Genomic DNA, 116805 nt, shown 5'->3' with positions numbered 1-116805 from the left:
GAAGACATCACTGAAGGACCGGGGTTATGATGCTGTTGCCTCTGGGAAGTGAAAGACAAGGAGCAATCCCAGCATTAGCTTTTGCTTTGGAAGTGAAAATGAAAACAAATCACAGAGTCCGACTATTTTAAACTCACTTCAGCTTGCTTTGCAGAGTCTGGAAACTCACTGCATAGCCCACAGGGTCTGGTGGTCCCTTTCTTTCCTGTGGTGGATGGAAATGAGTGCAGCACGAGCACGGTGTCTTCCCTGCTTCATTGTTTCCAAGCCATTTCAGGAGCTAAGCTATTTTCCAAATAGAGGGGTGGATTGGCATCACCCTAATGAAAACTAATTAAAGATAATTATTTAGCCTGTTGAAAATATTTGTGCTGTACCAGGAACACCCTGCAGTTGGCTGTTAAAAGGCAGGAAGAAAGTACTTTTTCCAGAGGCAACTTTTCATGTCGGTCACGCTGGTGATTAGAGCTTCTCATAGAGGCTTTTCACGTACTGTTCCCTTACAGAAACTGCCTGGCACGGAGTCGGCACAACCAACCTGATCCTTAAATTTTGGGGGTAGGGAACTCCCTTCCCCACCCAGTTCCATGGGCTTAGGAAACACAAAGGGAGGTGGGTAGAGCAAGGGGTGCAGCTTCACCCCCACCTTTTGGTTTTTGCCTGAAAGCTGCTGGATTTGGGGGTGAAGAGAAGGGTTGGTTGGGTTTTTTTAAAGGAAGCAGATTCCTCCCAAAACACGTTCTCTGCTAGAAAAAACTCCCCAGAACAGGCACGCATGCGAGCAACAAGCTGCAAGGGAGTAATTTGTACTAAATCAGTAAGTTCTATCAGATGATCTCAGTTCACGGGCAAAGCCTTTCCTCATAAGCAAAGGGCCAGAGGGCTGCCAGCCCCTGGTCTGCAGAAATGGAGGAGCACCAAGCTAAGCTGTCAGTCATCAGGAAGATTCTCACATCTCAGGCTTTTCACAACCACCTTCTGTGGAAAACATACGATTTTTAATCAAAAGAAGCCCAAAGGTGCCACCCTCCAGCACACGTGGCTGGTTTGGGGCAGGACCTCCTGCAGCCCCACTTTCTCCAAAGGTCTCCAGCTGCACCATTCCTCCTTCCCCCCAAGGCCACCTACACCCCATCCCACTGTCCTTACAGCCACTGCTTCCTCATACAATCACAGAATGGTCTGGGTTGGAAGGGACCTCAAAGCTCATCCAGTTCCAACCCCCTGCCACGGGCAGGGACACCTTCCACTAGAGCAGGGTGCTCCAAGCCCCGTCCAACCTGGCCTTGAACACTGCCAGGGATGGGGCAGCCACAGCTTCTCTGGGCACCCTGTGCCAGGGCCTCAGCAGCCTCACAGGGAAGATCTGATCTCACCCAATCTGGGCAATAGAAACCATGCAAACTGTGGCTGATGCCCTGTGGTTTCCTCCTTGTCTGTTCCCGGGGGCTCCACAGCAGCCATGCACATGTGAAGCATTATCTTCCCCAACACTTGCTTGTAGCCTGCAGAGGGAAGGAGCCAGTGCTCCAGCTCAGCACATCCATTCTTCTCTCTTCTGGTTTCCCTCCCTGATTTCTGCTCCAAGATCCTTCTACTGCCTGACTTGCTTACCAACTGCTGGATGAGCTTATGCAAGACTTCATGCTGACTTGCTTCTGACAAAGCCCTGTTAAATCTGGGTGAAAATAGCAAAAAATCATCAGGTTTCTAACACTATTACAAAAGACAACAACTTCCATCTGGCAATCAAAAACCTTCACTCCCTTATCTGGGACAGCCACCATGCACACCACGCACACTCACTAACGAAGCCTCTCCCAAGGTAAGAGGGGCTTGGCTGGCTACCACGTGTTGCAGGGCACAGTGGCTTGCCTGCTGTAGCAAATACCCTCCATGTCAGTGCCCTGAATCCCAGCTACCCAATCCACTCTCAGCCAGACACTCCCTGGCTCCTGGGGCCAGTGAAGAGAGGGAAGCTCCTTTGGGAGTGGATCTGAGGGCATCTCAGAGGGTTTTGAGCAGCCAGTGTTTCAAAGAAGGGTTTGGATCCCCAGTCCCCAGCTTCCAGGGAAATGGCATCTTCCCCTGTGACTTGGAGATAAAGCCAAATCGTGATAAGACCCCGCCATTCAACAGTGGAAGTGACTGAATGATTCTCCCTCCCATGTGGTGATCAAGCCAAGACTGGCAGCCCTCCTGGGGAAGGTGTAGGTTCAGCCCAGACCCAGGCTTGGGGGTGTTTTGGAGAGGGAACAGTCCAGGATCACCTTAGCTTCTGCAAACCTGACTGCACCAGCAGCAGCAGCTTACCCCCTACAATGTTCAAGGAGATTTCAAAATGTGAGCCAAAAAAACCCAAAACCTGAAGCACAGATCCCACTTCTTAGTGGGCTCACAAGGATTCCAGTGAAGACCATACAGGTTCACAGATGAAGAGGCAATTGCAGCAGTGTTAAAGCTAAGGAAGAGAACCATAGCCCCTGGTTGTCTGTGAAGAGAAGCATCTTGGAAAGGATTGGAACAGACGAGAGGACCTGGGTTGACCTTCAACAGTTTCCCCCATGGGTAACATGGGGGTCTCATGAGGCTGCAGCCAGGAAAACAGGAGCAAGCTGTCATTGCTGTGCCAAGGCCAAGCATGCATACACCACAACCTTGCCCCTAAAATCCAGGGAAAAGGATTAAAAAGAAAGCCAAACCAACTGATCTCTTACTGGTGTGTTTTTGAAAACACCTATCTGGTCTCCCTTCTCACCCTTCACTCTTATGCCACGAAACTGGCTGCATCTTTTCAATGTGATTGCTCAGTTTCTCATACCAGCTTCCCTGATGCTTCAAGTGAGTGCAAATTTAATAAGTGATGGATAAAACCACAGCACTTCCCAACACCGGTGTCATTGGAGCAGTGAAGTCAGGTCTGCAGCAGAAAGCAACACCTTCTATTAATATTCCTAAGCAAAACATCACCTCTTAAGCATTGTCTTGCTAAAGGTTTGCACGTAACTTCCCATAAGTCTTCTCAGTTCAGTTTCTAGCAAAGCTTCTGTTAATTATGCAGAGATACTCATCAAACTGCTTTCTGAATGATCAGAACTGGTCATGGGTCTCCAAAGCCCAGGCTGGGCAGCTGGAGCATGTCCTACACCCAGCATTCATTCCCTGGCTACAGAAACGTGCACACATGTAGCCTTGGCTGGAATACTAAGTAGGAGAGATTGCTAGAACATTAGCTACTGGGTTTTCCACTAATACTTGGGGTGCTGGATAGTTCACAGGGGTTGGGCAAGAAGACGACGTGATGAACAAGAGGATGCCATGGGCTCTTGCTATCTTTCTTAGGGCTAAGCACTTGCAAGCTGTTTTCCTTAATACCTCCTTGTTTTAAAAAAAGCGATCAGAGGAGTTTTTTCCAGTGATCAAATGCAGGTTTTGTGTCTAAAAAGAGTATCAAAATGAGTTATACAGCCCAAATGTACCCTCTGGACCAGAACTGCGAGCAAGAGAAACTTCCGCATACTTCTGGATGCTTCATTTGTTGGGGGAAGGCTGAATCACAGCATTTGACTCATCACACTGATGAATTCAGCTTTCTCCAGAAAAACTCACCATGGCGCAACCTCTGATATTTCCCCTTCTCTGGATCAAGAAATAGTCAATCTGTCTCCCCAGAGATCTCAAAACTCAAATGCTTTGCTGAAACTCTTGCCTGGTGGATATCATCCAAGTTCAGCTTCCAAGGCCTCAAAACTGTGTTATCAGGAAGGAACACAGACCAATGCCAGTGGTGCAAACATAGCGAAAAGGCAACCTCAGTCAAGGCGTTAAGTAATGTGCTCCAATGGTTACTTACACAATTTCTCACTATCCTATAGGGCTGTGGGGCAAAAGGAAAGAAAACAACTTAGCTCAAGAAGCCAAATCAGCAGATTGACAGAGTCCTTTGACCCTCCTGGCCATGGGCTTTCAGCAATAAGCACAGACCCAAAATGGCTTGCAGGGTTTCCATTTCCCAGGCATGACCCAGGTTGAGCTTCAAGACAGTTTCCACCAAGTTGCTTTCTAAGCCAGGAAATAAATGAATTTAAAACAAAACTCCCTTCAAAGCTACTTATGGCAATTCCTGGCTTCCTCCTCTTTTGTCTCCTCACACCCTAGTTGGCTTTATTTTTTTTAATGAGGAATATTTAAGGACATTAAAGCTACTGCTGCCAAGCAGCCAAGCCCAGGGTGTGGAGCCAGAGAGGTGGCTGCCACTGAGAAGTAGGGCGAGAGTGACTTCCCTTGCGGGAAGGCTAGAGTACGTTGACCGAAGACCTCAAGCTGCTTGGGAGCACAAGTCCTGCAGCAGGGCAGACAGGATTTCCAGCACAGAGAACAATTGCCATCAGGATGTGTTGTTAAGGTCACAAGTGGAAGCAGAAGCGCCGGCGACTTAGCCTGGAAGCTGTGGTCTCTATGACAAGATTCCCCAGAGAGCCTTTTCCAGGCTCCAAAGCTAAGTAAGGCTTTGAAAGACAGACACATAGGACCTGGAGCCAGACCCTTCCTGCAAGCAGCAACAACAGATGCTGAGTCTTCCCCAGAGCGGCGAGTGCACCCTTTATATCTGCCGATGCATGGAGGAAGAATCAGCCCACAGGAGACCAAGGGTGTTGCTCCCAAAACTTATTATCTGGGAGAAAAGCAGCAAAGCTGAGCACAAGTTGGCCAATGCTATGTGAGACCTGGGCACCAGGGATCACCCTGAAATGGTCCCTTGAGGCAGGACAGTGCTGCCCAGAGCTGGTGCAATCCAGACAGGACTGAACAGCTTCTTTAATGATGTATAATACAGGAGGGGACAAAACCGCACCTCTGCTATGAGACAGGCTGAGAGAGCTGGTCTTGTTGAGCCTGGAGAAGAGAAGGCTGCGGGGTGACCTTAGAGCAGCTCCCACTGCATGAATGGGTTACAAGAAACCTGGAGAGGGACTTTGGACAATGGCCTGTAGGGACAGAACAAGGGGGAATGGCTTTAACCTGACAGAGGGGAGATTATTTAGATTAAATATGAGGAAGAAGTTCTTTAGCGAGCCAGGTGAGGCCCTGGCACAGGGTGCCCAGAGAAGCTGTGGCTGCCCCGTCCCTGGCAGTGTTCAAGGCCAGGCTGGTCAGGAATTGGAGCACCCTGCTCTAGTGGAAGGTGTCCCTGCCTGTGGCAGGGGGTTGGAACTGGATGAGCTTTGAGGTCCCTTCCAACCTAAACCATTCTGTGATACTACCTTAGGCCTTGAGACTATGACCGGAGAATGAGAGGAGAGCAGCAGTTACCCATCAGTTAGGGAGTACAGCTGCCCATGTCCGCGGTCTCAGCTGGCTGAAGGGGATCAGGACAGGGACGAGAAAACCAGACGAGATGCTTATTGGGCACAAAGAGACCCTCAGCATGAACAGGGGAAGGGAACTGAGCAGCATTTCCCAGCAAGCTGGATGCATAAGGTGGCATTTTTCCTTTCATCAAGGGATGCTGCCCAACCAGGCAGAGCTGGGCGTGAGTCAACCAGCAGCCCCCAAGGCTGGGCCATGCAGCAGAGGATCTGCGTCCCTGGGAGCTGCACCCTGCTCTTCCTTTCTTCTCCTCTCCCCTCTCTGTGGTTTCAGCACAATGTTTTCGCGCTAAGCCTGCAAGCACACGTATGCGGAGACTTGCCCATTGCTCCTCCAAAAGCCCCCTGAGCCATGGGATTGACGTCAGCAGAGCACCAGCTGTCAAACAATGGAGATTAAGGCTTGGCAGGTGGTGCCAAGCCATGGGAGCGCGTGTGCCTCCCCGGGCAGGTGAGCAACATTCCCCGCCGAGCAGGAACAGGCACATTGCATCAACCCGGCCGCCTGCACCTGGACACAAGACCTAACCTGATCCCTGGCAGGGGCCAAGTCATGCCCAGGCAGCCAGCAGGGCTAAGCAGCCCCCACTGTGCATGCCCAGCAGGACCCCCCCTGGGGCGAGGGCACCCCTGCCCTTATGCAGGGTTGGGAAGAGGCAGAGCCCTGGTGTTGGCTGCTCGTGGCTCCAGCCCACGTAAGAGGTTATCCTGTGTGCCAAGAGATGCGCGGTGCTGGGAACAGGCCCGCGGCGCCATCCCTCCCTGTTCTGCCCAGCACAGGGACAGAGACAATGACATGCTGCCTCTTGCAGAGGTGCATCTGCGCTCAAGCCAAGGCCTTGCTCCACGTAAGACCTCAAGGCATTCAGCCCCCAGGGTCTGGACCAGGGCAGATGGACATCTGCAGGACGCACAGTCCTCACCCATGGCGAGAGCCTGGGCATCAGGGAAAGCATGGGATGTGGTGGGGCTGGCACTGGCTTTGGAGAGCAGTTGGAGCCTTGAAAACAGGATAGGAGCTGCTCCTAGTCCTGTGGTGCTGGCTTTGCACAATAACCCTCCCATTCCTGCCGGCAGGGGTGGCGGGACCTGTCTTTTACCAAAACAAAGACGGGAGAACTGCAAACACAGAGGTCACCCAGCACTGCCTATCATAGCTCTTTCCCTCACCGCTCCCAGGCTGGGCTTGACCTGGACTTGGCTGGAGCTCGGAGCCCTCAGTGACTGAAAGAGTGGACAGGCAGAAACATCCTTGTAACCAAAGCTGAACCCAAACCAAAGAGCAGAGCAGCAGCCTTCCTCCCGACCTCAACTCCAAATAAGCAAACCCAGGAGGGCACCTGAGGTTAAAGAGAAACAACCTACAGTGCCCAGAAACATGAATAAACCAGGATTTGATAGTTCCAGCATGAACTGTAAATCCTGCTAGGCTCCTGCCCTGCTTGCTGGGAAGATCTCCCACCTCGGTGTGTCTACAGATTCTCACCACATTCACAAGCAAAGAACTTGGCTCACCCAGGCAAGACATGGGCACAGCATGTCCATCGACATGGATAGCCAGTGTCCATGTCCTGCCCCCTCCCTCTGCACTGGGCTGGAACCCCAGACCCTTGGGGCAGCAGCAGAAGAGCCAGGCTGCAGTGTCTCTCTCCTTGCTCCCGCTGGCCAGGGCTCCCATAACTCATGCTTCCCATGGGAACACCCTTTGGTGAGGTCCTGCCACTAATGATGGTGACAGCACGCAGTGACGCAGGTTGGCCCACGCTGCCCTGAGGAGGAGGAGGGCAGGGCAGAGCCAAGAGCAGCTCAGCTGGACTAAACCCAGAGCACCCTGCCCCAGAGACCCTAAGCTTATAAGGAAGGAAGACATGGTATTCAAGAAGCAGCCCTGAACACCATAGTGCCCTCAGGGTTGAATAAGGCATACAGAACTTCTCCTCCCCGGGATCAGTCCCTGCTCTCAGGAGATTCAACTCTGCATCCTGCACCTTCTCATGCCCTTCAAGCCAAACCTCCTGGCATGCATTGCCTTTCACCCAACCTTATCACAGGGCCTGGCCCAGCATGGCCGGATGGGAGGGGAGTAGATGGCCTGTTAGTCCTTCCCATTTGTCCTCCCTCAAGACACTCTCAAAGGAAAACCCTTGAGGTCACTGTTCTATTTTCATCAAGCAAGGGCATCCATCACATCAGTGTTAGGAGGGGCTGTGCTGAAGGCAACCACTCAAGGAGAAAGCTCTGACGAGAAAGGCTGATATAGAACAAGCAACCCAAAGTCCAGACCATAACAACCACGTGTTGCCACCTGCCTGCAGTAACCGCCCATGGCTGATGGGACACCTTAAATGCTTCACATCACCCCCACCAAGAAGAGAGAAACAAGCACCAAGCAACTGCAAACCCCTGTATTATCCTTTGTGACCCATCCCAGCAGACCACTCCTCCAGAATCATGCTTTGCAAGTGTCAGTGTTCAGTGCGGGTGGTGCTGGGGTGACTCACACATGGATGGCCTTGCAAAGAGCTCTGCTGTGCCCCAGGCACATTGGGCTCGGTGTGCACCAGTAAGTCAGGCTGCCTTTGTCATCCCACATACACAGTGGCCCCTGGCATCACAGTGTGCACAGGCAGGAGGTGGACAAACCTCTGCCAGCTCTGCTCCCTCACAGCGGCTTTCACCACCCTCCCTGCAGAAAGGGCTCGGACAAGACTGTTCTGTAGATCATTAGTGACAGGACAGAGGGGACATTGAGATCAGACATTAGGCAGTTCTTCCCTGTGAGGCTGCTGAGGCGCTGGCACAGGGTGCCCAGAGAAGCTGTGGCTGCCCCATCCCTGGCAGTGCTCAAGGCCAGGTTGGACAGGGCTTGGAGCACCCTGCTCTAGTGGAAGGTGTCCCTGCCTGTGGCAGGTGGTTGGAATTGCATGAGCTTTAAGGTCCCATCCAACCCAAACCAGTCTGGGATTCTATAATTGAGATGGCACCACATTTTTTTGTCCAGTCAAGATGTTTCCAACCTAAGCCAGAAATATCCTGAGGGTTTTGCTGCACAACCAACCTGAAGTGCCCATATCCACCCACAGCTTTTTTAACCGCTTGGCGCTGTGCTACTCCATCCCATCAGGTTTCCCCTGGGAACTGGAATGGCGACAGAGACTGACAATGCTGACTCAACAGCCAGTAAGACTCACTGTGCCCACAGAACCACCACGTAAAGGCCAGCTCTGCCCTCCTGGCTGGGCTTTGGGTCATTGCAAGGACCTCAGCACCCCAGGAGACCATCTTCCACCACCACTGGTGCTGGGAGAGGACTTTTTGTTCCCACAGGACTCCCTGGCTGGAGACCCCTCCCTGTATAGAGGCAGTACAGGGAGGGACCAGACAACTCATCCTAACACAGCGACTCAGTAAACACCAGGTTCCGTCCCAACCCAGTAAGGGCAGATGGCAAATAGCCACCACAACCGTGGTGCCATGTCACTGCGGTTGGACTTTCGCTGCTCCCCAGCCCACCCTGCATGGCCTCAGTGCGATCTGAGCTTCTCCTAGGCCCAGCTCCTCATCTGTCTCCCACTGGGTTTGCTGTCTTTTAAAGAAATACAAGTGGTTTGAGCTCATCCAAGCTGTCCTCCATCTGAAGGCTGAAGTTTTCCTGATGGCGCCAGGAGATGGATCTATTTCAGCCCTGATCAGTCCATGCCACCGCTACCTCCACTGAAGCACATGTGCAGAGCTGCCACCTTCATGCCTTTCAGGACTTAAGAGGGGCTCATAAGAAAGATGGAAGAGACTTTTTAGCAGGGCCTGTTGTGACAGGACAAGGCGTGATGGTTTTAAACTAAAAGACAGAGATTCGGGCTGGATGTGAGGGAAAAACTCTTTGCAATGAGGGTGGTAAAACACTGGCACAGGTTGCGCAGAGAGGTGGTGGATGCACCATCCCTGACAGAGTTCAAGGCCAGGCTGGATGTGGTTCTGGGCAACCTGATCTAGATGCAGATGTCTAGTCTCACTGATGTCTGCTCATTGCAGGGGGTTGGACTAGACGAGCTTTGAAGGTCTCTTCCAACCCCAACTATCTAAGATTCTATTCTATTCTGTTTCACTGGGCTGCCCTCCTCTTCCAAGGGCGCAGCTTTCCAGGAAAAAGCTTAACCAGAAGCCTGTGGCTAACACTGACTTTGGCCCCCCAGAAATGAATAAAAATAACTTCAGAACATCAGTGTTTCCACTAAACCGTGCAGGCAGGGATGAAGGAAAGAGGAAGGAACACAGTTTGCTTTCATTCACCCGGGAGTTGCGCAACAGCCTGATGTCCTCTGCATAGTTGTAAAAACCCCACGTGCACAGCAACGTCTCCACTCTGGTGAGCTCACTCCTGGCTTATCTTAGTCAACAAATAAATGAAGCAGTCACCAAACAATTTAATGGGGAGGGTGTTCTGCAGCTCTCCCTCGAGCAGAGAGTGAAACCATCCTGCTGACGTGAGCCCCATCTCCCTCCCACAGTGACGTCAGGAGAGCACCGCATCTCATGCACTACCTACTTGTGCAGGATCAGGCTGCTGTGACGCATCGGGGAGGTCACTGGGCCTGGACTGCTGATGCAGTTGACATCTGTCAGCTCTTCTGAGTCCAGATAGGGCTGTCCAGAAAGCTGCCAGGTGGGAGCATCCCTCTGACAGGAGGAACACTGACAACCTCTCTGCATGGTGGGAGAGTATGAGGCAGCTTGGGGAGGTGCTGGGAGGGCACAGCTTTGCATGGGCTCCTTGCAGAGCAGGGACTGCTGTGCTGCGTCCTTGGAAACTGTCCCACTGCCCCCTCTTCTCCCATGGAGGTTTCTCAGGTTGTGTTCACAGCACAGGCGACTGCACCCAGCTCTTAGCCTGACATGAGGAGAGCTATGGGATGGTCCAGGACCTGACATAGAGAAAGTGCTGCTGCATCCTTACTGCTCTGGTCCTGAGAGCAGATTTAGATTAGAGATGAGGAAGAAGTTCTTCCCTGTGAGGGTAGGGAGGCACTCGCACAGGGTGCCCAGAGAAGCCGTGGTTTCAACCCAAACCAATTTATGATGGTCCTAGAGCAGCAGATGAGCCCTGGATGCAGCAGCAAGGTCAGGATCCCCAGTGCTGTGCTGGGACATTAAGGAAGCAAAGCAAGACGATCTCTGGTGACTCCCACACCTGCTGAGGGCAAACAGAGAATGATGTAAGACTTCACTCCTGATCATGACAGTCCTGGGAGCATAGGAATGAGGTGCCGTCAGCCTGCAAGCCCTCTTGTCCCCACGTCACCCTCCAGCGGGCTGTTATGTCAGAGGCTGCCACAGAGGCGGTGCTCTGTTTGGCCAGGGCACACAGCATCATCCTCAGGGCGTGTGGGACTGCTCTGTGGGTCACTGCTCCAGCCCCTCCCCAGGACCTGGCGAGCAAGCTGGTGTGTTTCGGGAGGCCCTCACCATACAGGTTACAGTTCCCATACCTGTATTTCCTCCAGCTGACTGCTAAGCACTGCTAGAACTTCCTTCACCCACCACATCAGCCACCTGCCTTTGTTTAAACAAGCAAGGAGGCTTTGCAGGGCTGGAGCCTGACAGACTTTGGGTACAAAGGGACAGCTGCTTGGCACAGACTGCAAAGGGAATGCAAATTGAGAAGATGTCAAGCAAGTTCAAGTGCCTTTGGTGGCACTAAACCCTCTGCAGCAGGACCAGGATGCAGCCAGCAGGGTAACAGTGCCCTGCATGGTGTGGCCTCAAGGTACACGAGGACATCCCCTGCTCCTGCCCTCTCCAAAGGGCTTCAACAAGTTTGGATCTGCCTGGGACAGGAGGGTGAACCAAGGGCCCACACAAGCAAAAAGCATTTACAACTAATTTGACAGCTTTGCATGGCTCAATTACAAAGTTATTTGCCCTAAAGATCCTTGGTGAAGCAAATCCCAGGGTGGGTGGTAGGATTCCCACAGCCAAACCTTGCAGAGGATTCACAGGTCAGGGAGACGCTGCTTTGTATCACCTCCCATCAGCCCAGCAGGTCTCACATGTGGGCACTGCACATGCCAGCTCCTCACTGTACTGGATAATGTGCTTTCACAGTGGGGTGGGAGAAAGGGAAGCCCTTTTCCAGCCTTTTCCTCCTCATTTAACTTTAGGGATCACTTAGAGCATCACCCACTCACGGCTCCAGGCACAGCTGGGGAACATGGGCTTTGCTCTACAAGGCATAGTGATGGTGAGCTGCTGCAGGGCTTCCTTTTCCCCTGGGATGGGCTCAGCTTGGCCCTCATTGCTGGTAGTGGCACAGCAAGCTAGAAGCATCCTAGGGGTGGATTCCCCAAAGGAGGAGTAGCTCTGAACCTTCCCTGACCGCAAAATCCTCTGAGCAAAGAGCCCCAAGACAAGCTCCCCCCATCCCAGGACATGCAGCCCCCAAGCATTGCCTGCTGCAGGCAAGGAGACACAGATACTTCTCCTGTGACTTCTGAGTTGTACCTTGCAGCTCCTGTGGGATTTCCCAACAACTGACAGACACACCACCTGAGCAAAATGGGTGACCTGAGCAAGCATCTCCTATGGGCAAAGAATGAAAACCTGAGACTGAGAAATTAAAATGTTCAAGACCAAAATAACACAAACCCAACACCAAGTCTGAGCAATAAATCAACACTGAAAACCACTTCCTCCACTACATGGTATCAAAAGGTTACAGAATTCTTGCTGTCAAACACTGAGCAGGAACAATTTCCTGATTTCCTGTGCTAGCACTGTCCAAGCAACCAGGGTGATCCTGAAGGATTTACGTGTTACCGGTATCTGCTCCACAAGTCACTGAGAACATGGAACATGTTTCCTACAACATGGAAAAAACTCCCACAAATTAAAGCATTTTTATGTCAGGGTGGAATTAAGGTTCTCCCTCGTGCTTCCCAGTTTTCGGCCCTTCAGAGCTAGAAACTTGCTGCAGCTCCTTGATGTTCACGTAAGGACAGGACTCCAGATCTAGGAATTTGTAAAAAAGCAGATCTGAAGAGATGCTAAAAAGCATCATTTTGCAGTTTTATGCTTTGTAGCTTCCATTCTGCTGTTTGCAGAGCTGTGGTGGGCTGTCATAGGCAGTAACACCAGGTCACCAAATCTGGGCCCTGTCCCTGCAGTGACCTGATCACACAAGGATAAGAGAGCCAAGAAACCTTTCTTACCCATAGAAACCTCCCAGGCATCAATGTTGGATCAAAGCAGCTCCAATTAATTTTCAAAGTGGTAAAGGAGAAGCTGCTCCTGGCTGAGGAACAAGGTTTCTGCCCACGAGCGCACAGCCAGGATGAACATAAGAGGAGGTGGTATGTAGGTACCAGCCAGATTCCAGCTTTGGGCATGGTCCAGCCATGAACTCTTGGCTGGCACATGCAGGGAGCATGGGGTCTGTACCAAGCACAGGACCAGCTGTACAGCTGCTCCACACCATTGCTAAACCATGGGGGTGCAACCAGCAAGGTTCCTGTTGTACCCAGACCAGCTGGAGACACGTCTTCACTGCAAGGGAAGGAACAGTTTCTGCTTCAGGGAGCTGGAGGAAAACACAAGCCTGTCACCCATTCATGTCAGATGAACTTTGCCAGGACACAGGAACAAGATAAAGGAAGAAGCAGCAGCACTCAAGCTTCCTGTAACTGTGCAGCACCTCATCAATGACTTGCAAAGAGGAAATATATTCATGGGAGGGACGGCTGCTTAATGTGTTCTCCCACCCACCTCTCCTTCCTATGGCTCCAGATTTCCCCGCTGGGATTCAGCATCTATAGAGCACACGTTAAAAAAAATAGGATATTAATCCACTAAAAGCTGAACACCGGAGTTTCAGACTGCTCTGGTCCAAAGCAAGCAGAGATTTAGGGAGGAGATAATAGTAAAAAGACTTATGCTTTTCCAGTGATCACTACAGGAGGACAGAAATCAGGGCTCCTGTAGCCAGCCATGTAGTCTGGTACCACACTCAGAAGCACTGCATAAGAATAGATGTAAAAAATGTTTTAATTAACTTAATTCTTTTTCCTTAAAGCTCAGAGATTTCAAGATTAGAGAAACACACCCAGAATGGTTCTTGGTATCCAAAGGAACAAAGGAGGTTGGAAAGAGTTGTGAGCTTCTATTGACTCAGAGACAATATCCGCAAGTCCCTTCTTGTAGCAAAACTCAGAGCTCTGCATGTACAACCAAGGTCATGAAGCTTTTTATTATTATTATTATTAAATGGCTTTGGCTTTATTTTTTTAAAACTTGTTTGGGAGTCATACTTAAGCTTTCCAGTGTAGATAATTGTTCCTGATGAGGTGCAGTCCTCATTACATGAGTGTTACACAAGGAAAAACGGCAACCCTATTGCAGAGCTGCAACCAGGTGTTAGAAAACAGCATTTTCATTTATCCCTGAAGACTTAATGTACTTCCAATACTCCCTGAAAACAACAGCTCGCCCCTTAGCAGGAACCAGAGTGTGAAGTGTTGTGCAGAAAGGATCAGAGAGGGAAAAAGTCAGTCGATGACAAATTTCATTACATTGCTAGGTAAACCCACTGTTGACCCACACCAGGAATTGTGTGCATATTTATGGCCCCCTGGGCCTCGTGAAATGGGTGACTTACAGGGGATATCCGGACCTCTTCACACTCAAGGGGACTGCGTTCACAGCAGCAGCAACAACGATGAGATGGTTCTTCGCTCAACAGCTGAACAGCAGAGTGCCTCACTACAGAGTGCTGGGGATGTTAAACACGCACAGGGTTTCAAGGGAAGACTGGACAAGGGACATTCATGTCTTAGTAAATGGAAGCATCATTTGGCTTGGAAAATCATCCAACCTAGAAAGGGCTGAAGGCTGCAAGAGGACTCAAAAGGATGTGCTACACAAGCCTGCCCTACTCTTTCCCCTCTCCATGCATCTGCTTTGACCAGGGCCGGGTGGGGAGAAGACCAGGACCCTTGATCTGCCCTAGTACGGCTGTTCTGAAATCTTTTAACTTGGGCAGCAATTCTTAACGTACTAGGGAATGGGATTGTATTCGGGAAGTTAATACAAGGAGCAGAACAACAACCTGAACTTCAACATTCACCCAAGACAAATACCTAACTGTAACAGGTCAAGAGGGGAAAGGTGAATTCTTATCACTGAGTTCTCACAAAAGAATTAGCTCACTTTTTTGCCAGGACTCCTTGCGTATCCTTGTAGGGTTGACACAGTTTGCTCACTAAAGCCAAACAATGAAAAGAAGGTATTCCAGGGAAAGCATCAACGCACCTAAAAAGTTGAGCTGGCATAACCCCCACCAGGGGTGGAAAACACGCAGCCCCACGAGCACCATCACTGAATTCAAATCCAAATTCATGCAGAAAGCACAGCACTGAGCATCTCTTCTGAAGGTCTATGAATCATACTGAGGCTCCACTGTCACAAGAAGAAGTCATCTACAGAGATGGACCTAGCATAAGTGAGCACACACTTTAAGATGTGTGATGTTAATATGAGGCCAGTTTGTTCTGGCCCAGGGAAGTCCTGCTGGTTCTAGGAAGCCGCATTCACACTGCTCCCAAGTACATTCTTCTGGCCAAGAGTCTTCAGAGATGACAACCAAAAAGCCAAGACTCAAGTTGCGTGTGCAGTCACATGCTCTGCAAAATTGGCACCACAGAGAGGGAGAGAGGCTGGCTAGCAGCCAACATCATCTCAAGCTGCATCAGTACAGAGGAGTTGAGTACGTATCAGTACGGATTCCCTGAGGCACAAGAACTCCCTGCAGAAACGCAAAACTAGCTCTGACGTACAATCACACTGTTTTCCCCAAATGCCGAGCGGAGCTGAAGCTCACAGCTTTTCTCAGAACTCACATTCTTTGTTGTATTCCAAGATTGCCAAAACAAAGCCAGGAACAGTCTCTGCAGATAGGACCAAGATATCCCCATTTAAAATAACATTGGGGAAGGAAGAGTGACTGACCTGAAGTTTAACTTCTCCCCCAAGAACAACAGCTACAAGCAGCTGGGATTTCTGCTGAACACACTGACACTGAGAAAGCCTTTTTTGATGGAGATGGCCTTGATTCCCACCCACATTTCTGCCACCATGCAGACCAGATATGGTGTTTTCTGAGACAACCTGGGCCCATAACTCAACATCACCCTGCCCGAAGACAGGACAAACTTGGATGAAAAGAGCTTTACTAACAAGTTTCTCATCGGGTTTTCACCATCCCAGTGTGTTTTAAGAGCCCAAGGCCATTGGTCGCTGTCTCCTCAGTCCCTTTAATCACCTCCTGCTTTGCTTCGGAGACAAAATTTGGTAGTTAATTTATGACGGCACCTTACAGAAGGGCCGCCTGGAGATGCAGTGCAGGTTTCCCTCCTCCCACTAATCCCAAAGAAGCCATCAGCAATTCCCTCTTCATATTTTTTATTTCCCCTGCGTTACCACTAAGTAACTGATTCCTCCCCCTGATCAGAAGCTGGGAGCAACTACCAGTTTTCTCCCATTCTTCCTTTGCACAACTCCCCTGCAACACCTTCTGAAGGGCAAACCAAGGTCTCAAGAGTTTGAGTGAGCTATTTAATGTGGCAGGAGAAGCTTGGAGCAGAGCAGCTACATGAATCTAGATCTCTAAATCACAGGTTAAGTTAGTTTTAACCCCCTCTGCCCTTTTGCCTATAGCAAACACAAGTATTTCCACTGTTACACCTCCCTGAGTAGCTGATGCACTTCGCTGTGTCAGCTCTTCCCTTAGACTTTGGCTGTATGGTCCAGGTTGCCTTGCTACTGCACCATTCCTTCCTGCTCCTATATATACTTCAGTGAGGTCTCAGCCACAGATTTCTCTCTTCTTTATTACGTAAAATATTTTTTTAAAACAATCAATTTTACACAACCTTCCCCTTAGTGATTACTGCTTCTTGGGAACCTCAATATTGCAACACAGGGTACAGCTTGTCCATCATCAGCCACTTTGTTCCTTCTCAAAATCCTCCTCTTCAAAGAAAACTGGAGTTTTAAAGCAAGTGAAAGTAAAACTATTTAATCTGTCTGAAACCCTCCCCTCGGCCTTCCAAAGCAGACCTCACCAGTCTGAGCATGATGAAGCACACAAACAAGACAAGCTTTATAAGAAGAGTGGAAACAAGGGGTGCTGCTCACCACAGCCTTGCTGCACTCCCCTCCTGGGCGCAGCAGTGCTGCCTTCCCCTCCTGCTTGCACTTCCCAGCTGCCTGAATTTCACGGCACTCCAGCAGGGATATCATCCACACAGTAGCATGAACTGCCCCTAAACTTCAGGAGTATTTCCTCTGTGCTTTTAGCTGTTGACAGGTAAAAACTGCCAGCTGAAAAGGGGGATTTAAAGCTTGGATTTTAGCTCTCTGGTGAGCATTTAAACCAGGAGTGAAGTCCTGCAGGCACAACCTCAGAGAACGTTTCCCTTTTGACAGCTTGCTCTTTTTTATCTTGAACTGCTTTTGTTTTGACGCAGTTCCCCTATTCAATTCAATGTTAGTTTAGCCGGGTTTATTTTTTTGGTTGTGGGACTTTCTTATGGGTTGTTTCTTCTGCCCTTCGCTCCTCTGCTTTTACTTTGCAGATCTAAGCAAGTTTGGTCGTTGGTACAGAGCAGCTCTCAGGTAATTTTATGGCTGGTCCCGTGCATCACCCAAGAGCAAGCAGAATTGATTTCTTTCTGAAGGGTGTCCTGTCCAGCTGCTCATGCATCAAAGAAACTCCAAACATCACATTTACTCAGCATGAAAGACTGCAGCCCCCCATCAGGCCAATTTACCTGTTCTCATGTGATATTTGACTATCTCACTGCTCATGCTGCTTTTGTCATCCTTCTCTCATGCTCATCCTATCAATATTCCCTTCCAAAGCCATCTAGCTGTCTTCCCACCTCCAGGCTTACTCCTGAAGACTTCTGACATTTCTGAAAGACAAGTTTAGTCAGTGCACTTCCCTATTCCTTCAAGCCCCGCTGCAATCAAACACCATTTATTCAGTCTGTTCTTCAGCATTTCCTAGGGAGATGTTGCCAGTGTCTGTCCCGTTTGCATCACTAAGGACAATCATTTATTTTTCCTCCTAGAGCATGGGTCATCCCCAGCTTTCCCTGTCTGTGGGTTTCCCTTAACTCAAAGCTTGGAGGACAGTTGTAAAACCTCACCAGCTCAGCTCCATTTTGACTGAGAGACAGCCAGCTCCTCTGCAGGCAAGGGGGCTTGAAGACACAAGAAATGCTCGCAGCAGCTTTAGACCAAGGCTGCCTGGAGAGAGATGTGAGACACAGAGGGTCTGGGCATGTGTTTGAGCAGTCCTAAGCAGGACCTTGAAGACAGCTTTCACATATTAGCTACAGCACTTGATTTACATTCTGCACAGGCTATAGCATCTCAAGCACATCCAGAAGATTCCTACTTGCTTTCATCCAAGCTTCTCAGCAGAAACACACTCAAACTTCAGCTTCCAGCCTTCTCTGAAACTAATCCAGAGTCTGGAACATCACAAACATAACAGAGCCACCTCCCCTAACCTTCGTCCCTAACCCACTCCCTTAGAGAGTCATCAGCTTTTGATGGGCAAGCAAGCCTGGGGCCTGCACAAAACTAGGGTTTAAAAAAACACATACTGAAAATGCTGGTTTTGAAGGTGTTGGACAGCTCCAGAAGATGGTCCCCAAGTGGCCACACTTGGCTGCAGGTCCTTCCCACACAAGCTGCACAACATAGTAGTTCCCAGCCTGCTGGATCAGAGGCAGCCCCTGACTTGGGTGCCAAAGGGCTATGAAATGCATGGGGTCTTCCGCTGCAATCTGAAGAGGGTATTTGAGCAGGAAGAGGAGCCATTCTTATGTCTTCAAGCAATGATTCCATTACAAGGAGGCGCTCCTGCTGGAGGACAGGACGGGATACGGGACACGTGGCTGCAGACCAAGTGACTTCCATCAGGGAGCCACTGTATATATCCCCACCACAGTTATCGTATGTCTCTGGATATAAATCCAAGTGTCTCTGGACACAGGTCCAAGCCATTGTCATTGTCATTTACAGGATGAAATGAACAGCACCACATAGGTCCTTCTGTTACAAACTAGTTTCAGAAAGATGACTCTTATCTCACTAATGAGCCCAAGTGCTCAGGTTTCTGCTTACTTGCTAAGTGTTGTGGCTCCAATAAACTCAAATGAAGTGCATCTTGTCTGGGCAGGAAAAAACAAGGTAGCAGCTGAAACTACAGAGCTGAAGAAGAGGCTGGGGGGCAGGAGGGAGGGAGAGAAGGAGACTGGGTTATTTGATGCATTCAGCCACTCCCACCCTAGGAATGCACAGAAGCTGACAGCTGAATCAGAAATGCACTTGGGGCAGTTATTTTGTTTAACTTTGCATATTTCCTGGGTTTATTAGTGGAAAAAGGTTCAGATTTGAAGCTTTTATAAAGCTGCTATGTTTGGCTGCTTCAGCTGCCATGCAGCCTTGAAAAGGGGATTTGCTCTCTGGAACATCAGCCTTGGAGTGAGAGCTGGGCGTAGAATTATAGTGAGCCACACTTGTTTATGTGACTGAGAACAGTTTCTGTGCCATGAAAGGAAGGAGACAGACCCAACATTATTATTGCCTTTTCCAGCCAAGGGAAGCGTGACAGCAGATGGCTCAAACACAGACAGCACTATCAAAGGTGCATTCAGCCGCTGCAGTTCTGGTGGAGCTGTAGGACTCCAGTATAAGCCAGCACAAGAGAACACACACCAGGCGTTCCCTGAGTTTTAGGCGCAGTATAATCGACTCAAATCAGGCTAATAACTGACCTTGAAAAGCAATGAATTTTACTTTCAGATCTTGCCTTCTGCTACAGAGCTACTGCATGGTAATACAAGCCTCCTCTTTTTATCAAACACACAACCCTTAGCAAGTGCTTACTTAGCAGCACAATACAGGAGATGCTGCTCCAAAGCAAGATACAGTTAGAGGTCAGGATAGGAAAAGTTCATTCCTTACAGGAATGAGATGAGCCATCAGAAATAAACATGCTCCCTCTACCCCCTCAAAAATGCCCTCCCTGCAATGCCATTTCAAACAGTTATTTGCAAGGCAGCACCCCAAACAGAAGGTATGTTCTCCACATCCTTATCAGGGAGGAAGCAGCAATTAGCAAGTGCATCACTGGTGAAGCACATGAATGGCTGCAGGAATGTCCTTATCTGGTTGCAAGAACCTGTATGTGTGAGGGTGTAAAAGCCTCCCTTCCCAGCAGCAGCACCGCAGATTCCAGCTGCCAGATTGGCTCCTTATCGGGCACACAGTGGCTCCAGGAAGCCATCTGGATCAAACCTCACTCACATCAGTCCTCAGCAGGCTGCCAGCCTTAGGAGGCTGCCTGCCCTTTTTCTTATTTTCATTAGATTTATTTCTCCCAATGCCTTCTCACTAAAATTCCTGTTTTGAGATCAAAGGCTATGGCTGGACTTACATTGAATCCAGTGATAACCAACCATAAAATCCCAGACTGGTTTGGGTTGGAAGGGATCTTAAAGCTCATCTAGATTCAACCCCCTGCCACAGGCAGGGACACCTTTCACTAGACTAGGTTGCTCCAAGCCTTGTCCAGCCTGCTCTAAGGTCTCCCCCCAAGCCTTCTCTTCTCCAGGCTGAACAAGTTCAGCTCTCTCAGCCTGTCTCCATAGCAGAGACGCTCCAGCCCTCTCCTTATTACTGACTAGTCCATCCATCAGATCCATGCCTCTCCAGTTCAGAGACAAGGATGTCATTAGGGACACTGTCAAATGCTTTGCACAAGTCCAGTCGCTCTACCCCTATCCACCAATGTTGTGGCCGTATCACAGGAGGCCACCAACTTTGTCAGGCACAATTTGCCCTTAGTGAAGCCACGCTGGCTGCCACCAACCACCTTCTTATTGTCCATGTGCCTTAGCATAGTTTCCAGGAGGATCTGCTCCTGGAAACAGATCTTGCTGGGCACTGAAGACTGTTCTGTAGTTCCCCAGGGCTTCCTTTTTACCTTTTTAAAAACGAGAATTGTATATCCCTTTTTCCAGTCAGCAGGAACTTCATTGGACTGCCATGACTTCTAAAATATGATGGATAATGGCTTGGCAACTTCGTCTGCCAGTTCCCTCAAGACCCACAGATACATCTTCTCAGGTCCCATGGCCTTGTGTACCTTCAGGTCTCCTGGATGATCTCAAACCTGAGCTCCTAGAGCAGGCAGTTCTTCTTTCTCCTGGTCCCTGCCTTTGCCTTGTGCAAACTGGGTGGTGTGGTTGGAGCTCTTGCAAGTGAATACCAAGACAAGAAAGTCATTGAGTACCTTGGCCTTCTCCGCGTCCTAGCTAACCAAGTCTCCCATTTCCTTCTGGAGAAGGCCTAAATTTTCCTTTGCCTTCTTTTTATCCCCAAGGTACCTATAGAACCTTTTCTTGATGCCCTTTAATGTCCCTGGCCAGATTTTATTATCACGGCTTTAGCTTTCCTAACCTGATCCCTGGCTGTTCAGAAAATTTCTCTGTATTCCCCTCAGGCTACCTGTCCTTGTTTCCACCTTCTGCAGGCCTCCTTTTTGTGCTGGAATTTGTCCAGGAGCTCCTTGCTCATCCAGGGAGGCCTCCTGGCATTCTTGCCTGACTTCCTCTTTGTCAGGATGCATCACTCCCGAGCTTGGAGGAGATGATCCTTGAATATTAACCAGCTTCCTTGGGCCCCTCTTCCCTCCAGGACTTTAGGTACAATGAACTCATACAAGGCATCTACTCAAGGTAGTTTTGCTGTTAGCAAAATGCCTATCTTAGCTTTAAACACTGTAGGTGAAGCATGTTTAATTGAAAAGTAGATTTTCCAAAATGGATAGGTGTATCTATGCCTTACTGTCAGACTTCATGCTGTGAAGCACATACAATATGCATACCATTTTCAACCTGGGCTGTTTTCCAATTTCAAGTAAATCTTACAGCTATGCCCTCTGTAGATTCCATCATAACACAGGTCTGGGTATGAATAACGCTGACACCAAGAGCTTTAACAACCAAGCTATTGTAAAGGTACTGACATTAGGTAGTTTCCCTGGGTCAGAATGGAAAAAGACCATGAAAGCCCACACACTCAAAACCTTACTGCTATCCCCAACAAACTCAGTGTCTCCAAAGCCAGCCAAATGAAACCAGTCTGAATTCATTCAAGCAAACACAGTTCATCATAACATGCCCAAACTTGAGCCAGCAGGAAAAGTTCCTTCTAGGATATAGCAAGCCTTGGTTCACCAGCCACAGATAAGTAACACTGAAGTACAGAAGTACAAAATGCTCCTGCATTTTGAGGGACACTCCTGTTTAGCTTAACAACGCAAAGGGGCAGCCTGTAAGACTGAGAAGCCCATGCAAAGTTCTGCCTCACAAGACGCCAATTAGAAAGTATTCTTTCAGCAAGGTTCAGAACTCTGGAAAGGAAAAAACCTCCATGCATCTGCATGACACAGCCAAATCCAGCTGCACAACATGGCCAGATCCAGCTGCTTGTACTTGCAGACCAAAGTCGCCTAAAATGCTACAACTGCTACGGAGCCTGTCGGGGCAATGCTCCCAACCATGCAGTTGCACAAACACTTGAGGCTACAGGTGCTTTACTCTGAAGGTGGAGTGAGAAAAATGGCAATTTTCCCTGTTTCACATTGTGCTAAAGCTCAACCTGCCGCATGCCACCATGTAGAGGATGCAACCTACAGTTCACTTGGAACACTAAGTTATTCTACAAATGTCTTTGTTACATATGTAGAATATTAAAATTCCTGAGGCTCAGTCAATGGGTCACCACATACTTTCCCTGAAATACCTTGTTCAGTCCTACTAAGTAACATTCAACTCAAAATAACCTGAAGTGGAATGGATATTTGATTTGAAGAAGGCAGCAGGACAATCTACTAAGTCTCAGGGACTAGGTTCTGCAAGGAGGGAGGCAGGCAATCCACCCTGACTTCACGCCAGCTCCAGTGCAACCACCACCACTACACCACCCTGCACAGTCAACACACGGGGGGGCAATGTGAGGGACCAATCTTTCACATTAGATGTAATAGAAAAACATTCTTTACTCTGCAAGTGTCTTTACAAATATATATTTATATATTTAAGCCCATTTCAGGCCATAAAAGCCCATAAAAAACAATCAGTACCTTTTTGAACAAGAGAAACTCCGATTCAGAAGTCTGAGGTGAAAGACTCCCACACAAGGGCTGCTTTGGCGCTTCTCTGAAGGCCTCTATTTAGCACATAAAATCATCTTTAAAAAAAACCACATCAGCCTGTTATCTGAAAGGAGGGGCACCATTTTTACACCCCCTTTACCGCTCTTTGTATGAGGTAAACTGGAATCACTTTTACATGATCACTTACTGCTTTAAAAAGGAGATATTGTATCCTGAAGACCAGCTTTTCCAAAAAGCATTTGTGAAGGGGTTAACAAAGTAAGATGCCGCTTGTGGTTTCAACCACAATGTGCTGTTGTCTCAAAATAGAAGAAGTTGATACTAAAAAGCTATTCCAGATACATACAAGTACAAACACTAGAGCTGGTCAGAAAGATTCAGTTTCAACATTTTTAAGAAGCAGGGAACGTCTTCTGCAGTGTGGTTTTTGCACTGATTTCCCATGCTTCATTCTTCTACCTCTTCAATATACCCTTCAAAAAATAATCACGTATCTGTTGTAAGAGTGCAAAGTCCATCCCAATCTCGTGTTTAAATTCACTATCGCTACACTTCAAAAATCCTGATGGCAAATAAAACGGTGTCAATTTAACTTAGCAAAAGTGATATCTAGAAAATATTCAACATCAAGAGGTCTTACAAAAAAAACTTCAGACTACTAAGGCATTCTAAGGCACAGTGTTTTGGAAGAAGTGCTTTCTCCCTTTAGTGTTGCTTTATACACATCACGTGTGCGAGTCCGAGTGATGCATGGAGCTGCAGATGTATGCCATGCCTTCTCCCAGTCAGTGAATTGAATCTTCTTCTGCAGTTTCAGACGTAGGCTCCCAATGCTGCATGAAATTCAGTTAGACATTGCACCAGCTGCTGAAACTTGGGTCTTTCTTCAGGATCTAAGGCCCAACAGCAGGCCATCACAGCAAACCTGCACAGCAAAGACAAACAGAAGATACGAGAATGTAAACCAGGAGACCACCATCCCGACCTGAAAGTGAAAACCAGCATTTGCCACTGAAAACCCTGCTGAATGGAGAGAGAAAAGGAACCTGTATCTTCTGATACACCATGCTGAACAACTGCTTCAGAAAAAAAAAGACACCTGGAATGATCAATAAACATGCTGTGACTGGAAGTGCATGGACAGGATACAAGTCAGAGGCAGTCCATGAGGAAGAAATATGTAATTCATGGAAAATTGCTCAACTATTGTAAAAGCAAAGTTTAAAGTGTTTCTGTGGTAGCTTTACAGGAAGGGGATTTGGAAGAACACGCAAGGCAGAAGGTAGTACCTGCGCATCTGCATTCTCCTCTACCATTAGGATTATGAAAAAACACCTCAAGCACTGCCATTTAACACCAATAAACACAGTAATTCTCCACAGTCCTGCTGACAGAAGAGAGATTCCCTCTGCCTAGTGGCTTCCTACACTGCAGCCCTAAAAACCCCTGCCCCTTTGCCTCCCATCCTGCTGATCAACCCCATTTCTCCCATGTGTCACAGTACGGAAAAGAGTTGGGTCAGGATTAAATGAAACTCAACACCACCAACAAAAAGCATTTAATTTTAGCCCAAGTTCCTTGAGGTATGCCACGCAAATACTTGCACAAGGGTTTGTCTAAAAGGCAGGGAAAGGCAAACTCGTCTCTGTCATCGATAAAGTTGGCTTAACATGACAGTTACAAAATAGACTTTTTATCTTCCCTCCAAAAACATGATGACTTACAGTTCATCAGGGCAGTTGATGGGCTGAGCTATTCGATAGCCATCCTTTAAATAAGCAGCCATCTCAAATGGGTCGATATCAACATATGGAGTCTGTCCTAAAGTCATCAGCTCCCACAGCGTTACTCCAAAGGCCCACTAAGAAGAAACAGCATGGAGCATTAACAGAACATGCCAAGTTTTGGTGTTCCACCAGAATCAGTCATAAAGAAGACTACACAAATCAAGACAGATTTACATAAATGCTGTATACATACACACAAGTTCAACATGAACATACATTGTCTTGACTGGGGACAATTAAGAATCACAGCAGAGATGTTAAGTTGCATCTTAGCGCACTTAAATCTAAGTGCTAACAAAAAAACCCCCCACGTTTACTGCATTTTTTCGGTATGACATTTCAGAAAACGTAACAAATCTAAGGAATATTTAACACTAAACCACAGTTTTGAAAAACAATTTTATACGACATTTTACCTCTTCAAAATACTACAGAAAATTGCTCAAGAGTCTGTGAAATTCAAAGATTCAGAAGAGTAGAGTGAATGAAACCTTAATTTTTTTTAAATCAGTCATCTGTATATTTTGAATACAGGCTCTGAAGTTGGACTCATGAGAAAAATAAAGATTTCATCTAACATCCAGCTGACAGCTGGATCAGCACTCAACACATTCAGTCGGCAATACTTGCCAAAAGGAGCTTAAGGTGATGAAAAATCAACCAATCAATTCACATGCAAGCACAGTACAAGTAAAATTATTTACTAGCTGGTATCAAGAGACTCAAGTGACAAAACACAGGTGGTGCAATCTCTAGATTTCTTGTAGCTATTCCACAAGTAGCTACAAAAAAATGGCACAAAGAGACACAGAGCTTCATTTCCAGAGGGAAAAACCACAGAACTAAAATTTAGCAGGAATAGTGTTTTGTTTTTCTATGCTCTGGTTGACTGATATAAATGTTGGCAGAGAATGAACACATTAGGAATGTTTCAAGCCAGCAAAACCATTTTAAAGAAACACATCCAAAAAGCAAGACTACAAAACGTGCCAGTTGCATCTTAACAGACATCATCTGAATTGTTTGTAACAGCTTTCATTACCAAGGACTGCAGAATCACAGAATGGTTTGGGTTGGAAGGGACCTTAAAAGCTCATCTAGTTCCAACCCCCTGCCACAGGCAGGGACACCTTGTTAGCATGAGTATAGCCACTAGGTCAAGGGAAGCAATTCTTCCTCTCATTTCTCTATCTGTGAGACTGCAACTCTGTTGTGGACTCTAGATCACAGTAATTCAAATAGCAGACAAGTCCCAATATAGGCTACTCACTGAATTTAACTGCCCTTCCTACTAATGCTACCAAGGAGAACAGGGTATAAGGGAATATTCTGCCATGCAAGAAGGGCCTGCTTGACCTTTGAAATATCTGCTATGAACAGCAAAAGTAGGAAGCAGGTGTATAGATGCTGTTCTGGGCAAATCACTGTTATCAATCCAGTACAGCTGAAAAAGGGGAAGAATGTCAAGAAAATGTACTTACAAAGTGTAAGAGGGAGCAAAAAAAAAAAAAAACAACAACCAACCAAGCAAAAATAAACTCCCAAACACTTACCACATCACTAGCACTGGAAAATTCATTGTTAACCAGGCTTTCAAGAGCCATCCATCGAACTGGCCTGTTTTCATTATCTCCCAGGCAATGGTAGTCCATAGGAAATAGGTCTCGAGAGAGAGCATTGTCTGTAATCTTAACCTGAAGTGCATCATCAATGCTAATTTAAAAGAAAAGAAGCATTTAGCAAACTTGGCATTAGAGTTTTACAGAAAATATTTATGCTCAGAACATATTTATTCTGCATCAACAGATAAGCACTAGAAAAATCAGCAGTCTTAGATGAAATAAAAATCAAACATTTACAAGTGAAAAAAAAACCCCAAACACCCACAGTTAAAGCAAACAAACAACTCCCTAAAATTATTCCTGCTCACTTGGAGATCCTCTTTCTTTCAAATCAATTAAATTTCAGCTATAGTACCTCTGTACCAATAAAGAGCCACAGATTTAAGCCAAATAAGAGCTAGTAGTATCTTGGTAAAGCAACTGATATTATTTGTGGCCTGAAAGCTTGTTTATGGTAAAGCAGAGCTCATCAAATCTCAAATCACCTCTTAATAGGCAATTCCAGCTTAAAGACTATATTCATCAGTAGTTCGGTTACCTCATTAGAAGGTGCATCACTGACAATTTGTACACAACCCTGAAGTATAAACCCAAGGTTGCTTCTTTGTCCTTTTCTTTCATTACTAGCTCATTAACAGATCAGTGTGTGGCCAGGGGGAAGAGGGGGTATCTTTAATTCTGAAAAGTAACTGTATTATGATTTGAATTATGACCTTATTTGCAGGTATCGTAAAACTATGCTCAGGGACTAACTGCCCTCTGTAATACTTTCAGTTAAGTGAAGTTTAGGTAGAACGCTAACTAATTTTCTGTTTCCCTTTATTAGGTATTAAAGCAGATGAAGAATGAGCACAGTTGGCAGTCTCCAAGAGACTGGTTTAGCTGAAAGCCAAACACCTCAGTCTCTACATTTTGAGCACTGTCCATGCAGAAGATTATCTCAAAACCTACCTTGGCATGTCATTCCTACCATTATGAAGCACATCCCTATCTATTAATCATTTGACAACTAAAAATCTACAAATTATCAAAGCCATTAAGCAATTCTTTAAGGAAAAAGGAAAGAAAAAAAGCAACTTCATACAAAAATCTATCCATTGATAACCTGCCAAAGATATTCCAAGTTTTTATTAAAGCTTAAGGGGGGGCTTTAATATTTTTCAAGTCTTCGAAAAAGTGATAGACAAAACCTAGCAAAAGTATTTAAGATGAGGATGTTCTGCTTCCTTGAAAACCTCAATTTCTGGTTCACCTCAGGGTTGGAGGAAAACAATTTCACTGACAAAACCATTAACCCAAAAGTTGGGAAACCTGAACAGCTGCATATTGTGAAGCACAGATCAGGTCAATTGAAGAAAGCCATCACAGAATGGTTTGGGTTGGAAGGGACCTTAAAGTTCTAACTCCCCTTTCATGGGCTCTAGCTACTGACATAACATTGTCTGCAAAATGACTCTACCCTCATTGAGTACTTACACACAGTTTCTAGCAGCCAGGTCTTTGTGAATGACCTCCCGTCTGGCCAAATAACTCATTCCACAGGCAATCTGAATAGCCATATGTACAAGATCCTGCTGGGATATTGCCTGCAAAAGCAGAGAACAACTATCACTGTTAGGCCAGTGCCCACGAGGTGTTTTTGTTGTATTCTAGTGCACAACTCTTCCCCTCACCTTTAACGGAGCACGAGCAACAGTCAATATCTACTGCTGAGAACAAGTATCAAAGGCTGCTGCTCCATCTACTTTTACAACTTCACGGTCCTATACAAATTAAACCCTTGCACGTATTTACACCTTGGACTTCTTTTTCCTTTTCTACAGCGTTTCAGAACTTCAGTATGCAGATGGACACACTGAGTTGCAAGAACTGCGATCAAAATAAACCAAATGCTAAATTAAAACAATAATAAGCTGGCTTCTGCATGAACAGTTTATTAAGAACAGAAGCCATGGATTACTGCTGAAAACTCAAAGAGTTTGCTTTAGGTATTTGTAGAAAAGTTTCATCTTAAAATAAAGACACCAAATGTCGCATTTTTTTATAGTTAAGTACAGCCATACCTACTTGCTGGAAGACAACTCCTGTCCCTTAGAATATAGATTCTAAATATAATTTCTGCTGAAATTCTTGGAAAGGGTTAGTAGTGCACTGCGTAGGGATTTATAATTTGAATTAAGCAGCAACACAAGTAAAACCCAAGTTGAAAGAATCTAGCATCTTATCACAATTTGCAGATTAACAGAGGTAGGTGGGCCTTGCTAGCTTGAAATCTGGTACATAACAGGGACAAATGCTGACCTTGTGAAATGAGATTTCATTTTGTGCTTGATTTAGTCTAAAGACAAGCCAAACCAAGGTGAACTTGAAGACAAGATAATCCTAACAAGAGGGATTACACATACATCACTTATTCAGATTATTAAAAATAAGCAAAATATGTTCTCATCCAAGAACATTTTTCTCACTTCTCATGAAATGTATTCAACAGGTTCCACTGAAACACAGTAAAATTCCAAATGCTGAAGAGCACGCGCAGCAGTAAAACCAGCAGATTGCTTCCTTTACCATGTAGTTAAATAAATCCAATTATTTTACTTATTAACAAATCTACAGCAGCACAGAAGTGCTTTATGCTTACTATGAAACTAAGAACTACAGTAATTAAAGGGATAATCTATTAATTATACCAAAAATAAATTCTGAAAATCTCATATTTCCCCATACACGATTTCCCCCTGGGCATTCTAGCTTAAACCCACAACCATATACATCTTTTAATTTATTTTTTTAAAATGGGTTGATACACCAGGCACTACCCAAACCAGAGTTTAAATCAGCTTCATGCTCTCTGAACATCCGTGATAAACACAGCCAAGAATGTTTTCCTTGTACAAATCACGACCAACACTTGCTGGGGAACCCACTTGTCAATTCTCTCATTGTCACCAGCTAATAGGTGAATACTACAACTATTTTTTGAAAGGCACATACACAGATGACAAAACAAGTCCAAGTGTAACAGGCAAGAAGTCACAGATTTCAGAGTGTACCTGAGGATTGTTGGCCTCTACCAGCTTGCACTGTCTCAAGAATAGTTTAAGGTTGCCCCAATTCATGTATGGCAGCAGCACCATTGGTTTCTCTCCCTCTTCTATACAGACATGAGTGATGGGCAGCAGATTCCTGGAAGGCAGACAGAGAAATTCCCAAGTTTATGAAACTGGAATTTGAGAAAAATCAACACCGAAGAAAAGCATTTAATCTTGCATTACGAACTGCAGAGGACAAGATCTCCAAATAACTGAAGCCCTCAATAATTTATTTAATAAGATTGTATGAGTATTTTCCCATTAGGAAGAACTCCCCAAAAGTCTTCACTTGGTCCAAAAGGGCTGAAATAAGTTTCTGTTAATATAGGTTATAGTTTACATTAAGAAGCGATATATCCTCAGCTTGGAAGTCTAAATGCAACCACAGATACAAGAACATATAGCTCCATCACAGTGGTTAAAAAAAAAAAACAAACCAAAGTCAAAACACCATGTTTGATCCACCTCAAAATGCCAGAACAGATAATTGTAGTTTTCAGTTAACTAAACATTAAATTGCACTCTAAATGCAGAAGTACCTCAGGAGTTTTATCATGGGTATTTCAGAATCACAATCATTTAGGTTGGAAAAGACCTTTAAGATCATCCAGTACATCCGTAAGCCTAACACTGACACGTCCACCACTAAAGCACTTTAAAGCACTCCTTTTGGCTCAGATAACCCCCATGCTGCATTGTTTCTAAATATCTTACTATAGTTTCAACATATCAAATGGTAGAAACTTGAAGCAAACCATATATAGTTCCAATTTTCCACAAAAGGTTTTTTAAAAAAGTTGTATCTTCTCCTGAAAACATATTAGTAAGTCTCCAAAAATTATTTTTCAAAGGGAATTGGGAAATTTCCTGTTCTTACTTGAAGATGTCTGATAGTCAGGTGTCACACCCATGTACTCTACATACCATCTACCTTTGATCAAGATAAAGGTCCCAGCTCTATAGGCAGTGTACAGAAGAAAATCTTTTTGGACTTTTTAAAGAGCTGGACTTGTAAAAGGGAGGATTAGCAGCTGATTTTGAGCTATGAGAGGGGAGTGTTTCATTTTGTTTCAATTTAATGTATGTTTCCCCAAGAACCTGCTACTCCTCTTAACCCTTATTTTAGGTAACGCCTTAACTAGAACAACTCTTAGAAAAGGAACTTCTACATGCACTATAGAATTAATCATTGTGCATGAACTATTCTCATTTCCTTCACAGTACCAGTAAAAAAGAAGATCAATTAACAGTCTAAAGAAATTGACAATGAGCGTGAGCTTCTTCTTATCTGCACCCTTGCAGTAATGAAGATCCTTAAGGTCAATTTCAGCCTTTAATCCAAGCTGCAAAACTGCCCCTAACTCAAGCTGTTTGAGGCATCAATTTAAAAAACTTAAGCCATCATCCCCCAAAAAACATGTCATTAATTCTTCCAGAATACATCCCATCAGTGATGCTACAATGCCATACTAGGACAATACACGCGCAAGAGTCCAAAAAAGCATTTCCTTGTGTCCAGGTGGGGCAGTACCTAAACACAGTAATTCTCTGTGTTATGCAGAAAATTATGAACAATACAAACCAGACTAGTAAATTAGCTAAACTGACAATCAACCTGCACATTTACTTACTCTTATTATAGACTGGTTTGGGTTGGAAAGGGCCTTAAAGCTCATCCAGTTCCAACCCCCTGCCATGGGCAGGGACACCTTCCACGCAACCAGGTTGCTCCAACCCCTGTCCAACACTGCCAGGGATGAGGGAGCCACAGCTTCTCTGGGCACCCTGTGCCAGGGCCTCACCACCCTCATAGTGAAGAGTTTCTTCCTAGTATCTAATCTAACTCTACCCTCTGTCAGTTTAAAGCCATCCCCCCTTGTCCTGTCGCTACAGGCCCTTGTCAAAAGTCCCTCTTCAGATCTCATCAGGCCTTTTAGGTTTTGGAAGGTATCATCATGAAGATCCACCACTTTTAACAACTAAGCTTGTGCAAGAACCAGCAGAAACCAACATGTGCCTGCAGCATCATCTTCTGCAAAAACTAAGGATTTATAAAAGGAGTAACTACCCATATTTTACTGAGAGGTTTGAAACACCCAAGACTTTCCCCATTTCCCCATATACTGCTACAGACCACACAGCTAAGAAAAAAGCTTATAAGCACTTTCTGCAATAAGAAGCATATCTAGAATTCAGTATTTTAAAGGGACACAAATACAGTTTTAGCTCTTTTTGGCTTAAAAATTTGAAACATACAAAACACTGCCAAATTCTGGAAGGAAAAAAAAGAGTAGTTTCCTCTCCCCTAGGGAACTTTAAGCAAAACTATTTTCAGCTCACATGGATACAGTTTTGCTTATAAACACTAATAGCTTACCTGTGATGAAGTCCTCTGAGTTTACAGCTTTCAGTCAGCATCATTGTCACCTGTACCTCTGAGGCTTGATCTAATAAAAGAAGTAAAAATAAAGGAAGCACAGATATAACTTTAGGAACAAAACAACATACTGGTATTTGGCCCAGATTTACAAGTCAGTTGAGGTCATTTGAGCACAAACAGAACTTGTTTGCCTACTTTTGTAAAATGGAATTAAAAAAAAACCCAAACGAGCAAGCCAAGTTCTAGGGCATATTTCTGCTTAAACAAATGGGGTAGAGCCGAAAAAGGAAATCAAACACTCCAGGTGCTGACAGATTGTATTTTTGCCACTTCCTGACAGCTTCTGGGCAGGCATGAACTGCCATCTCTAGGCAGCATGGTCACATCCTGCACACGGGGCTGGTGCTGCTGGAAGAAGGGGAGCATGCCACACGTTTCCCTAAGCCACAGATGTACTCAGAAGACACCGCTTCACTGTGCCGCTGAATTACCAGCATAGGCTTCTGTAGTTTACTGCCACATCGATGCAGACCATTTATTTCTAGATTTACTTATTTACTTGCTCTCTACTTGAAGCACCTGACTCTTGGTAACCTTGGACGTGTTTGCTGTTCTCTTCCCCACCTTTCAAAAAACATAAAAACCACTTCTGCCAAGTAGAATTCAAGCATGTTGTAACCTCAGTAGCCCTCAGCAATCAGAACATCTACTGGACAGAAGCAGAAGTATTGCCTATAGCCCCTTCCCCACAAATATTTTTGTGGTTTGTTTTGGTTGTCTTTTTCTCCCCTCAGGGAATCTTAATGGGATGTAAATCAGAGCTCTGGCAATCCTACCCTCCTCATACCTAGATGCATTTTCTGTCCTTCCTTCATGCTAGAACTAGCATCAGTGTGCCTTGGCAGCAAGCTAGCACAGGAGAGAGCCTATCTAGGGCCAATCAGTTTTCCTTGCTGCATTAGGATGAATTTACATATTACAGATGAGTCAAACCAACATTTTGTTGACCTGGGAGGAAGAAGAAGAGAGAACTCATCTGCTCTTTTCCCTTCCTCATAGTCCTACCCTCCTACCAGCACCAGCCCTGACACCCCTTCCTAATTGCACTTTAACCCTGCAAAAAAAAGATGACTTTTGGCCGAGTTGAGTGGTGAATGCGGTCAGTGCAGATGAGCCCAAAGCGCAAAGCCCAGAGGGAAAGCACGGCCTCCCCCTCATGGCAACAGCAAGCTAAATGGATAGGCTGCAACCACAACTGGCACACAAATTAGCATTTAGCTTTCCAGATCTGCTGGAAATGAAGACAGCTCCAGACACAACACAGCTTCTGCCTAAGAAGGGTTCATCTGAAATCGTGCAACTCAAAAACCTGCAAGCTACAAAATATCAGCTGGATTGAGAAAGTTCCCCTAAGTCAGGGAAAGGAATGGTATCCCAAGGCAAACTACTTCAAAGGCTGCTTTGCCATCTTGGCTCAGGAGAGATTAAAAAGGAGGCATGCCTCCCCAAAAGCATACAGGCACTAAGGAAGAAGATGATGAGGTTATAAATGCAGATACAAGTTCCAGGCCAGAGGCACTGACCCCTGAAAGTGCTTGGAAAGCCCTAAAGAGTATCACTGCCTGGACCCTGTACAGGCTGGAAGCACTGAGATCACCAAAAGCAAAACCACAGCACGCTGGAGAAGTCCAGACACAAAGGTGCCATTAGATCAGTAACAATTACAGATGTGGTGTATTATAGGACACATCAAAATAGTGCATTTCTTTGTATTTTGATAACAAGTTACATATGGGGGGGACAGTATGAACAGGTTCTTGCAGTGCTGGAGACATTTAAGTAATGGTCATTGAAGCCTCTACTTTGCACTCCAACACACAGAGGCATGAGAAAGGTCAGGTCCTACCTACTGTGCAGCAACAGCACTCAACTGTTTTCTGTGATGAATTTGACATGTAGGAGAGAGACTTTAAAAGGCTTGTAAACAAACAAGAAACCCCAAGATACTATATTAAGTTACAGAGGCATGAGATTTAGGTTAGATATAAGGAAGAAGTTCTTCCCTGTGAGGGTGGTGAGGTGCTGACACAGAGTGCCCAGAGAAGCTGTGGCTGCCCCATCCCTGGCAGTGTTCAAGGCCAGGGTGGATGGAGCTTGGAGCAACTTAGTCTAGTGGAAGGTGTCCCTGCCTGAGGCAGGGAGTTGGAAATGGATGAGCTTTAAGGTCCCTTCCAACCCAAACCATTCTGTGACTCTATGAATGGCTGAATCATCCAACTATGATACAGAGCAAAAAGCATTAACAAATAGAGGTGTAACAGCATATTATAAGAAGTTTGAGGAACTGCCAGAAGGCTACTAGTACACAGCTTCAGGTTGAAGTGTGTTAATTACTGGAACTCAAAGGCCACAAATCTCTTCAACCCAGCATATGACGAAGGGAGGAAAGAGATTACTGGGTGTGAGTTTAAGCCAATTAACTTGCTTATACACTTTTTGACTCTGTGCTTGCTTAACTGGTTTGCTTTTAATTATAAGAGCCACCATGCAATAACTCAAAGCTCTAAATTGGAGATTATTTAAGACTGGCTTTAAAATCTACAGAACAAGTTCATCTGGTTCATCTCTTCACGCTAACACTAAGAGACAACACTCACTGATGCCTTTCCCTTTCCACGACACAGGGTGTTTTTCAGCAGGACGCTGTTACATTTCATTTTCTTTCAGCTTGGACAGACTAAGCTGTAGTTGTTGAGCACCCAAAGGACAACTGACTCCCATTCAAGTATATACGGAAATCTAAATCTTATCTACTGAAACAGTCTCAGCATCCGTATTGTGCTCTCTTATCAATATTATTTCCTTGTTTTCTGTATAGAAAAACCTTACAGAACACCAACAAATTCGACAGAACAAACAATAGCAGTACAAGTTTAGTACTCCTCCAGCTTAGACCAGTGCCAATTTAGAACAACCACACAATTTGATTATTGTGGTTTTGTACTAGATACAATTCAAAACAGGCTATAAATCACTACTCTGAGTGATTCTAGTCAAAAGGGGGTAAAATCCCACCCAAATAATGCTACTGCAATAGTCTCCATTGCAATTAAACTTTTTAAGGCCATTTTCTTCAGTTACACAATAAAAACATGTAGACTCTGTCACATTTAATACATTTTAAGCACTTTGAGCATCCAACAGATGGGTCTTCATATATTAGGAAGAAGGTGATTTCAGTAATGACACATTTTGTTGTAGAAGACCTTGTGAATCTGACCATCTTGCACTGAAAACCCTTAAAAGCGATCCAGAAAATCCAAAGCACTTCCGGCTTTTCATACAGGAAACAGGCAGTCCCAGAGCAAAGCCAGGCACAATTCTGGCTTGTTTTATGAGGCAGTTTTACAAGGACACACTAAAGTGAATCCTAGAGATTTAATTTTCCTGCCTGAGCCAAAGTGCAATCCTGTACCAAAAATGCGTATCAAATCTCCGAGCATTACATGTAAGCACACACACGTGGACATTTTATTCACAAGAGTTGTTTGTGTAGCCACACAAACCAAAACCTGGGGACTGATCCTATCAAACACAAGATTGCCCACAGGCTTTTGTAGCTCCTTTTTTCTATACCCATGAAGTCATTTGATAAGAACACAGTCACACACACAGCTAAAGAGGAGGGGAAAAGTCTCCCACAGGGCCAGAAACCTCTTAAATTAGAGTAGCAACTTAAAACCATGACTGAGGAGGCCACAGCCTCCCATATATTAAATCTGTGCCTCAGGAAACAGCCCTGAGTTTAAGTCAAATGCTCCAGGGTAAGACAACAAGGGCTTGTTACACAGCTTCTTCAAAGCCTTAAAAAAAAGCTAAACTTCCCTCTGAGATATAAACACTTTTTGTGATTAAGAATATGTCACTGCTCAACAATTCATGCAATTGAAGCCTGCCGATCGTAAGGCATAGCCAGGTCAGTGCTTCTTAGCCCTGAAAGACCATCACCTATTTTACTTTCACAAGGATATCACATACGAATACCTGAGCAACTCAATAGCAGACACTTCAGGTCACAAGAGAAGGATTTAATACCCTGTACGAATCCTAGATGTTCAATTCGGACCAAAAAGGTCCAACTTTCAGAAGGTGCCTAAAAACAAGACTATCTGATATAGATGTAAATGCATTCTGGAACTAGGAAAATGCTTTAAAGCACTTGATTTTATCCTTCCTGTGCCAAGAGCCTGGCTGAGAAAGTGCACCCAAAGGCACAGAGCAAGATAAAGCATTTCAAGACGCTTTAATATGGCTGCAAGTTTATCTCATGATATTCTGCTATACGTATAGAGCCAGGCACAACAGGGCTCTTGGCACTACTCTAAGAGGCTAATCTCTCCACACAATTCTGGCAAGTGTTCTACGTGCTGAGGCCCTTCCTGGTTCATGGGGAGAAAGAGCACCCAGTCGATTTTTACCAAATTCTCAAAGCCCATCTGCAAAACTGCATTTTAAAATCTTTGCTCATCATCAGTCAGTCACATGAATCATTGTAACACCCATGTGGAAAAAAATCTGAAATTTTGCAATGACACTGACACTACAGCAATTTGCTTGCTCCAAGACTGGGCACTCATACAACTGCAGAGCATCAAGCTCTGCGTTCACTAGATGGTAGTGTATCAGAAAAGAGTCACTCCACACCTCAAATTACCTACCAGAGATGAAAAGCAGCAATTACCTGGCTATGGAGTGGGTTACCTGATGAACTGGATGGCTTTCAAGAATAACATTTTATGTCAGACCTCCTAGAATCTCAAAATAGCAAAGCACAGCATTGCAGCTTAAAGACTTTAGACCACAGCACGGTCATTGAAATCTCTTTCTTCAGGGAGAAGACAAAGCAGAATCTTAAAAGCAATATAACCAAGGGTTATGTGGGCAGTAACACAGAGCAATTTCTTTCAGCACTCCCATCAGAAGCAGCTCTGCAAACACTATAGCCAGGAAGCCCAAGACTTCTGATAAGCACATTTGCTGACCACAATATTTAAAAAGATGTTTTACCTGACACTCCTCTCACCTTTGGACCATTCGTAAAGTCTTGTTTGTGTGCAAGCTTCCTTCTGTCTCATATTGAAAGCTAATATTCCTCAACATCAGAACACTTATACAACCTGTGTTCTATACAGCCACCTGTTTTCACAAAGCTTCTATTACCCTTATTATCTTTCAGACTTGTGGGCTTTTCCAAATATACAGTGACAAAGTCCACAAGCTCAGGTCATCGAAGAGTGAAAAGCATGTAGGCAGGCACAATGGTCACAGACTGTCCACAAGAGTTGAGAACGTAGCACTGGAACTGCCCTAAATGTTCAGCTTCAGTTAAGAAAGGTTCCTAGTATCAACACATCCTTTTTAATTACTGCTCCTTCTGCATAGCAATTAATTATGTAAAATTTCTCTCTCCCAAGGCAGAATTCAATCCCAGTTCAAAGGGAACGCATGCCTGAATCCTGCTTTAATCCTCTGACATAAGTCTGGCTTCTGGACAAAATTCAACACTCAGACTATCCTGAGTTTGCTTCTGTTGTACCTGACATTTTTAATGCTGCTAGCAGTCGCTTTCAGAACATTCCTTCAACAGAAAGATGAACTGCTTAAGGAATGCAAGTAGTCATGATCCAATCTGCTTTTTCATACGTAGAAAAAAAAAGCGAACACAAATATTTATGCTTTAAAACTTCAAGAGGCCCTAACAGTCAGACAGTGACAAGTTACCATGGGAGCCAGTAGTACATCTGATGGCTTTCTGCCTGCCATGGAAGTGAAAGAAAAACACCTTGCTGCTATTTGGCAGCTCTAGCGCATATCCAAGTCCAGATGGTTACAGAGGCATTCATGTAACAGCTATAGTCTCACACATCAACGTCCATCTGCTCTACAAGACAGCCATGCATTCTACAGAACCCAAATCTCTTGTATGTAAAGACATACAGACACAAAGGACAACATAAGGAGGTTACATCATGGGACACGATGCCTCCTCTTGTTCAAATTTCAATAGAGCAAGATTTCTCCTATCTTGGTATCAAGGGTATTTGTCTTGAAATGTTTGTTTCCACACCACAACCATACAAGCTTACTTTCCAAAGCAATGCAGTTCACAGTTTTCCAAGCCTAATTTTAATAAGTTCTGGAAGTGATTCACCATGACACTGCTAAAACAGGGAATGCTGTTCTGGTTTTCCTACATTACAAATACACACACCATTTTAAACCACAGAGAAGTGAAGAGAGAAGAATGATTTACTATTCCCCTTCATAACAATAATACCAGAGCCCAAGCAGCTGCAGAAAATAGCAACAAGTAAAAGGCTCTTTGCTCAGTAATCCATTTAACTTCAAATGAAGCTGAAAGTGTAAGCCAATGTTAAGTGAAACTGGGGAATAGAGACATAACTGATTTAATGTTTCAAAGTCTATCAAATGCTAAAGGGCAGCAGATTAACACTGAAATACAAGTAGTGATTTTAACTGAATGTATATTAAAGTGTACTAGAGATTATGATATCCCCCCCCCCCCCCCCCAGAAGCATATGGAATAGCAAATCTTTAAGTTAAGAAGTACAGTACTTTGGACACCAACCTCAGAGCTGCCACTCAATATTTTTTTGGTGTATTTTATACTATTTTAGGTCTCTGGATTTTTTTTGTAGTGAATTGGGATTACATGACAAATACAGTGCATTTTTAAGATTATATTCAGGAATTTGCTACTTTTCCCTAATTCTTTAAATTCAAGTATCTTCCTTTACAAAGAGTCTTCAGAATTTAGTACAGACTAGAAGCAACTCTTTTCTTGATTTTAGTTTGTTTTGGTCATAAACTTTCTTCTACAGGAACAGGATCCCATACTCTTGATTCTGGGAGGTTAAACACTTTTAACAATTAACTTAAATACTGTATATTTAAGGCAAGAACTTAACATATTTTCACAAGGCAGTGATTTTAAGAACGTACCACCCAGAACAGAAAATGCAACACAATTCAGGAATAGTACCTTGGGTACAACTGTGTATGCCTGAGGTTGTGGTATACTATTGATTATGTCTATTACGAGCAAGAAACCCTTCAGCTTAGTTAACACAAAGCTTATTATACTAACTCACGCCACTTACGTATTGCTTTCCCCTTGCTTTGCATAGACAAAGTTCTCAGGATCTCTGTCCCTACACCTCCTAACTGTACTGGAAAAGTCATAAAGGGTCACCAACTTGCCTTCAGCTAAGTTGTAAGCAGGCCAAAATGGACATCACTGAGCAGTAACAGATTTGCACACTATGGACAGTTAAGTTCTGCTTGTTCTAACATACAACATTTAACATCTAACAGGTTTCCTCACATTTACAATTCAACAACCAACTTGCACTGCAAAGCGCAGGTTTTATGTCATAATAGAAAACTCTTGTGTACTACAAATACTCCAAAGGCAGCTGCAGTCCTTAGCCATTCAGATGAATTCATGGGTAAGGTCCTTCCCCAAAGCTTCCATTACAGCATCATGATCCATATTGACTCTATGGGTGCACTTTGAGTATCTCCTCTGAACTAGATTAACAATAGAAGCTCTTTAAAAGTATGATGTTGGAGGTAGCCAAGAATGCTGAGAGTCCTTCAGTGAGCTATGACGGCATGAACAAACCTTTGTTAAGGTGGTAAAACAATGAAGTCTTAAAGAGTTAGGCACACTCATACTATGACTTTGTTTCCAGGGCTTTTCATGGGTAGTTTGTTTTCAAACACTCTTTTCTTGTATATAAGAAAAGCTTTAAGTGGCTAGAAAATGAAATGGAAGCAGTTGGGTTATCTGGAAGAGCACAAGCAGTTGTTTTTAACAAAAGTGTACCTTGGCTAGAATGTATTAAATGAGTCAGGGTTCTGCACCACTCAAACTCACTTTGTATGTTCCTGGAATAATACAATTCCATTTGTTCTACAAAGAATTTTCTCATTCACAGGAAAAAAGCCATTTAACAATGTGTTCTTTAAATCAATGGTGAAAACTGTGTGTTTTCTTCCTCTTCTGACATAAGATGAACTATAAGATTCACAAGAAAGTCTGTTTCATGCCATATAAAGGCAGGAGAGATCTGTTAACCACTGGCAAGAGGTGCAATGCCAGCTTTTGAGAAACACGCCAACTAAGACATTTCCAAAAATTAAGAGTAATTGGAAACCTCCTATTAGAAAGTCAAGCATTACAACTTTATAAAACAATTCTACTGTAGAGCAAGAAACACAACGAAGAGAGCAAACACCAGCAAAGTCTTTCATCTTTCTAACAAAGAACTTATTCAGGTTGTGTTGATACACAAATTCCAATACCCAAATATAGTACAGGTTAACAGATTCTTTTTCTTACTGGTTTCTTTCGTTTGAGCTCTCCTCTTTGGCACAGAACGCTGCACATAATGGAAGACTCAGGCATCCAGACACACTCTAAAGTATTAGATGATACAGCATTAAAAAAAAAAAAACATTCTAAATTAATGTATTTCATGAACATGCAGGTAGAAGCCTTGTCACTACACAGGGCATGTTACAACTCTTCTCTGGAGCGCACTACAGTTAGGTGAAAGAAAAACTCTAAGGGATCTGGAGTGAACTGGCACTCAGAGATGAATTCTGCCTTCATACTGTATTTTTACAATAAAAGATGTGACAGATTTCAAAAGAAGTTGTCTCACTCTCTAAGTGGCCTCTTTGACTTTAAGTTTCTCAGGACAAAGGCAGGCAGATCCAGGCTTTCTCAGTTTTTATGTATTACTGATTCCTTTCAGAGCAGATCATTTCGAAAGGGAGAATACGAACTAAGTTCAGAAAAATCAAGGCTACTTGATTTCAGTTTGCACTCTTCTGGTTTACAGTAATGCTCAACACCTTACCATGGTGCTAGAAAACATAAAGGAAGGAAAGTGGGAAAGGCTGCTGCAGCTACTGCCGTAACTAGTCAACTGTCCTTGTTTTTTGATCCTCTTGGGGAAAAGGAGATAGGAAAGAAGCGAACTGAGCAGGACCCCTCTTAGAGTGGGAAATACAGATCTAACTATTGTCTGATGAGTATGTCAGCCACAACATTCTTTCCTGGGATATAAAATCAGAAAACTGACAGTGCATTCTTCTTTGTCCACAATATTGGAAATAACCCATCTTGAAAGATTAGGGATCCTGTAACACACTAACAAAGGAGGAGGAACAGAAAAAGAAGTTCATTATGACAGGAACCTGCTGCTCTATCTATGGCATAACCTTTCTTCACAGGTTTTCCTGTGAGCATTATTCAGAAACCATTACTTGAACGGCACAATATCCGTCTTTGACACCTCTCCTAGTACATCAGAAGTCTTCTCCTAAAAGCCAACATACATGGGCTGCCCATAGCACAAGGACGCCTTCCAGTCCCATCTACACTAATTGTTGAGCTTCCTTGGGCATGACCAGTGGTTAAAGTGGACTTACTCCATCACCTTTACCACTCTACACAATTTGCTGGGATCAATATAGCTTCAAATGGTAACATCTAACACAAAGCCACTTGTACGCCAGTACACTGGAGTTATTCTGCAGGGGTGAAGGTGTCACTTATATCCAGTGACACAGTAGACAACTGCACCAACAAAGGTCATGTCTAGACAAAGTTCCAAGGTTGAGGGAGATGATTCTCCACCTCTACTCTGCCTTTGTGGGACCTCACCTGGAGTTTTGCATTGAGCTCTGGGGCCCCCAGCATAAGTAAAACACTGAGCTGTTGGAGCACATCCAGAAGAGGGCCACGAAAATGATCCAAGGGCTGGAACTCCTCTGGCATAGAGAAAGGCTGACAGAGTTAAGGCTGTTCAGCACCTGCTGAAAAAATTTCAGTTCACATCTTCCAGAAGATCCAACCCCTTCCCCATTAATTTGGGTTATCTGGGGTAGCATTGGACTTAATCGACAGCGCACCACTTGGTAAAACAAGACAGTTCTGGAGCACTTAGCTACACAAAGCCTTTTTATCTTCTTTCTTTTCCATGACCCTCAGGCTCCTTTCTTGCCTTCAGCAACAGAGATACTTAAGTCAGTTTAATAGTTCTCATACCCATCTTCTCACTTTTGTGGTCCTGCCCTACTCCTGTGTTTGTGCCAAAACAGCAGTGTGTGTGTGGTCACAGAACAAATGAGACCAAGGAAAAAGTCTGGTTAAGAGAGCATTTTTCCCTTTTTTTTTCCCCACAAGCAGATCAGATTCCCAAGTTATTACATGACCCAGCTGCACACACAACTATCACAGCCAGGGTATGAAGACAAAGCTGCTTAATATTAGCATCGCAAATGAACTGCTGTAAGGAGAAGTAGGGATGTTTATAGTTATTTTCCTAGCAACATTGTGCTGCCCAAAACAGTATTGTTTCAGAGACTAGTATCAGTAAAATCTACTATAAACTTTGTCCATATAGATCCTTTTTAGAACTGACAAATTCCCTACAGACAACAATTACGTGAATACCATTACTCCCTAAAGACCATGCTCCAGTTCACCGCAGCCAGAAAATCTTTCACTGCAAAAGGAAGGGCTATTGAAATCAGGACGTGCACTGTGTCAAAGATACAAGTCACTGTAAGGGAGAAATACGGCGTTAAGAGTGGATTGGAAGTCCCATTTTGGTAAAGTAATAAGTAGCGATGGGAGGCAGCTATATTAATATACTCTCATAGATCTTGTCTTGTTATTTAATCCAATGCTACAAAAAGTAATCACACTTGAGTGGTGCTGTACAGATGTTAAATTGCCCTAGCTCACAACAGGTCAGGGGCTCACAAGAGCTGTAGCATTTGTTGACTCTGAATAAGGAGAGAGAACCACCAAATAACACAGTGAAGGGGATCACAGCTTCAGGTGACCCTGGTGAATAATGCCCCACATCAGACCGCCTCATCAAACAGAGAAGCATCATGCTCAGTCTAAGACTTAGGGGCTAATGCTTTTGGAAACTGTATCACAGAAAAATAATAGTCAGAAATGTTTAGCAGGGAGGGCAATAGAAGAGGGCAGAATTCAGGAAAAGTTCCCAAAACACTGAAAAGATCCATACTTTTTTATTTCCTTAAATAAGGGACACTCCTTTGCTAATTGCTGGAAGTCACTACAGGAAAATACTTGCCTTTATATAAGAGGACTATTACTTTTGTTAAAGCTATGAGAACTTCAGTAGACACAGTTCTAACTACCAACAACATGCTAAATGGCATCTTACCAACATCTTCCAAAGGGGCAGCATATCTTCTCTTCAGAAATCCTCTCTGGACTTTAAAGGGAGGAAAAGTGCTACAGAATGAAAGTATACCACCTTAGAGGCACTCCTGAAGAAATAATGGAAGCACCTTGCGACTACAAGAGTAACTGACACTCTGAATATAGGAATGCCCATGAGGACATGCAAGAGACAAGAACAGAAAATGTGACATTGGCAAATCCTCACTATCCAGCCTTCCATGAATCACATTAGGAGAAATACAAACAGTTGCTTCAGAGGACAGACCAAGTTCTGCTGTCTGACTCAATGCTGAGACAGATTTACTCACAGGTTACCCTCCTGCTGCCCATAAAGCAATACTTCCCTGTTGGTACCCACCCCACCTTACAGTTCAGCCATACCAGACCGATTTGGAGGTAAGGATTTGCTAGGCAGGAAAGGAAGCTAATATCACATTGCTTGTGTTCATAGAATCACAGAAAGGTTTGGGTTGGAAGGGGTCTTAAAGCTCCTCAAGGACAGGGACACCTTCCGCTAGACCAGGTTGCTCCAAGCCCTGTCCAATCTGGCCTTGAACACTGCCAGGGATGGGGCAGCCACAGCTTCTCCGGGCACCCTGTGCCAGGGCCTCACCACCCTCACAGGGAAGAACTTCTTCCTAGTATCTAATCTAACTCTATCCTCTGTCAGTTTAAAGCTGTTCCCCCTTGTCCTGTCACTGCAACAGCATCCATCACAAAAACTGCCACTTCATATTGTTTCAAGAACTAAGAACCTCTTTTTTAGTAGGTTGACTTCAAGAAACTCCTCCCCTTAAAGTGAACACAAATATTTTTCTCAGTGGCTCTCCACATAAGCTTTCTTTTATTATTATTACAAGCATCTGATTATGTGAGAAACACACCAACTATAGAAGGTTGCTTCTTTTAAACAATGTATTTTTCTTAAAAATAGCAGAGAATAAATGGGTAGAAGAAAGATTCAACACCAACAAAATTCAGCAGCTTCACCAATTCCCACCTCCCTCTTCAAAAAAAAAAAAAAAAAAAAAGAAAAGAAAAAAAAAAAGAAAATAAAGAAAAAGTGAAAGTCTTATAGAAGCCTGATTGCTTGTTTGTTTTGGGGGTTGTTTGGGGGTTTGGAGGTTGTTTTAAAGAGTTAAAGAACTTGTCAAATGAAAACCAAAAGGTAGTAATAGACCCAACTGAAATGACAAAAGTAACTGGTGAAGCAACTACTGTATGAGGAATTCAGCAAAACTGTTTTGAAGTACTAGAGAACTCTTACAATGTGTGTGAAGGAAAGGATGTACGTAGACCCCATGTAATATATATGTAGGCTATTTGTAATACAGTTTTCACCTATACTTACCATGCTGTTTAAGTCTGTCCATCATGACTTAAGTCACTCCAACAACATATTTCTTGAACCAGGATGGTATATTTTTATAAATTACGTTCTAAATAATAATTTTTATGGTTCAGTAGCAAAATTTAAGGATAGCAGAAACTATGCCCTATCTTCTGTACAACCACATATGTTCATAAAAGGTTTTAAAAATGCACTGCAGGTGCTTTTTTCAGCAAGGAAAAAGATTGCAGATGGAAAGAACAGTGACATGCTAGAGGAAAAGAAAAACCACACATTCTTCTTCCATATAAGATTTCTATTCTCTCTGGCTGAAGGCAGCACCCAAATTGCTTTTGCTTTTTAAGCAGTAGTAATTTGCATATTTTGGGGAGGAGAGGGTTGGTTTTAAAGACAGATTTGATGCACTCAGCACGCACCACAATCCACAGAACTGGACACAAAAACACTCCTCAATGTGAACATACCTTTAACAGTTTTGACAAAAACTTGTTTCTCTTTACTGGGGTCTTTTTCCTCTATTAGAATCCCATGAAAAATGCGCCCAAATGTGCCTGTGAATAGAACATACAGTAAGTATGATGTGGTTAAAATACACTGATAACATTAGCAGAATTTCAGATTAAGAAAACTCTATCTTAAAACACATCAGCCACAGCAAAAACTTAGGAACAGTTGCAGTTGAAGCCTAAGTCCCAAGTGTCCTATTAAGTCAGCAATATATAACCCAAACACTTCTCCAGCAAGAGGTGGATTCAGAACTATATGCAGCAACTGCTGAAAGTTTAAGGTTACTAAAACTTAGAGGGACAACTGTGAAAGTGGACCAATAACAGTAGCAGGATTGAGTTAAATTAAGTATCAATACCAATGATGGGGTTATTTTTGGTAGTTCAGTCTTTGACAACTGCGCTAAACACCAGCTCCAACCTTTTGTCATCCAGCCAGTCTGGAATTCTCCAGCACTTCTCAAAAACAGGAATTTTGGTTTGTTTTTTGTTTTTGTTTTCTTTAAATCCTCACAGGGCAATACTGGTTTCACCCAACCTGTACCCATGGAACAGTTTGAAACAAACAGTATCACATTATTTAAATGTTTCACCTCAGCTGGAAGGTGTTGGGTTCGTTTGGGTTCTTTTTTCAGTCTCTCCAACATTTTTGCATTCACAAAATTTTAATGATGCAGGAAGAGGAGCTACATTAAACAGCTGGGAAAAGAACAACTACAGCATGGTAACACACAGAATTGAGTTTTTACACAACTCAGGTTGGCAATACTTTTCTGTCACTCTATCACCATGGCACCATGTGTGCATCATCTTCATGCAGTCTAACCATAAATATACAAGACAAATTATTGAACAGTAAACTAAAACCTTCCTATCTCAGCTCTTGAAGAAAAGAAATCAAGAAAGTGCCTTAAGTATGCATTTCCAGATATAAGTCAAAGGGAAGACAGCATCTTGTACTGAAATGTGCTCTGATATAAAGGTATCTATTTATAAATACTGAAAATAAAGAGAATGAGGAAGCATGTAAGAGCAGGTATGACTAGAAAGTAATTTTCATTCAATGTAATATCTAAACACAGTAAGACTGTAACACCGTGTGCCTGTATGGTCACAGTTCAGCATTTTGTTGTTTTGGTTGTTTGCCTTTTTTAAGCAAACAAACAGTAACCTGAAAGACTGGTATCCTAGCAGGAATCAGATGTCACTGGTGTGCTGTAACATTTAGAGACAGCACTGTGAACATGCTACTTCTGCCTTGCTCTCCCCCAGGCTTTTCCCAGGTTACGCTGTTTGTATTCCAGACTGGACATCAAAGCCATTTCTCTTCTTCACCAGAAAACAGTAAAAGGTCCATGTACTGTGAATATTAGAAGCTTTTGTTGTTTTTTCTTAAGACACCTACATTTTTGTCTTGCATCTAGTACAATATTAGCTTGAAGCACATTCAGAATCAAGTGCTGTGCAAGCCCAGCAATACAAAAGGCCCGTACAGACCCATCTTCCTTTGCACACTCTCAAGACCTGGTGCTTTACACCACAGCAGAACCGTAATATTCTAAACTATCAGCATGTTAAGGCAGGTTATATTACAGAAGCTACTTTGATGTTTATATTGAATCTCTGACCAAGATCTGCAAAATATGTTTAAAGTTCCACTGGCAGCACTGAGGAATTCTCAAAAATTTTATGCAGACATTTCTATTATTCACTTCTTAGCCTCTGAAGCTGTTTTGTTCTTAGATGACAGAGACTCAATTCTGTTACAGTCCTGAACTAAAACTGGTAACTGTTCATTACGACCTCTTTTAGTTCTGTAACTTTTGATGGGTTTGATAGGCTAAAACAAGAGCTGGAAGCCAAGAAACAAGATCCCAGTGTTAACTGGGTCCATATCGCATTCAACAGCCATTTAAGCCACATCTGGTGGACTAGAGCAGCTTTATCACTTGGTGCTGAACATCTGAAGCATAGCTGCAGCACTGAGTCACTTCTGGTCATAAGATGACTTTTGAACATTACAGCTACAAGCAGCAGACAGTACAAAGGAAAACAAAGCACATCCTGCATGCAAAGTAAGCTTTTTGCAGAACCACCACTGGAGTGGAGTGCAAAGCTGCCTCCATAGAGATTTAGAGGCATACATTAAACAGGGAGCATAGCATCCTCCCATTGTTTTCCAGGCAGCAATGCAACACATTTAGCAGTTCTGCCTCCAAAGGATGAGTGTCTCAGATCTCCAGCTTCAGAAGTCTGATTTCTCATGAGGCTCAGGGAACACAAACTTAAAGGTTCAGCAGTAAAGATTAATGACAATTATTTAAATATTTAAGCCTATTTCCCAAATTCAGTATCAACAAGAACCGATTAATGTTGTGCATGACCACTTCCGAAGTAAACTAAATCAGGTAATCTCTGTATTTTTCATATCAGAGCTGTAAATGTTGCATCTGATCAGATTTCCAGTTGGAAGCTATCAAATTGACAGTGAGATTTGTCAACTGAGCTTTTTGTGGGCTTCAGGGGTTTTTTTTGGTTTCTGTTTTTTGTTGTTGGAAACTCTTTCCTGCAGTAACTTACAAAAGTGAGTTACTTTGCCACTGACAACTGATTTCCTCATTCCTTAACCATCTAACCCTTTCCTTTAAATAAAAGACCAGATTATTATGACAGACAAGCTGAATGATTTACTGAGCATGATTCGTCGCTTCCCATTCTAATGAATTCTGGAAACTGCCTTCCCCACCCAACCCCCCAAATGCAGAGACAGCTCTTCCTGCAAAGACATCATTCATCTCCTTCACCACAGTTATAAAGATCAGCAATGTCATCCATGATTAATTTCTGAAAAATCTAGCTATTAAAGAATATACAGACATATATATACACACACACAAAGATAAAGTGTTGTAGCCTACAAGTGTCCTATTAATACCTTCTTGAAGCACATCTTTTAGAGTGATCCTCTCCCTGGAGATGGCTATGTCCTTCACTTTAGCTTTCGCTTCCATTAGAGTGACACTTTTAAGATCATTCTTCTCTATCCGTAATGTAGGATAACCTGAGGAGCCAGCAGAGCCAAACAAACCAATATAAATACCCTTATAATACAAACACAAGCACATTGCTTCACCTCAGCACCACCTACAGGTAAAAAGACATGGAAGCAGCATGTACTTAAAAACATTATATGTTAATCTTTAAAAGAATAGTAAGGTTTAATAGTATTAAAAAAAACAAAAAACAAAAAACAAAACCAAGCCATGTGAATGTAATCATCTGCAGGGAAAAAGATACCACCCAGGAATTTTATGTACAGTCATGCAATCTACTTATTATTAACAGCAAGTAAACTCCTTATATACTGAAGCCAATTAACATGACACTGTTTCCTTGTCAGGGAAGCGCAAAGACCACAGTCAAGAGACTCTGAGAAGACTTGGAGTGAGGAAGATGCCTTTCACCAGCAGGATATAAAGAGAACTATCAGTGCCCTCTTCTGGCACTTCTAGGCATCTAGATACAATAATACAGAGAGAAAGGCCTGCATATTTCTGTACACATTAATGAATTATTATAGAAATCTTGAAAATTACTTTACTTGTTACTGAAAAAAAGTTAATACAACTGTGGAAGAATTGTTCTTCCTGTTGATGTCATGTATACAGTCTTGGTTTGTTCAATTCAACCTGGGCTTGTTCAGCATGGAGAAGGCCCTGGGGGGATCTTAGAGCAGCCTCCAGTGCCTAAAAGGGCTACAAGAAATCTGGAGAGGAAATTTTTATAAGAGCAGGTAGTAACTGGACAAAGAGGAATGGCTTTAAACTGAAAGAGGTGAGATTTACATTAGATATTAGGAAGAAGTTCCTCCCTGTGAGGGTGGTGAGGCACTGGCACAGGGTGCCCAGAGAAGCTGTGGCTGCCCCATCCCTGGCAGTGCTCAAAGCCAGGCTGGATGGGGCTTGGAGCAATGTGGTCTCGTGGAAGTTGTCTAGTGGAAGGGTTGGAACTGGATGAGCTTTAAGGCCCCTTCCAACCCAAATCAGTCTGTGATTCTATCAATTTTTTTTCTTCTTATACTTGTTCTTACCGTTTCATATGCTACCAAGGGTGCCCCAAAACAAGTAAGACACATTCTGGAACAACAAGGACTAAACACAGCAAACTAGTGCCATTTAGGCACAGTGGCTACCATGCTCGTCAAGGTGAAGAGGGTTGCATCATCAGTATGGTCTTGATCTTCTCACCTTTTGCCAGAGGGTCAGTTGAAGTTTCCAGGGATCATATTCACTTAGGCTATACCCTCTGAACACCAATCTTAGTTCTCTTACAGCTAGGCTACAAGCCAGTTCAGAGACCCAAGTCAACCAAAAACCGATCACTCTACAGAAGAAGTCAAGTTTTGGCTGGCTCAGCTTCCCACACTCTCTTGCAACCTAGCAGCGTAAGTGCCAGCACAAGGGAAAGGCCCACGGTCAGTCCGATGAGACTGAACTGCCAAGGAACAGCACACCAAATGTGGCCCTACACCATCCAGCTTCCCTACAGTCTGACCAGTCCCTTCCTTGGAGTGATGTGACGTGGAACATCCCTCCAGTAGAGAAGACAGAAAACAACTGCAAGAGTAAACACCCCACAGATAAGAAATACCTTCAGTAACTGCAGAATTAACACAGAAAACAGCTAGTATCAGTCACCTGATCAGTCTATCAAGGACCATACAAACCACTGCCAACTTTCCTTTTAATTCACTGCTCTTTTTCATGTTTTCAAGCAAAGCTGTAAACTAAAAGAGATCATGAATATATCACCTTTGTAAAGCTTTCTTTCCATGCATTTCCACTGCAGGTTGCAGAAACAAGATGAGAACAACATAGCCATCAGTAATACATGCTGATGAAACCAGCTGCTTTGGTCTCCATGCATGAACTCCTCCTAGAGCTAGGTGGATACTTCTACTTTCTGTTCTCTCTTCCAGCTCTATACCATCCTTTGCTAGGGCTGCGTAAGGCAGCTTCCTTCCAGTATTAAGAAAACAGAAACTTCACAGATACTGGTGAAGCCTTTCTGGCTGACTGATCTACGTGCAGGGAGAATACCCTGTTGGACAAAACATGGGATCATGCTCATGTGATGACTCCTGGGCCCCACTACTTAAGGAGGCCTCAATGACTATGGCATGGCTGGGCAAAACCACACACCACGTGAACTTGAGAGGCAAACTGACAGAGTCAGAAGATTCTCTTCTACTTGATACTAAATCAGTGTGACCCCTACCACCAAATATTCCAGCTGTGCACAAAAGGGTCTGCTGCAAGAGTCTGTAATTAGATTAACACTTACTGGTTACTGGCGTTGCATTGTTTGGCGTGTCAGCTCGCAAGTACTGTGTTGTCTGTGTGGAAGGCTGGGATAAACCTTGCGAGCTACTGCTGTCGCTAATGCTGTTTTAAAACAAAAATGGACATGAACATGACTGCTTGTCACTGGAATAAATAAAAAATTAACTTACCAAAGTTAAATCCAGAAGATTTTCTGGGCTCGATTTTTAAAGAATGGCATTTTTAAAGTCTCTCACGTACTAAAATGCATTTCGGGAAACTTAAAAGTCTAAACACTTCTGTCCTTTGAGTGTGAACAATTTCCTATTGTTTTGCAGAATTTGCTGGTTTCCAGTACTTTTCCCCCACTTTTGGAAAATCAAGCTGACAAAATATTTACTGCAAGAGCTTCCCATCATCCCAGAAACAACAACAATACTACATTCCAAAGACTTCTATGCATTAATTTCATTGTACAGACACCTCACTGAGAATCAATGAATACGCTTGTTTGGAAGGAGTAGCTTGAGCAAAAAACAAGAAGCATCCATAACACCCAGCAAACCTTAACCAGCTTTTGCAGCCAGAATGATCTCCTCTTGCTCGCTTTGGGCATGTTAGTTGCCCTTTAGTTCCTGTCCTGGAGCAAAGATAAAAATGTATTCCCTACAGTTCACTGCTGTAAACAGTTTTTGCCTTATACAGAAAGCTGTTTTCTGTCTTACCCTCCCAGACCAAAATCCTAAAGAAAGAGCTGTTGTAGCTGTAACGGCCTAAGAACAGGCGAACAAGTCCTGGCAGGCAAAGGCAGTACCTGTTACTAGCTCAGATGGGAGGGCTGGAATAAACTTTTTTGATGTCTCTCCCAAACACAAACATCCCCCCTTTTTTTGGAAACTTAAAAGCTTCTCCACTTCTGCTGACTGTACCAGAAGAACAAAGAGACTGGTTTGGGGAAAAACCCTCTGCCTTACCAAATAATCAAGATTCCATTTGCTTCTTGGGCTGCTACTGAGCACTGACCAAGCAGTGCTAGCCATCCTCATCGGATTTTTAGACATGCTTAGTGATGCCTTAAAGGACCACTGTTAACTTTGAAGCAAGACTTCCTCTAAAAAAACCCAAGAAAGCCAGTCAACTCTTCCCCATTATACCATAATCACAGATGCACCTGCTGAATTTTTTCTTTAGAACTAATTCTCAATACAAACATCAGGCTTCTTGATGAATAGCTGGCCTCAAGCTCTCTCTGGAAACCCTTTTTAAAGTCATTCGCACACTCACTGCCTTCCAGGTGTAGGGTTCCAGCACAGTTTTCAGCACAAGGTTAAAAGCCACTGTTAGTGGTTGCCACTTCAACTTCCTTTAAAATTTCTGAATGAATATGTGCTGGCAACTTATTACTGCTTATTTTAACTGTTCGCACTGCTGCGACTACAAGATGTCTCAATATGATCCACTCTCAGCGAGTTGTCCAGAAAGACGTGCCCTGGCATGGTCACTGCACTAAACGCTGATGCGGAACTTGCATTTATGGCTGGAAACTCATTTTGTAACTTGATCATCCAAGAGCCCTATAGATTTCTTTGGTTGGCTTCCTGCTGCAGGCAACCCTGAAAAAGGAATTACTCTTTTTATGCCTGTTGCAGGTTTGAAAAACTACCTTTTTGCTTGGCTTCAATCTTGTTTTCAGGTTTCACTTGCTCATTTTCATACCCTTTCTCAGTTTTCTCAATTGCACACTACATCAGCTTTTTGAAGGATGCCTTCTTGCTTTTAATAACCTCCATTATCCTGCTGTTAAGCTATGCCAACTTTCTCTGGCACTTTGTCAAGTGCCTGTGATAGGTATGCAAGCATTTATTCTGAACTTTCAATACAAGGTTCTTACATAGTCCATGTGCAGCCCGTAAACTCAGTGGCCTGGCTTTAGTTTCTGTTTAACAACCTTCCTCATTTTTCGTTAGCTCTGGTTTTCAAAATTAAGAGGACCAGGAGTGGGGTTTTCAGCCTCTCTTGCTCCTGGGAGGTCATTAACCCTCATGATGGTATCATCTTTGAGTCAGAACCCCTTCACAGCAATGTTCTGAGCTTGCATTTCAAAACCAAATCAAAAGTTGTTTCTTCTATCACGAGTTCCTTGACTAGATACTACAACAAGCAGTCACTGATGATATGGAATGCTAGTACATAACACTGAGGCTAAGCTATAACACTGAACCAGCTTCTCAACCAAGCACTGAACCATTCCCTCAGTTTCTTTCCCAGTTCCTGTGAGTGCTGTCTGCTCTGAAAAACAAAACTCCAGATCCTGATTTTCAGGCACATTTTGCTTGTGCTGCACCTCTGCTACGACACTAGTTGACCACAGCTCTTACCCAGAAGCCCATCCAAGGTTTTGTCAAGTCAAGAAATTTTGGGCTCAAAAAACACCAAGTCATCACATTGCTCTCCGAAGAACTAAATCCCACTATCTGCACAAACCTCACAGAAATTATCAGAAAGCCATATACTGATTTAGAGCAAATTCTCTAATACCTGCAACCCACAGAGCATTAACAATAGATGAATTTTTAGCTTGTATCTCCACAGAAATCAAGTACAATGGAGTTGATAAGAGGACATTTAATCACACTACTAGGCTGAGACAAGTCTCTCAAAACCTCATAAATGACACTATTCACATCCTACAAACATAATACTTCCCCTTTCTGAATTAAAGCAAGCTGCACATCCTTGCCCTCGGATTCGTGTTACAAGTCCTCTTCAGATGCATGTGCCAATTTGGCTTTTTTGGGAGAATGCCACATTTTCAGCTTTATAACCAACCAATTGTAATCCCCACACTTTACCCCAAGTCCAAACTGAATACTAGTAAATTGATCAGAATAGAGAAAACTGAAATTCAATCTCCTGTAAAAGTCAGTAAAAATCAACTATCTTCAGTGTGCTCAGTTATCTGTCAAATTTTCCTTCAATCCTGACAGTCACTGCAGATCTGCTTCTATCCAAACTTCCCCTATGTGTCAGCCACACAACTATTCCAACAAAAACCCAGCAGCCACAAACCTCCCACCCCATAAACAGCAAAGAACCCACAACTGCTGCCGTTCTGCTGTATGGCACTTACCACAGCTCTACACAGGTAGTAACTGCTACAGCTTGACATCAAGAGCAGAAACTGCAAGCTGCTACAGAGTGCTCATTTTGAGACCAGAACTCCCACAGATCTGAGTAAATGTGCCCCACGAAAGTACCTGAGAAGTTTGAATACATACCTGTCATCCAACTCTATCCTTTTCATGCTGTGAAGATGCAAGACAGCCAATATTATTGCCACCAGGAATATAACAGCACAGCACACACCTACACTGATATAAAATACACGGGTAGAAGTGGTGGGAGCTGCGTTTACAGGATCAACTGGAAGAGAAAGGTGAAAGTTACTGAACCTTTCTCAAAAACAAACAAACAAAAAAAACACCATAAAAACCATTTTGTTAGTTCCAGCAGGCTGACACTTCAGGAGGGCAGTGTTGCTGTCCCCAGACTCACCCCCAGTGCCCTACCACCCACACCCATTAGGAGCTAGTCTGCAGAGGCAGACCATGATATCCCTCCAAAAGAGCGGGCACCACAGTTCTTGCTGCAGCAAAGCAGGGCAGGGCACAGCAAGGCACTCAATACCTGTATTTATTTTTTGGGTCAAAAGGAGGGTTCCTACTAAAGCATAAAAGCTACCCAAGAACGTCCTAAAATAGCCTTGTTGGCCCTGCTGGTTCTATCTCACACAATCCCTTGACCTTCCTCCATGGCTCCCATGCTGCAAACACAGTAGGAACACAGACAAACCAAGTTTGCAGCTCAGATGAGCCCCAACAGAGCACGTGGCATGCATATGCTAATTAAGGCTGGAAGAGCAGGAGTCAACTGCACACCAAGACACACACCAATACAGTAAATAAAATCAGATTAATACCTAGGTACACCAAAATAAGTTGTGCACTCAGAAGTACTCACAGATAGCCTTGCTGCTGTTTTTATCAGATGTTGGAGATTTTACTTCTGGTTCAAGCTCTAAACAGATGAGAGAAAACCATTAAGTTTGGTATACATTTATTATTGCAGCTCTTCACAGGATGTCAACTGCCTCATTTATGGAAAAACAAACCTGCTTTTCCAAACAGGTGAGCTGACTTCAGGACTACAGTTATCTCCTGATTTCCCTTTAAAAAACCTAACCACTGTACAATAAAAATCACACTCAAGACGCATGGGTCAGGTATTTCACCACTGATACACATGTCCATTGAGGCCATGCTTGAACCCACTGAATCTACCTACCTCAAAAAACCTTCCAGCTTGTCCACCAAAGTCCAAAGCAGCAAACAGTAGAAAGAGGAGGTGCAGAGTATGTGAGTGTATGCTAAGACACTAAACAACAAAGACCTCAGAGAATCAGTTACTACTGGATAGAAAACAATATCTGAAATGTTCAATCAATACTACCCTGACCTTTTTGGAAGAAATTCTGGCTCAAGTCTAATGCTACTCATCCTAGGAAGAAGTAAGAGAAGCAGCCATGGGCACTGTGCCTTCTCAGCTGATGCTACAGTCACAAGTATTTTAAAACTGAAGAATGAAAAAGGTTATGCCTATTTTAATACTCATAAATATGGAACAAAAGTCACCAGGATGATCACTGTCATTGACGTTCTTATGAACCCACAGAAACATAATCTTTGCAAGAATTCTCTGCATAATTTAGGAAGTGGCTCTATCTCACACACCCAGGTAACTGTGAAGTACCCATGGAAACCTCCTCTGCACATTCAGCAGCTCAACAAGCTATGAATGCATAAACAGTGCTGACTTCCCGCACCTAGAATCTTTGAAAAAGTACCTAGGTAAAAAAAAAGTTGCAAATTATCAGCCAGACCTCCATTTTCCTAGAGATACTCTTCAAATTAAGAATGATCTTCCTATAGTGTCAGTACAGCATGAGTGTCACACTATTATGTGCTAAAAAGCCATGCTAGCCCTTTCATCCACACCTTCCAGAAGTTCATCCTTAGATATTCATACTGAACAGAAGTGACAAACACACCTCTGAAAAGCCAACTACAGTCCTCAAAGGCTTCAAGTAAACTGAACAGAGCCACAGTGAGCACATAAATAGAGAAGTGGTCATCCTGCAAAGTTGCCTGAGAACAGGCCACCACAGCCATTTTTAACGAGAGGGCAGTTCTTGGGTCTTTACAAGATAATTTCCTTCTGATGCCTATGAAGCTACTTCTAGGAAGTAGCAACAGGAGACAGAAACAATCCAAGAACAAATTGTGCTTGCAGATTCCCAAGTCAAAACCCAAAAGATTCAATCTGGGATTTCTGAACTCTGCATTATCTAACAATATAATTTTGTACTCCAAGTCTTAAAGACTAACACCTGCTTACAGTCACTAAACAGCCAATTCTGAGTTTATCACAATTTATAGATTAGGTAGATTTTGATGGTAATTCTTAGAACAATCTGAATATTCAGAGTGCTGCAGTTTTGAAGAATTTGTTTCTTCCTTCCAAGCACAACAGAAAAAAATGCTTTTTGCTATATATGTAAACAGGTCTGCCAACACAGCAGAACACTGGGGGAATTTTTTCCTCCATCAGCTTCTCCTTTTACCAAAAGTCTCCATTCATCCCTGAAAAGCAAAATTTTTCCTGGTTTCTTCCTATCCCCTTCAACATTCATTTTCAGGAACTGTCACTTGAGTCCTGGTTCATACACCTTCCCACTCCTTTTTCCTATCATACTTTAAACACTAAAAGCTTTTTAGTATTTGAAACTTGATGCCTTACTTTTGTAGCACATTTTCCTTCGCTTGAAATTTAATACTGTGATGTTTTTTGATGAATTTATTGTCAAGTTGAGCTGCATTAGTATTGTCACCTCAGAGTCAAGTCTGCCAGTGCAGGAGAGTTCAACACGAAACACTGCAAACAGACAACAAATCTGCATTACAATTCAGTTTGAGCACTTTTCAGACAGCCTGGTGAAAGAGCGTTTAAATTATAAGGGTCTTTTGAAATTATGTTTATAGTATACATTTTTAAAGAACTTGCTACTAAGAAATGCTATTTTAGTCTTCATGCTTTGTAATTTCAGACAACTATTAAAGCAGGAAAGGGCATCAATTTGTAATTAATTTATGCAAGTTGCATTAAACACTTACTGATTACTAAAATTGTATTTGTGGATAAATGACCATTAACCATCCATTAGCTCTGGAGCTCAAGTGCTGTCACAAGAAACCTCCATTACTACAGAAAACCGGAAGATTTAATTTTCCTTGTTGCTTTTTGAAGTGCTATGAAGTTTAGCTTTTTTTCACAACCAGTAAGCTGCAGATCTGACTGGAATCAAAGCTTAAACTAATACGGCACTTTTTATTTTCTAGTTTATAGGCCAGTATTATTTATGTCAACAGAGCAAACACAATAAGCCTAACTCCTCAGTGTCTGCTTTCATACAGTAGTGGTACATAACCAAAGCATCTCTCAGTTTTAAACTTATCAAAAACACTTCAATATATTAACAACTCCAACACACCTTGAAATGCCATCTCTATAGGCTAGAGAAATTAAAAGGTGTGGATTTCAAAATTCATGCACGTATTAATTATTAGTATTGAAAGAGAACAGGAACCTTGCCTTGTGTGTGTACATATACATAGGAAAATATCTATCCTCCACTGAACAAGGAGGAAAAAATATTACTCTCAGATTAATAGTTTCAATCTATAATACCCTTTTTGCAATATCAGAACTGTTGCAGAAGCTTGTAAACATATGTTTAATAGAGGAAAATTACTCTTATACAAGACTACACACATTTTGAAAGAAATGAAGTACCACCTGAAAGCATCATTAGTAGCAGCACTAGCTGTGCACTTCTGGGGAGTGAGGAGTTTACCTGAAAGGGTGCGAGGAACTTCTCCTTGGAGAGAAATGTTGGCCTGGGGCATGGCCATCGCCATGGGATTATCTACCTGAAATCCCAGTTTATACTCAACCTGTAGTCACAATTGGGAAACAGAAAACATGTAAGAAATCTCTACAGTAGTAAAAAGAAATGCTAAATACCTTTCATAATTATTCTTTAATTGTAAAAGAACATCTGGCAGAGACTAAACAAATCATTTCAGAAAAAGAGAAAAATTGTTAAGTAACTGGAAATCCTCCAAAATGTAAGAGCATACACAATCTTTATGACAGCTGTTGCTGCGTGCTCCAGCCCTAGTGATTAAGTGAAATAAAAATCCCTTTCCATTTAATCAGGGCCTGGTGATAACATACTAGATGCTACTTTTATAGGTTCTTGTCTCCAAACATAGGTTTCTAGAAATCTCTAAAATGCGATTGCTCTACATTTGATTTTCAGAGGCTTCAGTTCATGGCTGCTTCTTCTGTGTGTTCAATGCATCCCCAGAAGAGATTACACAGCCAGTAGCTTGGATATATACATATATAGTCTGCCAGAAGCAAGAAGCAGAAAATACTTCAAAAGAAGTGATTAACCTTTATAAAACAAGAAAGGAACAGTTTGGATACATATCCTCTTAACTTACTACCTGCAATAATAGAAATAATTCTTTTGCCCCTAGCATAATTTTTGCAAAGAAAAATGCCGTTACATTACAACAGTGGGTATTCCCTAAGAAATGCAGATCATGTATCAAGCACTCCAACACAGAAGTTATGTCTGCTTACCTTAGATTTCGCATGCCAGCTGAAGTGAAGATTGTTGGTCTCGCTGGGTATTAAGAGATTGAAGGACAATGCATAGTGATTAACCACATCATTCCTCACATAAGACAACTCTGCATCAAGACCTGTAGTGAGAAAGAAGAGTAAGACAGGGAAGAACCAGAAGTAACACACTGAAACAAGCAACTCTCAGTACCACCAACTCCACTTATATTTGAATGTTTAAGCAACTACTTCCTCAAGTTTATAAATCTAATTGCAAGTTTGGAGATGAACGCTCATGCAGGTCAGCATTAACAAAAGTGCTCTGAATTCTTACAAAGCAACAATTTCAGAGATGCTGCAGCCTAATGAACAGGTAAAAGTTGGAATGTGAAGGAAAGAAATGTAACTTTTCATACAATCCTTCAAAAGAGTCATTACAGACTCTCCCGAATGTAGCCCTGTCTGCTTCTGGGAATCAGAGGTCCAATTTTGCTCTTATCTACAACTGTGTACACTCAAAACAAACCGCTCTGGATTATCAGCTTGTTAACTGCAGGTAATTCTTCCTGGAATAGCACATTTCTTGAGACACATAAGCACTGTGGAATTAACTTCAAGGTAATCAGATCATAACACAAAACATAGTGAGAGGAGGAATGTCCATTTGTACACCAAGTACCCTTTGCTTTCTGGATGTTTTAATAAACCTACAGAATTGAAAGACACACAAAACTATTTATTACAGAGCACTAAGGTGCATTTTTTTAATTAAGACACATACTCTGATATCAAAAATACCAAAGCTGCTGTTACCTTTTGCGGCACATATTCCAAGGTCACAATGAATATAAGAACACAGGGTAGGACTCTAAAGCTTGCCCTGGGTACTATTAGCAATTAGTGGTAAAATAAGCACTACAAGTTAATTCACTTCTCTGCAGCTGTAAAATTAATCCCAGCTCTATATCCTCAGGACAAAACCATAACGTATTTGTAATCAGTACTATTTTGTCTTGTGTCATACTGCTCTTCGTCCTTTGCTCCCAGTGAAATGCTATTCTGGCTCAGCAATATAGTGACATGCTACGAGAACAATTAGGCAAACCAGACACAGGTGTATGCTCCAAGCACAATCCATGCAGAGGAAATTGAGTTCAATTAAGGTATCCTGAAGTTATTCCAAGAATATAGAGAATCACGAAAGGGTTGTGGGCTTTAAGTAAAAAAAGGTAACAACTGAACTGTGTAGACAAGATGCATTTAAACAAAGCTTAGCCTGAGAGAAGTAGTTCTTCCTGTTTAGTGCAAAAACTGAGCATAGAGCACTGCAAAGTGATAAATTTTCTCTTATTCCAGAACTTGATTTAATCCACCTTGTTTTCCACAAGATATAGAAATGCAGCCAAGATATTCCTCTTCACTCTGGTTGCTGTTAACCACTGCTGGCTCATTAGTGTCCTGAAACTTAATCAAAACCCAAGAGTATATAACCACAGATACTGGGAGGTGTGTAAGAGGGAGAACCCTAGAGACTGGATGCATGAATCAACAGACCAGAGTAATCCCAAGGACAATTACTCAAACAAGATCTTGAACAGAAAAAAGATGCAGGTGAAGCCTTACGTGCTGAACATAATCAGCCTGAGACAGTATCTAAAAAAAAGGTTAAACTTTTCTTCTCCAATTTGTACATTTTTTTACTCAACAATAAATGGCAAATGCAAAAGTACATCCACCAGCAATATAGGGAGGAGAAAGCACAAACAAACCTTGAAACAAAATAAAACTTGGAAAACACATTAAAGAAACAGTTTTAAAACATCAGCTGTAGTTTTGCTTTAGCAAGCCTCCTTAAACAATCTTATGTACAGACAAGGCACAACGAACGCAAAAGGATCTGGTTTCTCATTACTTGGGCTTGACTAACCTGTACCAACCCATGTGAAAACAGCAAACCCCAATGCACTGCTCTGATTTCCAAGCAAAACCACCACCCTTTTACCCAGGCAACCCCTAAATCTCATTATTAGCTTGCACATCTTTGTACCTCCCAGTCTTGAGCGCAAACTTGAAAGAATAAATTAAAGTTGAACACAAACAAAAAGGTAAATTTAAGCAGCACCACAGAGAAAGTCTGTCATTCTTTGCGCTGTTTAACATAACAAAACATCTGAAGAAGCTCAGAAAGGAAGGGGAGAGGCCAATTTTCATTCCCAAATGCAAAGGATGCTGGGCAGCCCTTGTGTTCATGACAAAATTGAATCATGTCAGTCTAGTCGCTTAACAAAACACCTCTCTGCAAATGTCCTTGTGCAAATGCAGTCTAGCTTCAACTGATTTTTTTCCTCTCATTTTAAGCACATTATACAAAAGAAACTTTCCTCTATCAGCATGCAAAGAACTAGATTTCATTCTTCTGAAACAAATCTATCCTACAACATGCACTAGTAATAACATATCCTTATTAAAGACCACAACAGTGCTCAGGAGTCTGTTACCTGGGGTTCTATTTCATTATTTACTTGTTTCAAGCTATCATAACATTATTCTGGCAGATTTTGTCTATAATCAAGAGACAGAAAATGAACATGCAATGTAAGAGTTAGATGAGATTGCTGTTAGACTAGAGCTAATGTTCTTATTGCAAAAAGTATTTCATGAAGAACAGTTTGGTAACACTAGTTGGCATGATCAGCTCTCCCAGCTGCCTACCAAACCCTGTGGTAGATTCCTGCCTGTGTACAGAAGTGACTGAAATTAGTGCCTGTCTTCTTAATACGCTAGTCTAATTTGAAAGAGTTTCTTCTTAAGCAGCTGAAAAAACTCTGCAGTGACATCAAACCCCTACAGTTCTCATGCAGAAGCCACTCCTGCTCCTGACTCACAGACAATGAAATCAACTGAGTTATACAGTTAACCAAGTTACTATCTTTCATATAAATATTCTAGTTGTTCAGAGGCTTACATGCTCTAGATAACCATGTCCCCACTCCTGAGCAGCTCATCTAGGTTAGCTCTTTGGCCAGACCAGAAATTTCCACTCCGGGGTGAACATCCACATGAAGAAGCATGAACCTCAAGCTTCAACATCCCTTCACCACCATTCACTCCTCAAGTCTGTGTATCCCAGCCCATAAACACACAGGATTCTCCTAGCAATGGACAATTCACCTTGTTGAAGAAGGATACAATTTTTCTTCTCCTTTCATTTTCCTTTCATTGAAAGCTCACCCTAAGTCCAAAACACTGACTAAATCCTCAGCTTTCCTTTTTTTAGCAACAGGTTCTGAAAATGTTTGCTGGAAAAATTCCACTATTTTCATTCCATCAGCCTGAGTACAAGAAAATGTGGCAGAAGAATTAAAAATCAGCTCTGAACTACTGAATTGTTTCTTTTTTTTCAGAGTAAACACTTTTCCAAAGTAAGCCTTCTTAGTTTGAATGTATTTAATCAGTTCACTTCAACAATCAGCTACGCTGGGCTGAAACTACAACTGGTAGTTAAAAAAAAAAAAAAAAAAAAGAGGAAATCAAATACAAACTGATCCACATGGACCAATTTCATTTAGAAAAAGCAAACTATTGGAAATGTAATACTAAGATCTGAATATACATACACACACTTCCTATATCCTTGTATATATATATTTAGCATATACAATGACAAAAGTGAACTTTCCTTTAATAGAATAAGTAACAGGTTATAGTTTTCTACTTGCTTTTTTACTTAAGTTTTCCACAATGCTACAATCTGCCAGTTATAGGTGTTAGTCAGGAATTCAGGCTGAAATACTTGCTTTTAAAAGTCTTACAATCCCAGAGTCTCTGGAAAAGATGACTGATTACAGAATCACAGAATGGTTTGGGTTGGAAGAGACCTTAAAGCTCATCCAGTTCCAATCCCCTGCCATGGGCAGGGACACCTTCCACAAGATCAGGCTGCTCCAAGCCCCATCTAGCCTGGCCCTGAACACTGCCAGGGATGGAGCAGCCACAGCTTCTCCGAGCATCCTGTGCCAGCGCCTCAGCACCCTCACAGGGAAGAATTTCTTCCTAGTGTCAGTGAACTACACAGCAGGCATGGAGAAATGGGACAGATGGGAATAGGAATGGTACAGATACAGAGTTGGAGGTGACTGAAAGGGAAGTCTATAATATAAAAAAAATAAAATGTACTTTGAGCAATCCATGTCAACTGCAGTTGCTCAAGAATACACACCCTGAAATTAAATTACTTCAGATCAAAAGCTCTTGAACTGAACTGCTGTTATCTTCCCAGCCAAAACCTAATCATCTAACAAACGTATGTCAGACATCATTTGGACTTGTGAATAACATGCATTTGCAATATTTTAATGTCACCTACCCACAGAAGTTGTGCCACTTAATTTTACGTTTTGGGTTTTTTTAAGTTATAGCACTGCACCCACATGTCCATTCAGTCATCCCTGTAGGCAACAACATAAGGTACAACAGCATCAGTTACCTGCACTTTATGTTATGGAGAAACTTGAATGTATGCAAGTCAACTTACAGGGGCTTTTGGAAGCCTTATCAAATGCCTCTGGGTCAAGATCAGAGGGGTCATCTCCAAGGGGACCTTTAGTAGGCATCTGCTACTGATCTCCAAACCAAGACAACAAGGCCAACGAAGCAGTATTTGGGTCACTTAAGTAAGCTTCAAGTCAACAGAATGTAGTTCCTAAGAGTGACTTCATTCATACCCAGACATTTCTTGGAAGAACAACATAGCAGCTCATGTGTCTCAGGTATCATCCATCAAGATCTTGGAATGCATTGAGGACTGTTTCCTCAGACAAATGTTAGACAGGCAAACCAGGAATGAGGCACTGCTGGACTTGCTACTCATAAACCAAGAAAAACTGCTTTGTAATATCTCAGTTAGCAATAGCCTCAGCTGCAGTGATCACAATCCTGTGGAGTCTGGGATCCAGCTGAGTGTGCTGAAGGTTAGTACAAAGGTTTTTGATTTTAGAAGAGCAAACTTCAGCTCACTCAGAGCTCAGCTGAAAGATATTCCATGGAGGATAAAGGGGCTGGTAAGTGCTGGGAGATATTTCAAGAACATTCTCTTGGAAGCAGAAACACTGTTCATCCCCTTTAAAAAGTAAGGGAAGTGGGTGAAGCAGGAGTCCCCCCTGGCTTAACTGCGAGTGTTTGAGTCTGCTTAGAATCAAAAAGGAAAGCATACCAGAGATGGAAAAGCAGACAACCAACCACTGAGAACTACAACTGCATTGCCAGGGTGTGCCAAGATGCAGTTAAAAATAAAGCACAACCTCAGCTCAAACTGAAATTGACCAGAGACATCAAAAGTTACAAGAAAGGGTTCTTCAGGTACATAAACAACAAGCAGAAATATAAGGAAAATATTGGCCACCAAAAACACTGAAAAGGCAGAGGTTCTCAACACTTTCTTCCCCTCTGTCTTTACCAGCAGCGCTGAGCCCCAGGCCTTAGGAACAAAAATCCAGGTTGACGCAAACGCAGACCCACCACCAGTGAAGGAAGTGCTGGTATGTGAACTTCAGAGGTCCTCCAGGGATCAGTATTGGGCACAACACTGTTCAACATCTTCCTAAGTGATCTTGATGATGGCATCAAGCGTACTCTGATAAAGCTTGATGATAAGAGCAAACTGAGTGGGGAAACGGGCAAAGGAAGGGAGAGACACCCTGCAGGAAGACCTGGATAGACAGAAGACCAGGTTAACAAGAACCTGACAAAGCAGGCTGGGATCTGCCTGGCTGGGGACCAGCTCTGTGGAACAGCACCTGGGGGTCCTGGTGAACACCAAGATCAGTATGAGTGAACACTGTACAGCTGTGGCAAAGAAAGCCAACAGGATGCTGGGGAACATAAACAAGGGCATCCCAGCAGAGATAATGGAGTCATTTTCCCATTTAGCACGTGTCAGGCCCCACCTGGAATACTGCACTAGGTTTTGGCCCCCACTATGCAAAAAAGATGTGGACAGGCTGGAGAGGGTCCAGAGAAGGGCCACAGAGATGAACAAAAGGCTGGGCAAGTCATGCTGAGAGAACTGTTTTTTGTTTAGCCTTGAGAAAATAAGGCTCACAGAATACCTTATCACCATGCTCCAGTATTTAAACAGTAGCTACAAAGAAGATGGAGACTCCCTTTCTGCAAGGAGTCACATGGAAAAGATGTGGGGTAATGGGTATAATGGGCAGAAGTTAATCCTGGAAAGATTCCAAATTGGACACAAAAGGAAGAATTTTCAGTGAGAACAATGAGTCATTGGTAAAACGTCTCCAAGGAAGCAATGAATTCCACAGCACTGGACACTAAAGATTCAGCTGGACAGGGTGCTGGGCCAGCTTGCACAGACCATGCTTCTGCCATGAAATGTTGGACCAGATGATCAAGGTCCCCTTCCAACCTGGTGTTCTACGATTCTGTGACTGCTGAAAGGATAACGTATCATTGAGACACTCTGAAAGGCTTCCATCACAGCAACACTAATTTTTTAAACAATAAACCCAAGTTCCACGTGAACTAAATCGTGTCTGTTTGCTTCTGTGGCAAGCTCTCCACTCAGGAAAGCCAAGGTGCTTTGTATTGGTTTTGTTTTATTAGGAATTACTCTGCAAGGCCATCAGCTAACTTCATAAAAGCCAAAGGAGTTTTGAGAGAATAACCAACCACGTCAGCCTCACTGGTATCATTGGCATTACGTATCCTGAGTGGCTGCAGCTTTTCAGGCCTGCTAAGCAGCAGCTCCAATGCTCACGTTACTGCTCTGATCTTTCCCAAACAGCATGGTGAAATCAATATACTGGTTAATTTAATTACAGCTATTCAACACCCCATAAGTGGCAGCAGAATTCTAAAGCATCACATTAGTTTCATGCTGTTGCTTCTACTCCCAGCCCTCCAAAGCAGTCAGTGCAAATATGCGAGTTATCCACTTGAAAGAAGGACAAAGGCAGAGATGGAAGAGAAATAATGGATTTGAAGCCTCTACCATCGCACCCTTTGTACCACCACAAGGCGTTTTCAGAGTGTTAGCATTCATTCTTACATGGAATCTGCTGGTGCTGCTGCCATTCAGAGGTGGGGGGAAAAAAAAAAGGGAAAAAAATCAATTCATCAGGCACAACTCATTAAATGCACTTCACCCTTTACACATGCCCAGCTTTCATAGTACCATTTTAACACTGCACACTAAGTCACTACAGAAATAGTCTCTAAGTAAAGACCCACTGGAAGAAAAATACAAGCCTCAGTTATATCTCAGTCTGGATAATTTCAGGTAGGAAATACTCATCAAGCAATCCCATTTCACCACAGCTCAGAACAACTGTGAACCAAGATATATTTGGAATTAGTCTCAGTTATTCAGCTTTTCCAGTATCCAAACACAACTCTGAACAGCAGAAGGGGAGGAGAAAAAACATTTCTTGCTCTCAGGAAAATGCTACTCTGGGATTTTTCATGCCTGTAAGCATGATTCTGATTTCTTGTATTTCTTGCTGCCCAAGTGGTGTTAAGAAGCAGTTTCAGTCCCTGTCTTCCTCCCAGTACTGTGAGCCCTTCTTGATGGCTTTTCTCATGAATGCAGGGAGCTCTTTGCCTCCATTTCCTCTCTCTTGTTCCCATGCTGTACATGCACTGGAGGGAGAAAGAGAGGATGTATTCAAAGATGCCAAACAATCAACAGTGATAAAGAAGATGCTGCCAAACAGAACATAGGTGTAAAATCACAGCAGTGAGGAAAGAAGCTTTGGCATATCCCCTCCCTCCTCGCTCCACATCAGGCTAGCGTTCAGTCTCAGAGGTCAGATTTCTTCAAAGTCCCTGACACAGAAATGTTACAAGAGTCACACATTTATCACTAGACAGACCTTGGCCTCTTGGGAGCTGAAATGACTTCTTCCTCCCCAGGCTGTATGAAGACAGAGCTGCACAAGGAAGCGAAACTGTCTGCTGCCTATGCAGTCTCTCCTCAATAGCTAATCTGCAGAAACAAACTGCTTTCTCCAAGAAGGATTCAGATGGAGTTCCTGGTATTTTGAAATCCCAACACATCAGTTGGTATGATAAAGCAGGGTGCAGAAATCAACCACTCATCTCAACATGCACAAGGACTTTGGTATTTCCCGGATTTCCCTCTCAGTGGCAGTCGCACAGAATAAATTATTTCAAAGCAATCCTAACCCAGGCTAGAAGCCACTTCCACTAGCATCACTTCCGACAGCCTTCACAGGCCATTTCCAACTTCTAGAATCATACTCTCCTGCCACTTTGCAAGCATTACAAATATTGCAGTGGGTTTACATGACTGTATATATGCATCCCCAAAGAAACACCTATACACACTTTGCTACTTGAACTTTGCAAATTTCAAGTGAGGTAACAGAATGAAAAGGGCACAGGAATCCCAAATGCAGCTTGCTCTCACATGAACCTCAAAATATTGACATGAACAGTGGTACTCAGTAAATGAGAGAGACAAGCATCCCAGTGCACTGAAAGGCTCCAAAACAAAAAGATTTGCTTATCTACAGGATGCAAGTAACTTGTCATAACCTGCTGCAGCTTGCAAGCAGCCAGATGTTGCTGCATGCATTCTCTAAATACCCTACCAGACTTAATCCCTCCATTTCTCCAAAACAGGTTAAGTGCCATTCACCTGCAACACTGAAAAGCCCATCTAGTAAGCACCAGTCACAGACTATCATTAGGCTAAAAAGCTTTACAGGGCAAGGTACTGAAATATTTATCCTAAAAATAACACAATTAAGTGGAATATAGCAAAATACATCAGCAGCAATACAGATTTGTTAGAGTGCACAGCATCTGTCAACATTAGAAGCTTTCTTTCCATCCAGCAGTGTGCACTCACAGTAATCTTTATTTTTAAGTCCCTTTCGAATGGTAAATGAAGCACTAACATGCAGGTTTCTGCACTGCTGCAAAGACAGGCAAGTGGACAATAGCCTATATTACTTATTTTTGCATATACCATGCAAGAAGTTACCAGTCTTCAGAAACAAGCACTTAAAAGCTAGAAAATGAAGACTTATAAACATGTAGACAGTAGAACCAGATTCTGAACTGTCGCTCATGTACCACAGACTCTTGCTTCAAGACCACCGGGTACTCAAACATCTCCTCTTCAGCCAATGTCTTACTCATACTCCTGCAACTACACAGAGGCTCTGAACTGTATTTCTTCCATCTTAAAGAGGTACCTGTACAAGCAGCCATAAGCTGGCCATCTCACATGGAAATTTATCTTGGATGCCACTAACAAAACTCAGAGCACAGCACTAGCTCCCTGTTGGTGCTCTAGGCTGTGATGCTGTCACAAACAGGCATGAGTAGGTTTTTAACAAGGCCCTGAAACAATTCAAGAATCATAAGAAAAAGATACTTCAACATTTTGGACACCCAGCTCATCCCAGCACACTGATTTTCAGCTCCCTTTCATAACAGGGGCAACTAACCAGGCAACAGATAAAGGAGCAAGAGAATTTCCAGCCACTATAAACTCAGTGCAAGTACAATTAAGCACTTTTGCTGGGAACCCCAAAATAGTGACATTGAGAAAGCTGTTTCACAGTATAAAATTAAAGCATGTTATGTAAGATCAACTGCTGCAGTAAGCAGATGTTTAGTCTCCATCTAATACATACAAAACTGCATTTGGCCTGTAATTTACTAAGGCTCTGTTCAGTTCTGGTGAAGCCATGTGGGGTGCAGTGCTGGGCTCCCAAATACAAGAGACATGGAACTACTGAAGAGAATCCAGCAAAGGACCACAAAGATGATTAAAGGGATTGGAGTATCTCTCTTATGAAGAGGATGAAAGAGCTGGAGCTGTTCAGCCTGTAGAAGAGAAGGCTCAGGGAGATATCATTAATGTATGTAAAACACCTGAAGGTGTGTTCACAGAGGATTGAGCCACGCTCTTCTCAGTCGTACTTAGTGACAGGACAGAGGCAATGGGCACAAACTGAAACATATGAAAGTCTGTGTGAACATCAGGAAAAACTCACAGACTGTGAGGATGACCAAGCACTGGCACATGCTGCCCACAGAAGTGGGTGGTAGAGTCTCCATCCCTGGAGATGTTCAAAAAGCTTTTGGACACAGTGCTGGACAAGCAGCCCTAGGTGTCCCTGCCTGAGCAAGGAGTTGGGCCGGATGAGCTCCAGAGGTCCCTGCCAACCTCAACCACTCTGTGAGTCAGCACTGCAATTTAAAACACAACCAACCACCCTCTGCTATAATAGATTCTCATTAACTTTGCATCTTTCAACCAGACAACTCATTTTAGTAAGCTGCGCACTGGCTTCAATGAAATTCTAGAACACGCAAGGAAGTCACGTAAGCGTTAAATTAATTTAACCCTGTAATTAAGCAAGTGCAAATATAAAACCAACAGAAGATGGCATTCAGTATGATTACTCAGAAGAAACTAGGCCAAAAATTACTAAGTTTGCAAACTCAAAGCAAACGTAGGACTTCTGGACTTCACAATTCTCCTGCAATTCTAATTTAGCCCCCCCCCTCCCCACCAATGTATTCTGATAGCCCTCAGTTACATGATAACATATTGTTTTTTCCCCCCATGGGACTAAAGTCTCATTCAGTGTTCAGGCTAGACGTGTCTCTAAAAAGAATCAGAGCCATGTGCTGAGGAGGGCTATCCACAAGACCAATTTCACAACTGAAAGGTATGTGGTCTACCAAAAAACCCCAAAATCTGCAAGAACAAAAAGGACTGTCTTCACTGCTTAAGCATCTTATTGCTGCTGTGAACCATTAGGAACCCCCAAAATCTGCAAGAACAAAAAAGACTGTCCTTGCTGCTTAAGCATTTCATTGCTGCTGTGAACCATGAGGTGCCATCTCATGAATGCTGCAAAAGAACTTCCTGCAATGCAAGAGAAACAGCTTCAGCCAAGTCTTCACAGGCAGCTATTGATTCTGGTCCTTGTACTTGGAGGGTATAACGCAAGGTCTCCTGCAAGGCTGAGCTGCAGAACTAGCAGGAACTCAAAGCTGAAGGTCTAAGAGATAGACTATGAATGCATTAAGTGCCAAATAATGCTATGTACTTTAAATAGGTCAGATCAAATCCTTAATTATTAAAGCTACCTACCTAATATTAATGGATATTTTTTACCTTATTCTCTAAACCTCAGCTCATTACCTGCAAAGCAGGGATACACGTGCCTTTATACCACAGGATCCTGTGAAAGGCAGATCAATCGAGCATTTCAACAGCAGGCAAACACCACATTCAGATTTCACAAGATAATCTGAATGGAAGTCACTAAAGCAGGTACAGACCTTCTACTGAGCAACTCATCACTAGTTTCACACCAACTGCCCTGTATATTTAACGTCACATGGGAAGAAGTAATCCGATCAAGTGGTGTTATCATGCCTATACAGTTAGATACTCCGTAAAACTAGTATTACTTTCGTCAGGTTTATGCACAAGCCCAAAAAAGATTCTCTATATGAACCATCTCCAAAAAGCTGCAGCTCACAGTGCCAAGAGAGTTCACAGAGACCCCTAAAAAGTGCTGTGGTGCTCTGGATGTCTCTTGCCAGCAAGCAGCACTTCTCTTCCTCGTCCCTGACTCTCCATCATCCCTTACCTCGACACTGCTCTCACACAACTCTAGCCCCCACTGCCATCACTAAAGTCATCTCAACCAAGTCTTCTTGACTAACTCCTCTTCGTCTCTTTGTACCTTTATCCCATCTATTGTTGAATCCTGGCTGGTGTGAGTTGAATCTGACACATTCAAACATGTGAAAACCACAGTTACTTTTTTTTTTTCCTCCCAAAGGCCTATAGTTTGGATGGCTGTGAATGTTTTCCACGGGAACGGGAAGAGATATTTCTGACGGAGACACCATCTGCCTGCCATATAGCAAGTCCTGCTTTCATACCATGGGAACTCCGCAGCTTTTCAAAATAAAAATCAGTCTCACACAACAAGACAAGCCAGTTTTCTCTAGTTTTCTTCTCTGTGAAGTTCTGAAGATTTCAAAACAATTCCTCCTAAGGCAGACACATGGCCAGAATCACAAAGCCTAACGGTGGAAATCTGGCACAGCATGCATGAAAGTAGCGGGCAGTTTGCACTATAAATCATAGTATCTGTCCTGTCTCCACACCACAGAAAGAACAGCACCCACAAATAATCTTAAGCAAGTCAATATTTCATTTACAAGAGCCACAACCTAATTAAAAACATAGACCATGGTTCCATAAGACACCGAACTCTGGTTTTAAGGAGAGCAGAAGCATGGCAATGCTCCACTGAGCTGGTTCAGCCTCACTGGTAGGAAGACCATGCATGGGTATGGCCCCACAGACTTTACACCAGACCCTGCAGATGCTCCAGCTTTGCATGGAGGATGCACTGTATCACTCTCTATGGCTGATTCAAAAGACACACAATTGTGTTCCAAATCAAATTTGTGATCTAAAGATCACAGATGATATTAAGCGTGAAAACACACCACAGGCTGAGGTATCTCCACAGAACATTTGGGGTTACGAGCACTTCAGAAAGTCTTCAGAATTTTCTGTTCAACCACAGCAAGACAATAGCAAAGACAGAGTTTGTTTAGAAACAAAAGGTGACAAAACTAGATTCTATGCTTGTATTAGCATCTTCCCTGAACCTAAAAGTTCACTTCACAAGCAACATCATTTTCCTATGAGCTATGAAGGACTGTTCTACCATCCACCAAACCATGGCTTTTCTCAAAGTTACAGCAGCTGAAACACCTCCCTGCTCTTCGAAATTTCATGTACACCCATACGAGCACTCAAACCATAAACCTGATTGTATGTAAACACAATTCACATTCTACAAAACCAAATGTTCTGAAATAGCTTGGCTTGTTTTCAGAAGTGTGAAGAACTGGAACAAAACTTGTCCATCCTTTTGGACTTCCTTCTGCCAGAGGAATGCATAAAGTCACCAGAGATTTGACTGCCTATGCGTCTAGATGCCTCAAATCTCACCCTACCTACAACAGCTAACAGGTGTAAAGGATACCCCTAAAATTAAATCTGCTCACGCCAACAACACAAGGTAGATCCTGACAGTTTAGATTACAACAGATTTCTAGCAATCTGAATCCCACTAACTGAAAAAAGTGACAGTTTATCTCCCCATTAGACTCCAGTTCACCAAAGCCTCTGGGTTGCAGAAGCAGAACAGATCATTACGCATCAGTTTCTTGATGTGATTGGTATAAATCAGCTACAGACAGCTTGAGTAATAAGTGGGTTTGGACTCATCAGCAATAGACACCTGTAAGGGAGCTTCTGGGATGCAATTTAACTTAAAAAATAGTAACAGCAGTTTCTCCCTCCCCAGTTGCTACTTAAAGATGAATACTTGTGCTAGCTGTCCATGGCAGCCTGGGCAAATCCAGCTAATGAGAGTTCTGGGACTAGACTCGGGGGAGCTCAAACCTCACCATTAAGTATTTCCAAGATTAACTACTTGTTTAGAAACTCAGCTAAACAGCAATCCTGACATTTTTATCCTCTATCTGCAACAGAGCATCTGGCAGCAAGCACATGTGATGTAAAAATGATAGCAACAGAAAGCTAATCATCAGAGCAAGCCATAAGGGAGAAATATTTACACTGTTATGCACTCCCTGGGTCCCCTCACTTTAGTCAGCTCCATGCTTAGAGAGTTCAAATTAATCGGACATGGTTTTAGTTTGTCCATTTTAAGTAAATAAATTCTTCCACTGCTCCTTTTTCAGCTTACAGAGATATAGGACACTTGCTGAAACACAAGTCACTAGGGATACCAACATATTTGTTTTGAGACCCCAGCCACCAACTCTAAACAAGAGCTTAAGCAAGCTAAAGCCTACAGAAAACAAATCTTTGTTTAAATCAGAGACTCTCCAAGCACAAAACTACTGCAAAAGCCCTCTGCAGCAGGCCAGATGGGGGACTTCAGGAACTGTCTCCAAGTACTTGCACAGCAATTGTCAGTCTGCCTAGAAATTAAGATTCCTTTCACACACACACAATTATTGCCAGGTCTCCTCTCTGCCCTCTGAATGTCATTTGCCTCACTAATTAAATCACAGGCCTGAACTCACCTCCTCTTCCAGGGCCTACCCTGCTCCCATGGGGCACCAGCCCCAGTCCCTTGAACCCAAGGAACCCCTCACTATTACGGTAAAGCCCAGTACTCTTTTCTTTCTCCAGCCACACAGACACGAAGCAGCACAGAGACCCTATCCCCGAGTTCCTCAGATCGCTCCATTCTCCCCATAGCCCCTGCTCCTACAGTCCTATAGAACCGCACACGGATCCCCAGATGCACCCAATCCCACCCCAGTCCCACCACCCTCCCCTCCTCTCCTGAGACCCAGTTCCTTCATCCCTATTCTCAGTCCTCCTCCATCCTCCCCTGCATCCGCAGACCTGCTGCCCTCACAGCAGTCCCGCAGACATGCCCATCGCTTCCTGGACCCCCACAGCCCAGTCCTCTGCTCCCGCTGACTCCCACCATCCCCACCCCAGTCCAATAGACCCCCCCACCCCCTTCCAGAACCCCCAAACTGCCACTCCAAACCCAAAGAAACCCCCTCATTCACCCCTTTTAGAGTGCCGAGACCCGCAACAGCATCTTAGTCACACAGACACCACACCCCCAGCCCCACAGGCCCCCGTCTGCCTCTCGTCCGCCCCTGCGGCGGGCCCGGCGCGGCCCCGGCCCGCACTCACCGATCAGCCGGCGCACCTCCTCCTCGCTCAGGTAGAGGCTGAGGCTGGGCCCGGGGCCGGCAGGGGGCCAGTCTGGGGGCCCTGCGCTGCGCGGGCCGGAGCTGGGGTCGGCCTGGCCCTCGGCGCCGGCGGGCAGGAGCAGCAGCAGTGGCAGAAGGCGGAGGAGATGGCGGCGCGGGCCCCGCACCCGGCACCACGACGGCCACGGCAGCCGCCGCCGCCCCGCGTCCGCCTCCCCCGGCGCCGAAAGGGGCCGGGCTCGCCGCCACCGCCCCGGCTCACGGCCTCCCGGCACCATAGCTCCGCGGAGCAGGCCGGCAGGGCCGGGGGGTGTAAGGCAGGGAGGGAGCCCCCCGGCCCGGCCCGCCCCGCCGAAACCCCTCACACGCCGCCGCGACCACCGCTCCCCGCCCCGCCCCTCATGGCTGCGCGCGACCGACGCCGCTGAGCGCCGCGCACGCGCACGCGCCACACGCCACGCCCCGCGCAAGCGCGGACCCGCGGACTCGCCTCTCGTTTCCATGTACCCGCACCTTTCCATCGCTCTTCTACCGCCGCTTCAGTAGCACCGGGATAAGGGGAGCGAATTCCCGATCCTGCCTCTCGTCGGGTGATGGGGAGGAACAGCGAGGCCCTACCTGGCCCCTGGCTCGCCCGGGGGGTCCCTGTGCCCGTCCTAAGGGAAGGCAGGAAGGGGTGAGCTCACCGCCGCCCTCTGCTGTCATCTCCTCCATCCCGCACCGTTCCAGTCCCGCGATCTGTCCCGGTCCCCTGCGGCAACCTATCGTAAAGTTATAGAGTTTGGTTTGGAAGGGACCTTCAAAGGTGGTCTGGTCCAACCCCCTGCAATGAGCAGGAACATCTTCAACTAGATCAGCCTGCCCAGAATCACATCCAGCCTAACCTTAAATCACAGCATCATAGAATGGCTTGGGCTGGAAGGAACCTTAAAGCTTGTCTGTTCCAAGTCCCACTGCCACAGGCAGGGACAACTTCCACTAGACCAGGTTGCTCCTAGCCCCGTCCAACCTGGGCTTGAACATTGCCAGGGAAGCAGCATTCACAGCTCTCCGGGCAGCCTGTGCCAGTGTTTTATCACCCTCACATCCAGCCTGAATCTCCCCTCCTTTAGTTTAAAAACTAGAGGCAGACCCAGCGTGTGGAGGCTCTTCAACTTGGCAAAAACATCCAAGCAAAATATATCCTGAGTAACTGACACTGCTCAGAAAGTTACCCAACTAGAAATACTTCTGGAATACCAGCATTTTGGTTTAAGACTATTTCCTTTTTTGGTAATTTTTTAAAAACTTCACGTACTGGTGTAATATTTAATGTGTTAATCTGCTTTCTTATCTTGCATTTAACACTCCTTTCAGAGCTAAGAAATAGCGGCAGCATTTCATTTCACTATAACAAAGGGGGCCTTTGATCTTGAAAGGATGCGTATTTCAGTCCCAGCCAAGCCATTGCTGTCTATAATGATCCTAAAGTAAAATCTAAACTGTAAACACGTCTGCTGTTTTGTTATAGTATGAAATGCCAGCAGCAGTGCTGCATGACAGCTGATGTACTTTGAAAGAATGCAGTAAGTCAAATGACAAAAACAATGCTAAATTCCCGTATGAGACTTTGAATCTCCTATACAAACATTCCTGACCTCTTCCCAAAATCCTCTTCTGCACGGACTTTCTAAAGTAAGTATTTCTGTTGCAGTTTTGGCACAAAACTCCATTTCAAGATGTCCACTTTTTCCCTGAAATGCAAAATCTCTTGTCACCACTGGCTCTGCAAGTGGATCTATTTTTTTGGGAACTGACGTCAGACCTAAATGCGCCTGTTCCCTCATCCCCTCCGGGCTGATGATGGAAGAGCCGTCTCCATCATCACCTTCCTACCTGCTTTCAGACCTGGCTGCTTTCCAGCTCCTCTGGACTCCCCAGAGAACAGTAACAGCCTTAGGAAATTCATCGCTGGTAGCTGCCTGCTTGATTGAGATTTTCAGCAGATGTGTCACAATATTCTTTTATGACCATTAAATCAATTAATAGCTTTGAATTCTACTCTGCCTTCTGGCTTGCCAGGAGGAATTTTGTACCTACATGAGACACTGTGACAGGAGAATAATGCAGGCTAATTGGCCACGGAGGGGTTTTAATCAGTGGGTCTTTCATAACCATGAGAGTGGAAAGAATATAGTAAGTTCTGCTCTTGTAATCACTGTGGTGAAAGGGAAATCACTCACACACCTTCCCACTGCAAACACCACTTACTGAGCAGCTTGAGGCATAAAAAGATAAAATGACAAACTGAAAACGAAGTTGCAAATTGCATGCAGGTCTTTAGCTGGGTGGATGTGGACCAGCCCAAACAGCACTCACTACTGGGAGAGAGCCCTCCATACTACAAGTTCTCCACAGACCATTTGTCAGCCTCTAAACCCTGGGCATGTGTGTTTATTTGCCATTCAAACATACTCTAAATTTCAGACTCTGGGTATTTTCCAGTGCATCTCAATTAGGGATTCATGGACAGACAGGCAACTTGCAGTGTCTGACATGACCAAAACCAAAACTGAGGCTCATCTTTGGCTTAGGAATCCTGAACTGCCTGACAAAAATCATCCCAAAAGCATTCGCAAAACTAATGTGCTAAATGAGCGTGAATTTGCACCAAGCTCAGCTTGAGAAATGTAGGGGATCAGAATGTAGAAAATCAGCCTGTTTCAGCAACTGTTTTAGCAACTGTTTAGTCTCTTAAACTAAAGCCTGTTTACAGTAGTAATAACAAGCCGTGCTTCAAGTTGTGAGAACAGAAGGTTGTTAACATCCGAATAGTATATCACTCAAAGATAGCTGGTGCAGTGTTACCTCTTGCACTTAGGGTATTTCCTCAGGCTGAGCCACTCTTGCTTTGGTTTCATCAATGTTCTTCCTGAAAGGCTTGCCTAGATATCAAGCAAACTTTTTTCAGGGTTCTCTGGTGAAGGCAGCAGAAAGCTTACATGCTGAGATGCTGCCAAAGCCACCTGAGCATGGGCATGGATTTATCACTGTGAGAGATCCCTGCTTCACTCACAGTGTTTTATAGTGCAAAGAGGTAAGAGCAAGGCATTGGTGCTGCTCTCTGGAGGTCGGATGAGCGCAGCAAGGCTGAAGAATGTGCTGTAGGTACCAGGCAGGAGACAAACAGCTCTTTTATTTCCATGGGCTTGTCGAAGACTTGGCAGGACTGACAGGAAAATGCAGGCACTCCTCCGCTATAAAACAGACTGTCATGGAGACAGGACCCATAGGAAACCCCACAAGGTCACTGTGCCCCAGTTTCTCTGCAATCCATTTCTGGGCTGCCATTTTCAATAGGATCAAGGGGGGAATATCCGTACAGCCATCCTGTCCACTGATAACATAACTTTAACCTTAAACTCAGTTATCTCTGCCTTGGACACAGGGATATGATATTCAGCAGAAATGTGATATTCAGCAGAAGGACCCACGCTAGGGTTATTGGACTGCGTTTCTTTTCAGTGAGTGTGTAACTTGCCTCCTGGAAGTCACTGGCTGATTTTACCAAAAGGTCACCAAAACCACATAAGCCAAATGCAAGCAAACACATTCTTAGGCTGCATCTGCCAGCCTGCACACAGACGCTTTTAGGGCGAAAGTCACTGCTGGTGTGTCTGTTCTGTTATATGCCTGTGAAGCTGATTGCTTGCTGAGCCCTGAAGTTATAATTAAAATGCAGTCTGCTACGCTAAGAATAATCGGGAGTATTAGAATTCAAATGAGGGTTTCATGGATGTCACGAAACATATCCTTTAGAAAAGGTGAAAAACGCAACTCAGAGGCCAGCTCAAATGCTAAAGACCTTCTGTTGATTTTTTTTGGCTGCACAGACTGTTTTTGGCAGGATTGAGTTCACAGTCTTTCAAAACCATTCTGGGTAAGATTATATTACAAGGGGATACACAGTCTCTCCATGGAAAACTGCTAGCAATAGCTGTGAATTCACAGCACTCGTATGGAAAAGTTTTGCTTGGCTAGGCAGTGGGATGCATCATTGGTTGTGCTCTGAGCATGATTGTATCAGCACTTACCACTACCGTGTCCTGAGGGGCATGGAATTGCTGGTATTAATTTATAGATGTAAAACAAATCTGGAAGCACAAATAGCTGACAATTCACGGCACTGATGAGAATTTGAAACACTAGGACCTCATGGAAGACATACAATATAGAGATATTCACTTGTGTGCTGGAAGATGGGAGAAAGGATTTTGGTTATGACTGCTTCATGTCCAGACTTGCTTCCAGACGCTGCTGCTGCTGAGATAAAGGATGGCTTTTCCCACCTCCTCTTTACGACTGTAAATGACTGTGTAACATGCCCTGTAGAACTGGCCCCTTCACATAGATGCAGGAATGAAGTCCTTCTGCCTCTTTCATTTCAGTCAGTCTTCCAACATTTTTGCCTTCAAAGAGTTTCTCTTCTTTATGAGTACCAGGTGACCTCAGCACTTGGATGGCTTCCAGCAAAGCTGCACATTGGCTGTGTGGCCAAAGAGCCTTCATCTCATTGCTTGCACAAAGACCTCTGCCAGGTAGGCTTCTCCACAGAAATGCTGTAGAGGAGATTTAGGAAAGCTAGGAGAAGATGTCACAGCTAGGGCTGTGTAAGCACTGGGCTTCCTAAGCTGTTCGGTATTTATCTTCTCAGGCAACTTCTAAAGGGCTCTGTCATGGTAGAAAGAACCCCTTTCCATGGGCAGGGACGTATATGTACACTTCTGAGCAGTGATAAAACCCATTCACTGGCTTTGCTTCACCTGCTGATGTTTGTTTAGGGGTGTCCCACTTTCTGTCTTGCATAGAGAAAAGTGCCCCAGGGTTTCCAGTTCTCCTCTCTTATTTGGGTGGAACAGACTGGAGACTTACTGATTTTGTTCTCCCATGTCTCCAAATTTGCCATCCGTTTTCCCACAGCCAAAGGAGGACAATCAAGAATGAGGGAATGGACTATATATTGAATCGTATAAACAGATGAACGTTATACATACATAAATTATACATACATATGTATTATAGATACATAGATAGTCTATATAGATACAGACAGACCCATGAAGTCTTCCAGGGTAGGAAAGAGCTGAAATTTCAAAGTTGAAAACATACAGACACACACACACACCCCCCTCCAAACTGTTTTTATCCCGTCAAATCAACCATAAACATGAGGCACTAGCTGGGAACCCTTTTGTCCCCTGTTTCTGGAACAGCAGAGGCAGCAAAGAGGCAAAGATAAAAAGCCTCAGACTTCCAGCCTGCTTCCCTTTCCAAAACACTTGTACTTTTTCTTATATTAATTTCAAATTGTCCATATTATGGACACAAAAATGTTATGGACAGAGGTCCATAAAGCCACCCTTGAGGAGGAAGACCTGGCTGATCCATCACTGCAAGAGTTGGACCGCATGGGCTGGAATATATAAAGAGAGGAAAAGTTGCTCACAGCACAGAGCAGCTGAGGGAAATGCTGCATGCAAGTTCCTGGAAATGTAACATTTAATGGAAAAAACACCCTGGGAATATTATTTAACTGAGACCTATATGGCATTAAGCAAGCAGAGGCTGGAATAAAGCAGTGCATTGGAATATGATTTCAGCATGTGGTTGCTAAGGCACATGCCATTCCTTTGTTTGCCTTATAAGGGGAGTGTTGGATGCCATGATATTGCTAAATATGAAATAAATAGCTTGCGTTTGGGGGCTGGTCATCTCACCTCTTTCCTCCCCAGGACACCCGTGGGATGCTGGCTGGAGTGTGCGTCGTCTGGAGCATTTTCCTTGCCAATAGATGCCAGGATCTGGGGCCGTTTTAAGGCATAGATTGCCATTACAAGGCTTGTAATGCTGTTACATTTTGTTTTGCACTCAGATGATCAGAGCTCAATGCTCAGGTGAAAGCTGGTATCAGGATAGGACAGAAAATCACGAATAAAACCATTTTGATGACAAAAATGAGAGAAAATTAGGAAGATGCCTGCTGGAGGGAGCAGAGAAGGCAAACAGGCCTTGGGGGATCCCTCCAGACCTTGCGCTGTAGTTCAGCACATGAATCCAAATGAAGCACCCTTTCTCAGAGAGCTCAGTCCTCTCCGTGCCTTTCCCTTTTCCCTTGGGAAGTCAACTAAACAGCAGTTATAAACTAGTGTGGACATGTTTTACAGATCACTTATGTAAGTTTTCCCCTGTGCTCTGGAGGTTTGGGTGGTTTCATGGTTTAACAGGGTCTTTCGGAGCCCACACACAGTGTAGGAATGGAGATCACTACTTGTAGGAGTCACTCTACCCCATCCTGCTTTCACAAAAGTACAATTGGAGCATTTGCCCAGGAAGTGGAAAATTTTTATTTGACTTCCTTTCTGGGCAAGTATTAAAATCTCCATTTGCACTGGGATAAAAGTTGCCACATATGAGAGCCAGAAAGCAGGAATCACTGGCTCACCCAGTTCAGCTGAATCCCACTCCCTCTACAGAAGAGGTTGCGGAACCCCTGGATCCATCACAGCAGGAAGCAAGAGGGAGCATGATTCTCGCACTCCTCTCAGGGTTTAGGTGGTTCTGGGGAGCAGCAAGCCTGAATTTCTTTAGGCTGCAGAGATCTAACTCATCTCTCATTCTCTGGCCTGGTGGTGTTACAATTCATGCAATGTCACCAGCAAAGCGTCTGAGGAAAAGCAAACCCTGCTCGCTCCTTGCATGCAGGGGATGAACAGGCATTTTGATCTCTGGATCCTACATGGATGAAACCTCTTGCTTGTGATCCCAATTCAGATACCCACACTCTCCTGCATGCTCCAAATAAGCAGTGCCTGGATGACTCCTGCTCAGCAGAAGGGATACTTGGGAGATTTTTGCCTCTGCACACACACCAGAGAGACACCAGGGCTCCAGTTCCAAACCTCAGGCTGGGCACCTCTGGTTAGATCTTGCACATTTGGCAGTGGTTAAGTTACTGGTGTAACCGAATATACTAGACTATGGTGAATGCTAGGTGATACTAATGAACTCACTGTGGGCAACAGGAATCTCCCCGTGGCTTGTGGTGGCCTTTAGAGCAGAGCAGATGATGATCAAGCCCACCAGAACCTGCCCATGGGGAGGAAGAAGAGTGCTGGTATTGATTTCCTCAGCCGCACATGGAATCTGAGTCATTATTGTGGCCAAATGGGGATACCTGCTTCTCTTCCCAACACTGAGCAATATTGTTACACCCCAAGCTCAGGTGGACACGTTTTACTGAAGACAAGTATATTTTACTTCTGAAAAGTAGATTCCCTAGCTGATATAATCTCATATAGATAAAAACAGCTCAATTTTGATCATGCTTACATTGCAGAGCCCATAAACTAACAACTTCAATAGACTCTTTCTGAATCCTAGTCTTTGGGCTTGGAACATACTCGGCACCAGTAAGCCAAAAGACTTAGCAGGATGCTTTGCCTCATTAAAACATGTTGTACTTCTGACTGCATTCTGTTCTCTCAAGGCTGCTGTGTTTCCATTAAACCTCATCTTGAAGGTGAGGTGAGGGTCAGGAAAATGGCTGTGGAAAGACAACCTGACCCTCTCCCATCCAGCCGTTCCTGGGTGTTTCCATAGTCCCTGCCAGACCATTCGTTCTCCAGCAGCTCATGCCAGTATTCCCAAATAGATTTCAGTGCTGAAAAACCCTTTAAAGCCCCAGAGTCAGTGAGGTGCGATCCTGTAAGCAGGTATTTGCTTGGGCCAGGTCTCGCCCCATCCTGGATGACACATCTTCACCAGCTGGTTCCTCTGCTGATTTCTCACTGTTGTGACAAAAATCCCAAGCCAGGCATTCTCTACACGAGGTGCTTCTGTCCTAATGCATGCAGAAATGGGGACAGCTCCTCTGCTGGATGCCTCCATTCTCCCCACAGGCTGGATTTTAGTCCAGCTGTGAGTTGTCCCCAGCTGCATGGCTCAGAGGTTATTTCCACTCCTGGTCCAGCATCTACCCTTGATAGCTGGGCAGATTTACAGAAAAAGGGAGAAGGACCAGGGGCCCCAAAGGGGCTGTGTCCCATGGGGAGCAGTCTCCCAAGCCCAGACAGAGCAGAGCAGCCCCTCATCCTGATGCATTTTGTGTCAGTTTCGCCTGGCACCAGCTTTCCTTGTCTTTAAATTCATCAGCTACTGGGAACTTTCTTGCTTCATGATCACCATGGTCAACCATTTCTCTTGCATAAGCAAAATAAGCTACATTTCCTTGGCCTTTCGCTGTAAAGTGGAAGCCTGACCTTGAACGGATTCCACAGGTCTTATTTCAGCATTTTCCTTTTTTCCCAGTTTCTGTCAGGACTGGACACAGCATCCAGTGATGGATCACAGGAATTGGTTCTATCTCCCATTTCCTACTGAAGGCATCTCCATATGGGTCAGGGTGAGGGTTAGGTCAGGTGGAGATGAGCTTTCCAGCACTGTTCAACATCTTTGTCAGTGACATGGACAGTGGGTTTGAGTGCACCCTCAGCAAGTTTGCTGTTTGGTGCGGTCAACATGCTGGAGGGAAAGGATGCCATCCAGAGGGACCTGGGCAGGCCGGATAAAGTTCAACAAGGCCAAACGCAAGGTCCTGCGCCTTGGTCAGGGCAATCCCAAGCACAAACACAGGCTGGGCAGAGGCTGGATTGATTGAAGCCCTGAGGAGAAGGACTTGGAGGTGTTCGTTGACAAGAAGCTCCCCATGACCCAGCAGTGTATGCTTGCAGCCCAGAAACCAGCCATGTCCTGAGCTGCATCCCCAGACCATGAGCAGCAGGTCGAGGAAGGGGATTCTCCCCCTTTACTGCACTCTGGTGAGACACATACCACCACCACTGCCACCACCCCACCCCCCACCCCCCCCCCCCCCCCGCAGTCCTGCATCCAGCAATGGGGCTTGTTCAGCCTGGAGAAGAGAAGGCTCAGGGGAGACCTTAGAGCAGCTCCAGTGCCTAGGGCTATAAGAAATCTGCAGAGGGGCTTTTGACAAGGACCTTTAGGGACAGGACAAGGGGGAATGGCTTTAACCTGACAGAGGGGAGACTGAGGTGAGCTCTTAGGCAGAAGTTCTTTCCTGTGAGGGTGCTGAGGAGCTGGCAGAGGGTGCCCTGAGAAGCTGTGGCTGCCCCATCCCTGACTGCCCTTGAGCTTTAAGCTCCCTTCAACCCAAACCATCCCGTCACCCTGTAACGCCCCCCGAACCGGGCACGCTGCTGCGCGCTGTGCGGTGCACGGAGCGGACGGTGGGTGTCGCTGCCCGCCCGGTCTGACCGTGCCTCCGCCCGTGCGGACCGGGGGCAGCGCTGCTCCGCCAGCGCGGTGCGCAGGAATCCCCTCGAGCGCGGCAGCGCCTCTTGCAACCGCGGTGCTCGGTGTTAGGGGGCCTTATTCCGCGATCCGCCCCTCAGCCTGGCAAAGCTGTTCTTTCTCTGGTTTCATCCCCGGGGAAGGCTCTCCTGAGGGCGCATGGCCCCAGAGGGGCTGTAGTGTGGGGTCAGACAGCTCTGCTGCTCCTGGCAGAGATCTGTGGCACCCCATTCCATGTCTTGTGATTAACACCAAAGATGGGGAACCCCACAATAGAATCATAGAATCCCAGACTCGTTTGGGTTGGAAGGGACCTTAAAGCTCATCCAGTTCCAACCACCTGCCACAGGCAGGGACACCTTCCACTAGACCAGGTTGCTCCAAGCCCCGTCCAACCTGGCCTTGAACACTGCCAGGGATGGGGCAGCCACAGCTTCTCTGGGCACCCTGTGCCAGGGCCTCAGCACCCTCACAGGGAACAACTTCTTCCTAATGTCTCATCTCAATCTCCCCTCTGTCAGGTTAAAGCCATTCCCCCTTGTCCTGTCCCTGCAGGCTGTTGTCCAAAGCCCCTCTCCAGGTTTCTTGTAGCCCCTTCAGGCACTGGAAGCTGCTTTAAGGTCTCCCCGGACCCTTCTCTTCTCCAGGCTGAACAAGCCCAGCTCTCTCAGCCTGTCTCATAGCAGAGGTGAAGAACTGCAGAGGTGAAAAATAAACATTGCTGCAGATGCAGATTCCTCCCATGAGATATGAGAGCCAAGGATGCCATAATATCCCAGCGTTTTAAAAGCAGCTGGGTTTTGGCATGCCTGTCACTCCCATGAAAACCCAAATTGGTACCACAGGGGCAGATGAGCCAGACTTGCATCATCCTGGCCAGAGTGGGAACTCCAGGCTCCTGATGCCCTGTATTGCCTCTGCACAAGGAAGGAATGCTTTGCTGAAGCGTCATAGACACAAAGCACATGCTGAAACCTGCCCATAAAAAACTGCCCATGGACTGATTTTGAAGACCTGGTGCACTAATATAAACTATTCCCTTCAGGATCAGGGAACTAGGGATACCTGCCTACCTTCCCTTGGTTGATGATGGAAAAGGTGTACAAGCAAGTCCTGCCCTGGCTGAGCTGCATTCTCACACTGAAGCCAGCCACCGGCCTGTTCTTGCTTAGCTTCTCCAAGGACTTTATCTTGCTCATAGTTTATATCCCACGCTACTCTGCTTGCCAGCTCTGCTCCAGGTCCTGCTTGTAGATACACCCTGCAGCCATCCTGCCAGCAGCTCATCTGGATTGGACTGCCTGCTGCAGCCAACATGGATGGGTTTCTTCCAGCACCTCTCAAGTAGTCCTGGAGCCCAGGACTTGCTTTTAATGATGTTCCTGAACAGCACACAGTGCTGTTGAGCCCTGGCTGGTGCCAGCTTTAAACAACACATGATAAATATTAGAATAGACTGAGCTACGGAGAACTCCTCAGACACCAGTTTCTAAGGATGATCTAACACATTTCTTGGACGCTCTGGTCCTCCTCATTACTCTGCTGCATTTTTTCCCCCTGCTATTTTTCTTCCCTCCCAATAAAATGTTTTGGTTTTCTTCTCTTTTTTTTTTCCCTGCTTGAGTCTCTGAAATGCGCAGCCATGGCAACAGGCTGGAGGAGCGAATTCCCTGCATCCACCGGGTGTCATTGGGGTCTGGCGGGGAACGAGGGGGGTGAATTCCATCCATTCCCTCTCGCCTGGAGCAGTGTTTAGTAAACACACTCTGAGCACACACATGCTAACCCCTGCCCCCTCTGCCACACACCCACCGGCAAGGGAAAGGCTTTTCCATGGGCTTAGCACGTCTCCTTCTGTCCCACTGGACCAAGTGGCACCCCTCTCCCCGACACCCTTCTGGGATGGCATTTTTTGGGAGCAGTGTCGAGGAGGAATGCAAGCCCCTGGCGTCGGGACAGGAGCTGACATTCCCAGCCCGGAGCTGAAGAATGTGGACATAGTGTCCGCTCCAAACTCCAGCGCTGGAGTTCGTTCACCCTGCACCCCAGGGGAGGGGGGTACTAACATCCAAGCAATGCTGCTGTGACCTGGGTGCTGATGCACTCCCTCATCACCTCCAGGCACTCCAAGGATGTCCTCATGCAGGACATGTTATGCTGGGCCATCTGGGGAATCACTTGTCCTTGTTTTGGTGTCTCCACGGCCTCTGTCCCTCAATGTGTAGGTAAGACAGCCTTTTCTTGGAAAAGCTGGGAGAGCAGGAGGTGCTCTGCATGCTGCAGGGTGAGCTGGTTTCAATGCAGCAGGCGGCTCTAAACCTGGAGAAGACAAACCTGTCCTCAGTGGGACAGCAGCAGCAAAGTGGAGACCACCTTTAGGAACTGAGCACCCTGGCTCAATGGGTCTTACTTAAAGACCCCAAAGAGGCAGTGCAGGCTGAAGGTCTCACGAGGTTTTTAAGCAAAGCCGACCTGCTTTAGTGTCTGTATTGTGGGAGAAACCAGAATTGAATGCAAATTCAAGCTCTAAACCCATTGCTAACTTTCAGCTCATCTTTCCAAGGCAAACATGGGTGTTCTAATTCCCCCTGCCCCTCCAACACACCCAGGCAAAGGATGACGAGAGCTATTTCTACACTTCATCATGTTACACACCGCTTGGATTACCGCATGGCATCCAGTTTGTTTGGAGCAGGGTCTCAGGAACCAGAATAGTTTTGCATTAATACAGTTCTCAGCAGTTCATAGGTTTGAAACTGGATATGATGGAGCTACTTGCCATTTACTTAGACTGGATTGTATGGGGCTTTATGGCTTAAAATAGGAAAGCTTCTGCAATAACAATGATACGACATGGTTCAGGCAGAAAGATCCCCACTGATTCACCACCCTGTTATGCCAGCATTACGACACCAGGGAAATGCTGCTCATTCCACTGGTTTTCAAGGGCAGTGAAGCCCCAGGATTTCAGGGAAGCTGAGAAAGTTGGGGAGTTTTGAAAGGATTTGCAGGATTCTCATTGTTTAAGATCAGCAGAATATGATAGAAGGGATCTCTGCAGCCAGTAGGAAACTGTGGTTCAACAACAGGATGAAATAAAGCAAGATATCACTAAATCCACCTTTGTCCTGCTCCTGGGGAGCGGGTGAGTGCAGGGATGGAGCCATGCTGGGGATGGAGCTCAGCAGCAAAGAGCCCATGTGGGCCCACAGACTGACCTGGCGGCATTCCCGGGTGGCTCAGCAGCACGGGTTCCCATCCCTCCCTTACCTGCCCCAGCTTCTGGAAGGCCTCCAGGTGTTGCACAAAACCAAAGCACCGGTGGTTTGTTGCAGAACCTGAAGGAAGAGGCAGCGCTTGCCTCGGCACGTTGGAGCCAGCCAACACTTTCTAGTCAAGCTCTTAAGGCAAAGCTCAGGGAGCATCCAGGGTTACCCGGCACATTCTTGTCTGACAAAGGGAAGACTGCTCCTGAGCCCTTAACGTGTTCACCAATGTCTTTTGGCTGTCAGAGCCTGCTGTTGAAACACAGAAGAAGCTGACCCATGTCCTTGGCTGGGGACAAGAGGAGAGCAGGGCTGAGCTCCAGAGATCCATTGTCCCAAAATGACATCTTCAAGGGAAAGAAAAGCCCTGAAAGCACATACAGCTCAAAGGCCATCTGCTCCATTCTTCCAGCAAAAAAGGGACTGAGGTTGCTTTGGACCAACAAGGGGAACATTCTGGCCCAAATGGAGATGCTTGGGAATGCTCTGCACATGCTAGCTCTCAAGGGTTAAGCCTTGTATTTGTTTTATGGTGATAGAGCTCACTCTGTCACGCTGCTGCTTTGTTATCCCAAGGAGCGAGATTTGACAGTCAGGGAGATGCACAGCTGTGCTCTGGTTGTGCAATGCAAAGTTGCATGGGGAGGCGGCAAGAAGAATCCACAACACAACAAAAGACTCCACATTCATGATTCTGTTCTTAAGTATTTGTGCTGTGGTCATGTCAAGGATCCCTAATTCTAGCACCAAGGATCCCCAGCACTGGAGCCAGGACAGGTTGTGGAGCTGGAGATGCTCCAGATTCAGACCAATTTTCAGTGCTCATCCTGCCAGGGCACCAGCCTCCAAAGAGCGGTGGGAATGGTGTTTGGACCATGGAATGGAGATGGTGTTTGAACCATCTCCATGGGAGTGGAGATGGTATTTGGTAGAGCATGAAGAGCATGGAAGTGTTGGGGTTAGTTCTCCTGCCTTGAAGCAAGCAGAAGCCAAGGGGTGTGACGTGCTGTCTTGCTTGCTTTACCACAGTGATGCTTTCTGCAACCTCAGCCCCCTGAGCAAGCCCTCCTGCTGTCCATGGTGCAGCAATTCCCAGGGCAATCTTCATTCTCCCCACTCCTGTTCTGCAGCTCAAGTGCCCACAAAGCCTCCAGCTGAGCTCAGCTGCATCCGTGGCACGCTTGTCCCTCTCTTGCATGGGTTGTCTTCTCTCTTACAGTCCCATTGAACCTTGCAAAGCCAAAGTGGGCTCTTCTGTGTTTGCTGCCCAGCTTCCCTTGCACCCTCCTGGCTGCAGCTCCACGGCAGGGTGAGGACTCACTGCCAGCTTGGAGCTCTCAGCAGCACTGCCAGCAAATGCCTGGCATAGAAGAGGAGGACAGCAGGGAATACGCCCTGGAAGCAGCGATAAACAAGAAAACAGAGCACAGAAAATGAAGAAATGCCTGGGACTTGAAATCTGCTCTTCCCAACCTGCCGGTGAGCCCTGCGTGGGGAAGCTGGGTGCTGGGCAGAGCTGAGCTTTCCTCTCTGGTGAGATCCCCCTGCGATCTGCACCCAGCAAGAGGGTTGTGAGGCTGTTGGGGCGAGTCCAGAGGAGGCCACAGAGACGCTGTGAGGGCTGGAGCAGCTCTGCTCTGGAGAAGGCTCCATGGAGACCTTAAAGCAGCTTCCAGTGCCTAAAAGATGAGCTTTAAGGTCCCTTCCAACACAAACCAGTCTGTAATGCTATGAATATAGGGGCTTTGGGGCAGAAGCAAGGTGCATTTGAGCCCCAAGGTGCTGGAGATACACATTTAGCTCTGCAGGGGCACAACCCAAAATAGTGGCCGCAGGGCAATGTCTCCATGCTGGCTCTATTCCGGGATGGAGCCATGTCAGGGGGCACCAGCTTAGGAATAGCCACAACTAGCAAGGGCAGCCCTGGTGTGCTTCCACATGTGGATACAACCTCGCCTGCACCACAAGCATCTTTTCCCTGCCCATGTCCAGTCCAGTTTATCAGGGAGGGCCATGGAGAGGGACCCATTTGCCAGTTTTTGGTCTGATTTCATCAGAATTTCCTCCATTGGTTCTGCTTCTTTTTCTTGTGTTTTTTTTTCTTTAATTCCACTTTTTTCTTTGGGCAGGGGGGAGGAGACAACTGGGAGAACCCAGTGTGTTTTGGTTGCCCTGGAAACATGCTCCTAAACTTTCGGTGGATCCAAGACATGCCAGGAGTTCCAGGACAGCCACTCATGGTGGCGGAGTCTTGCTCTTGCTTCCCAAAAGTGGCAGGGCACTGCTGTCTGTTGGGTCTGGGCACATCTGGCCCTGACCTACCCTCTGGACCGACCCCTGTTTACTCCTCAAACACGGCATTGCTTACAAATTGCTGGGGAATGCCATAGGATCGCTTTGCTGGCGTAGTGTTACTTCATGCTGGACCCTATGCAAGAGGAAAAGGGAAAAAACCACCCCAGGATTGTGCTTTAAGGCTGTAAAAATGCGGGTGGGAATGTTTTCCAGCCTGTGTCATGTTCCATCGAGGCCAAAATTCACATTCTGCCTCTCGCTGTTTGTGTTTTTCTCCCTGAAGCTCCGAAGGGAAGTGATTCTTCCAAACACCCCCCTCCTCCTTTTCCCCGAGTGAAGAACTTCAGGGAAACCTTGAACATGTAAGATTCCAAGCATTGGGAGTTAAAACTTTCCCTTGGCCTGAAGCGAACGGTTTCCCTTGACCTTAAGTATTTCAGTGATTTTCCTAAGCAAGAGAACAGTGAGGAATAGGCACCTCCTCCTCAGTTAACACAAATTCATGCTTGGTGTTTTAGAAGAGTTTTAGCTGTAGAAAGGGAAGGCAAATTCCTGTGAAGCATTTGCCCCTCAGCATGCAGGAAGGCCAAAAGTCCAAGCTTTTTCCTGGAAGGAAGAAGTTAGAGGGGTTAATATTTAAAGAAGGGGGGGATAAAAACCCAACCCCAAGCCACTTCCATATGGGAAGATGTTTCACTTGAAATTTCATCAGCAGTGTTACTGAGCAGGGATTCAGTGCTGCTTTAAGACCTGGGAAATGCACTTAAAAGGGGTCTATAAGAAAGATGGGAGAGACATTTTAGCAGGGCCTGGTGTGATAGGACGAGGGGTGATGGTTTTAAACCAAAAGAGGGAGATTCAGGCTGGATGTGAGGAAAAAGTTCTTTACAATGAGGGTGGTAAAACACTGGCACAGGTTGCCCAGAGAGGTGGTGGATGCACATCCCTGGAGCCATTCAAGGCCAGGCTGGATGTGGTTCTGAGCAACTTCATCTGATTGAAGGTGTCCCTGCTCATCGCAGGGGGCTGGAACTGGGTGAGCTTTGAAGGTCCCTTCCAACCTAAACCATTCTATGATTCTATGATTCTATTCTATGGATGAAGCTCTGTGTTTCTAAAGGCAATAGCTCCAACCTTCTCGATCCCCTGTGGCTGAGCATCCTTTGACCATCCTGCTGGGGAAGTGCTGTGAGCCTAGTGTGAGCCTTTTTTCTTCTAAATGAGCTTCTAATGACCACGATTTTCCTCCATTCCAGTTAATTAATCCGTGACTCCCTTTGTGTATCTGGGCTAAGCACTTTGCAGGGCCCTGTGGTGGGACTTGGCACTTCAGTCCATTCTGTGTCAATCCAGCCTCGTGTGCTGATGCTGGTCCCACAGGGACAGTGTGCCGGGACCTGTCACAAACCTCTTACACTTCCCTGCTGTGGCAAAACCAAATAACCAACCCCACGTCAGTCCCTGCAGGATGCTGACTTCCTTTTCTTTCCTGTTTCTGCTTGAACATTTTCAGTAGCATGTTTGAAAATCAAAAGCTTTGGAAAACAACCCCTGCCCAGTAGGAATTTCCAAGTGGAATGAAACAGAGTTGGATTTTTTGGTAAAAAATAAAAAGAAAGGAAGAAATAAAAAGGCACCTTGGGCCATGGACAGCTCAAACACCAGCGGGGCTGACATGAATAATGGTCAGCATCCTGAGAGCCCTTTGTGTGCTCCTGCACTGACGGGGTCTGCCTGGATGCTGGGGGACCCCCATCCCTGCAGGCAGTGGCAGCTCCACTTGAGCAGGTCCTGAGTCTCCTGCTGTGACTTTGCTCCAGGTGGGGAGGTGATTTGGGGTGTCCTGGGGTCTCTACCAACCTCAGGGATGCACTGACCTCCTCTACCTCTCCCCACTGCAGGCATCCATTGAGGCTCCCCATTGCTCCTTGTCTGCTGTAGCATCTGAAGCATCCCAGAAATCTCATCGGAGTAGCTGGTGGGGACACAGGAGCCCTGACCCATCCCATGCCTGTTGCACTTGCTCTGACCTCCTGGAGAGATGCAGATAACTGAACCCTGGGCTGGAAAGGGTCTTTTGGCTGCAGCCATGCCCCTGCCTGCCACATGCTAAGCCAAAGGCCCCAGTACTGGGTCTAGGGAAGGTTTTGGGGGATCACACCTAAAAGCAAAGGCTTATGCTGCAGGAGGATGAGGAGGAAGGAAAGAGGAGGAAGGAGCCCTATCCCTGTCAAGGGACCTGTGGAGCAAACTGGGGAATACCTGCTGCCTGCAGGGGCTGAACGGTCAGGCTGCTCTCATGCTCCACTCATCTCTCACACACGTCTTCCAGTGCCTGGGGACACAAAGAAAAGAGCAATGACAGCATCTTGTGCCCTTGCCCCAGCTGCCTGCAGGAGCTGCACCCTCCCAGAGCATCCCAATCCTCCTTGAGCATCCCCATCCTCTTCAAGTACCCCTCGGTGGCTCTGCCAGGGAAGGTGATAGGAAAGGTGCCGAGCTGCTCTGCCACCAGGCTTAACCCCAAATTCACCTGCTTCTGGCTGTGGGGCACAGCGAGAGCAGCCAGGGAATGGGTGCAAGCAGAGAGGGCCAGCAAGCCCATCTGCCTGGGTTTTCAAGGTCACAGAGGTGGTGGGAAGGAAAGAAAAGAGACCAAGGAAAAAAAAAGTTGACTCAGAAACCACAGGGAATTTTTTGCCTTTTTAGAATACTGGGAAGAGAAAAAATAGCCACAGATATTCAAAGCATCTGGGATAATAACAGCCTGTTTACTGTTTGCATGCAAAGATGGCAGGCAGGCAGCACAGCGCAGGGAAGAGGAATGAGGAATTTGCCGCGCTTGTGCCACGGCCCGACCACTTCTGCTTGTCCCAGCAAAGTGCCGGGCGGCATTCCCGACTGCCGGCACAAGCAGAACCTGGGTGTCCCTGCCACGACGCCAGCCACGGGCCCCGGTGGAAGGGCTTTGGGAGGCATTTGGGGCTGGGGAGGACAGAGGAGCTCCTGGTGCTGGAGGATGCTCGAGCTGCTCCATGGCTGGGTGGATGGAGCATCCCAGAGGGAGACCAGGGCACCATCGGGCCATGCATCTCCCCTAAATAACAACAACCACCACGTGGGTCCTGTCTGTGCTCCAGCACTGCACACTGATGCTCTGCATGGAGGGGGCATCTTAGGGGTATCCTTGTAAATGCAACGGGATGCAAAGTCCAACTTGGGAGGGGGAGCGTTGGTCCCTCAGCAGAATAAAGCCATGGGGGAGCCCCCAGCAAGGCCTGGGCACAGAGAGGACTTGAGGACCCCCGGAGAAGGTGGTGAGGCAAGAGGGGGAGGCAGGGAATGAGGGAGGGATGGGGAAGAGAAGGGTTCAGCAGGCCCGGCGGGGAGAGCTTCATTCCTGCCGGCCTGACGAGCAAGCCAGGACTTGAGGCAAGAGAAAGCACCGCAATTTGCCCAACTGGTTTGCTGGGAAGCCGGCTGCAGGGCTGGCCCACAGCGCTGCCGAGCTGCCCCACAGCAACCGGGATTAATTGGAAGAGGAGAGAAATTCCCTTTCTCCCGAATTCTGGTGGGGGATTTTTGGCTTTCCAAAGAGCCATTTTCCATCATAGGGATGTTGTGTCAAGCTTGTCTTTCCCCATCCAACTCTAGCATTTGGCAAGTGGCAAAGGAGAGGAGGTGCACAATGAAGGGGTGAGGAGGGATCAGGGCCAACAAAAGACCTGTTCAGGATGCTCCAAGGACCAAGCTTCAACCTCCAGGCTCCAAGGAGAAATGAGAAAAAGCAGGAACCGAAGCTGCAGAGATGCTGCTGTGGTGTGGCACTGGGCCACCGAGGTGCTCCCAGCTGAGAACAGGACTTGGTGTATGGCCACGGGACCCCAACAGGTTCCTCAGCCTTGTGACCACAGGAGGGACCGTACCTCCCCAAATAGCCCCCGGGCCGGACAAGTGTCTGCCTTTCACCCACGAGAGAGCTGCTGCCCCAGGACAGGGCGTCTCACCAAAGCACCAGGGTGACGGTCGTGGCGCTTGGGCCAGAGCCTGCTGGCCCCTTTCCATCTCTGCAGGGCTGTGGATGTGCAACCCACACAAGGTGTTGCATCCAGGCACCAGCCCAGACAGCAGCTTGGCAGACATCTCCAGCCACCCCCTTTTAAGGAAACAGGAACAAAGGGATGCAAGGCCTGAGGACATGGAGATGCAGGGATACGGGGATCATAGAAATCCCAGACTGGTTTGGGTTGAAGGGACCTTAAAGCTCACCCAGTTCCAACCCCCTGCCACAGGCAGGGACACCTTCCACTAGAGCAAGGTGCTCCAAGCTGCTGTGTCCATCCTGGCCTTGAACACTGCCAGGGATGGGGCAGCCACAGCTTCTCTGGGCACCCTGTGCCAGAGCCTCAGCACCCTCACAGGTACTCCTCTGTCGGCGTAAAGCCATTCCCCCTTGTCCTGTCCCTACAGGCCATTGTCCAAAGCCCCTCTCCAGGTTTCCTGTAGCCCCTTTAGGCACTGGAAGCTGCTCTAAGGTCACCCTTCAGCCTTCTCTTCTCCAGGCTGAACAAGCCCAGCTCTCTCAGCCCTTCACACCAGAGTTGCTCCAGTCCTTGCAGCACCTCTGTGGCCTCCTCTGGACTCTCTGGATGCAGAGATCAAGGTCACAGGGGTGCTGGGGCACAAGTATCGAGGACACGGAGATCATGAACACAGGAATGGGAGCAGGAACAGGAGGTTTGGCTCCCATATGGTATTTCAGCTGTGCTGTGGTGACAAGGACATGTCTTGGCGTCAGCAGGAGCCACGTGGGATAAAGCGATGCTGATGGTGAAACCCAGTGAGATGGTGTGGAAAGGGTGGAGGGAAATGCCTGTGATGACAGAGCGATAAAGCAGGTGATAACACACCCCACACCAGCCTTCCTTGCACCAAGGTGTGGAGCTCCATCAGGCTGCTGCTCTGGCTGAAAAGCAATCCTACCAAAACTGCTGCCGTACCCATAGGGGCATAGCAGAAAGAGATCAGACATCCTCTCCCCATGGCCCTATTATCCTATCCACAGATGGGATTTTCCTTCCCCTTCCCATGTTCTTATTATGCTTCTCTGCTGCTTTGCTTGTACAGTGCTGTGCTCCCTCATCTTTTGGCTCCTGGGGACTGTGAAAACCTTGGGAGTACGGGTCCATAGGGTGATGTGCAGGATGGAGGATGGTGGAGTGGTGGGCAAAATCCTCAACAGAAGCCTGTTCCCTGGATCCCTGGACATGGAAAACTGCCTGCAAACAGCCAGACCTACTGCAAGGCTGCTCAGCATCCGGATTCGGGTAAATAGTGTGGGGCGTGAGAGCTGCGGTATGCCAGGAATGCTGCAAGCCTTCCTGGGCGGCTGCTTGCAGCTCCAGGGCAGCAGGAGCTGAGGGAGGCAGGGCAGGTATGATCCCTGGATGGGGGCCACCAGGACCCCTCCTCAACACATTCCCAAGGAGCAGCTTCCTTCACCTTCACCTCTGTGAGCTTCCCACACAGTCTTCCCCACCACTGGGGAGTACAGAAGGGTGCCCTTCAGACATATGCTGTGCATGGAGCTGGGGGGCAGCTTGCTTCCCTGCTCGCAAAATCCAGAGGAAACCACGCGTAGAAGGAGGAACCAGGCTCCACACTTCCCACTGCTCTGAGTCTCTCTAAGGATGGAGACCTGCCCCACAGCCAGAGGAAACCCCAAGTTTTCAGGCACAGCTCTTCCAGGTTCCTGGAATTGTAGAGCCAAGCTGGTGTTCACCATCATGGTCCCACCAAGACCAGTGATCCTCACCAGTCCTTAGCCACCTTCCAGGGAGGAGTTGGCAGCAAAGCTGGTTCCTTACGCTGTTGTTCTGCATTAATCCAAGCTAAAGCCCATTACTGAGACTTATACAAGAACTCCTGGTCCCCAGGACAGCAGGTTAAAAAAAGAAATGACCTGCCAGTAAATGCCGAGTGATGTCCAAAAGGGAAAGCCCCAGCCTGGCTGGTGATGGCTCCAGCTGGGCTGCCAGCACCCAAGCAGCCAGATCAGAGTCCTCAGGGATGCTCGCCGGGAAGCATCAATGCAACAGCTATTAAAAACAAAGTCAAACAACAGCAGCAAACAAAAAGCTCGGAGGAGAAAGGCTGGGGAGCAGCATGATGTGGAAGCTGTAAGGCCCAAACACTAAGAGAATTTCTGGTCTTCCACAAGACCAAAGAGCCAAGCAGAGTGGGAAGGACTTGGAAAAGGCAGAGGAGAGCTTGGAGGCCAGGTCCAGCTGTGCCTGAAGATGTGGCCATCAAGGAGTGCCCATGGAGGAAGCTTAGGAGGACCAAAGTTTCAGCCAGCTCACCAGCCCTAGGCCCCTTCCCCTGGCTCTGTCTTGCCCCATTACATGGGGGGAAAATAAGAGCACTCATGGGTCAATATTTGGGTTTTTTTATTAAAATACTGTTATACCAAGTGGAATGCTACAGCAATCTCGGTATAGGGCGGCACATCGAAACAGCCAGGTTTACGTTTAAATACTCAAGATAACTTAAAACGCACAAACAAGAACTCATCGTCTTTGGCAGGAAAAACAAAAGTTCACAGCACGAAAACAAACAATACTTACAAAGAAACACCAATATTAATATAAAATATATTAACTTGTGGGGAGGGTTTTTTCCTCTTTCATAACTTTTGTTCGTTTTCCACTTTGTAAACAACGCACGAGAACCGAACGCGTTTGGTACGTGTCTGGGAGAGAAGAATAAAAAAATGCAGTTGTCCAGCAAATGCACACGCATAGTGAAAGAAAGAGAAAGACAGAGAGAAAGAACATATATAGAGAGAGATGAAGGGCAAGATGGGAGGTGTCTGAGCTCAGAGGAGAGAAGGAAGCATCAGCAATGGCTACAGGCAGAAGCCAGCTGCCAGTAGCCAGGGGATGATGCCCTAATAGGGGCGATGCCATCAGCCATCCTCGGCTCCCTCTGAGCGTTCCACCTCCAGTTTCCAGGGGGGTTCTCCTCCACCTTTTATTCCCTCCATCATCATTTTCTCTTTTGCTCCAGCACCACTCAATCCCAAACCCCTCGCTGGCCCATGATAACAACCCAGAGGCAGGACACAAGGTGATGGATGCAGAAGATGGAGGTTGGGGCTCCTGGCGTTTGGCTTGGCCACGGTCTGGGCAGTTGTTGGGACCCTGAGGATCCCTCCTGGCTCTGCCCTTGAGCAAAGACATGATCTTGTGGATATAGTTTGGGTGAACAGAGAGGGATTTTCCAGTCAGAGGCCAAGCACTTGGGTGGATGTGAACTGACAAGACCCAGAGGTGGAATGGGGATGGAGCCGGGATGGGAACAGAGCTGATGAGGGAGGGTATGGGAAGAAGGCCCCTGCTTCAGGCTGGAACAATAAATAGGTTGCTCCTGTTGTCCAAAACCCCGGTGTGTTCACAGAGGGGTCACGAGCCCCATCAGCCACTGCAGGGGCCTTGGGCTCCAGCACGCCCTGCGCAGCTGGAGACCACTGTGAGTGCTGAGTGGAGACCGTGGCCCATGTGCTGAGACCAGCCACAGGGACATCACTGAGCTCCAGGCTCGGTCCTCCCTCCTGCAGGCTCTGCCACCCCGATCCAGTGCAGGCAGGGAGGAGAGGGGCCAGCATGCAGTCCATGGGCGGCCTTAAATCAGGATCTCCACCATGTCAGACAGGTCAGGGGCTCTGACATCAGCCAAGCTCTCTGCAAAGAAAGGTGAGAACTGAAGGAGAGGTGAAGAGCATCAGTGCCAACCCCACCAAAGGGCTGGCAACAAGTGTACTGCAGGTCCAGCCTCCCCACAAGGGGTTCAAGGGAAAACTGCTGCATCATAAAAATAAAATAGCAACAGGCTGAGAGAGCTGGGCTGGTTCAGCCTGGAGAAGAGAAGGCTGTGGGGAGAGCTTAGAGCAGCTTCCAGTGCATAAAGGGGCCAACAGGAAAACTGGAGAGGGGCTTTTGACAAGGGCAAGTAGCGGCAGAACAAGGGGGAATGGCTTTAAACTGACAGAGGGGAGATTGAGATGAGATATAAGGAAGAAGTTCTTCCCTGTGAGGGTGCTGAGGTGCTGGCACAGGCTGACCAGAGAAGCTGTGGCTGCCCCATCCCTGGCAGTGATCAAGGTCAGGTTGGACAGGACTTGGAGAAACCTGGTCTAGTGGAAGGTGTCCCTGCCTGTGGCAGGGGGTTGGAACTGGATGAGCTTTAAGGAACCTTGTAACCCAAACCAGTCTGGGATTCTACAAGCGACTGCATGGATTCAAACCCACCAGACTAAACTGGGCCCTTTAAAATGCCTTAAAAAAAAATCTCTGATGCTTGCGCAGGGCCCATCTCCTGATGCTAAGCCCACATGCTGGAGCACCCTTGGCTCTCCTCCACACCATCCCTGGGGCACTCACCCATCAGAGCAGCTGGGCGCTCAGTGCCCTCTCCCTGGCCGCTGCTCTCAGCCGCCCCATCTGTCTGCGTGCTGCCATCCTTGCTGCCATGTTTGGAGTGGGACGGTAGGGGCAGGGCAACAGGCGCTGCTGCTCCTTCGCTGGTGGCTTTGCCTGCTGGAGGAGACACCAGTAAGGATTGAGAGCTCCTACAGCTCAATGAAAAAGTCCCCACTCCCCAAGCTCTCTACTTCCAAGCGTGCAGGGGAAATTGCAGGCAATTCCATGCTGCTGAGAGAAGGCAGGGAGCAGGGATGTGCCTCCATTTACCTGTGCTGCTGCAGGAGCTGCTCTCAGCCAGCCGGTCACTCTGGCCAGCCCCTGGCCAGCTCGGGGCAGCCGAGGCAGCGAAGATGGAGGGCACAGACTTGGCTGGTCGCAAAGAGCCCTGGAGAGCTTTGCTGGGGTCCCTCCGCGAGCGCTGCTGCAGGACCTTGATGACAGCATCCTTCTCTAGAATTTGGGCATGAAGGGCTTTTAACCTGGGGAGGAGAAGAGGCAGAAATTGGGTGAGGAGGAGGAAGGAAAAGAGGAGAATGCAGGTGCTGCCCAACCAGACCACAGCACAAGCTTATTGGAAAGAAAATGCCTCCAGCAAGGTAGGACTACCTGTTCTCCATTTCCTGGTGCTTGTGGCTGCCCAGGAGGAGGTCTTCATTGAAGCTGCTGTTGGGGGAGTGCCGTGGGGACTGGCTGATGAGGGTGGTGTCCCGCTGGGCAGCTGCAGTGGCCGCGGCATCCATGGCAAACTGCCGCATGGTGCACTCCTCCAGGTACTTCTGCTCCCACTTGGTCATGTCAGCCTCCAGGGCCAGGATCTTCTCCTCCTTCTCCCTCAGCTGCTCCGAGAGCGTGTGGGCACTCAGCTCCAGCGTCCCTGTGCCCGCGGCGCCTGCCTGCCTCTGCAGCAGAGAAAGGACAGTGAAAACCCGGCAGAGGATGGGGAGGTGCTGGGGGGGATGCGGCACACGACGCAGGTTGCCAGCAGCACCAGCACCCACCTGCTGAGCCCGCAGCATCTTCAGCTCCTGCTCCAGGCGGGTGCGGAGCCGCAGCTCCAGTTGCTCCCGCTTCTCACAGGCAGCCTGGAGCTGTCCCAGGGCTGCCTGCAGCCGCTCCACCTTCTCCACGTAGGCACGCTTCTTCCGCAGCTCGGCCTCTGCCTTGGCTGCCCGCGCCTGGGCGCTGCCCAGTGCCTGCTCCAGCAGCTCTGCCCGCCGACGCTGGTCCTCGTTGGCACTGCGCAGCAGGGACACCTCTCGCTCCAGCTTCTCCTTCTCTTGCTGGTACTCATAGCCTGTAAGACAACACCCGAGTGTCAGGCAAGGAGGATTCACTGCCCTCAAGCTGGAGCTCCATAAAACCTGGCTGTGCCATCCCTCCCACAGCACACGACATATATGGGGGTCAGAGGGACCCAAGCCACAGGGGTAGACAGTCTCCATTTCATAGAAATCATAGAATCAGAGACTGGTTTGGGTTAGAAGGGATTAAAGCTCATCCAGTTCCAACCCCCTGCCACAGGCAGGGACACCTTCCACTAGACCAGGTTGCTCCAAGCCCCATCCAACCTGACCTTGAACACTGCCAGGGATGGGGCAGCCACAGCTTCTCTGGGCACCCTGTGCCACAGCCTCAGCACCCTCACAGCGAACAATTTCTTCCTAATGTCTCATTTCAATCTCCCCTCTGTCAGGTTAAAGCCATTCCCCCTTGTCCTGTCCCTGCAGGCCCTTGTCCAAAGCCCCTCTCCAGGTTTCTTGTAGCCCCTTTAGGCACTGGGAGCTGCTCTAAGGTCTTCCCAAAGCTCTCTTTTACAGGCTGAACAAGCCCCAGAGCTGGACGCAGGACTGCAGGAGGGGTCTCACCAGAGCAGAGCAGAGGGGAGAATCCCCTCCCTCAACCTGCTGATCACGCTGCTGGGGATACAGCCCAGGACACGGTTGGTTTCTGGACTGCGAGTGAACACTGAAGCTCGGTCACGGGGAGCTTCTCATCTCCCAACACCCTCAGCTCAAATTTTGCCTCATGAAGGATAAAAGCTGCCCGGCGTGAATGCAGCCACCTTAAAGAAGGGAATGCAGTTCCTCCCCCATAACACCAACACCATGTTTCTGTGCTAAAATTATGGATTTAGATATATTTTCAAAAAAATAAGCCCAGGCTTGCACAGCTGCAGCATGGAGGAGGGAGGAGGGAGAGAAGGGCCAGGCTGCAGGACGGGAGTGCTGGCTTGGTGCTGGAAGAGCCAGCACAGCGGCAGGAATGTGGGGAATGTGGGTCACGCCGCCAGCCGGCCGGCTGGGATTAATGGCTCAGTCCAGGCCAAGAGCTGCTCCATCCTCCCCAGGGAAGGGCGCGAGCTGCTGCCCAACACCCGTCTCCTCCTCCAGCCAAAAAGGAGCCCCTCTGTCCTGCTCACAGATGCCACGGGAAGCCGGGCAAGGACGGGCATCCCATGGGACTTACTTTGCGCCAGGAGCTTTGCCATGCTGCCCTGGTTGCTGTCATGGCTTTCCTGGGTCTTGCTGGCCAGCTGCTTGCTCGCCGACTCCAACCGCTCTAGTCCAAAGGAAATTAAACCCAATTAAGATTTAAATACAAGAGTTTGGACAGAGGAAGTGGGAGAAGCCTGGAAACACCCTGGGGGAGGAAAGCTGGGGGACAGAGAGCATCCACAGGGATGGGGACATGGAGCATCCCTCACCTTTCAGGTCCCGGTTAAAGTCCTGGAGCCGCCGCATCTCACCATCTCTCTTGTTCCTCATGGCTTTCTCCAAGGCTTCCCGCTTGGAAGAGGCCTTGACAAGGTTTTCATAATCCTCCGAGATGCGCTGGATCTCGCCCTCCAGCTGGGGCGGAGGAATGGACAGGCCAGGGTTAGATATGCGTGGAATGAGGAAAGGAAAGGGAGATGCTGGCCAAAGCTCACCCGGGTCAATCAGCCTAACCCAAGAGCACCGATGGGACCCCCACATGGCCTGGCCCCCAGTGCATATTTTGGGGAGAAAAATGGTATTTTCTGCCTTTTCTGCTTGCAAAGGAGTCCCTTCCACAGGTTTTGGCTTTGCTGTAGCGCAGCCAGCAGGGAACAGCCGCCCCTTGTGCGCAGCCACACAAAGGGCTTTCTGTGGTGGCCAGGGATGGGGGGGACATGCAGAGGGAGTGGGTCACTGGAGAATAGGCTCCTTCTCCCTAGTCCCGGCTGCCGTGCTGCTGAACACAGCTGCTCGGGGAGAAATGAGCCACCAGAAGGGAGGAGGAGAAGGGATTAAAACACTAAAGGGGTGAATTTTCACAGCAGCTGGTTAAGCATCCCCCCATCTGAAGCAGGGAGCTGGGGAGGAGAAGAGAATGATGCCATGGCTGCTCACCTTCTGGATACGGCTCGCCTTCTCGGAGCAGCTCTCCAGCTCCCGCCGCAGCTTTTCGTTGTCCCGCTGTAGCCTCTCGTTGTCCCGCAGGACCGCGTCTATCCGGGCCAGACGGTTGCTAGTTGAGACCGCCTGGGCATTCACTAGTGCCTCCACACCAGCAGCACCCAGTGTGCCTGGGCACAGAGTGCCTGGCAGTGGCAGGAAAGCGGTGGGAACATGGGTGGACAGCACCCTGCAGAGAGGGACAAGGATGCTCAGTGGGGTTTGGCAAGAGTGGGAGAGCTGACCACATTCCCAGGGTCCCACTGACTGCTCCAAAACCAAAAGGGTGCTTGGTGACTCCAGCTCACCCCAAAAGAGGAGGGAGGCTCTGTATCCTGCTTTTCAGTTGTGGGAAGCATTTGCTTTCTAACTCAAGCATATGAAGTAAACCCCATCTTTCAGGGATGCCTTGACCTGACAACTCCTGGCTGGTGGGTCAGGATGGGCTCCCAGCCCCCCAGGCCTACCCTATTCCTGGGGATGCTGCGGATGAACACGAGCTCGACAAAGGATGCACCTTGGAATCCAGCAGCACTGCCCCTTTCCTTTGTTTTCTGGGCAAAGCAAGGGCTCCTGGCATGGCTCCTCACCACCAAACTATGAACACATTCTGTCTGTATTCGGAGGAGCAGGGCCAGCCTGGCTGCCCCTTGCATGACCACTCCGAGTTCCTCGACATCCCATGGCCACCTTGAATACCCCAAGCAAGGAGGCTGAGTATGGCGTGGCCCCACTCTGCTCGGGCTACCTGCCAAGGGCCTGCATTCCTGTAAGATGATATAGGAGCAAGGAAGAATAAATACATCTTCCTCAAGGCTCCCCTTCCCCTCTTTGTTCCCTGGAAGGAGAAGGTTTTCCTGCTGGAGATGCTGCTGCTCTCCGCCTGGATAGGTCAGCAGGCTGGCAGCAGTGTGCGTCCTCCCATCAAGCCTCCAATTCCCTTCTTCCCATAGTTTTTCACACTGAAAAAAGTTGTTTCCAGCCCTCCTGGAACTCTCCGCCTCCCCTCCCACTCCCCAGACCTCTCCATGACCCTCTTGCAGACAACTTGGGGCTTTGCTGGAGGTGTCAAGCTGCCCAAGTGAAGGGGAGAGCTGCCCAGCACTGCTCATAACCTCCATAAACCACCTGGCACCAGCCCAGGCTTAGCTCGGCAGCAATCCCATGGCACCGGCAGCAAACCAGTGCTATGTGGACATCCCTGTCTCAGGGCCACAGGATAGGTTTCCATGGAATAGGGAGCACGTTCGCCTTCCACCCCGCCCCATGCCTGTTCCACATTTAGCCATTTCCTGAGCTGGTTCCAGCTCCTAAATTAACCCCAAATTCCTCCCAGTGCATGGGGACGGGGCTGGGTCTGCAGAGGCAGTGGGATTTTCATCACCAGTTGGAAAAACCCAACTGTGCTGGGGGAAACTGGGGAGGGGAATGGTCCCCGCAGACCCCATAGGCTGAGCCAGATCTGATCCCACAAGGACAAGAGGTTTGGCAATGGCTGCCCCAGGCCCCCCACTGCTCTCTGCATTCCACATCTCCTAAGCATCCATCCTGGCTCCTGGGACACCACAGCTGAGAGGCACCCAGCGGGGACCCCAAAAGCAGGGCCTGGGAGCTGCAGGTTACCTGATTTCGGGATGCTGAAATCCAGGACCTTCCTGGGAGCAGGGTCGGGGTTCCGCCAGGTAAGTGTCCTGGGAAGGGATGACATAGGGATACTCCGGAGGGGGTCCCCTTGGCTCTGGCCCCTCGGGGTGCTGCCCTTGCAAGGCAGCCAGCTGGTGGTGATGGGAGAGCTGGGGGTAGCTGTGGGAGGCGCTGATGGGGCTCTGTGTGTTGGCCCCACTCCTCTCCAGCGACAGCCGCATCAGCCGCTCGCTCAGAGACCGCACGTGGCCGTGCTTCAGGTCCTTCAGCCCCTCATCGGGGCATCGGGTGCTGTTGCTCTCAGCCCCACGTGGGCTGTTTTCACCCCGAATCCCTGTGCTGGCCCCTCCATGCTGCTGCCCACCCCGCTGAGAGGCGTAGTACTGGGAATGTGCCTTGGCCTCCTCGTAGGTCGGCAGCTCCTCGCCCTTGTGCTGGGGCTGGCAGAGCCGATAGACACTGTTCTCCAAGTAGATGTGGTCGGAGTGATGCTCCTGGCCCTGGGGCTCCTGCCGCGTGGACTGCTGCACCATTTGGCTCTCCTCGGCGCTGAGGCTCTCCAGGGAGGAGCGGGGGCTGCCGGCGCCACCGCCGCGCAGGGCCTGCTGCTGGATAGCCAGCAGAGTGCGGTTCTCCGTGAGGTTCCCATAGCGCAGCTGCTCCTGGATCAGGCGGTGCAGGACCGTCCCGTTCGAGTCCTCCGCCGTCCTCATCTCCACCCGCGCCGTCGGCAAAGCCACGTTTCCAACGCGACAAGGGCGTCCCCGGGGGTCCTTTAGCAGCCACCAGCCACGCTGAGACACCTGCATGGAGAAAAGAGGGGATAATGGATGAAGAACAGTCCTGGACAGGACGCAGTGCTGGCCAACAGGGTTTTGTTTTCCAGGAATCCTGCTCGGCACACTGGGAGCATGGTTGGGACTTGCCGGACCGGCAGGAGGCTGTGGTGGTGGAGGGAGCTCAACCCACTGCCGTGGCTGAGCACTGGCACTCTCATCGCGCTATGACCAGGGCTGGCTCCAGGGGCCGGGGCTGGGGTTCCGTGCTGGCTCCCCACGGGCCCGGTACCTCCCGCAAGGACCGGGGCTGCCTCCAGGCCCGGGGAATGCGGGACAAGGCGGCCCCGGGGGAGCGGGCACGTAGCCATTGGGCGGCTCGCACGACCCCCCGACCGCAAACCCCCCGCCCCGCGGCCAGGGAGAGCAGAGCCGGCCCCGCACGGACGTCTCGGTCCCCAGTGCCGCTGGGACCCCTCCGGGGCGGCACTTACCGGGACATGGCGGAGCGGGGCGGCGGCGCTGCTGCCCGGGGAGCGCGGCGACGGGACTGAGCGTCCCTCCAGCAGCGGGGGCCGGCCCGAGCGCTGCTATGCCCGGAATGCAGGGCCGGACCCGCCCCGCTCCGCACCGCCCCTCCCCGTCCCGCCGGGGCTGCTGCCGGCAGGGGGGGCACGGACACGGGCACGAACACGGACAACGGAGGTCGTGCCCCGGGTGTGCAAAGGCCCATGGGGGTGCCACGGGAGCTTGCAGGCGTGCAGGGGTCCCGAGGCAGATCACAGATTCACAGACTGGTTCGGGTTGGAAGGGACCTTAAAGCTCATTCAGTTCTAACCCCCTGCCACAGGCAGGGACACCTTCCACCAGACCAGGTTGCTCCAAGCCACCTGGCCTTGAACACTGCCAGGGATGGGGCAACCACAGCTTCTCTGGGCACCCTGTGCCAGCGCCTCACCACCCTCACAGTAAAGAACTTCTTCCTAATGTCTCATCTCAATGTCCCCTCTGCCAGGTTAAAGCCATTCCCCTTGTTCTGTCACTACCTGCCTTTGTCCAAAGCCCCTCTCCAGGTTTCTTGTAGCCCCTTTAGGCACTGGAACCTGCTCTAAGGTCTCTTTTACAGGCTGAACCAGCCCAGCTCTCTCAGCCTGTCTCCAGAGCTGCTCCAGCCATCGCAGCGTCTCTGTGGCCTCCTCTGGACTCCCTCCAACAGCTCCACATCCCTCCCCTCTTGTGTTGTTGCCCCCAGAGCTGGATGCAGGACTGCAGGGAGGTCTCAGTAGAGCACAGTAGAGGGGGAGAATCCCCTCGCTCTACCTGCTGCTCATGCTGCTGGGGATGCAGCCCAGCACATGGGTGATTTCTGGGCTGCAAGCATACACAGTGCAGAAGTGGGCTGGGGTCTGGTGCGTGCTACATGCACGCAGGAGGCTTGCAGCTGGTGGGATGGAGGGTCAGCAGCTCTGCCTGCCAGCTGTCCTGGAGCATAAATCTTCCCATTTAATCGCAGCTCAAAGAGACGCAGCATTGTCTGCAGGACCAACCTGGCCCCACAAAAATCTGCTGGCTCCATCTGCTCTGCCCTCATGCCTTGTCTCCTCATGTCCCCCCTCCTCACATCCCCCACAGGGGGGGATGTCAGCTTGCTGCAAGTGCAGCCATTCCAGCCTGTTTAGTACTGGGTTCAGTGCTTTTGGGCATCCCCTGTCCCTCTGCCAGCTTGTTTCCCTATTCAGGCAGATGCCATTTGCAGCACGGCCACAGGACCACAGCAGGGCTTGTCCATTCACTGCTGGGGGACAGGGAGGAAGCCATCAGGGACCAAACCCCTTTTTCCCCTTTCAACACCAAGGAGCTCATCTTTGGGGAGATGCTGAGAACCCCCAACCCCAAAGCATAGAAACACAAGCCCCATCTCGGCCCCCAGTGCCCAAGGCTGCTGGTGCAGAGCCCAAAGCTGTGGCTGCCTGCGAGGCCCCGAGGCAGCAGATGGCTGGAGGGGAGGTGGTGGTGGCCGGCCGAGAGGCAGGTGCAGGGAAAATTGCTAATTAGCTCCGGGACATTAAGCTCTCATTCTTTTGCGAGGAAACTCACAGCTTCTTATCACCACGGACCCAGAAGGCAGGTCCGGGACGGGGGGGGGGGTGAGGGCACACACAGTGATATTCAGCCTTGTCTCCTTGCTTTGCTGCTTCTGCTGCTGGATACAGCTTCATCCCACTCTGGTATCACCCCCAGGCCACCCCAAGCTCCCCAAAAGCCATGGGATGTGGTAGCAGACAAGGTGCAGCTCTCTCCCTCTGTATTTTCTTCCAAATGATTGGTAAAAAAGGAAATAAAAATCCCCAACGTGTAGCAAGTAACACACTCATAGGCGGCGGGGGGGGGGGAAGGGTGTGCAGAGAAGGTGCAGGGGGAGAAGGATCAGAGCTTGGAGGAAAAGGTGCTCCACGTTACAGACCCAGAGATGAAGGACACGGCCCTGGCGTGGTCAATCTGGATTCAAGCTTAGCAAAGCCTAAGAGCATCCCCACCCAGGCAGGTCCTGAGCCTGTTCTTAGTGCAAGGAAGCTCATCAAACAACAAAAAAGAAACAAGTTTTTCAGCCCGGTTTCACCAGTGACAAGGCAAATCCATCTGGCTGGAGTTTCGGAGTCTGCACTTTGAAATCTGCACTGGCCCTGTGGGTGTGAGGGAGACCTCAAAACCCCGTGAGCGTCTACCCCTTTGCGGGGAAGAGAGGAGGGCACAGCTCTCGTCCCTGTGTCTCCAAGCACACGCTGAGTCTGGAAGCACCAGCCCATGCCTAACAGCGGGTGGATGTAGATGGATGGATGGATGGACAGACAGATGCACCACCCCAAGATACCAAGCCCAGCAGCAGCACAGCCCCTGGCTATGGCTCTGCCCTGATCTCTCCCAGGGGAGCCAGCCCAGTTCCCCCAGCTCATCCACTGGCCTATCTGTGCCTGCGTCATCCTGCTTCCCTTCCTATCTTAATACTGCTCTATTTTTGGCAGGAGGAAACCCCTCCTGGGCTGATAACACCCTTTTGGAAAGTGATCTGAAGAGTTTCCTCTTTTTCTTTCTAATGCTGAAGGTAAGAAAAGCCTGGACCTTTTCATTTTCCTCCTAGAAGAAGTGAAATAGCAGCTGGCATCCCCATGCTGGGCTGGACCCACAGGCAGCAGTGGCGACCCTTTGCTCAGGTGGGAGTGTATGGGGGAAAAGCCCAGCCAGGGCTGTGCGGTGGGACAGGGACTTGGCTTGGGCTGGATCCTTGGGAGCAGTGGGGAGCGCAGGTGCCAGTGTCCCATGCTCTCCGGGTGACACACAGCTCCACAATGCAAATCCCTCCCACTGACCTCACCACAGAGCCTTATCAGTGAGGCGTTGGAGTGCGAGGAATGAGCCAAGAGAATATTCACAGCATGAGATCACCTCGGCTGCCGTCCTCAGCAGCTCACAAGATGCCTGGGCTGCGCTGAGCCCGGATAACCAGGGAGCTGGAGGCAGCTGGAGGTGCTTGTAATGGACAGGAGGTTGCAGCGCATCTCCCGGGATGATGGTTATGGTGGCGAAGGTGCCCCACTGCTGAACTCTCCAGCCACTCCATGGTGATTTGCCCTCTAAAGCTCCCTCCAGATACCTGCTTCTCTCCCAGGCTCCCAATTCCAAGTGCAACCAGGTAGAAAGGAGAGCTGGAGATCACGGAATCACACAAGTGCCTTTCCTGTACTGCTTCAAGGATCCATGCAGGGTGCACAGCGGGGGGATGCTGCATCCCTGTGAGCAGGGAGCAAAAACAGTTCCTGGGCACTTCCTCTCCACCCAGCATTCCAGCCACACACTCCAGTCCTGGAGACACTCCACAAGATGCCAGGCCTTATCTTCCCTGTCCTGGGTACTCTCCTCTTCTCCTAGGGCAGGGCAGGACTGCCTGTCCCAGCTGGGATGTCCCAAAACTGGCCCCTTGGTAACCCAGGGGACATTCCCGCTCTCCAGCAAGGGATTTTTGCTGCAGTTCTCCATAAATCAGACACACAGGGAGGTGATGCTATGGGTGCATTCACAAAGCTCCTTCTCAGGAATTTGAGGAGGGGAACCCCCGGGGCTGCTGCTCATACATGGGATATCATGGATTCATGAGCATGACACCATCAGTGTGTGCACTGGTATCTTCTGCAGTGCCGCAGCTTCACCCTCCTGGCTGTCCTCACTGCTGGCTCTGGCTCCGGCAGCCACTCAGCAGCACCAAACCCAATTCCTGGTGGCAGAGACAGCCCTGAGACTCGCTCAACCTTCGGGAAGCTGTAACCATGGAGCTGGGCATGGTGGCAGTGAGACTGGATGCCTCTGTGTGCTCCAGCCCTGCTGAACAGGCAGCACGGACAAACCCTGTTGTAAGGGGAAGGTAGGAAATGTGAGGGACAATGTGCATATTTGTAACAAAGCCTTGTTGCCATCAGAAAGGGGCCAGGACCCTTCTTGTCCTCCTCCTCTTCTGTGTATTTTAATCCCCCTGAGTCATTTCCATTCCTGGATGTTAAATTGTCCTTTATTTCCCTGTTTCCTGAAAGGGGCTTGTTCCTGACCTGCTGGGGGTGGCGGGGCTTTCGTTTCAGTTGCTGGCATCCGCCAAGGTTGAGCACTGGCTGCCGGAGCCCACCAGGAGCCACCAGCCCAGGGGTCACGGATCTGCATTTCCATAGCAAAGCCTTTCACTGTAGTTTGACCACTTTGTTCTCATGTTTGAGGCATTTTCACTTTCTTGAGGAATGCGAATCCTTGGGTGTAATTTCCTGCCCATGGGAATGCAGGCAGAGAACCCTCCCTCTATGGCTCCAGCATCACATTCAGAGGGGGCAGCTCCATCTCCTGCCCCAGCACTGGGTGGGAGGTGGGGTGACACAGTGCTAGCTGGGAAAGTGCCATGGGCAGCATCCCCTCACTGGCCATGCTTACACACTTGTCTCTGCTCTAAACACCATCAGGTTGACCTGGCCTCCTTGTCCTTATCCCCTCCCCACAGCCAAGCAGGACATCAGCACCCTATTTTGGAGCCACCACTTGCAAAATGAGAGGGGTGGCACCCAGAGGGGCAGAGAGACACCAGCCACCCTGCTCCCCATTGCTTCAGGGGCTGCTTGGGTATCGAAAGAAGGAGACAGATAGGAGTGCTTCTCAACAGAAATGTCAAGAGAGAGACACTGGGAGGAGGTACATAGCAGAGCAGAGAGCGTGAGGGATGGCCCAGAGGTCAGTTCTTGACATGCATCACACCAAGAAGGGAAAGAAGGAGGTAAGTGGCATTTCTGTCACCTTGTGGTCCTCCAGGATAGTAGCTGTCCCTTGGGAAGAGGCCTTCAAGCATCCTTTGGGGGGAGAGAGAACCCATGCACTCATAGACATGGAGCTCTGAAAAATACACATTTTGTACAGACCATGGTAAAAAGGGTGGTAAAGAGACATGAAGATGTTGAGCAGTGTGGGGTCCAGTACTGCCTCCTGGGGGACCCCACTTGTGACAGGCTGCCATTCAGTCTGTGTCTTAACAGTTTGTCCAGGAGAAGACTGTGGGTGCTGAAATCCATCGGATTTCAGGAGAATGGTAGGAAAAGCCTCAGTAAGAAATGACACCGCTTTGACAGTCTGAGAAGGAGGCAGAGGTCTCCTTCAGTCTCCAGCACTTCCCTGAGTAAGGACCCTGACACCACACTCGCTGCTGCCCACTTATTCTTGTGCAAACAACTTCCCAGATACTGTGTTAATAAACTAGACAATCAGATGTGGCCAGAAGCCACATAGCATGGGACAGACTAGCTCTGTGTCACTGCTGGGATCAGCGCCAGCCGCATCTGAACACCTGAGCCATGCCTGATGGTTGTGTTGTGGTGAAAACACAAGCAAACAGTGTACCAGACATGAACGTGGCACCTTAATGGCACTGAACATTCCCTGGCATGGTGACAGTGAGGGTGTCACCAGGTTGGTCATTGCTAATACACAGCTGAGTTACCGGAGGGTTCATTAACAGATACAGCTCCAAGCATACCCTGCGTGGCCACAAAGTGTCTGTGAAACACCCATTGACCCCCCTCCTTATCAGTTTTTGAGCTTCTCCTGTTGTGCATGGTGATGGTTGTGACAGCAGCTGGGTGGTGTTGGGACAGAAGTGGAGAGGGGATGGTGAAGAGCATCTCTCTATAGCACCCTCCAGCCCAGAAAGCATATGGAGGAAACACTGCTGAGGCAAAGCAGAGTGTAAAGATGAAGGGTGGAGCAGCAGCAGCTTCAAATCCAACACTGCCTGAGAGAGATGCAATAGGGCTAAACCCACAGATTGTATTGCCTCTGCTCTCATCTGTCAGGGGAACACAGATGGTGTGGAGAGATAGGTTCCAGGAGGACCCATAACTAGCACCTATGTGTTAGCTGGCAGGATAAACAGAGGCAGGGCTTTGAGAGCTGTTTGTCCAAGAGCACACAGACACCAGAGGACTCTGCCCACACTGTCACAGCTGTGCGGTGGCAGAAATGCTCTTTCTTTCTATGCTTCAGCTCCAGGGAGCAGCCAGCAGCCACATGAGCTGCTCCATGCAGAGATGTGTGTCCCAGCACTCCTGTGCTGATACTTGTCCCTCTTGCAGCTCAGGATGGATGTACCAACCCTCCTTGGTTGCATGCTCAGCTTCTGACACTATGATAAGTGCTCTGTTCCTGGAGCTTCTCATCCTGGCAGTGTCCTTTCCCTGGCACACAGCTCAGGTGCTGCCTCTAGCAATGGAGAAAAGCAAAGACCAGGACTTGAAAATGATGGGTACTGAACTCTCTGGTGGCAAGTTTCTGCCAGCCTCCCATGCTGAAGGTCTTCTTGCTTACAGGAACAAGCTTGTGGCTGGTCCTGTGACTGGCAGCCTACACCTCTGCTCTATGAGGTAGCTTTTTGCCAAGGTGAGGACATGGGAACATGGGGAGAGGTCCACAGTTCTGTCCTGCAAAACACAGCCTTCAGCAATCCCACAGCCAGCTCTGGGCTATGTCAATGCTGGCATACAAGTACAGCTGTTGGAAGAGCAGTAGCTGGGGCAAATTAGAGCCCCTTCAGCCAGGACGCTGGAGCTGTTTTTTTGTTCTGGAGGTGACCTGCTCTCCAGAGCTAACTTGGCACCCCAGTATCACATACAGTGATGTAGAGCCTGTGATACCTGGAAGCATCCAGGGGGAAGATGGACATGAAGCCCAAGTGCACCAACAAGGCAGTCCTGGTCTTATCAGCAGTCTCTCCTTACGATGTCCTGGGCCCGTCTCCTGGTGAAACCATCTGTGCACGGGGTAAACTTCACCTTTCCCCAGCCCAGCCCAGCCCAAGGTGGGAAGGTGAGGTTGGCCACTGAGCAAAGGCCTTCAAGCAGAGCTGCATGGTTTAGCTGTGTGTTTGATGATACAATAGAAAATGCCTCTGAAGTCCCAGCCCTCTGGAGCATTTCCTTAGCTTGCTGGAATTTCCGTTTAGTTCTTCCTCTCCCAGGCTCTTACCGAAAACTGGTGTCACCACATGTGTCTCCTCAGCAGGCTCTGGAGACTCGCCAGCTCCCTTGGTCCCCCTCCCAGGTCTCTCACCGATGTGCCAGGTATTTGCAAGGAGCATGCTCCCCACGGGTGTCAGCTTTGGCTTGCCCCTTGATTAATCACCAAAGGCAACTCTGCCAATCAAGGAAAGATTTACAAGGCAGGCAGGAAGCTCTTGTTTTTACAGGAGTGCCTCAAACACACGCACACAGTAGGAAAAGCAAACATTCCAGGCATACCAAGGGATCCACGGGATAAAAATTCCCCAAACAGCACAGATTAAGATACTTGGCGGCACATGGAAACACTAAAACCTGGACTCAAGGATTTAATTGTCTTATTGAGCTCTGAGTGCTGCGTGGAACAACCTGAGCTGCATGGGAACAGCCACCCTGGGAGGGCAGGGAGAGGGTCAGTGGCTGTGCCCTCCGTACAATAGGGGTCAGGGCTGGCCCCCACCCCTCTCCCAGCTCCATATGGTTGCCAGAGCCTTCTGGCAGAGTTTAATGTGAGTTCTCCCTTGCAAATGCACAGCTCTGTTCCTTAGCAAGGCAGGCAGGGGTCACTCTGCATCAATGCAACACTGAATCCAAGCCCATCGGAGCAGACAGAACCTCTGTTCTGGCTCCAACTGCCGAGACTCCTGGCCTGAGAGCAGCAGTCATCATGCTGGGTCGATGCCCATTACCTCCCATCCTATCCTAAAGCCCTCTGAAGTGAGTGGAAACGCTCCCATCCTCTCTAGTCCTAAATGCTAGCCCAGGAGATGCAGCAATGCCTCTGCAACTTCTTGCCTGAGATACTCTTCAAGGATCATCAGGGTTGAATGGGAAGACAAACATGCAGGCTAGAGCTGGTCCAGTCCCACCAGTGGGTCTAGCTGCTTCTACAGAATAACCTGTGTCCTGGGATACTGGACCAGCTCACTCCTTGGCTACTCCCCTGCTGTCACTGTTTTAACAGACACAGCAACATTTTTCATTTATGGGTTTTCAAAGGACCATGAGAAAGGCAGGAGGGGAATTTTGTCCTTCTAAATTATGTGCTTCCCCTTTCTCTGGTGTTCTTTTGAACTTCTTTTTTTTCCAATTTGAAACAATTTTTTCAAGGGAATCCACCCTCTGGCTGTATTACCCAGAACTTGCCCCTGTTTGTCAAGTCATCTGTGCAATCAATTCACACTCATCTGGTTAGTCTGTGGGATAATCTGGACTCTACATCAGGCTCTGAATCTCTAGGTGAAGAACAGGGAGGAGCCCTGCAGGACAAGAAGACAAGAAGGCCCAGAAATAGTCTCCCCTTTGAAAGAACCGGTTGCCGCACAAAGGTTCCTTTTTCACCTTTTCTGCAAACCACCCCACAGAAAGTGGAATTTGACCTCTCCTAGTTACACATGGCTTCTCCATTTCTGCTCCAAGTTCAGCTGCCAGTGGCAGGAAGCCCCAGCTCCCAATCACAGATGGATGGTTTCTGGTAGAGTGGTGGAGGGGACTGATAAGGAAATAAATCATCTGCTGAAAGCGAGAGTTAAGGGAAGCAGTTGCTTGAGATCATTGAATCACAGGATGGTTTGGGTCAGAAAGGACCTTTAAAAACCATTTAGTCCACTCCCCTTCAAAATGGGCAGGGACACCTTCCACTAGACCAGGTTGCTCCAAGCCCCGTCCAACCTGGCCTTGAACACTCCCAGGGATGGGGCAGCCACAGCTTCTCTGGGCAATCTGTGCCAGCGCCTCACCACCCTCATTGTAAATAATTTCTTCCTTATATCTAACATAAATCTACCCTCTTTAAAACTGTTGTCCTTGCCCTGTCACTACAGGCCCTTGTAAAAAGTCCCTCTCCAGATTTCTTGTAAGCCCCCTTTATGTATTGAAAGGCCACAGCAAGGTCTTCTGAGCCTTCTCTTCTCCAGGCTGAATAACATCAACTCTCCCAGTCTTTCTTCACAGAAGAGGTGTTCCAGCCCTTGGACCATTTTCATGCCCTCCTCTAGACCTGCACTAACAGGTCCATGTCTTTCTCGTGCTGGGGGCCCCAGAGCTGAATGCAGTAATTATCCTAGAATAAAATCCTCATTTACACACTCAACAAATCACCTGCCATGCCCTAGGAAGATGCAGATTGCCCTGAGCATTTATCTCAAATTGCAGCCCGTGCTCAGGCATTAGTGGGGCTGCCTCAAAAGCTTGCCCCAGCTCCTCTCCTGCAGCCCAAGCTTTCACGGAGTTCCCATAGCTGTGAGGATGCTCCATGGGATCCAGATGTGGGAGCGTGGCTCAAATTTTGAGAGTTTGCATCTCCGTACATCATATCATTACTGCAAGCAGTTTCCTTATGGTCGTCCTTTCCTGCCCCTGTTCATCACCAGCAGAAGCCCAGGAGACCTTTTGACAGCTAGCTCAGAGCTGGGACATGAAAACATCCTTCAGAAACTGGTTTTGTCCCAGTAAATAGGACTAGCTCTAATGCTCTGCATTTCTTCTGCGATCACATGCATCACTCCCTGCAACCTTCCATCTAGCACTTGAATTTAACCCTGCTTCTATGTCAGCTTTCTCAGCATCCTCTCCCTCCCAGGAGCCTGCCAGCATCTTCCCTTTCTGGGGCTTCTGTGAACTTTCCACAGCTTCTGGCTTGGCAATTTGCATTTAAAAAGTTCAGCATCTGCTTAAAAAGAAAAAGCTGGCTGTGTTTAGGAAGCTTAATGTGGCATGGCAGGGGCGTGAGTCATCACCACCAGTGCTGCACTCTGTGCCACGGTTGTTTCGTTTGCCCTCCACCACAGCAGAATGAGGTGATTCAGATTGCTGCATGACAGTGGCACTTGGCCCACTAGTACCACTAGGAAGAGGTAAATTAAGTCACACCGTGCAGCCAAGGAGCCATCCTGAGGGAGATGGCCACCACACACACCAGGGACTGGAAACAGGCACTTGTGTGGTATACACCCCACTGGCTACAATGCACCCTAAACACAGGCTCAACGGGTTGCTGGATAGAGATGTGCTTAGAGCTATTCCCTCCCGAGCAGGAAACTGAAAGGGATAATACACAGTGAAGCTGTGAACTTAACCTTCAGCTATGTAAATTACAGGGAATGAAAAATGCAACCAAGGTGAACCAGTATTATAAATGCACATTAACTACAGGTACTGCATTAGAATGCGTAAGCTTGCTGAACTGGGGCAGTGGAAAAAAGCAAGTTTCAGCCTCAGAGCTAACTGGGGTGAAATATCAGCTCTTTGTTCCTAGCACTTCTGCTGTCACATGTGATCCTACTTTGATAGAGTGATTGTACAAAATGGGCTGAGCGGCTGAACACACACGAGTCATAAGCCAGCTATGTTGACAAATTGAATCATGCTTAGTGGGATAATACCCAAGGCAAAGAATTGCCAAGATTAGCGAGCGAGGGCTGTGACAGCATCAGTAAAGGCACTCTGCTGAGACTTGGAGCATGGGTTTGGGCCCCAAACCCACACACCAAGCCCCTCCTTGGAGACAGCAAGCGAAAGCAGGGGCAGTGGCAGATTCATAGGGTGCATTTAAATGACAGATCAAGGATCTTATGCTTTATATACCTAAAAGTAGATGTATATCTAAAATTACCAACCATTCCTCTAGCCTCTAAATTATTCAGGGGAATTACTTTGTTATCCCACTAATTCGAAATATGCTGCTTTAGCACCCAGGTATGTGAACTACATTGCTTTCACACTGAAGCGACTCTAAAGGTAGAGGCTTTGGGTGGTGTGCAATTAATGAGCCCAGATTCTGAAATTAGCTGCGTTCCCTATTGCTTGGAGATGGGACATATGGATCTATGTGTGTTTAAATGCCCGGTAACAGGATTCTGATTTACATGCACCAAATGTCATCATTTTGAGTCATTACACATCAATGTACTAAGCAAGAAGCTCAAAGGCATAGTAAAGAATTAAGTCATGAAGTTAACCATCAGCTGCAAAAATTACAGGGATTGAGAAATGTAACTAGTGTAAAGCTGCACTGTAAAGCCATGCCAGGAGTTAGGACATACAGTCTCTCACGCATCCAGCTATTGTTCTGCTTGCTTTTAGAATAATAACATTACTTTTTTGCCATGTATGTGAAAGGAGAAATAAAAAAAAAACAAAAAGCAACTACAAGAAGAAACATGTCTCAGTCTGGAGGCATTGAAATCGTAACTTATGTATGTATGTATGTATGTAGTTACAGATATTGCAGAGATACCAGTGGCTTTCATACCAAACACCATGTAAAAGGAATCAGAACATGTAACTCCATGTTAAATGCCCTCTTATATCTGAGACAAACCTATCAGGTTGCACGGGTTATACAGATGCCAGATGACCACCACAGTCATGCTGACCTTTCCAGCACACACAAAAAAGCAGACCTTTTAAAATCAGCATTAAAGTCCCCATTCTTACACTGTCCTGGTGAGGATAAGGAAGTTGTGCAATCTATCCAGAGGCACAGACGAGCTTGCTTGAGATAGCAAATGCAATTCCTGAGAAGATTTTTCCTATTTTTACTGAACTCTAAGACTTCTGTGGAAGAACTGATGGACAGGGGCAGAGCAGTTGACATCATCTACCTGGACTTGTGCAAAGCCTTTGACACTGTCCCACATGACGTCCTTGTCTCTAAATTGGAGAGACATCAATTTGATGGGTGGACCACTCGGTGGATAAAGAACTGGCTGGATGGCTGCACACAGAGTTGTGGTCAATGGCTCGATGTTCGGCTGGAGATCAGTAATGAGTGGTGTCCCTCAGGGATCGGTGTTGGGACCGGTCTTGTTCAACATCTTTGTCCGTGACATGGACAGTGGGATTGAGTGCGCCCTCAGCAAGTTTGCCGATGACACCAAGCTGTGTGGTTCGGTTGATACGCCGGAGGGAAGGGATGCCATCCAGAGGGACCTCGACACACTTGTGAGGTGGGCTGATGCCAACCTTATGAAGTTTAACCATGCCAAGTGCAAGGTCCTACACTTGGGTCGAATCAATTCCAGGCACAGCTCCAGGTTGGGCAGAGAAGAGATTCAGAGCAGCCCTGCAGAGAAGGACTTGGGGGTGTTGGTCGATGAGAAAATGACCATGAGCCGGCTTCAGTGTGCGCTCGCAGCCCAGAAAGCCAACCATATCCTGGGCTGCATCAAGAGGAGCGTGACCAGAAGGTCCAAGGAGATGATCTTGCCCCTCTACTCTGCTCTCGTGAGACCTCACTTGGAGTATTGTGTGCAGTTCTGGTGTCCTCAACATAAAAAGGACATGGAACTGTTGGAACAAGTCCAGAGGAGGGCCACAAGGATGATCAGGGGAGTGGAGCACTTCCCCTATGAAGATAGGCTGAGAAAGTTGGGGCTGTTCAGCCTGGAGAAGAGAAGGCTGCGTGGAGACCTCATAGCAGCCTTCCAGTATCTGAAGGAGGCCTACAGGGATGCTGTGGATGGACTATTCATCAGGGACTGTAGTGACAGGACAAGGGGTAACAGGTTAAAACTTAACCAGGGGAAGTTTAGATTGGATATAAGAAAGAAATTCTTTACTGAGAGGGTGGTGAGGCACTGGAATGGGTTGCCCAGGGAAGTTGTGAACGCTCCATCCTTGGCGGTGTTCAAGGCCAGGTTGGATGAGGCCTTGGGTGGCATGGTTTAGTGTGAGGTGTCCCTGCCCATGGCATGGGGGTTGGAACTAGATGATCTTAAGGTCCTTTCCAATCCTAACTATTCTGTGATTCTATGGCACGCTGGAGGAAACCGCAGGTAGGGGAACATGCCTGTCAGAGGAATCCCGCAGCCCCAGTGCTGAGGCCACAGCTGCACTCGGTGTTGGGGTGCTGGAGCAGGAGGGAAACCTCAACACCGTGCCTGCTCTCAGCACAGTGCCTGCAGACAGGGGAGCGGGCGGTGCCGGGCAGCGGTACAGCCTCAAGTGTGCCACGTCTGCCTTGCGGGCAGGGAAGACCATTCTTCCTCCTTTCCTAGTCCGTAGGGTATTGTCTGCTAGGTTCAGCGCTCTGACTTTTAATTCCACAGATTTAGCCACGGACAGAAACAGCAGGAGTGCTGCAGAAGAGTCTTGGCTTCTCAGAGCTAAACCGAGAAAACCCTCACACCTTTCCTTACTCACGAATTCGAACAAATGCCCCGCTTCCCATTCAGCTCCCGGATGCAGGTTCAGCTAAAACTAAGGGACCGGAAATTAAAAACAAATGGGAAGCCGATTGAAGCAGCACGTCCGAGCCGCGGGTCCTGTGCGGGGCTGCCGTGCCCTCTGCAGGGCGGCTGTCACATAGCACTTCTGCGGCCGGGAGTCAGGCATCTTCTTTGGCGAAAGCCCTGAAGCATAAGTGGGGCGGTAATTAAGTTTCTAAACTAACGAGAAAGGTCGTTTTAATTAATCCAGACACCACCATCACTTAAACGCCCGGCAGGCATGAAAAACTAGTGGACCGCCTGCAACAAGGGCTGCCCCAAAATGTCATTGCTACCCCAAGTGCTTTGTTCCGCAGCTTCCTTCTTTGCCACCTTTAGAGTTCTCTGGGAAACCCGCGTCAGCGTCTCACCACCTTCATAGTGAAGGATTTTTTCCTAATACCTCATCTAAATCTCCCCTTTGTCAGCTTAAAGCCATTCTCTCTTGCCTTGTCACTGTAAAAAGTCCCTCCCCAGTTTTCTTATTGTCCCCTTTAGGTGAAAGATCATTTTTCACTCCTCATGTGGAAAAGTCTCTCCAGGGCACTGCTGCACCTTCCCCTGCTGATTGATCACCCCAGAGGAAACAGCTGATAATGATTGGGAAGCTCAGCGTTAAAAAGCCCTTTTCACAGTGGGACAGGATGAGGGATTGCCTTAAGAGTCGCCTATGGTTGCCAGGAGACAGCTCCAGAACAAACGGTTTAGCGGGGCCAACAGGTAAGCTCCCCGGGGCGGGCAGTCTCGCGTCACGGCTGGAATCACAGAGATGGAACGCCGAGCGCAACGGCCTCCCCTCAGTCAGTGCTTCAGTCATGGCCCAGGAGGCCGCTGCGAGGGAAGCTGCCGAGAAGCCGGCACGGCGGCGGTGGCGGCTTCATCAAGCTGAGGCCTGGTAAACTGGGATTGGTATCTTCTCGACACCTGCGGGGACAGGAAGCTGGAAGGGGCAGGCAGAGGCCCGCTCCGCCGGTCTGTGTTGCTGCCGTCGTCCCTCAGGACGCGGAAAGGCTTCTTCGTCCTGTGTGGGACGGAAGCGGCTTGTCCCCGAGGGCAGACGGGCCTGTCCCCGCCCGCAGCGCCAGGGAGGGCCCCGCATCTCCTCACATCCAAGCAGGGCGCGCCCGGCCCGAGCTCCCTCAGCAGCAAGCTCCATGACAGTTCCCCGTACTGGGGCTTTAATCCCGTCGCCTAGGCGCAGCAGGGCGCGAAGGGCTGGACCTTGAGGGCGGGTCGAGGCGGGGAGCCTTGGA

The 116805-nt window shown here is 47.1% G+C and overlaps 2 protein-coding genes across 2 annotated transcripts; both read right to left on the bottom strand.

The window, feature by feature from the left end:
- Positions 1-23427: 23427 nt before the first annotated feature.
- On the bottom strand, positions 23428-72923 carry RYK (receptor like tyrosine kinase; the record flags this gene model as incomplete). Its single annotated transcript, XM_080623614.1, has 15 exons — positions 72522-72923; positions 57758-57879; positions 56961-57060; positions 55847-55981; positions 54011-54067; positions 53269-53413; positions 50013-50113; positions 47605-47730; positions 44628-44714; positions 31493-31562; positions 29077-29209; positions 27500-27609; positions 25955-26114; positions 24339-24475; positions 23428-23539 (listed from the first exon to the last, which is right to left on the bottom strand). The coding sequence occupies exons 1-15, from the start codon at positions 72817-72819 to the stop codon at positions 23428-23430; spliced, it is 1893 nt and encodes a 630-aa protein (XP_080479740.1). The 5' UTR covers positions 72820-72923.
- A 22210-nt stretch (positions 72924-95133) lies between these two features.
- On the bottom strand, positions 95134-101706 carry AMOTL2 (angiomotin like 2; the record flags this gene model as incomplete). The annotated part of the gene is made up of 9 exons (XM_080624040.1): positions 95134-95192; positions 95892-96047; positions 96201-96412; positions 96540-96832; positions 96932-97227; positions 98400-98492; positions 98638-98782; positions 99305-99539; positions 100973-101706. The coding sequence occupies 9 exons, from the start codon at positions 101704-101706 to the stop codon at positions 95134-95136; spliced, it is 2223 nt and encodes a 740-aa protein (XP_080480166.1).
- Between the last annotated feature and the right edge of the window lie 15099 nt (positions 101707-116805).

The sequence above is a fragment of the Psittacula echo genome, assembly GCF_963264785.1.
Source record: "Psittacula echo genome assembly, chromosome: 7".
In the NCBI taxonomy this organism is placed as follows: domain Eukaryota; kingdom Metazoa; phylum Chordata; class Aves; order Psittaciformes; family Psittacidae; genus Psittacula; species Psittacula echo.
The sequence above is the reverse complement of the archived record's forward strand: the minus strand, read 5'-3'. Positions and strand labels throughout refer to the sequence as shown.